General features: G+C 42.2%; 1 protein-coding gene across 1 annotated transcript; it reads right to left on the minus strand.

Annotated features, from left to right (window-relative positions):
- Positions 1-2071: 2071 nt before the first annotated feature.
- LOC143933472 (IgGFc-binding protein-like) lies at positions 2072-102471 on the minus strand. The gene is made up of 37 exons (XM_077456377.1): positions 102420-102471; positions 94803-96029; positions 92813-93162; positions 90069-90338; positions 89677-89974; positions 86135-86733; positions 85098-85665; positions 82612-83219; positions 78203-78770; positions 75075-75274; positions 71989-72130; positions 71069-71397; positions 68827-69397; positions 66703-67301; positions 63796-64360; positions 60607-61184; positions 58089-58653; positions 54543-54742; positions 54302-54443; positions 51664-51992; positions 45931-46501; positions 45204-45796; positions 42276-42840; positions 40176-40756; positions 36374-36944; positions 32808-33007; positions 30392-30533; positions 27918-28249; positions 24606-25176; positions 21654-22252; positions 19929-20493; positions 14718-15298; positions 9875-10445; positions 7848-8047; positions 6220-6594; positions 4643-4932; positions 2072-2743 (listed from the first exon to the last, which is right to left on the minus strand). The coding sequence occupies exons 1-37, from the start codon at positions 102469-102471 to the stop codon at positions 2734-2736; spliced, it is 16077 nt and encodes a 5358-aa protein (XP_077312503.1). The 3' UTR covers positions 2072-2733.
- Positions 102472-144179: the final 41708 nt, after the last annotated feature.

The raw sequence follows: 144179 nt of genomic DNA on the forward strand, positions 1-144179 counted from the left end.
CTCAGCCGGGTCCCCGCGGCAATAGCGGTCCTTGCTATGCGGGAGGAATTCCTATCGTCTGGGAATGACGTCTCTCTGTTCATTCCCTTCGCGTCTTCCCTTTCTCCCCAGGTGATGACCGACGCAGCGGCCTCCACGGGCTTGCGGCTGGTTTTTGGCCACCTCTGGCTCGCAGCTCCCTGGCCTCCCCAGTTACTGGCAATTCCTGGCTGCGCCAAGGCGCCCTCTCCGTTGGTTATGTACTTCCTACGTCGACTGGTCCAGCTCTTGTTGTTGTTTCAGTTCAACATCCATTCTTCCTTTATCCCCGGTAAATTCAATCAGGCAGCGGACGCCCTCTCCCGCTTTTAACCTTGTCGCGTTTTCGTTCAGGTACCCGGAGCCGGACCAACATCAGCAGCTATCCCGGACTGGTCTCAACTGACCCTGGATTAGCCCCTCACCTCCTAGCGGCTACCCAACTCATTTGATCACTCCCTTTCCCGCAATACCCTCAAGGCCTATCAATCAGCCTGGAGGGCCTTTAACCAACTTCGTCACGTATCACAGTACAGAGACGTCCCGTGTCAAGCAAGTCACAGCCTTCATTTCCTACTGCCACTCGCAGTTGGCATTATCCTTTAATACGATCCGGCTATACCTGACCGGTGTACAACATTTTACGTCCCTCCAGGACCCTACCGTACCCTTCCTATGTTACCACGCCGTTCCGGCTGTTATGCGCGGTATCCAGGAAGCGCCAGCCGATGACCGGCACCAAAACGACTGCCTATCACAGGAGACGTTTAGAAATATGTCAGATTTCCTGGCTACTTCACCTTTTCGGTCTCCACATTGGTGTCATTTACAAGCAGCCATACACCTGGCCTTCTACGGCTTCTTACGGCCAAGCGAGTTTACTTGTTGTAGCCTCACAGCACGCATGCTGTACGAGCACCACCTGGTCCGATACGAAGACCATTTCGTCTTACACTTAGCAGTCTCCAAGACGCAGCAGCTTGGCTCGGGTTCGGACATACACCGTTATAAGTCCAACTACCGCTGGTACCCGGTCGCCATTCTCACGCGCCTGTCGGCCCTTTTTGGCTGATCAACCAGGAGTTAGTCCTCTTCTGCTATTTCTCACTAAACCTCTGAACGCTGCCCGGTGGAACGTGTCAGGATACTCCCGGGTATCCTTTACCTCTGTCCTACTCATATTATCAAGAAGTTGGGCAGATGGAGGTCCACCTGTTTCGCCCGCTACATACCCAATCCGTAAGCGGAGATGACCCAGGCCTTCGTCGAGCTCACCCAGTAACAAACTTGGATCAATAAAATGCAACCCCTACCTGAATGATTTTGCCCCCTTATTTTGGTATACCGTACGTCAGACCAGGGCACACTTTCAGGTCCATTTCAAGTAAGCGAGTTTATGTTAACCTTGTTTGTCATCCTTAACCGTATCGGTCAGAGGGCTCCATACCATAAATAGAAAGGCCAGTATGCTGGCCTGAAATTATGGGAGGAGCCCGGTGGAATATATAACCAGCCCGTTCGCCTGTCCTCCTCGTCGGTTCCGGTGCGCGATACCCACCCACCCATCCCCCTTTTCAGGGCATTTCTCAAGCATCATACTCCTCATGAGAGTACTCTTTTCTCCCCATTCATATTCATTTCATTTATCACCCACTTTCTATCTAAGGTATGCCCCCTTATTTTGGTATACCGTACGTCAGACCAGGGCACACTTTCAGGTCCATTTCAAGTAAGCGAGTTTATGTTAACCTTGTTTGTCATCCTTAACCGTATCGGTCAGAGGGCTCCATACCATAAATATATATATATATATATATATATATATATATATATATATATATATATATACATATATTATTGCTGTAACCCTATCAGGGTTATTGCACCTAGAGTTGGGCTTTAACCATAGGAAGTAGGTTGTAAGTGAAAAAAAATTGCAAATTTGCAAATAAGATTTTTTTATTTATTTATTTATTTATTTTCGTAACAGGTTTCCTGTAGTCTGAATAATAAATAAATAAATACATAAAGATAATAAATAAAAAGGCACTGCTTTTGATAAAATTAGTTTTATTGTGTTTAAAATAGACAAAATGTATATAGTAAGTTTGTAGACTGTAGAAATGTAGAAGCAAGTTAGCAAGATTAATGCAAAGTTGATAAATGATGAACAATAAATTAGACTTAAAAGTATTCTGTGTTTTTGGCAAAAAAAAAAAAAAAACACAAAAAACTTTTTACTGATATTGTGTTGTAATAATGGTAGATTTTGTTAAACATACCTCGAAATATAAAGGGTTTGGGTTATGACAGTTTTTAGGTGGAGCAGAGCTCCTGTTAACAAGTATTTTTTTTTTTTTTCAATGCATTGAAATGCAAATGCTAAAAAATTAAATAAAAAAGAAATCACATTTTATAGTTGTTTTGGTTCCAAAAATTTGCAACATTTTTTGACGGTCAGTACATCTATATATTTAGTGACATATTATCAAGGTTTTTTTTTTTTTTCTAAAACAATAAAGCAGTATTAGGTACAGTCAGTTGCTTAGTGAGTATGTTGTTCCAATCAAGGCATGTCTTGTATGTCTTTTTATTCTCTGCATTTCAAAGTTGAGAATTCTTATTAAAAAATTTACGAAGATGAATTTACTTTTGAATCTCTTGCCTGAAGAAGAAAAATATTATTTTTTTTTGTTTTTGTTTTTTTTGTTTTTTTCACACCATGCTGAAAAAAAAAAAGAAATAGAAATTAAATTATAAATTGTTCTTGCAATGTTGTGAGAAATAAAACATTTAATAAAGATATGTAGACCATCTGAATTAGAATTAGAAGACATTTGTGTCATAGCACTAGATGTTGCTTTTACTGACAAATACTGTATATGAGTGATTTGTTAACGTATGGTAAATTTTTTGGGGGTTTCATTTTTAATGGGGTAGAGAATACCTTTATCTTTTCTGTTGTTTTTTTTTTTTTTTTATGCAAATTCTTCATTTAAAAGTTTTTTTTAATTTGCAACTTAAAACCAGGATGTTTTCTTACTTTTTACATTTTTGTTGCTTAAAAAATTAAGAATATATCCTGGAGTTATTGTATAAACTGAAAAAAGCTGGTAAATAAAAAAGTGCAAAAAAAAAAAAAATGCAGAAAAGAAAAATAGATGCTTTTTTCTTTTACTTTTTGTGTTTTTTTTTTGTTTTAACAAATTCTTTATTTAACAGCCTTTTCAATTTATACAATAAAACCAGGATGTTTTCTTGCTTTTTACATTTTTGTTGCTTAAAAAGTTAAGAATATGTCCTGGAGTTATTGTATAAATAAAGCAAATTTCTCCAATGGGATGCAGACGACAAAAAAACTAACTGATGGGGTGACCCTCCATTAGCCCTTGTACACACGGTCGGACATTCTGACAACCAAATCCGTTGGATTTTGTCCTACTGATTTATGTCCATCGGATTTTGTCCGAAACTGTTGCATACACACGGTCGGACAAAGTTGACGGAAAATCCAATTGTACAGAACGTGATGACGTTATTTCGTTATGACGGGACTACGTTCAGGCTAGTAGCCAATAGCTTTGGTCTAGGAATTTGATCTGAGCATGCGTGGCACCTTGTCTGTCGGAGTAGGCTACACATGATCGGAGTATGTCCGATCGGAGCAGTTTGTCGGAAAATATTTCCGGCAAGTTGGAAAATTTGGTCCGATGTATATTCCGACGGAAACAGTCCGATGCATACCACACACAGTCGGATTATCCGACAAAACGGTCCGATAGGACACATTCCGACGGATTCTCCGACTGTGTGTACAAGGGCTTACTCTATCCAAATCTCAGAATTGGATGGACAGCAGTACAAACAGTGGCAGCTGGTGTTCTATTTTTTTTTTTTTTGGGGGAGGGGGCGGCAAGCAAATGACCCAACCCAACCCCCCTCCCGACGCTCGGTTGGTCAGTCGGTCAATCCCCCACCCCATCGCTTGGTCCATTGTCCATCCGTCCATCAAACCCACACTTACCCCATTCAGGCCATGGGCAGCTTCAGTGGCTTCCCCCCCCCCCGTGTCTCCTCCTCGGCACCTCCCCTCCTGCTCCAGGCCAATACCTTCGCTTCTCCTCCCAGCCAATCGGGTCTAAAAGAGGAAGTAAAGTCTTCCTCGTTAATTGTACCTTCAGGTAAGCCTATGAAATAAGGCTTGCCTGTAGGTAGTGTAAATATCTCCTAAACTCGCACCGTTTACGTCATTGGCGCATGCGCTCTGAAGGAACGGCCGTCCGTTAACTCTTTCGTCTGGTAGCGAAAGGGTTAAAAACCTCTTTAAGACCCGCTTTTTGATTGGCTGGGAGGAGAATCAGGAGGATAATAGTGAATATTAATTAGTGATTGTCACACAAGTGGGTGGGCTTGGGGCGAAGAAATCAATGCGTCCGGCGCCCTACATGTAGTTTAGGGGCCAGGCGCATGGATTAGGGGGGCGCCCATGCACCACTGAATACAAATACTGAACGGCTCCCTCCGTAGTTTTTTTTTTTTCCTGTGCATTTGGTTATTTGCTTATTACTAGGAATAAGTCTGTGTATTACTGTAGCCTCGGTAAAGGATGTTTTGGTGTGCTTACCATGTGGAGAGGTGTTTTGCAGCCCAGGATTGGATGGTGAAGGTAACGTCTCTGGATATTTCACCGTTCTTTAATCGCAGATCATCGTTGGGCTCTCCGTTGAAGTTCCCGCAAGACCCGTCTACTTTTCCGGCTATGTCTTCCTTACCAATCAACTTGATTTCGTCGTTGGCGCTGAAGATCACAGTCAGCATGCCGCGGAGCTCAATGGTTACGTTGAATTCAGAAGCATTAACCTTGATGGCGCCGTCTCCAAGCTCGGTCCCGCCTTTCAGCTCCCAGCCATTCAACTGCAAAACCACCAAAGAATGTCAAGTTTGTATAATGAAAAAAAATACACTGTCAGTTTCCTCTAGCTACTTGCTGACCACAAAACGTATATATATATATATATATATATATATACTTTGCAAGTGATTTACCAAGATTACGGTCGAAGATATCAGCCAAAACCCCGTATAATTTTTTTTGGCTTTCTCATGAAAGCAGTCCAAGTGGCTCATGAGCCGCTGGAAGGCTTTCCGAAATAGCAGGAGGGGGCATTTCCCTTCCTCTGCTCACTGGTGTTTCTCTGGCTTACCATTTCTGCTGGTTTGCCTGAGAAACAACCCAACAGTTTTTTTTTGTATGTTTTTTTTTTATCTTTTGCTTTTAAAGATGAGATGTGGGGTCTTTTTGACCCCAGATCTCTCCATAACAAGACCTGTCATCCTTATATTTATTATAAGGGATGGTCACATTCCTTGTAATAGGAATACAAGTGATAATAAAAATAAATAAATAGCGAGACAGTGTAAAAATAAAAAATGAAAGTCAAATATTTTATATATATATATATATATATATATATATATATATATATATATATATATTTATAGATAGATATTGACATATATATATATATATATATATATATGGTCCGGGCTGAAAGTGGTTAAAGTGGCTAGCAGAAGAGAGTGATGCTCATATTTATCAGCCATCAAACTCTTTAAAATGGAAATCTATTTAACAACATCATTTTGAAACATATAATCCATAATATGGAGGTAATGGTGATTGGGTTTTAGACATGGGTGCCGTCAATAAATTTGTTTAGTTCTGTTCCATTATGGTTTGTATTAAAATTAATTCGTACTTCGTATTTCGTGTCCGAAATTCCGTTTCAATTCGTACGAAATACGAATTGTCGTTAGGTTCGTTAACTTGTACGAACGTTCGTTACAATGAATTTAACGGCAAAAATATACCTCAATATGACAGTCGATGCTGATGGAAGTTTGGTTTTTATCCGAAATACGAAATTCAGTTGAAGAATTTCCTATCCGAAATACAATTTTCGTTAGATGAGGGGCTCCCACCATCCCTGTGCTATGCTGACTTCCTCCTTCGGATTCGTAAGCAAAAGTTCGTATTTCGTACAGAATTCGGACACATGGCATTTTGTATTTCGGATCCTCCCCGAATGTACGAATTTATAGGAAAATTCCTACGAATTTGCGATTCGTACGAAACGAATCGCACATGTATATTGTGTTTACAAATTACTGTACATTAATAAACTCTCAAGAGAATCTTACCCAGACCTCCCGATCTTCGTTGACTGAGATCAAACCATAAACAGTAAATACTTGAAGCGATGATCTCTTTCCATGCTTTCCGCCACATTTGGGGGTATCAAAGACGACGATAAACTTCCTGTCCTGGCTTGTGTTGGAAGATGAAGACAATATATACGACCCATGCAAAGGGAACTCCCCTGAGACCCCATCAAAAGTAATAAAATGGCGGTCAGGACTTAGTGTGCACTGGGACTCCCTTGGCTGACAACCTCGAACTCCGTCTCTCAGTTGGCACACCTCATTGGCTGCACAAGTTGCATTGATGCAGGACAAGGTTCCCGATTGGCAGGTGCAGCGATGTGAGCAATCCTCGGAGATCAATGATTCATTGGCCTGTGTTCCGAAAAAAAAAAAAGTCAACATAGAATTTGCTAACTTTGTATATAGAGATCATATCGGTAACAATTGACTATACTATTGAACTATTTGTGGTCTTGCGTGTTTGTAATCTTTTTAAAATAAAATTATTGAACAAGAAAAAAAAAAAAAAGCCTATTGGGCTACCTATCAAGTGCATCAGATAGGCAACTCAATGGCCAACCAAAGGAAGCTTACATGGCAGGCTGGCAAGTCTGCTAGTTATTGTAAGACAGCAGTTCAGTGTTGGAAGTCTGCAACAAGTAACCCTTTTACTGGGAGAATCTCCAGGTAAGAAACTTTGCAACAATCTTACAAAAATAAATGTAGCATTTACAACATTCATACGCTTTTTGTAGCAATAGAACACGTAAGCCCTTGTACACACGGTCGGAGATTCCGACAACCAAATCCGTCAGATAAATCCCGACGGATTTAGTCCGGAAGAGGTCCGGAAGTGATGTTGCATACACACGGTCGGACTAAGTTGCCGGAAAGTTTCGGTTGCCAAGAACGCGGTGACGTAAGCCGCGTACGACGGCAATAGAAAAAGGGAAGTTCAGCACCATGTCCGGCACCCTTTGGGCTCCTTCTGCCGATCTCATGTTTATCGCGTGTTAGTAGAAGTTTGGTGAGAGACGATTCGCGCTTTTTCCGATTTGTGCTTCAGTTCGGGACTGCTCTTCAGTTTTAACATTGCAGCGTGACGAATGTGCTATACATCGATTACGAGCGGTAGTTTTACCTGAGCGAGCGCTTCCGTGTCCGAATTTGATTGTGAGCATGCGTGGCACCTTGTCCGTCGGAGTAGGCTACACATGATCGGAGTATGTCCGATCGGAGCATTTTGTCGAGAAAATTTTTTACGGACAAGTTGGAAAACTTGGTCCGTCGGATACTCCGACGGAAACAGTCCGATGGAGACCACACACAGTCGGATTATCCGACAAAACGGTCCAATAGGACACATTCCGTCGGAATCTCCGACCGTGTGTACAAGGGCTTAGAGGTATACAAAAAAAAAAAAACGTTAGTAGCATACTGATAGCAGCATCAATGTGTTATTGTAATACTAGTTACATTGTAATACACCAATATTAAAAAAGGTTCTCTGTAATGGTTTGTGTAATTAGTTGACACTACATAAGTACACAATAATTACTGAACTAATTGAATCACTGAAGGTAACAGACAACACCATGAAGTGATCGGATTCTGCTATTGCTTACCTTTAGGTACCTTCCATTGTGAGTGCATCCGCATTTGTCCAATGATACGCATTTTTCACCATCAAACATAAAGCCAGTGTTACATTGGCATCCTTCAAAGCATTTTTCGCTGCAGGTGCTGGCCGTCAGGAGCCCATGGCATGTGAAGTCACATGTCCGAGTGCAAAGCTCATAGTGACTGTTCTTCTGGCATGAGAGTGCTGTAAAACACAACAGAACATGGGTATTTTCCAAGCGATGGCCAAGGAAAAAAAACAAAAATGTAAAAGCAAAAGCTGGTCAATTAAAAAAAAAAAAAAAGTTCTGATTGGAAGAGTTTTTGGGTATGGCTACTTTTTCATATTCCAGCTTGGACCAACTACAGTATGTAGATACCTGTAGGATTGTTCTAGAAAAGCCTTGCTCAACCTTGTTTTAACACAGAGGAACCCTCAAAATAAATTTTTGATCTTGGGGGAACCCTTACTAAAAATTCCTATATCTGCAACTCATGATACATTAGTGTGATGGTCAGTGGGAAGAATGCTCCTTACCAGTGCCGGGACAAGGTCATCCAGAGCCCAGGGCAAACATGCCAAACTACATCCCCCACCCCCGCCGGGCGCTCGCTCGTCCCTACCCCCTTTCCTGGCCGGCTGGGTAGCGTGCTCGGATAAGGGTCTGATATGGACCTGGGGGGGACCCCCACGCCGATTTTTCGGCGTCGGGGTTCCCCTTTAAGTCCATACCAGGTGACGGGGCCAGCGACGCCTCCTTCGCTGGCCCCCGGCTACCTGGAGACGCGCTCAAAATGAGCGGACTTTTCTCCGCATGTGTGGGCGAGTCCGTTCATTTCAAAAGTACGGTGGATAGTCCGGCGGACTTAGTACGCCGTATTAGTCCGCTGAAAAAGTGCCGTGTGTGGGCAAGTAGCCCGTTCGGAAAGTCCGGCGGACAGTCGGGCGGAAAGTCTACCAGACTAAGTCCGCCGGATAGTCTGCTACGTGTGTACGCAGCATTAGTGTCAGTGTTGGTGTGTTTTAGGCAGGATATAAAAAGCAAATTGAGCACTATTGTTTTTGGGCCATACTACGGGTACAAACAACAACTAACATACACATATGTGGTTTCGCTGCCGTCATCAGGAGCAGGAGAATTTATTTTGGGTTGTTCTTTCGTGGAAGGTTATGGTAATAGCAAGAAATTTCCAGCTACATTTGGAAAAAATGTTTTTTACTGTTTTTAGACTGTTTTCCTTTGATAATAAAAAAATCTATTACCATTTACTACCAAATAAAAGCCCGATTTGCCCTGAAAAAATGCAGTATAATCCCCCTGGATAATAAAAAAAATCAGGAGATATCAATTACCGTTTTACTACCAAACAAAAGCCCAATTTGCCCTGAAAAAAAAAAAAAACGTGGTATAATCCACCTGGATGCACATAGTAGTGATAATATATCCAATTTTACTAACACATGTCAAAGTTGCAAAATTGTGCTTAAGCATTTACATTTGTATCACCCTTAGGTGTGAAGGGGTTAAGTAAACTACAGTATATGTATAGTTACATTGGTCCAAGCTGGTAAACTATGGAAATAGTTTTAACTTACTCCTCCTCACTACTACTATATTTTCCTCCTCATCTCAACTAGAGAAAAGCTTCACCACAGTGAATACGCCTAAAGGCCAACTGAACTTTTAGTTTAAATATTTTTTTTACAATCCAGGTGCATCAAAACAATATTTTTGCATTTTGTGTAATTGAGAAAGCAGCCACAGCCCGAGTAGAAAAGTTTTTCCCCTGCCAGCATACTGCAGAGTAGGAGCCTTGCTTTGCATGTGGAAGAATTGATCTCTTTGAAGAGGTCTGTAGGACACCTTTTATTTTGATGCACCTTCATTAGCTGGACTTTAAATACTAATGCATATAATAATCATTGGATAACAACAACATCTAATATATGAACAAAATTCTCATTTCCCAATGGTCTTGTTTACAAATTAGCAGCAAACATAATCTATTGAAAACTTTATACATGACTTACGGCACTTTGTCATGTTCCTCCAAGCTCCTACTTTTGCTCCTTGTTCTTGGCATAACGCTGTATAGGCTTGCAGACTGGCACATAAGGCCTCCTGGCTTATACGTCCGGAACAGGCATCAACCAAACAGCTCTGGTAATATATTTCGGGTTTGACCAGCTGATGGCATGCCTTGAATGGACCTTGAGGATCTATAATTATTCCACACTTGGCAGTTGAATTGGCATCAGCGAATTTAACTTGATCACACTTTGGACACTGATCTCCAGAACATCCTTTGCAGTCCGACCCATGCCGATCCACAGTCCAAGAGTCACCAAAAACTGTTTTATCAGTGACGATGGATCCGTTGGGAAGACGGAAGTCATCATTAGGGTTCTTGTTGTAATTTCCGCAGAGACCTTCGATGAGGCTTGAGTAGGAACTTGGGATCCAGACTGAAACGAAGAACTGTTGGTCATACATAACCACAAAGCCGAATTTGGAATAAACAAATATGTTATTTCCTTCTTTGTTAATCCAGATGTCATGGTTCCAAGAACGGCATGGAAGATTGTATTTCTCTCCATTGATCTGAAATATACACATTAAAGTAGGCGTTAAAAATCTTATTATGATACACAAATAAATATTAGACATGTTCATTTGTTTTCGTCCAAATGCATATTCTTACGAATTTCAGGTACGGTATTTTTGTTATCGCTTTAACAAACGATAACGAACGTGCAGAATCCGAAAACCGAAAGATCTGACATAAACAAATGCTTTATTTTTGTTTTTGTTGCGTCAACAGTTCGATACAGATAGGAGATTCGACACGATGCTGACAATAGCGATCTGAATCCATCGAACCTGTGGTCGAATGGGCCTAACCTTAGCTCTATTAGTTCAAGATAATTCTACAAAGAGAGAAAAGATTCAACATAGAGAGAAAAGATTCAACAAAGAGAAAAGATTCAACATTATAGAGACAATAGCAAAATAGGTTGAATATGTCTTTCCTAACTCTATTGGTCCAAGATTATTCGACATAGAGAGAAAAGATTCTACATAGAGAGAAAAGATTCGACACAGAGAGAAAAGATTTGACATAGAGAGAAAAATTCAACATAGAGAGAAAAGATTCAACAAAGAGAAAAGATTCAACATTATAGAGACAATAGCAAAAATGGTTGAATATGCCTAACCTAACTCTATTAGTCCAAGATTATTCGACATAGAGAGGAAAGATTTGACATTATAGAGAGAAAAGATTTGAGATTATAGCGACAATAGCAAAAAAGGTTGAATGTGCCTTACCCAACTCTATTAGTCCAAGATTATTCGACATAGAGAGAAAAGATTCGACATGAAGATTCCACGAAGCAGTCACCGCGAGCGGACACTTATGGTCAAATACTCCGCCCATAGGTTATAGAAGGATTCTAATGTTGGTTGACTAGTAATAATAATTAACAAATATAATCATTACTAGTGTCATCCAACATTAGAATTCTACTAGAGCTTGTAGGCGGAACATTGGACCGGAAAAATCTACAATTGCGGCGTCGCGCAGTTTAGCTGCTCCGTCAAATCTTCTTAGAACATTCAACAGACACCATAAGCCTTCAATGACAGATTCAACCTTAATTATTTCGGATTTTCAGACGAATGCATTTTTTAACAAAACAAAATAAATAAAAATGAATTTAGGCAGTAACTAAATAAATGTATTTTTTCGGACGAAAACTAAATTCCAAAACAAAATATTTCAGTGTGCACATGTCTAATAAATATATAATGTGGGTGTTCACAAACCATCCTATGGTAATAAATGAAATAATCTTACACAAAGCAGAAAATATGAGGGTCACAACAGCCACATTTACAAAAATTCTTCAAACTTATAAGGGCTAATATGAATGAAAGGCAAAATTTTAGCAAAATGTTGCCTCCAGTTTACTCCAATGCACCAAAGTCAAATTTTCACTTTCACTGAAATCAATGTGTCAGGACCTGGATCACCTGCTGGTGGCACTGTGCCTTCCAGCAAGGAAAGGTTGTAATTCCAGTGTCTGCCAGCGGGTGTCTCCCAGCAGCCAGCAGATCCCAGTCATCAGTCTCCCCCTAATGCCGGCTGCTGGAAGGATTTTTAATCCCTCTTCTGCTGTTACAACGTGCTCCAGTGTTTTGCTTGTTGCCAGACACTGTTAGCCATTATCCTGTTTCTGCTCTTTGATCATTCTCTCTGCCTATTACCTTTACCCTGAACCCTGCTGCCTTGTTCCTACTCCCCTTTGTTCCTGATACCATAAATATTGCATATAGTTAGTTTGACCGTCAGGATTTTTGCTTTTCTGTTGGGTCGTTTAGTTAAGTGTTTTGTCGCTGGGTTGATTGTTCATTCATGTCTTTATGATTGCTATTTGCCAGTGCTTGGATGTCTCTTGCTTTACTATTAATATATCGTACTTTAAGTATCTATGGTCTGGTTCCAGTTTCCTCTGCTGCTGATTTCTAACACAATGATTTAACCACTCAAAGTCCGGAAGGATTTTCGAATTTAAGAACTTACGAATTCTCTAATTTACAAATTTACAAATTTTCAAATTGCGATCATAACGAATGACCCCCAAAAAATAAAAATAAAAAAACCAAGCAAAACAAAAAATGAATTAAACGAAAACTAACACATTTTTCGGCAGTGCACATGTCTAGAGATAAAGAAAAAAAAAATGTGTAAAAAAAATAAAAAATGGAAAAAGAATGCCTAGACCAAGAGTGCCGGGGTTAATGTTTGGGTCAAGTAGGGATCAAAAGTCATTGTCAGGGTCAGTATATTTCGGGCATGATTTTTTTTTCAATTAGTATCAGTGTCAGTTAGTGGCAGTATGTTTTAGGTAGGATAAAATAAAAGCAAAATGGGCACTATTGTTTCTGGGCCGTACTATGGGTACAAAACAACAAATAACATACACATATGTGGTATCACTGCGATTGTCAGAAGAATTTATTTTGGGTTGTTCTTTAGTGGTAGGTTATGGTAGTAACAAGAAATATATAGTTACTTTTTGAAAAAAAATTTTTTTTTTTTACTATTGTGATCCAGTTTTCCTGTGATAATAAAAAAAAAAAAAAGATCTGACAATATAAATTACCATTTACCACCAAATAGAAGCCCAACTTGTCCTGAAAAAAACAAGGCATAATCCACCTGGATGCACAAAGTAGTTGATATGTACGGTTTTACCAACACATGTCAATGTTGCAAAATTGTACTTAGGTTTTAAGATTTGTTTTATCGTTAGGCATGAAGGGGTAAAGAGCAACATGAAAAAATGAAAATTATTTGAATAGGTGGTAAAGAAACCCAGTCTATGCTAAAGTTAGAGTTCACTTGGCCTTAAATCCCAACAATAAAAAAAATAAAAATACATAAAAAAAATGAAATAGTCTGCATTCTCATAAATAAAAAATGTTGCTTTCACTGCTATACTCAACTTAAATCCATTTTAAATCCATTCATCTACTACAACGTAGATCTCAATCCTCTTCTTGGAAACACTGGCTTCCTTTGGTACGCCATATTGGTCTAAACCATATGGTTAAAAGGGTTCTGCAACTCCCGACTGGTCATGGTATATAACAAGGATAAGATATGTCGCCAGCACAAGCTTATTTCAAAGTACTCTTTTTTATTGCTTGACCACATAAAAAGACAATATTTCGGGACTGCACTAGGACCCTTCATCAGGCATGTGATCATCGGCCTTGGCTCACAGTACTGCTGCACTGAACTGGACTCATGCGCCACTATGGACTCATGCACTTCCGTTAGGACTGCCTGCCCAGCCCCCATTATTAATCCCGCCACCCGGGGCCAAGGTGGTGCATGCGGAATGCGGTCCAGTCAGGGGAGATCTCTCCCCAGGAGTCCATTGCTTTCTATGTGCAGCCTGTTCTTTTTTTTGGGTGGTTGGGCCTATATTAAGGTAGGGGCTTGGAGCTGCAGCTCCAATAGCCCCTACGTTAATACGTCTCTGTAGGAAATAAAACAATATTTATTACACAATTGCTCTAAAAAATTAAAAACAAGTGATGTTAGCATTCAAACAAGCTATCAGGCAAATGTTATCTTCACTAAAGAAACCTTTTATTTGAAAAATGGACTTACCAAAACACTCCAGGTTCCTGCTCTTCCCAAGTATATAACATAATGCTTTCACTGCGATACTCAACTTAAATCCATTTTAAATCCATTCATCTACTACAACATAGATCTCACTCCTCTTCTTGGAAACACCGGCTTCCTTTGGTACACCATATTGGTCTAAACCATATGGTTAAGAGGGTTCTGCAACTCCCGACTGGTCATGGTATATAACATGGATAAGATACGTCGCTAGCACAAGCTTATTTCAAAGTATTCTTTTTTTATTGCTTCGGGACTGCACTAGTACCCTTCATCAGGCATGTGATCATCGGCCTGGGCTCACAGTACTGCTGCACTGAACTGGACTCATGCGCCACTATGGACTCATGCACTTCCGTTAGGACTGCCTGCCCAGCCCCCATTATTATACCCGCCAGGGATGCGGGCCATTCAGGGGAGATCTCTCCCCAGGAGTCCATTGCTTTCTATGTGCAGCCTGTTCTTTTTTCGGGTGGTTGGGCCTATATTAAGGTAGGGGCCTGGAGCTGCAGCTCCAATAGCCCCTGCGTTAATACGTCTCTGTAGGAAATAAATCAATATTTATTACACAATTGCTCTAAAAAATTAAAAACAAGTGATGTTAGCATTCAAACAAGCTATCAGGCAAATGTTATCTTCACTAAAGAAACCTTTTATTTGGAAAATGGACTTACCAAAACGCTCCAGGTTCCTGCTCTTCCCAAGTATATAACATAATCTCCAACGGTAACAGTCACAGATTTAGCAACTGACATTCTACCGAATGGCTCATTATCTATCGTGACCTCGAAACGGACTCCACCTTTCTTCACTCTGATAAGTTTGTAGGAACAGGTACCTTGGAAATCATATTTCACGCCATCGGGAGTCAAGAAATGAGGATCACCCCAGACTATACACTGGGCTAACTCTTTGGGATGGCAACCCAAGAATCCATCGGCCACTTTGCATTCTTCGTCTGGGCCACAGGACGTGTCACTGCAGGTGACCACACCATGCATGTCACATGTACATTTTCTCTGGCAGAGGCTGTTGGGGTAGAAGTCTTGCCCCCTCTTGTAGTAGTTGTTTTCAAAGACACAGCCACATTCTGAAATAGGCACACAGTCCTTTCCACTGAGAATGAAACCATTATCACAGTAGCAGCCTTCAGTGCGGGATTGCTCACAGGCCGGTGGAGGGATAAAGCCAAAACAAGTAGTAGGGCATCCATCTCCTAGTAGCGTATAATGACTATTTAGGGGGCAATCCATTTCTGCAAAATAGACGTGAAACATTTTAAATTAATGTATTTTTATAGGCAATATAAATAAACATGTGTGAGAAATGCATTATTAGCCCAACTCTGCTACCCAACAACTCTTTCAAAAATGTAGAAGAAACATACCGCTTTTCTGTTTTAATACGGTCAAGTGCCCAATCAGCCTCTGCTTTGTATCTTTTTCTGCTGGCCCAGTGGGTAACATTGGCAGCACACATCACTGAGAGGAGGGCATGCTCCCCAGAGAACCATTGCAGGCACTCCTCCCACCCCCAAGTCACCATTGTCTCCACCCCCTACACACCTCCAAGCACTGCCCCCCTTGCCCCCTATCCATCTCCCAGTAACATTCCTTTAGGAGAACACAGAACTAAGTATAATGTTGTGGTTCTAAGTGGCTTTCATGGAATGTGTTAATAATAACAAGAAAGGTAGCAAAATAAATGTAGCCAGCAACAATAGACCCCCCCCCCAGCATCAGTAGACCCCCTCTCCAGCAACAATAGATCCCAAAGCAACTACTATAGATTCTCCCAAACAAAAATAGACACTCCTAGAAAAATGTGATACCCTCCAACAACAATAGACGCCTCCCAGCACAAACAGATTCCCCACCTCCGCAACAATAGATCCACCTCAGCAACAATAGACTCCTTCCAGCAACTATAGATTATCCTCAGCAACAATAGACTCCTCCCAGCAACAATAGACACCTCCCAGCAACAAAAGATCCCCAACCTGCAACAATTGATTCCCCTTAGCAACAATAGATTCCTGCCAGCAACTATAGATTATGCTCAGCAACAATAGACACCCCCCAGCAGCAAAAGACCCCCAACATGCAACAATTAAATCACCTCAACAATAATAGACTCCTGCCAGCAACTATAGATTATCCTCAGCAACAATATACACCTCCCAGCAACAATAGACACCTCCCAGCAACAAAGATGCCCAACCTGCAACAATTTATTCACCTCAGAAACAATAGACTCCTGCCAGCAACTATATAGATTATCCTCAGCAACATTAGACACCTCCCAACAACAATAGACACCTCCCTGCAGCAAAAGACCCCAACCTGCAACAATTGATTCACTCCTACAATAGACTCCTGCCAGCAACTATAGATTATCCTCAGCAACAATATACACCTCCACTCAACAAAAGACAACTCCCAGCAACAATAGACACCTCCCAGCAACAAAATATCCCCAACCTGCAACAATTTATTCACCTCAGCAACAATAGACTCCTGCCAGCAACTATATATTATCATCAGCAACAATATATACCTCCCAGCAACAAGCAATACCTCCCAGCAACAATAGACACCTCCCAGCAGCAAAAGACCCCCAACTTGCAACAATTGATTCCCCTCAACTACAATAGACTCCTGCCAGCAACAACAAGCACCTCCCAGCAACAATCAACACCTTCTAGCAACAATAGACACTTTCCAGCAACAATAGACACCTCCCAGCAAAAATAGACACCTTCCAGCAACAAAATACACCTCCCAGCAACAATAGACACCTCCCAGCAACAAAATACACCTCCAAGCAACAATAGACACCTCCCAGCAACAATACCTCCCAGCAACAATAGACACCTCCCAGCAACAATAGACCCCCAACCTGCAACAATTGATTCACCTCAACATCAATAGACTCCTGCCAGCAACTATAAATTATCATCAGCAACAATATATACCTCCCAGCAACAAACAATACCTCCCAGCAACAATAGACACCTCCCAGCAGCAAAAGACCCCCAACTTGCAACAATTGATTCACCTCAACTACAATAGACTCCTGCCAGCAACCATAGATTTTCCTCTGCAACAATATACACCTCACAGCAACAAAAGATGCCCAACCTGCAACAATTGATTCACCTCAGCAACAATAAACTCCTCCCAGCAACAATAAGCACCTCCCAGCAACAATCAACACCTTCTAGCAACAATAGACACTTTCCAGCAAAAATAGACACCTCCCAGCAACAAAATACACCTCCCAGCAACAATAGACACCTCCCAGCAACAAAATACAACAAAATACACCTCCCAGCAACAATAGACACCTCCCAGCAACAAAAGACACCTCCCAGCAACAAAAGACACCTCCCAGCAACAATAGACCCCCAACCTGCAACAATTGATTCACCTCAACAGTCACAATAAAAATCGCTGATTGCCGGCATTACTAGTAAAAAAAAAAATATTAATAAAAATGCCATAAAACTATCCCCTATTTTGTAAACACTATAACTTTTGCGCAAACCAATCAATAATCGCTTATTGTGATTTTTTTTTACCAAAAATATGTAGAAGAATACGTATCGGGCTAAACTGAGGGGAAAAAAATAATTTTTATATACTTTTGGGGATATTTATTATAACAAAAAGTAAAAAATGATGCGTTTTTTTTTTCAAAATTGTCGCTCTATTTTTGTTTATAGTGCAAAAAATAAAAACCGCAGAGGTGATCAAATACCACCAAAAGAAAGCTCTATTTGTGGGAAAAAAAGGACGTCAACTTTGTTTGGGAGCCACGTCCCATGACCGCGCAATTGTCAGTTAAAGCGACGCAGTGCCGAATCGCAAAAAGTGGTCTGGTCTTTGGCCAGCAAAATGGTCCGGGGCTGAAAGTGGTTAAGGACTGTTCCACCAGTGACGACCCATCCATAGGGGCAAGGGGGCACCTAATCCATGCGTCTGGCCCCTAATCTACATGGGCCTATGGATTCCAATTTTTTTTTTTAAAAGCATGTGATTAGAGCCAGAGTCTCTAACTGGCTTCAAAAAAGGGTGGGCTCAATAGCAAATTAATATTTGGTATTGTCTTTCTGATTGGCCGACAGGAGAAGTGATCGCATTGGCTGCCGTAGAGCAAGAGAAGATGCAGGGAAAGCAGCCATGGAGCCGAGGAGGAGGAGACGCAGGGTGAAGCCGGAAGCCCACGAGGAAGCATTGAGTGATTGGGGTGGGGTGTTGGTTGATTTCGAAAAAAGGGAGCACCAGCCTCCACTGTGTTCTACTAACACTGAAAATAATTATAATCCCCGGACATTCACTTTTTAACAATGAGTTGCTTTAGTTTTTTATAGAGGTGATACCTTAAAGATCATATTGTTATTTGGGTGGTTGGCTTCTCTACCCTCATAGCAGTGCTGCAGAGTATGTCTGTGAAGGTTCTCAACTATGGATGTCTATCCAGCATCAATTAGTCACATTCAACCGGACATTGTACTGCAATCCTATGGAAGGTTCACCTCTCTTTCAAATTAATTTTAAACTGAGAAGCTCCATGAATGAGTGGTGAAGAATTGGATCTGAAGAAGCTACTTAGATAAGCAATGATTAGTCTTTACAATTAAAGAACAAGAAGAGTTGAATGTGAACAAACGACCCTTTGTTGGAAAAAATGGAGAAACAACCCCACTGAGTAAAATTGGTAATGCATGGTTCAACGTCAATGGCATTTCCTTAGTAGTAAAATTAATGACTGAGAGTGGCCAAGAACAGCCAGACCACTTTATCCTATAAGGCCGGGGTCTCCAAGTTTTCTAAACAAAGGGCCAGTTTACTGACCTTTATACTTTAGGAAGTGCAGAAAGTAGCCATGGGAGTAGACAATGTCTGTGCAGGTAAACAATGCCCCGCCTTTGGTGTCAGTGAGAGGAATTGTGCCGCACCATTGGTGTCATTGGAAGGAATTGTGCCCCACCATTGGTGACATTGGAAGGAATTGTGCCCCACCTTTGGTGTCAGTGAGAGGAACTGTGCCGCACCATTGGTGTTATTGGAAGGAATTGTGCCCCACCATTGGTGACATTGGAAGGAATTGTGCCCCAGCATTGGTGTCATTGGAAGGAATTGTGCCCCACCATTGGTGACATTGGAAGGAATTGTGCCCCACCATTGGTGACATTGGAAGAAATTGTGCCCCACCATTGGTGTCATTGGAAGGAATTGTGCCCCACCATTGGTGTCATTGGAAGGAATTGTGCCCCACCATTGGTGTCATTGGGAGTAATTGTGCCCCACCATTGGTGACATTGGAAGGAATTGTGCCCCACCATTGGTGTCATTGGAAGGAATTGTGCCCCACCATTGGTGTCATTGGGAGAAATTGTGCCCCACCATTGGTGTCATTGGAAGGAATTGTGCCCCACCATTGGTGACATTGGAAGAAATTGTGCCCCACCATTGGTGTCATTGGAAGGAATTGTGCCCCACCATTGGTGACATTGGAAGGAATTGTGCCCCACCATTGGTGTCATTGGAAGGAATTGTGCCCCACCATTGGTGTCATTGGGAGAAATTGTGCTCTAGCATTGGTGTCTTTATGAGGAACTGTGCTTCATTGTTGGTGTCATTGGGAGGAACTGTGCCCCATTGTTAGTGTCAGTGGGGTGAATTATGCCCCATTGGTGGTGTCAGTGGATAAAATAGTGCTTCAAGGGCTGGATGAAAGCAAACAAAGGTCCCCATCCAGCCCCCTGCCCACAGTTTGGAGACCACTGCTATAAATCAAAAAGCATTATGGGTTAAATTCAGCTTCACAGTATTGGAATGTTGTGATCTGAAATAAGTAGAAAAACAAAACAAAAAAGTTACCGCAAAATGATGGCTTCCTCCAAGGTTTGATATCAGATCCATTCCTTTGGCAGTCTGAAACATACGTAGCTATGCTGGCACAGACAATAGACTGGAGGCCTTTGTATGCACACGCATCAAACACACAGTTGTCAAAATAAGGAGTCGGATCAATGGCATTGTAGCACTTGCTGAATGGTCCATCGGGTTTCTTGAGAAGTCCACAGTAACGTTCGCTCTTGTAGAATTCTTGATCTTTCTTGGTGCATATCGGACAATCAGAACAAATGCTCTTACATCCTTCCACTTCTCCCACTTTCCAGTGGTTTCCAAATTCATCGGCAGTTCTGGCAACTGCACCGTCTTCGAAGGTGAAGTCATCTGAGGAGTTTCCATTATTGTTGCCACACAGTCCGCGAACTGCCCCTTTGTAGGTACTTGGGAGTTTCACATTCACGTTGTTCCATCCATCGTAAGTCAATGTCATATCAAAGTTAGTTTTGAGCACAATGTTGTTTCCTGAGATAAATGACACGATCTTTGGTGAATCCCAATAGTAGGGTAAGTCAACGAGGTTTCCATCAACCTAGGTGAAAAAGAAATTGTTCTCTGTAAATTGCCATATATTAAACATTCAAGTATTTCTATAGTGTGAGTTTCCATCCTAATCACCCTTCTACATAACAGCTTTATGTTTACTACAAAATTAGTGGAGTCGTTTATTTAACCACTTGAGCTCCGAAAGGTTTTACCCTCTTCATGACCAGGCCATTTTTTGCTATTTGCCACTGTGTTACTTTAACTGGTCATCGAGCGGTCATGCAACACTTAACCCAAATGAAATTTATATCATTTTTTTCACACAAATAGAGCTTTCTTTTCGTGGTATATTTGATCACCTCTGCATATATTTTTTTTATTATATAAACCAAAAAATAAAATTTTGAAAAAAAAACAATATTTTCTACTTTCTGTTATAAAACATATCCAATACAAATATATATATATATATATATATATATATATATATATATATATATATATATATATATGTATATATATATGTATGTATATATGTGTATATATATATATATATATATATATATATATATATATATATATATATATATATATATATATATATATATGTGTGTATATATGTGTGTATATATGTATATATATATATATATATATATATATATATATATATATATATATATATATATATATATATATATATATATATGTGTATATATATGTATATATGTATGTATATATGTGTATATATATATGTATATATTTTCTTTTTTTATGCATACATTTAGGCCATCATGTATTTTGCTAAACCAAAAAAAAAAAGCAATATTTTCTACTTTCTGTTCTAAAACATATCCAATGCAAAAACAAAAAAAAAAATTATATATATATATATATATATATATATATATATATATATATATATATATATATATATATATATATATATATAATTTTTTTTTCTGCATACATTTAGGCCATCATGTATTCTGCTACATGTATTAGGTAAAAAAAAAAAAAAGCATATATTAAAGGGGTTTTAAACCCTCATCCCCGTTTTACTTACCTGAACGCTGTCATCCTCCCTTCCGGGAACTAGCACACCATTTCTAGCTGGTGTCTCATGTCCTGATTGGATAGATTGATAGCAGCACCAATAACATTTAGAAATTTCCCTCAACAGTTATAAAAAATGTACTAAGTATTTACCTTGATCTGTCTTGGGTAGTCTTTACTCATGGTTATGGTCTTATTGTAGACTTCCATGATCACGTCTTTGGTGAAGGACACAGCTCTGTTACCTCGGTGGTCATTCACAACGTTAATAGTAAATGGAATCAGGGACGAGTCGCTTGATGTAACTTTCACCAGCTGATAGACACAGCTGCCCATGAATGGATATCTCTTGCCATCAAAAGTGGAGTAATGAGGATCCCCAGTGGATGTACAAGTTGAATATTCGGTTGGGTAGCAGCCTTGTACTCCATTGACCAACATACAGGTCTCAGTCTCTTTGCAGCTAGTTGACTGACAGTCTATGGTCCCCAAAATCGGGTCACATTTGCAGAGGACAGCACATTGCTCATCATACCAAGACTGGTTGGGTTGATAATATTGACCATTGTATTGGCAGCCACAGCTGGTAATAGGAACACACTTATCTCCACTGAGGACCATACCTGCATTGCAATCGCAAGTATCTATGCAGGGTCTTGTGCACTTGGCTGGGGCATTTCTGTCGGCACAGCTGGCAGGACAGGCAGTGGCGCAAGCATTGTAATGACTGTTTGTGTCTCCACATACCTTAGCTGGAAGAGAATCCAAAATATCAAGTTATTATGAAAATCAAAAAACCTTGTAAATCAGAATCCCAAAAATGTAATTGTTATATCTAAAGTCAATCCTCTGTCAGTTATTTTTCCCTTTTTTACCCTCTGTGTCCCATTGGGCATATTTACCCTAACTTTTTGTTTTGAGATACAAACATCTAATCAGTAGGAACAACAGATCTGTCCCCTCTCTCCTGACAGAACGGAGATCTATCTGTTCTCCGTTCTGCCTCTCTCAGGAGCGATCGCAGGTGCCCGGTGGACCTTGCGTGAATCTGCTTCTACGTCAGACGGCCTGCGTGTACACCCCCCATAACCCCGTACTGCTACGACCATTTGCGCAGGGTGGGGGAGCTAACCTGCCACCGTATTATGACAGCGGCTGGTCGGCAAGTAGTTAAAGATGTGGCATGCCGCTCCAGTCTCCTATCTATCCAAGTCCAGTATCACGCGCATGGAGTGCAGGCTAGGAAGGAGCTTGTCTCAGCTCAATAATTACAAGCATAGGCAAGGGAACATTCCAGGTGCCGCACATCCTAAGCTATGCTCATGAGGCTTAGTCATGGAGTCACCTCCATGACTAAGCCCCATTGGCAGGGCAGTACATCTCGGGGGCATAGCCTGGATGGATACTGCTGGGTTTTGATGGATATGAGGCACCCAGAATCATGGGAGCCCATAAAAAAGTTTTGATGTCAACTCCCCCCAGTGAACTTTTGAACAAGCTGGAAGTGTCAACTGTGAAAACCCTCAGCTCTAATATATGGTTTTACCCCTGAAGACACTCTGGAATTTTGATTAAATTAGGCATACAGGGTTAATTTCAGCTTGTAGCAGAAATCCAAGAGGCAACGCATCTACACTGCTGAGACAGATCTTATTGCATAGAGGAGGATCTGTATCTAGGGATGTCTTGAGGTTTGATTTCAGCCATTTTATACTGTAAACTTCATAATTACATTTTTCTTAACGTAGTACTTAAAGGGCCTATGCCTACCCTAGCCCCCATAGCAGACAGTGTGTTATAACACTGATTTAGGTTAATTAAAAACATCTTTAAAACATTTCTTTCTTTCTAATACTGGCATATTACTTTGGGGTGGGACAAATCCCAGTGGGCCTGGGCACTCACGGCTAGTTCATCTATAAGCTCTCATTGTCAGCCTTGGAACCGAGCCCTTACTTGTCTATTTCAAAAACATGAGGGGGTCTTCAAAAAGTTTACACTTTTATATGTTTGTTGAAAATGGTGAGGGCAGGAGGAGTAGTAATTGGTCGTGTCTGAGAGTGACATGTGACTAGACTGTATGGCATCACAAAGGAAGGTGACTATGTAGAAGAATTATGTAATTTGTTTTTGAAATTGTTAAACAAAAAAGAGTTTAAAAAAAATTGCAGAAACTTAGAAGAATTATGTAATTTGTTTTTGAAATTGTTAAATAAAAAGAGTTTAAAAAAAGTGCAGAAACTTAGAAGAATTATGTAATTTGTTTTTGAAATTGTTAAATAAAAAGAGTTTTAAAAAAAGTGCAGAAACTTAGAAAAATTATGTAATTTGTTTTTGAAATTGTTAAATAAAAAGAGTTTAAAAAAAAGTGCAAAAACTTAGAAGAATTATGTAATTTGTTTTTGAAATGATTAAATAAAAAGAGTTTAAAAAAAAATTGCAGAAACTTAGAAGAATTATGTATTTTTGTTTTTGAAATTGTTAAATAAAAAGAGTTTAAAAAAAAATTGCAGAAACTTAGAAGAATTATGTAATTTGTTTTTGAAATTGTTAAATAAAAAGAGTTTAATAAAAAGTGCAGAAACTTAGAAGAATTATGTAATTTGTTTTTGAAATTGTTAAATAAAAAGAGTTTAAAAAAAAGTGCAGAAACCTAGAAAAATTATGTAATTTGTTTTTGAAATTGTTAAATAAAAAGAGTTTAAAAAAAGTGCAGAAACTTAGAAGAATTATGTAATTTGTTTTTGAAATTGTTAAATAAAAAGAGTTTAAAAAAAAGTGCAGAAACTTAGAAGAATTGTGTAATTTGTTTTTGAAATTGTTAAATAAAAAGAGCTTTAAAAAAGTGCAGAAACTTAGAAGAATTGTGTAATTTGTTTTTGAAATTGTTAAATAAAAAGAGTTTAAAAAAGTGCAGAAACTTTTTAAAGAACCCTTGTATGCGGTTGTGCAAGATTCCAAAGCCATGCCTAACAAAGGATATATTTTCACAAATGCTTGTGCCCCAAAATATATTAAGTTCGTCAATGAAGGTTATCCCCTAAATTTTTTGATTACTTATTGTTTTCAGAGAACACATATCAAAAAGAAAATCAATGGACTTACAACAGCCAGAGGGTGTCCTCCAGTCGTATATCTTAAGACCTTTGCCTAAACAGGTGGTGGAGTAGGCCTCTAGAGCTTGACATAGAATGCTTTGTGCTCCATCATTCATACAGACATCAAATAGGCAGGCATTGAAAAACTTCTTGGGGTCGACTTTCTTAGAGCACTCTCTGAATGGACCGTCCTTTTTAAACAGCATGCCGCAAGCCTTCTCGCTGCCATACTGGAGCTTCTTCTCTTCTTCACATACTGGACATTCACCAGGACAGTAATCAAAACAGAATGGATCTTGGTCATAAAGCTTCCACTCTGAAGCCCAGTCTATAATGGAGCTGATTATTGTTCCATTGGGTGCTTTTTGATCATCTTTTGGATCCTCGTTGAAGTTTCCACACAATCCAGATACAAGGTTATAATAGCTACTGGGAATAGTTACTGTACAGTACCAGTTCCAATCAAATGTGACAATGATTCCATTAGCTATTTTTATAACAGCGTTTAAACCACTTTGACTCACATTTAACTTCCCATCGCTGAGACTAATCGGAAGATTTGTCTTTACACCATTGACCTGCATTAAGAAGACATGGTAAGTCAACAGTACAATATATGCTTTGTCATAAATAGGCAACAATTATGCTAACAATACAATATATGAATGTATACCAAAGTACTATTCAGGGATAATATCGAAACTCCTGTAAAAAAAAATGGAGATTAAGGGCTGGTTTGCACTTGCTTCAAAATGTGGCATTGGACAAGCTTTTTTAAAGCACTCTAAATGCTAATCAAAGCTCCTAAATAAAATGGTTACGTTACAGCCCTGTTCACATGTTGTGTTTGCTTTTCAAAGCTTCCAAAATAATACTCCATCCCACTTTCTTGGCGCTTCAAAGCGTTTCCAAAGCCTCCAAAGAAGTCTATAACAATGCTCACTAACAGCACCTGAAGCTTTTGAGGAGCATTTATTCAGTGTTAGCTTCACTTTGTTTTGGAGGTATTGCAGGTATGAGATATCCCAGGGTGCACTGGGAAACCAACAAGTGAACTAGTAAGATGGCATCAGCAGTCACTTCCGGTTCATGTTTATATATTCTGGAAGTGTCTGGTGCAGACTAGACATGTGCGTCGTCAATACATTTGTTTTGTTTCGTTCCATTCCGTTTCAAATTAGAATTAATCCGTATTTCGTAATTTGTGTCTGAAATTCAATTTGGATTCGTACGACATATGAATTCTCGTTAGGTTCGTTAACTTTTCATAACAATTACGAATGTTCGTTATGATGAATTTATCATTATAAGTGACTCCCACCATCCCTGTGCTGTGCTGACTTCCTAGGGTTTTTAACTTTTAGGTTTGTTAACTTTTTGTAACAATTACGAATGTTCGTTATGATGAATTTATCATCATGAGGGGCTCCCACCATCCCTGTGCTGTGCTCATTATGAGGGGCTCTCACCATCCCTGTGATGTGCTCATTATGAGGGACTCTCACCATTCCTGTGCTGTGCTCATTATGAGGGGCTCCCATCATCCCTGTGCTGTGCTCATTATGAGGGGCTCCCACCATCCCTGTGCTGTGCTCATGATGAGGGGCTCCCCCCATCGCTGTGCTGTGCTCATTATGAGGGGCTCCCACCATCCCTGTGCTGTGCTCATGATGAGGGGCTCCCCCATCACTGTGCTGTGCTCATTATGAGGGGCTCCAACCATCCCTGTGTTGTGCTAATTTTGAGGGGCTCCCACCATCCCTGTGCTGTGCTCATTATGAGGGGCTCCCCCATCCCTGTGCTGTGCTCATTATGAGGGGCTTCCACCATCCCTGTGATGTTCTCATGATGAGGGGCTCCCACCATCCCTGTGCTGTGCTCATTATGGGGGGCTCCCACCATCCTTGTGATGTGCTCATGATGAGGGGTTCCCACCATCCCTGTGTTGTGATCATTATGATGGGCTCCCACCATCCCTGTGTTGTGCTCATGATGAGGGGCTCCCCCCCATCCCTGTGTTGTGCTCATTATGAGGGGCTCCCACCATCCCTGTGCTATTCTGAGTTCCTGGGTTTTTTAACTTCATCATAACCAATAATCGGAATTAATGAACATTCTTATTTTGTCCAATTCTCAATCTCCCATCGACTACCAGTACCAGTCTCCCACTCCCATATTAAAAAAGGTAATTTCCCCAACCTTCACTCAGCAGCAGAAGAAAACCTCTGATCGGTCAACAAAACACCAGTCACGTTTCTGATGTAATGGAATTTTGGATCCGAAATTTCGTATTTCGTACAAAATTCAGAAGCATAGAAATTCGTATTTTGGATTCTTCCGAATGTACGAATTTATGGAAATTCACACGAATTTTCGATTCGTACAAAACTAATCGCACATGTCTAGTGCAGACATCACATCTAGGGTGCAGTGTGGAGCAGAAGGAAAGTGAGTGGGGTTCGGACTGAAGCGGAGCAACTAGCAGAATGCTCACGTAGTGTGTAACATGGGGACGCTATAGCAGAAGGTGAGTGAGAACTGAGTGGCAGAGGTGGAGGACCAGAAAAGGAGAAACTAGAAGATGTCACATGTGGTGAGCAGTGTGGGAGCAATAAAGCAGGAGGGGAGCAGGGACCAGAGAAGAGGAGGATCAGCAAACCAGAGGAACAGCAGAGCTGAGCGTTACTACTGAGTGTGGGATCAGCAGAGCTGGGCGTTACTACTGAGTGTGGGATCAGCAGAGCTGGGGGTTACAACTGAGTGTGGGATCAGCAGAGCTGGGCGTTACTACTGAGTGTGGGATCAGCAGAGCTGGGGGTACTACTGAGTGTGGGATCAGCAGAGCTGGGGGTACTACTGAGCAGGGGATCTGCTGAACAAAGGGTACCAATATGCAGGGGGCTTGCTGAACAGGGGTACTAATGAACTGGGAATATGCTGAGTGTGAATGCTACTGAGCCAGAGTTCTTTAAAATAAATAGAAAATCTGCATACTCAGGGCATTGGCAAGCTTCATTAAAGCTTCAAACAAACATCACTGAAGCATCAAAAACTAATAGAAAAAGCAAGTTGAAGCGGTAGGTGCTTCAATGTGTGTTCAAGTCAAAGCAAGTCTAAATGAACCCTAAATTAGTCTTTTTTGTCAATCTATTAGGCCAGAAAAAAATGCACAAAAAAGCAATACCAAATTTAGTTTGGTAAACCTTAGAAAATAAAAATAAACAAATAAGCATCTCCTAAATAACTGTTCTGGTCATGAATCAGGTCATCCTAACTTATATGAGTTAAACATAGAGGGGAAAAAATCACAATCACTTACTTGAATTGTAGGGAAATCACCAAGTTGGACGAAAATCTCCATCTCGTAGATTTTCAATTTCATCGACTTGACAAAGGAAGCCGCTTGGTTCCCTCTGTTGTTACTTTTGATGGAAACCTCAAATGGCTCCAGGGAAGAGCTGTTGGATCCGATATGCTGAGCCAAAATATAGGTACAGGTGCCCTGGAAGTCAAATTCATTGCCGTCAAAACTACGGAAATGGGGGTCACCCCAGGCCCAGCACAGGCCTGCGTAATTTGGCGTGCAAACTGCTTTGTCATCTTGAACTTGGCAGGTCTCTTTCTGGCGGCAGGTCGTGAATTTGCATGGATCTGCAAAACCATAAAACAAAAGGTTTTAACACGTCTTAGGCTAAGAAGAAAATTCAGAGAGCGAGTGCAATGAATCAGCCAGGAATGAGTTTTAGGGAACGGTGCAGCTGTAGAAAGGCCAGAAAAACTATTCACTCTAATGGATAATGGAAGTACAATTGGTGTCACCACCTTCGCATGAGCTTTTGGGTGACCCTTTCCATTTCCCGAGCATATAAATACTACGCTATTGTGATTACCCGCTCCATCAGCTGTTCCCCAAAATATGCTGACTAAACATAGCTATTACCTATAAAAATATTTTGACTTTTTTCTTAAGTCAACAGCTAAGCCCAACCCTCATGTCTATCTCTAACCACTCCTTCTATCTCTAATGTTGGAAAATAGCATTGCTGTTACAGGACAAGCAGAGTTGTCTTGGACATGTGGGCTGTTAATTGCCTTGATATTCTATCTATCTATCTATCTATCTATCTATCTATCTATCTATCTATCTATCTGTCTGTCTGTCTGTCTGTCTGTCTGTCTGTCTGTCTGTCTGTCTGTCTGTCTGCCTGCCTGCCTGCCTGCCTGCCTGCCAGTCTGTCTGTCTGCCTGCCTGCCTGCCTGCCTGCCTGCCTGCCTGCCTGTCTGTCTGTCTGTCTGTCTGTCTATCTATCTATCTATCTATCTATCTCTCTCTCTCTCTCTCTCTCTCTCTCTCTCTCTATTTATCTGTCTGTCTGTCTGTCTGTCTATCTATCTATCTATTTTTTAACCCTGGTGCTTTTTATGCATTAAGTTTAAAAAACCTTCTGGGTAAAACTCCACCCCACAGCCCCCCCCCCCTATACTTACCTGAGTCCCATCGTGATCCAGAGATGTGCATAGGAGCAGTGGTTCTCCTTGGTCTCTCTCTCTCTCTCTCTCTCTCTCTCTCTCCTCATTGGCTCAAGCTACTGTCAATTACAGCCAGTGAGCTCAGAGAGCAGGGGAGGGGCCGAACCATGCTCTGTGCGTGAACGGACGATGTCCATTTACAGGAGTATGGCTCAGGAGCGAGGCTTGCTAATGGGGGCACTCGGCAGGGAAAAGGAGCCAGGAGTGCCGGTGGGGGGACCGAAAAAGAAGAGGACCGGGGCTGCTTTGTGCAAAACCATTGCAAAGAGCAGGTAAATATACCATCTGTCTTTTTATTTTTATTTTTATTACGACCTTTAGAATCACTTTAATCCTTTAAGAGATTGTTAACCTCTGAAATGAACAAAGCATATCCTTCTATCGGGTGTACTTTCCTCATTCCAAAACACTTAATGTGATTTCTATCTCTACTTTCTCATTACTCTGCTATCTGAACAAGTCAATTTTGATGTTGACTCCAAGGGATCCAGGCTGATTGGGGGGAGAAGAGCTTCCAGCACACAGCCTTTGATCACCAGCCTCATTGTGCATGCTTCCCTGTTATCTGTGTGGAAGGGGGTGTGTCCATTCTCTCCACTCGGGTCTCATAATACACTCAGTTTGCCTCTCTTTGCAGTGTGTGACATCAGATCCCCAACCCCTGCCTTCTGAGGATCAGAAATGCCATGGAAAATGTGTGCTTTAGAAGGCTGTAGAGGAGAGAGAGCTGAAGATAAGCAAATACATACAATTTATGTAGGGCGGTTTTCTTCATCTCTGTGTATCACTTGAGTGTTTTTTGGGTATATGTAATAGTTTATGACCACAGTGTTGGTATGATGGCGGCCACCCATTTGCTTCTATAAAGTCTACTTTCTTTTGTTTTATTTCTTGGACAAGAACCTTGGGAAGGTTGTACAGTGATGTTGGTTGGTTTGGTGTTCCAATAAAAACCCATCCGTTTTCCGTTACATTGAGGCCAGGCTCTATGTAGACCAAATACGTTTTTGTCCCCATCTCAGCAAACAACCAGAGAAGCTACAGCAGGGCAGATATTTTACGTGAATAGGTGAGTTGCTATGACAATGCCATGTTGGTTCTCACTAATCCCCTTAGTTTGCTTCATTTTTCGATCAGGGTTTTCTGCCATTGGAGTCCACAGAGAAATATAAGAATCTAATGTCCGATTAGGATTAGCAGCCATCCCATCCACACAAATTTGACATACCACTTTTGGGTGACGGTAGATATTATTATACTTACTTGTGCTGACACAAGACCTCACTCCGTCCAGAAGCTGACATTTCTCATCATCGGCACAAGTCCTATTAAAGCAGATAACGTGCCCGGATGGATCACAAGTACATTCTTGGGTGCAGTCGTCATTAAGTATGGATTCATTGGACTGTGGAGACAGCAAGGAAAGAAAAGATTTTTTTAAATCAAGTTTTATCGTGGAAAAGACCTACTTTAGGCAAAAATTACTTTGTGATTGGAAAAGGGGCTTCTATTGCTGAACTGGCTTTGAGAATGTTACTTGTGACAGACCGATTGGCACTCCTCGTGGGTGTTTCCGTCAGTATACAGCTTCCCCCAGTTCAGTTTGCAGTTCAGTTCGCACCAGAACCTTCGAACGGACCTAAAATTCATACGAACTTTAGAACCCTATTAAAGTCTATGGGACTCGAACGTTCGAAATCAAAAGTGCTAATTTTAAAGGCTAATATGCAAGATATGCAACAGACAACACCAGCAATAAAGGGTATCTTCAGGTGTATACTGTGCTGGAGGCACACAACACCCACTTTAACTGCTGCAGATGCCTATATTAGAGAACACCAGCAATAAAGGGTAGATACAGGCAGGGCCGTCTTTAATATAGATTGGGCCCTGGGCAAAATCTTTCTTGCCCCCCCACCATGCAATTTCCCTCTCCACCTACTCTGAGACATACAATAAATAGCAGCTAGACCTAAAATCAGTTTTCTGTATCAGATCAGGCAGCATTTGCGATTGGTTGCCAGCAGTTACGGCATATCATTACTGCTTACTGACTAGTTGCTAGAGGTTACAGCACATGTTACGGCTCACTGATTTGTTGCTAGAGGTTACAGCACATCACCTCCTCACAGCAGAGGAGCATGATATACATAGGAATGCCACCTTTATTTACATATCAATGCCGCCAGCCACAGCTTTTTACTTAGTATTGTCGCCACTATTTACATATGAATGCTGGTTATTCATATGTAAACACAAGGTCACTTGCACACAACAATAGGGCAGAGCTGGGCAGCATTAGTACCAGCACTTCACACAGATATCAGGACACAGCACAGGAATAAAACTTCAAGGGACAAGGGAATTTAAACCTGGATAGTTGGCAAGTATGAGGCAGCTGTTTTGGGCCCCACAACAATGACAGGGCCCAGGGCAGCTGCCCCTTTTGCCCTGCCTTAAAGACGGCCCTGGATACAGGTGTATACTGTGCTGTGCTGGAGGCACACAACACCCACTAACTCCTGCAGATGCCTGTATTAGAGAACACCAGCAATAAAGAGTAGATACAGGTATATATTGTGCTGTGCGGGAGGCACACAACACCCACTAACTCCTGCAGATGCCTGTATTAGAGAACACCAGCAATAAAGGGTAGATACAGGTGTATACTGTGCTGGAGGCACACAACACCCACTAACTCCTGTAGATGCCTTAATTAGAGAAAAACAGCAATAAAGGGTAGATACAGGTGTATACTGTGCTGGAGGCACACAACATCCACTTTAACTTTAAGATGCCTGAGAAAAGAACACACTGTCCCAGCCTATCTAGCTCTTTCCCTGCACACCGGAACACACTACACAAGGCCGCCGCGCTGGCAGCCTTATATAGTGTGGGGCGTGTACTAAACCCCCTGAGCTATAATTGGCGACAGGCATCCTGCCTGTGGCCAATTATGGCTCTTCTTGCTGCCGGCGCTGTGATTGGCCAAGCATGCGGGGTCACAGTGCATGCTTGGCCAATCATGAGCCAGCAATGCACTGCGATGGCGTAGTGGATTGTGGGCCGTTCGTGCCACACAAATTTGGTGTGAATGGTCCACAAAGTTCTGAATTCGCCAAACAGACGAACGGCCGATGTTCAAGTCTGGAACCAGGTATTATAGCAAAATGTTGTACCCAAGATCTAGACGACACTAACTTAGGTGAAATATTCTGCTATAATACATGGTTCCTGGTTCCGGACTGGAGGAAGCTGTATACTGATGGAAGCACCTGGAAAAAATTTGATGCATTCTTGGAAGCACTGAACTTCATTTTCTCGGCTCGTCGTAGTGTTGTACGTCACCGCGTTCTTGACGGTCAAAAGTTCAGAGAACTTTTGTGTGACCGTGTGTATGCAAGCCAAGCTTGAGCGGAATTCCGTCGGAAAAACCATCCAAGATTTTTCAGATGGAAAATCCGCTCATGTGTACGGGGCATCATACTTCAAACCTTTTTTTTTGTTTGATTATATAAGTCTTTCTAGTCCTATAAGTAAAAATATTAGTTTCCATAATTATATGAAGAACCAAGGTAACCATTACTAATCTTTTTTTTTTTTGGGGGGGGGGGGGGTGGGGCGTTATTGGATTAGCATTAACAATCCTTTAGGTTATTGTACGACTTTCTTTTCTCACCTTGAGATATCTTCCATTATGAATGCAGCCACATTTGTCAAGGGTAACACAATTTTCTCCATCAAAGACATAGCCAGAATCGCACTCACATCCCTCGAAACATGTCTGACTGCAAGAGTTGCGTTCCAGAAGCCCATGACAGGTGAATTTACAGGATTGGGTACAAGGGCTGTAGTGGCTGTTGGGTGGACAGGTAAGGGCTGCAGGACAATAAACAAAGTTATTCCAGAAGCAAAGTGAAGCATATGTGTATATTTTGAGTAACACCAGAATAATTTCCTGAAATCTACTTGTATAATAAATTCCTTTGATGCATTGTGGACCAAAGCCTAGCTGACTATGTAAAGTGAAGTTTCACCCCCCCCCCCCCAAAAAAGGCATTACTGTGCATGAAATTAAAAAAAAATGAGATTTTTTTTTTCAACTCACCTCTTAATGCCTGTTGCTATGTGGTCCCTTGAAATCTTCCTCCTTCCTCACCGTGGCTCCTTACATTACTTCCCTCGGCGCCTCTGCTCGCTACTGCTCCTGGGCGATGTGTGTCATCATTTCCCAGGAGTCAGTAGGCAGTGCCGAGGGCTTCGTGGCCATCACAACGGGGGCGGGCACTTGCCGACGACGCCATGATGGCAACCTGATTAGTTGACAGTGTCCTGCCCCCTGTTGAATAATGCCCGCCCGGTACTACACATGCGCAGCGCTTGCGCACTACAGAGCCACCGACAGCCACCGAACATTGGATTCCACTGTTAGTCGTCTTTCGGTGGCCCCATACTACGCAAATTCTGTGCATGCGCAGTACAGGGCGAGCGTTATTTCGTCAGGGGGCATTTCTTGTCAGAACAACGGTGCTGCGAAAATTACTCAATGCACATGTGCGATATTGGGAAGAGAATGGGCCCCGTATCCCGGAACAGGACACGCGTGGGCTTCACATGCCCACAAGCATAATGAAAACGGCCAAGAAAGGACTAACAAACTTTATTTAAGAAATAAATCTGGTCATTGGGTGGACACATTTTACAAAAGACGTAGGTTTTCAAATGCTAAATTAAAAGCTTCTGAAAGGGTTAAAAAAAAATTGATTGTAGTTGGAACACCGCTTTAAGTGCCTGCACCATGAATGCTCAGTGTAGAGTGGACTCCCAATAACTCGTTATAGAGAAACTTACACAAGAACAAGGAGAAAATGCAAAATCCATGCTTGTGATCCTTGCCAGGAATCCAACACAGAACACTTCCATGTCAAAGTAAGGGTATTGCTAATCAATTAGTCACCACACTGTCCCTCAGCCATGGATGGATTTAGACTTACTCCCCCTTCACCTCTTTCAGGCCAACAGTCTTGTATAGCACTAGCTTTTACCCCAGTTATCTAGTTGACTCTAGTATCCTATTAGGAAGGACAAATGCCATATCCACACAAGACAAGAGCGTAAAGCTGTAAGGTGTCAGCTTGCCCACTTTCTATTAACCAGAACTAATGACAAGGTGCAAATAGTGAAAAATAATGAAACAATATATAGTCCAAGTTATGATGAGAGCAATCCTTCCAATGGTATTGACATCATCCAACACCCAAATTGAAGTGTGACCTCCACCATATAAAATGCTTGGTACCAGCCTATATGGACCTCCTATAATGAGAGGTCAAAAACACTTGTGGCTTATACACAGCCAGGGCCTTTATCTATCCAGGAGAGGTATGAAGATGGCAACTCCCACCATACGTGGATTCCCAAGGCAAGGAGTCAGCAACAATTTCAGTTCAATATCGGCTGGAGCCCTCCACAGAGCCCCTACAACATGGAATGGAATCTCTCCCCAGGATATCAAACTCATCGAAGTTCCCCAAAAAATATAAGGCCATAGTGTAAAAACATATATGTCAGGGCTCAGCCCTTCCTTCTCTGAGCTGATGGCTCAACTGTCAGCTAATTGCCAGCTCCTATCTCTCCACAGTTACTCAGCTGTTGATGATCCTACTCGTCAGTCCTGCCTACTTAAGCCGTCCAGTCCAGAGGAGCTCTGCCTTCGCCTTGGTCACATCACAAGAAACTATCTCCTGCGCTCCTGTTTAAAGATTGGCTTTGCTGACATCCCTTCTGGCTCCAGATCCTGCTTACTGTTCCACTACATTGATCCCTGACTTCTGGCTTGTCTGACTATCTGTTCAGGTTACTGAACATTTTGTTCTTTTTACTTTTATTATTAAACAAGTGTGATTCAACTGTACTTCTGCCTCAGCCTGATTTCATGGTTTCTGACAATATAAAACTTTAATTAAACAAAAAAAGACTGCACTTACATCCAGAAATCATTAGAAATGCATTTGGAGAAAACACAAGCTGGCTGGCTAATACACGAACGCCTTCTGCTGAACAGAGAAGCACAGTGATGTCAGCATATCGCTCCACCCAACGCATTTCGTCACTCGCTGATGTCGTCCTGGGGCTTGAACTATATATCTTTTAATTATTTTTCACTATTTGCACTGGTTATTTAGCAATATCTAATAAATGCCTTTTTTGGTCATGGTCATTTCACATGAAGACCTTTTTTTCTATCATTTGTATGGTTTATTTGACCCATATATTAAAATTTGTATTGGCGTTTCAGCTCTCTTTATAATTGTATAATTGTTTCAGCGCAGCTCTATTTATAATTGTGTATTGTTGACTGTGTTTATCTCACAGCAGAGTTGCTGCTCTTATAGATCACTTCGAATTTATAACACAGTTTCTTTTCTTTTGCCTAATGACAAGGTGCACAAGAAAAACGGTTGAACAAAAAGCCCTAGGTGTTCAGACTGAGAGTGAGTGAATTTAAGGTACACATCCACCAATAAAAAAACGTTCATAGACAGCAACCATGATGAACCAACCAGATTGCGTAGGCTGCTAAAGCAGAATTTTTTACCCTTTTATAATATGAGAATGTGTCACAGACACCTTAGCAACACTGGAAGACTTATGCCACGTACACACGACCGGACTTTCCCGCAGACTAAGTCAGACTTTCGGCAGAGTTCTGACGGACTTTCCGAATGAACAGACTTGGCCACACATGAATGGACTAAGTCCATTCGAAAAAGTCCGTTCATTTTGAACGGGGATGATGTAAGACGGGGCTAAAAAAGGAAGTTCAATAGCCAGTAGCCAATAGCTTCCCTTGCGTCCTATTTGGTCCGTCGGACCAACATACAGACGAACGGTTTTCCCAATAGGAATTGAATCCGTCGGACAGATATGAAACATGTTCTATTTCTATTTTTTTAAATGAAAAACTATTGGATTAGCCCACACACGATTGGATTGTCCAACGGACTGACTCCATCGGACCTAGTCTGCCAGAAAGTCCGGGCGTGTGTACGCGGCATTACAAACTCTTGGCCTTGACTTGTTTTGACCCTGTGCACAGCAATGGCAAAAAATAATTATTGATCAAACAGTACCAATTAAAGGCAAGCTAAAACCAACACAATCCAAGATTGTGGAACAAAGAAATGGTTTGTAGGAGAAAACGATTTCAAGGCTTGGTAAATTGAATAAAAAACAAAAACTCACGGCAGCTCGTTAGGTTCCTCCAAGCTTCAACTTTTCCTTCTTTTGCTTGACACAAAGCTGTGTAGGCCTGCAGGTTGGCACACAAGGCCTCCTGGCCACCACGTCCATTACAAATGTCATAGACGCAGCTGTTGACGTATGTAGCCGGTTGGACCAGGCGGTGACAGTCTTTGAATGGACCTTCAGGATCCGCAATTATTCCACACTTAGTAGGGGATTTGGCCATAGCGGAGCCAGCCTCATCACACTTTGGACACTGATCGCCAGAACACCCTTTGCAGTCGTTTCCCTTTCTGGCTGCCACCCAGGACTCGCCGAATACTGTTACGTCACTGACGAGTTTGCCATTTGGAAGGTGGAACTCATCCTTGGAATTGCTGTTGAAATTTCCACAGAGGCCTTCAGTGAAACCGGAGTAGGTGCTCGGTATCCAGAGTGAAACGAAATACTGTTGATCAAACATGACTGTAAACTCGTCTTTAGTCTGAACGAAGATGTTGTTGCCCTGTTGGTTTATCCAAAACTCCCATCTTTGGGAGTGGATTGGAAGATTGTATCTCTCTCCGTTGATCTAAAAAAAAATATTTTGACAAAATTAGCAAAACATGCTATGAATTCACGTTTTTTAACTGAGGTACTTTTGAAAACTGATGATTTTTGTTTTTTTTATCTGCAATAATTAGCAAGCCAACTTCATGAGAGGAAAAACGAATTGTGATCACCATCATTACTGGTTACATCATATTATGGAAATTATGGCCACAAACCTTCCATACCCATAAGATGTAAAATTTTCTTTTACGATTTATTTCTCTATCTCCATGTAGCAACTTAATCTTGACGTGCCTACAAAGCTGAATTGTACTTTACTTCTCGGTACCAAATAAAATAAAGAATTTAATAAAAGAAAAAAAGTACCACACCGTTGGTAAAAGTTAAAAATAAGCTTTATTTTTGTTCAATAAGATGGCACAATGTGTTTCAGGGGCTGCAAAGGTCCCCCTTTTGTCAAAGTGTGGAGGACTGTATATATAGATGCTGACCTTGAGCTGGAACAGGCGACATACATAGTCCTTAGCACCCTGATGTGGGAGGAGCATTGCAGCCCCTGGAATATGTAATGCCTTGTACACACGATCGGACATTCCGACAACAATACGGTGGATTTTTTTTCCCCCGACGGATGTTGGCTCAAACTTGTGTTGTATGCACATGGTCACACAAAGTTGTCGGAATTTCCGAAACGTCAAAGAACGCGGTGAAGTACAAAACGTACGACGAGCCGAGAAAAAGTTCTATAGCCAGTGCTGCTCTTCTGTCTGATTCCGAGCATGCGTGGCACCTTGTGCGTCAAAACTGTGTATACGCGATCGGAATTTAACGCAAATGGATTTTGTTGTTGGAAAATTTGAGAACCAGATCTCAAATTGTGTGCGGCGGAAATTCCGATGGCAACTGTCCGATGGAGCCTACACATATGGTCGTAATTTCCAACAAAAGGCTCCCATCGAACATTTTCCGTCATACCGTGTGCATGAGGCATTAGATCGAAATTATATAAAACTTATTCTAGTTTTCTACCAGTGGAGCGGCGGTTTTATCTTCAAATTTCCTTCCAGATATAAAAACCTGAACGAAATTTTAACTCTTACCCACACTATCCAAAAAAGAAAAATATTGGAGGATAAAGTGTGTGTCCAGCCTATTAAGAGCTCAAAAAAAAATAGGATGGACATACACTTTAACCACTTCTGGACCGCCCCACGTAATTTTACTGCGGCAGGGCGGTCCGTTAGAGCAAAATAACATACAGGTACGTCGCAGCTTCTTCTGGGCCCGGGGCCGCACGTGAGCGCCACCAGCGACCCACTCCCGCTAAGATTGGATACAGCGGGAGCCAATCAGCCAGTCCGGTGGATCCGATGTTCGCCCGCACCCGGTGATCTCTCCCAAGAAAGGCATCACCGTTCACTTCTGTTTACTTCCTATGTAAACAAGAGGAAGATGGAGATCTTGTGTTTCTGCTAAGCAGGAACACAGATCTCTCTCTTCCCCCAGTCAAAGCACCTCCCCCACACAGTTAGCAATCACTTCCTAGGAGCACATTTAACCCTTTGATCACCCCTGATGTTAACCCCTTCCCTGTCATTAGTACATGTGCATTTTGTTTAGCACTGATCACTGTATTGGTGTCTCTGGTCCACAAAAAGTGTCACTTAGTGTCAGATTTGTCCACCGCAATGTCGCATTCCCACTAAAAAAAATTGCCGACTGCTGCCAATAAAAATGCCATAAAAATATCCCATAGTCTGTAGATGTAAACCAATCAATATATGCTTATTGGGATTTTTTTTTTTACTAAAAGTATGTAGCAGAATACATTAGCCTAAATTGATCAAGAAATTTTATTTATTTAATATATTTTTTTTATTGGATGTGTTTTATAGCAGAAAGTAAAAAAATATTGTTTTTTTTTCTAAATTGTCAGTCCTTTTTTGTTCATAGCGCAAAAAATTAAAAACTCCAGAGATGATTAAATACCATCAAAATAAAACTCTATTTGTGGGGGGGGAAAAAAAAGGGGGGGGGGGCGTGAAGTCATTGAAAATAGTAATGTTATCAAAAATTGTACCACTTGAGTGCCACCAAACCACTATCAATCGGATCATCATATGAATAGACTGGTGCAAGCCAGGGAGGATTGGCTTGTCAGGCTCTAGTAGGCTTCAACAAAATGGCGGTCCTCTGCACATAGACACTAACTCCCCGAATAAATGTGAATAAAGTGAGCAAAAGATGGCTTCAGCTCCTGCTTGTCTGGGTAGAGCACTCCTCAGATGGGGTTTGCCCTTTTCGGGGCTTAATTGCAGAGGCAGTTGGCCACGGATACAGCTTGATATTATTGAACTGTTTAATCCAAACCTCAAATAGCTAAGGCCGAGAGCAAGACTTTCTCTGCATATTCATTGGCTACACATATTCCCTACAGAAATGGAAATAGCCATCTTAAAGTATAGGTGCTTATTTACACATTATTCTAAGTTAGGTTAGAATCATAAAACATGTTCTGTATAACAGAAGTGATCCTAGAAGAGGGGAGCTGGTTTGGTTGTTTGGTGGTGGTTTGGTTGTCAAAGATTATAGGCCTACAGGCTCTATTAATGGAAACTTGAATTTTCAGATTTTCATTCTTATTCTTGGATTTTCAAATTTCCACATTTTTGAATTTTTACATTTCTGAAATTTCGAATATTCGAATTTCGAAATTTAGAATTTATGAAATTTGGAATTTTTGGAAATTTGAATATTTGGAAATTCGTAATTTTGGAAATGTGGAAATTCGGAAATGTGGAAATCGGAATTTCGGAGATTGAAAAATTCAGAAATTCAGAAATGTATTCTTCAAAAAAATGAAAAACAAATTCGGAACTAAACTAATTGCACATGTCTACCTAGAAGAGGGGAGCTGGTTTGGTTGTCAAAGACTATGGGCTTACAGGCTCTATTGATGGAAATCTGGTTGAAGGCATACACAACATTGTGCTTAGTGATAATCTTCTTCATGGAGTCAGTTTTTTTTCACACCTGAACAATCCAATGGGAATTAGTCTGAAATGCCAACTTGCTGTGTGTGCAAGATTCCAAAATTTTAGTTACGTTTAGTCTAATTAGCAGGAAAAGATGCATGCCCTGTAATGTTTTTTTTTTTTTTTAATATGCCGAGCATTGTGTATGGCATCTCCTAGTTGCAATTGTGGCTTCATTAAAAGAAGCATATTTGAAATTGAGCCAATATACTCACCAATGAGCTCCAAGTTCTTCCTCTCTGCAAGCTAATGGTGTAATTTCCAACTCTCACTGTGACAGATTTGGTGACTGCCACATCGCCATATGGTTCATTGTCCACTATTACTTCAAAGACAACATTATCTTTCTTCAACCTCAAAAGTATGTAGGTGCAGGTGCCCTGGAATGAATAATAAAGCTTATCTGGAGTGATGTAGTGTGGATCTCCCCAAGCTACGCACTGTCCAAACTCTTTAGGATGGCATCCTAGGACTCCATCCACCACTTTGCATTCGGTGTTGGCTCCACAGGGGCTGTCATGGCAAGTGGTTATACCATTGGCACCACATATGCACTTCTTCTGGCAAAGACTGTCGGAGTAGAACTCTTGCCCTGCTTTGTAATAGGTGTTCCCAAAGACACAGCCACAATTTGACATTGACACACAGTCCCCGCCACTGCGAATGAAGCCGTTGTCACAGTAGCATCCTTCAGTATAAGACGGCACGCAAGATGTTGGAGCAGTCAGACCAAAGCAGGTGGCAGGGCAACCATTTCCAAGGAGCTCATAATGACTGTTTGAAGGGCAGGTCATCTCTGAGGATACAAAAGGTGGAGTGTAAATTAAAGATTATCTTTAATTAGCAAAATACAGACATCTGTATGCAGCACGTAGCATTTTATGTTCTTGGACAAATCAGCACTTGGATCAAGGGTAAGTTAAAAACCTTGCATGTGTAACACCCTCACTGTTGCTAGAGTAGGTAAATGCAATTTGGTTCCCCTGCAGGCAGAGGAGTATGTGTTCATTTTGTTTAGGAGGCTGTGCAGTGCTTCAAAAGTTGTGGCTCTGTTACCTCCCCCTGTCTTCTAGAAATCTGTAGATATTTCCTGAACATAGTGGGCAGATGGGCAGAGGCTGCAGCCTGAATATTTATGGAGTTTCCACCATTCCCTCGGGAGGCAGAGCCCAGAAGGTGGGGAGACAGCTCATAAATACTCAGAAGTCTGGCAATCTGAGAATAGAGTCCAGGGTTCAGCCATCTGAAGGTGACCCCTGTTCTAGGGGCTCTGCCCCCTGGGACAGAGGAGAGAGAGAGAGAAAAGAGAGAGAGAGAGGAAATAAGCTTGAGGATATCACCCAGCCAGTGTCTCGGCTAGGCCTAGCTGCAGACTTCAAGCCATGCCAGAAGCAGCCTGCTCAGCAGAAAAGCCAGTGCAGCAGCTTTCTGGAGGCTAGGAGATACTTAAATGGACTGAGTGAGTACACACCAGCCATCATACCCGAAGCAACAGAGAGGATAGTGTAGTGCAATACCGTACATGTCTGGGGCCAAAGGAAACAGCTTTAGTGCAGTGCAAGACAGCCAGGAGAACCCCATCATATCTCTACTTTGGGTAATACAGCCAGGAGTTGACTCTTCATTACTGATTTTCGGAACTTTATTTCAGCTGCACCATTACTCCCACTTGTGTGCAACATAGTTCAGTTGGACTTTAGCAGCCAGAGACTTTAGCAGTTCCTCATTCATTTGTTTACAGGTTTATTCCATTTTTGGGCATTCCATATACCCCCAATCCCTATCAAAGTTTTTTGTTTCCAAAAAAAAACACCAAAAAACAAAAGGCCACACTGCTTTTTGAGCCAACTGGAGTGTCTGGAAAATTATTTTTGCCTGGCTGTGGGTGCTGTGTGGGGTAAATGATTTAGGAAAACAGTAGAATTTTTCTATTGATCTCTCTGGTCCCTTTAATGCATGTATCCTTTTTTGGTCTCTAAACACCATGCTCAGGGTCATAACTCAATATTGAGCTATTAGAATAGTCCACAATGCTTTCCAAACTTCCGGCCAGAGCAGAGGAAGCTCCAGGAAAGTTGTTCTTGACATAGCACACAGCACGCTAGAAAACAATACCTGGATACTTTCACAGGTAGAAAGACCAAGTTCAAGGATCTACTATATTGATTTATGCTTTAACAGTGACTGGTGGCTACTGAGCAGTTTGAGTGGTGAGCGAGTTCCATTTCTTAGAAGAGTACACTAGATGTTGCATACTCACGTCCTTCTCAAAATTGGAAACACCACAGCGTTCTTATTTCTATAAAGTGACTTACCACAGAAAGATGGTGTTCTCCAATCCTTAATTGTGGATCCATTCCTTTGACACTCAAAAACATAGGAAGACATGATGTCGCAGATAACTGACTGGAGACCTTTGTATTCACATCCATCAAACACACAGTCATCAAAGAAAGGTTTTGGGTCAATGGAGGCATGACATTGCCCAAATGGTCCATCAGACTTCATGAGAAGACCACAGTACTGGTCGCTCTTGTAGACCTCTCTCTGTTCATCGTTGCACTGTGAACAGTCAGCACATTCATCGTTACACCCAGCAAACTCTCCAACTTTCCAGTGGTCTCCAAATTCCTTTGCATTTTTGGCTGTTACCCCGTCTCTTTTGACAAAGTCATCTGATGGATTTCCATTGTTGTTGCCACAAAGACCATTAACGGCACCTATGTAGGTGCTTGGTAAGGTCACACGTACATAATTCCAACTACCATAGCTTAAACCCATGCCAAAACGTGTTTGTAGGTTAGCAAGAGCCCCTGAGTAGTAGGCTCTGGTTCCTGTTGGTTCATGAAAGTAGGGCAAGTCCTTCAATATGCCATCAACCTAAGAAAATGTTCATATAAACACAAGTTATAGCTTGTTAAAGCTTAAATAGTAATGTTTAGCACAAAGGAGAAAAGCAGGTAAACAGGATTAATTTTTTTACACAATTTTCTAAATTACATTTAAAAAGAACAATAATTCTTCTAACATGTCATTGGATGTGATTGACAGCAGTGCGAGCCAATGGCTGCGCTGCTATCAATCTATCCAATGAAGACTGGGCCGAGAGGAGCTGAGAAGCTTGTTGAAAGCCTGCTGAAGCCTGCTAGCAGCTTGCTGAAAGTGGCAATCAGCACTGCCAGTGGGATCTATGTTCAACAGTTACAAATTGGAGCTGAATGATATTTTTAAAGCTTCAACAAAGTTTGCTTAAAGCTCTGCAAAATGCTTTGTCAAAGCTCTCTGTTCACATTGCTCTTATACAAGCTGAAGCCCATGTGAAAAGGCCTTTAAACTCTTTTGTTGCCATGCATGTCAGGTTTAGGTTTCGGTCTAGGGGATCTTTGGGTTGAGGGTTTTGATTATGAGGTTGCGTTATTATTAACTTTAGAGGTTTGCTCAGATTAAAGGTGTTAGTTTTAAGGTTGAAAGATATGTTCTGGAGTTAGATTTAGGTCAGCAGTTTGTTCTAGGGATTTGTTTGGGTTAACAGCAAATTTAGTTGTTAGAAATGGTAAAGGATTACATCTAGATTAAATTAGCTTAAACTGTGATCAATAATTTTAGGATGGAAGGCATAATGTATTTCCTGAAGCTACCAAGTGTGTTAAAATTATTATAAGCACATATATTGTTTGGAAATATATATGGGGTGCTCGTGAATTTGGAGGCCAAAAGTATTCACTTGCACACTTAATTTAGCCATTTTGATGGTTGTTTGTGGGTTTTGCACAATAGCTTTTTTTTGTTGTTGTTCTAATAATGTGGGCGGCACTTCCCCACACCAGCAGCCATAACTATAATGATTATATTTGTTGCAGAATGGTCAACCAGACACAGCACCTTCATCTATAAATGTACCCTGGCATGTCTTTGGAATTAGAAAAACTTTAGAAATCGAGAATTAAAGTCAAATTAGGTGTGCCATGTTTATTTTTGTGGCGTCCATAAGTATTTTTTTCAGCGTAAAGTGTCCTGGACTTTTATGATGAAGTAAATAGTTTTTGGACTTCAAAACCATTGGTGTGGAGCTTTTACTTCCCCTACTCTTCCTTAAATCCATCGGAAGCGTCTCTTTAATACCATGTAATGTTTGAGAGCTACACAACCATTGTGGGGGTTCTACTTCCCCTACACTTCCCTGATTTCATTGGAAGTGCCTCTTTAATACCATGTAATGTTTGAGAGCTACCCAACCATTGTGGAGAATCTACTTCCCGTACACTTTCTTGAATTCATCGGAAGCGTCTCTTTAATACCATGTAATGTTTGAGAGCTACACAACCATTGTGGGGGTTCTACTTCCCCTACACTTCCTTGATTTCATTGGAAGTGCCTCTTTAATACCATGTAATGTTTGAGAGCTACCCAACCATTGTGGAGGTTCTACTTCCCCTACACCTCCTTGATTTCATTGGAAGTGCCTCTTTCATACCATGTAATGTTTGAGAGCTACCCAACCATTGTGGAGGTTCTACTTCCCCTACACTTCCTTGATTTCATTGGAAGTGCCTCTTTAATACCATGTAATATTTGAGAGCTACCCAACCATTGTGGAGGTTCTACTTCCTGTAGACTTCCTTGATTTCATTGAAAGTGCCTCTTTAATAACGTGTAATGTTTGAGAGCTACCCAAGCATTGTGGAGACTCTACTTTCCCTACACCTCCTTGATTTCATCGGAAGTGCCTCTTTAATACCATGTAATGTTTGAGAGCTACGCAACCATTGTGGAGGTTCTATTTCCCCTACACTTCCTTGATTTCATCGGAAGTGCCTCTTTAATACCATGTAATGTTTGAGAGATACTCAACTATTGTGGAGGTTCTACTTCCCGTAAACTTCCTTGATTTCATTGGAAGTGCCTCTTTAATACCATGTAATGTTTGAGGGCTACCCAACCATTGTGGAGTTTCTACTTCCCCTACACTTCCTTGACTTTATCTGAAGTGCATCTTTAATAGCATGTAAAGTTTGAGACCTACCCAACCATTGCACTTTACATAACATATTTTATAATGCATGGTAATGCAAAACAGCTTTTGCATCCAGTGCCTCCACCCTACATTTTACAAAAATGTCATAAAGGACAGACACACCCAAAGTATTGAGAAACTTACAGAATTCTGCTTTTCTCCACTAGCCAGTATACTAAAGTGTTTACATCTATGAATTAAAACTAAACCATGAATAGGTATTCCATACCATAATCCGTTGGGGGTGGTCTCTACTCATGGTCATGGTGTGGTTGTCCAGTTGCAAGGTCACACTTTTGGTGAAGGACACAGCTGCGTTACCACGCTTTTCGTTTTCAACAGTGATGGAGAAGTGGGTCAATGATGGATCGGTAACGTTTACTAACTGGTAGATGCAAGCGCCCATGAATGAAAATCTCTTTTTATCAAATGTATCATGATGAGGATCTCCATGGGTTGTACATGTTGAAAATGCTTTGGGATGACAGCCTCGTATTCCATTGATCACCGCACAGGTCTCAGTGGTTTTGCATTTGTTTGGTTGGCAAACCACCTTTCCGAGACTAGACTCGCACTGGCAAAGTGTGCTACATTTCTCATCATACCAGGACTGGTTAGGCTCATAATATTGCCCATTGTGGTTGCAGCCACAGCTTGAAACAGGTACGCACTTATCCCCACTAAGGACCATTCCTTCATTGCACTCACAGGTCTCTACGCAGGATTTTGTGCATGTGGCTGGGGTGTTTTTGCCAGAGCAAGTAACTGGACAAGCATTTCCACAGGCGTTGTAATGACTGTTTTCAATGTTACATACCATTGCTGAAAGATTGAAAAAAAAAAATGTATTTGTAAAAAAGCTTTATTCTAATATACTCTGTTCAGAAACTCTAGAGAAAGTAACACTACAATAATTATAATAATGCCCCAGCAATAGTAAATTGAGCTCTACTTACGGCAATTGGTAGCTGTCCTCCAATCATAAACCTTAAGACCTTCATTTAAGCATATCTTGACATAAGTATCTAAAGCTTGACATAGAATTGTCTTCGCTCCATCGTTCATACAGACATCAAAGAGACAGGCATCATAAAACTTTTCTGGGTTGACTTTTTTGATGCAGTCTCTGAATGGACCGTCCTTTTTGAGAAGGAAGCCACACTGATCATCACCTCTATACTGAGCCTTATTCTCCTCATTACAGTTTGGACAATGCCCAGGACAAACATCAAAACAGAACGGATCTCGATCATCTTCTTTCCATTCTCTTATCCAGTCTGTGATTGAAGATAGTGATGCCCCGTTAGGACCTCTCTGGTCATCATTTGGATCTTGATTGAAGTTTCCACACATTCCAGAAGTTGCATTGTAATAACTACTAGGAACGCTCACTGTAGCTAACCAGTTCCAGTCATAGCTAACGATTACATTATTCTGAGCTTCCACTATGGCTGTCATTCCACTCTGGTATAGTTTCAGTCTTCCATCAGCAAGAGTGAGTGGCAGATTGGTCAGTTCACCATTGACCTATGAAGAGAATATTCATTCAATTACTATGTCTAAAGAAGGAACAATGCATGCTTGGAAAACCCCAACACTCTTGTTCATACAATTAAAAAACATAGTTTTACACATTATGTGAAATACAATGCAAAATGACTCAATGGATCGATTTAAAAAAGTAACCTGTGCGTTAAGTATTATTTTCCAAGGAACGTTGATATGAGATCCCTAGCATGCTAAATCTGATCTCAATACATACTTGTTCAAAGAGCCAGAAGTGTGGTCGGTATGTGAAATACAATGCAAAATGACTCAATGGATCGATTTAAAAAAGTAACCTGTGCGTTAAGTATTATTTTCCAAGGAACGTTGATATGAGATCCCTAGCATGCTAAATCTGATCTCAATACATACTTGTTCAAAGAGCCAGAAGTGTGGTCGCAGCAAACAAAAAGCTCTCCCTATCTAGTCATTTCCAAATGTCTACCTAACAACAGATACTTTATTTTACCCCTTTATGGTTGCCCACTTTTCCCTCTCCTTCACTCTGATTCCTTCTTCCATTGTATCTTTCTCTGTTCTCCTCATCTTCTACCTCCCTATCCATTACCCACTGTAAACACCAAAATCATAAAGCTTCTTCAATCAACAGAGCATTCCCACCAACCTGGAGAAATTCCTTGTGTGGACTCCTACGTAAAAACAATGCCTATGTAGTACCCTTCTAGTTTCCTAGCTGTTAGGTAAATTTAGCTTTGGTTCCACTGTAGCGCAAGGTTTGAGTGATCACGCCTGTTCATGTTCTAACAGGCTGCTACTCTGCTTCCTCCCCAGCATTCTAAAATCTCACTGGAGGGTTCCAGAACATGGGTGGAGAGGCAGAGGCTGCAGCTTGATTATTCACGGGACTTCCACCAATCCCTGGGTAGGCAGGCCCAGAAGGTGGGGGAAGAGTACATAAATAGTCCGAGGCCTGAGTGGCAGGGGAGCAGAGTCCATGGTCCAGTCAACTGGAGGTGCCCCTGGGGCAGAGAGAAGAGGGAGAAAAGCCTCAGGTGTCCAATCCAGCTTTAAGGTCTCAGTTAGGCTTAGCTGAAGAACCACCAGAGCAAGAGTCAGCCTGAGCCAGCTTGGAGGAAAGAGAGAAAAAGTGGCTTCAGATAGCTTCATCCCAGATAGCAAGGATAACTTGCCGCACATTTGAATTGTAAATCTCTTAACTTGCTGCACATTTTCACTGGCAAGTTGTACACTTGCAGAAATAGAAAAAAGAAAGAACTGCGCTAACCACGAATACCCAAATGTGAGTAGGGTATGTATATGTGCCAGACCCACGATAAGGGTCTTAGTATCTTAATGTCTCCAAGACCACCTCCAAAGTATAATGCAAACCATATACAAATAAGTGCAATTTAAATGCAAAAACAAACCATAAATACATGTCAAGAGTGTGAGTTCCCCAAACACAATATGAGTAAATCAAACTCAGTGCATATACCTCTAAAGAATAAAAAAATAGAATAAAATATGAAAAAAATATTTGCAATTTTTTACATGAATGAAATATCAAGAAAAAAGATTATATTTAGAGACACCCTATATAATGTCCATATAGTCATATGTCAAAAAACAATAAAATGTCCATATAGTAAACAAACACCAGTGAAGTAAAGCTTCAAGTGGAGTGCAGCAGTGAAGGACAAACTTCAAACAGCTGAATCATAAGTACACAAAATAAAATCTTCTCCATAGATGTACTGTGCTTTTCCCAACACCGAATGAGTGAATTGGCTTCTTACCAGATCCAAGCGACCCCCCGTTACAGAGGGTCACCACAGGCGACAATAGTCAAAGGATATCCGGATAGCGATTCCTCCTCAAGCAATCCTGAATCTTTCACGCGATAGGGTTATGGCTGTTATTCCACATATCACTCCCAACAGAGACCCTCGATCTCAAAGACCATTAAGCCTTTGGTTATACCAATTAGATCAGATGCTGTGGTCCTATTTCCTCCAACAAAATCCACACACTTCTCCAATAATAGCAATCACGGTTGGTACCAGATACTGTCTGCATGTGTTCATTTCTAGAGACCAGCCGAGCTTCACCTGACTGCTTTTATTTCCTTCCTCTGGAATGGAGTCATTCCAGAGGAAGGAAATAAAAGCAGTCAGGTGAAGCTCGGCTGGTCTCTAGAAATGAACACATGCAGACAGTATCTGGTACCAACCGTGATTGCTATTATTGGAGAAGTGTGTGGATTTTGTTGGAGGAAATAGGACCACAGCATCTGATCTAATTGGTATAACCAAAGGCTTAATGGTCTTTGAGATCGAGGGTCTCTGTTGGGAGTGATATATGGAATAACACCCATAACCCTATCGCGTGAAAGATTCAGGATCGCTTGAGGAGGAATCGCTATCCGGATATCCTTTGACTATTGTCGCCTGTGGTGACCCTCTGTAACGGGGGGTCGCTTGGATCTGGTAAGAAGCCAATTCACTCATTCGGTGTTGGGAAAAGCACAGTACATCTTTGGAGAAGATTTTATTTTGTGTACTTATGATTCAGCTGTTTGAAGTTTGTCCTTCACTGCTGCACTCCACTTGAAGCTTTACTTCACTGGTGTTTGTTTACTATATGGACATTTTATTATTTTTTGACATATGACTATATGGACATTATATAGGGTGTCTCTAAATATAATCTTTTTTCTTGATATTTCATTCATGTAAAAAATTGCAAATATTTTTTTCATATTCTATTCTATTTTTTTATTCTTTAGAGGTATATGCACTGAGTTTGATTTACTCATATTGTGTTTGGGGAACTCACACTCTTGACACGTATTTATGGTTTGTTTTTGCATTTAAATTGCACTTATTTGTATATGGTTTGCATTATACTTTGGAGGTGGTCTTGGAGACATTAAGATACTAAGACCCTTATCGTGGGTCTGGCACATATACATACCCTACTCACATTTGGGTATTCGTGGTTAGCGCAGTTCTTTCTTTTTTCTATTTCTGTTTGGTGTATTCTTGGTGTACATTTTGAATTGCAGCTTCCGTTCAATACCATTTGTATTCCGTAGCGCAGTTTTTTCCCTTTTTTTCGTTCCTTTTGTACACTTGCAGAGCAGTTCTAGTTGACACCTTTTCAGTTTGTAGCAAATTTGCATGGCAAGAGAAAGTTGCAGTGGTGAGTCTACAGCAAGAGCTCAGCACGTTTACAGAATGAAAATTCAGCCACAGTAACCCCCTGTGGTGGGATGAATTTTGCACAACATAACTAAACCAGAGCTTGCAGCAGACTTGCAGAATGTTTGCAAAGAAAGTTGATCTGGAGTCATGCAATGCGGACTTGCTGCAACTGTGCAACAAACTTGTGAAGCCTGGCAAGTCTAGCAATAGCTTAAGTCATTTTCAAACTGGCAGCACAATTGCTTGCTATCTGGGATGTGCGGAACTAAGGGACTTAAAGCTGTGGCTTGAATATTCATGGGAATTCTACCATTCACTGGGGAGGCAGGCCCAGAAGGTGGGAAAAGAGTCTGAGGCCTGAGTGGCAGGGGAGCAGAGTCCGGGGTCCTGCCATCTGGAGGTAACCACCGTTCTGGGGGCTCTGTCCTTGGGGCAGAGAAAAGAGGGAGGGAAGCCTCAGGTGTCCAGTCCAACTTTAAGGTCTCAGCTAGGCTTAGCTGAGGACCCACCAGAGCAAGATTCAGCCTGAGCCAGCTTGGAGGAGAGAAAGAAAACCTGGAGTCAGATAGCTCCATGTGTGGGACTGAGTGAGTACTTAATTTAACCATCTTTACAAGAAAAGTGACTGTGGAGGGCAATACCAGGTGCAACCAGGTACAGTGCTAGACAGCCAGGAGTTGTACTTATACTACTACTACTATTACTTCTACTACTTATACTACTAAGTAAGCTACAGGACATTGGAGCCTAAAGCTGTTCAATACACCTGGCAACTTGTACAGAACAGCCATAATTTAAGCAGTCATAGAAATATCCTCATCTTTGTTCAAGTTTACAGTTGTTCTTCAGTTCAGGGTATCCCATGCCCCTTCCCTATCCAAGTTCATTGCTCCCTAAATAAACACCAGAAAAAAATAAACCCTAGACTGTTTAGTGAGTCTAAGGAGGAGTGCAGAAAACAATGTGTGTGCCTGGCTGTGGGTGCGATATAGGGAGAAATTGACCTAATTACCAGTGGCTCCTTCAGAGATAGTGCTACACCTATATAGAACCTACAAAACCTAGTAATCGTTCTTCATCAAGCAGGTTCCCAAGCAATGGTAGCAGTACACTTTACATATTTTCTTGGTAACTTTGAGCATGATGCTCTATATAGTGTTTCTCACTGTAAATATTTGCAATAGTTTCGCTATCCTTGCATATTCAAACAATAATAACGTAGAAAGTGGAAAATAAGCTTAAGTCAAACTCAAATTTGCATTGATATGCTTTAGAGGGTTATGGGCTATCACCAGGCATTTTTCTTTTCAAGCCTTGCTTGAGTAGATCAGTTGACACAACAGTCTTATGCCGGGTACACACGATCGGAATTTTGGCCCACGAAAGAGTTTTTCGTCAGGAAATGCGACTGTATGTACGCTCCATCTGACTTTTTCTGGCCGAATTCCAGCCAGCAAAAGTTTGAGAGCATGCTCTCAATTTTCCGGTCGGGAAAAGTTCCAATCCGAAAATGCGATCGTCTGTGGCAATTCCGACGTGCAAAATTCCTACGCATGCTCGGAAACAATTCGACGCATGCTCGGAAGCATTGAACTTAATTTTCTCGGCTCGTCGTAGTGTTGTACGTCAAAGCGTTCTTGGCGGTCGTAATTTCAGCAAACTTTTGCATGACCCGTGTGTATGCAAGGCAAACTTGAGCGGAATCCCGTCGGTAAAGCCGTCATATCTTTTTCCGAAGAGAAATCCGAATCGTGTGTGCGCGACATAAGATAACATTAACAATGCTAAAATATAAATAGGAGTATATAGGAGGGGGTGAGAACACCTGACTTGCAAAGCTACAAACTCAGAATTAGGTGTTCCCAGAAAAACCAAAATATTTACCACAATTTCCATGCTAAATTTTCCACTTTTACTAAAGAGTAATTTCTGTATTTCTTTATTTTAACAAATTAAAGATGAAGGGTTGGAAAAGCTTACTCGTATCTTATTAAAGTCTCCAATTTGCATGGCAATGTTGATATCATACATGACCACGTTCACCCTTCCGACATAAGAAACAGCTGGGGTTCCTCTGTTTTCATTCTTGATGGTAACCTTGAATGGCTCCAGAGTTTTATCATTGCCCGCGTACTGTGCTAAAACATAGGTGCAGGTGCCTTGGTGATCATAGCTCTTGCCATCAAACGTGAGGCAATGGGGGTCCCCCCACGCATAGCACAGACCACTGTAATCCGGGACACAAACTGCTTCCTCGTTCTCAACTCTACAGCTCTCCTTGGCACGGCAGGTTTTGTATTTGCATGGATCTAAAAATGAAAAAATAATGTGAAACTTATATACAATTCCGAACATTTAGAGTTCTTGCTAGAACAGAATAGAAGGAAAATTAGACATGTATGATTTGTTTTGTTACAAATCGAAATTATAACAAAACGATTTTTTCAAATTTAAACAATGATTTTGAATTAAAATTTCGAAAATAAATTTGAATTTTGAAATAGAAACATATTCCAATAAATACAGTGAGGTATAAAAGTGAAATGAGATGATGATTCCTACTTAGGCTTCTGACTAGAATAGAAAAGAATAAAATTAATAGAAAATAAAAGAATAGAAAAAGAAGAGGATAGAATATAATAAAATAAAATAAAATAAAAGAACCAATATAGCAATCTTCCGAAATTCGAATCTCAATATTCGAACCGATTTGAAAATAACAAATACATTTTTGAATCAATTTCAAATAAGTGAATATATGAAACTAATTCTAAAGATGAATCATTCTAACATAACGAACATGACGAAACAAAATGATTAATTTAAAGTGGAGTGCTACCCAACTTTAATACTTGGTCTTAAGCTAAAGACCACCCTACGTTTTTAGGATATGCATTTTTTTTTCTTTCCTTCTATGAAGTACAAATGTGTATTTTCGTCCCAGCCTTGCAGTGAGGTACGTCATTTCCTCTTCTGTTTCGGACCCTCCTCATTCCCCCCCACTGCATTCTTGGACCTGTGTGTGTCCCAGAAGACAACGGGCCATTCAGAAAGCAACGTGTGACTCCACTTCTGGTTTCCCTTAGTTGCAATGGCGGCGCCTGCAGCCGAGCCGATGGGCGAATCGGCCACGGGGGGGTGACATTGCAGGCTAATAAGGACAGGTAAGTGTCCTTATTAAAAGTAAGCAGCTACAGTATTTGTAGCCGCTGACTTAAAAAACAATTTTTGAGGGTGGAACTAATTTTTCTTTTGTACACATTTCTAGAGGAAATCTTAAAACGGAGACACTAATTCAGCAACAGTTGTCCAAGAGAGGATTTCCCTCATGGAGAGACTCCTCTCGATTCCTGTTGGGTCTACCAATTAAGACGTTAAGATAAAGCTCCCCAATGAGACGCATGGGGCAAATTTAATTGTCAGTAGTCTAACCCCTACCTACTCTTTCAACCCTCAAAAAGATTTTGAGGGTGGAACTCCGCTTTAATGAACAAATCGAAAAGAAACACATTTTTCTTTTGTACACATTTCTAGAGGAAATCTTAAAATGGAGACACTAGTTCAGCAACAGTTGTCCAAGAGAGGATTTCCTTCATGGAGAGACTCCTCTCGATTCCTGTTGGGTCTACCAATTAAGACGTTAAGATAAAGCTCCCCAATAAGACGCATTGGGGCAAATTTAATTGTCAGTGGTCTAACCCCTACCTACTCTTTCAACCCTCAAAAAGATTTTGAGGGAGGAACTCTGCTTTAATGAACAAATCGAAAAGAATCACATATTTCTTTTGTACACATTTCTAGGGGAAAAATCTTAAAATGGAGACACTAGTTCAGCAACAGTTATCCAAGAGAGGATTTCCCTCATGGAGAGACTCTTCTCTCAATTCCTGTTGGGTCTACCAATTAAGACGTTAAGATAAAGCTCCCCAATGAGACGCATGGGGCAAATTTAATTGTCAGTGGTCTAACCCCTACCTACTCTTTCAACCCTCAAAAAGATTTTGAGGGAGGAACTCCGCTTTAATGAACAAATCGAAAAGAAACACATTTTTCTTTTGAATGAGAATTTTGTACACATTTCTAGAGGAAATCTTAAAATGGAGACACTAGTTCAGCAACAGTTGTCCAAGAGAGGATTTCCCTCATGGAGAGACTCTTCTCTCGATTCCTGTTGGATCTACCATATAAAACGCTAAGATAAAGCTCCCCAATGAGACCCATGGGCAAATTTAATTGTCAGTGGTCTAACCCCTACCTACTCTTTCAACCCTCAAAAAGATTCTGAGGGAGGAACTCTGCTTTAATGAACAAATCGAAAAGAAACACATTTTTCTTTTGTACACATTTCTAGGGGAAATCTTAAAATGGAGACAATAGTTCAGCAACAGTTATCCAAGAGAGGATTTCCCTCATGGAGAGACTCCTCTCGATTCATGTTGGGTCTACCAATTAAGACGTTGAGATAAAGCTCCCCAATGAGACTCATGGGGCAAATGTAATTGTCAGTGGTCTAGCCCCTCCCTACTCTTTCCAACATAAAAAAGTGCAGCTGATGCAATTCATTTGAATTTTAAGACTTCAGTAGAAGTTCCTCACCAGTTCACCTGACCGCTCTCACCTTTGTTGACACAAGTCCTCAAACCATCCCGAATTTGACATATCTCATCCTCGGCACAGCTCCGGTTCTGACAGCGCACTCCAAAGACTGGATTACATCTGCACTCTTGGCTGCAGTCCTCACTTAGCACGGTTTCACCAGCCTAAAAAAAGGACGGTGATACCGGATTAGAGTTTGCACCTTCAGCTATCCAATAACCCAAAATTGTAATGCATTTCTCTTCTTCTTTTTTTTTTTTTACCTTCAAATATCTTTCCTTATAAATGCAACCGCATTTGTCCATGGTAACGCACTGATCGCCATCGAAGACGTAGCCAGGGTCACACTCACATCCCTCGAAACACTCTTCACGGCAAGAGCTGGATGCCAGGAGGCCATAGCAGGAGACAGCACAAGATCTGGTACACATGCTGTAGTGGCTGTTGATTGGACAGGAAAGTGCTGTGGGGTATCAGATACAAAAGATTAAAAAAGTATAACAAAAATGTATTATTCAAAAATTATTAAATTGGAATTCTATGCAACAAAAAAAAAATGTATTACCATACAAGCCATTAATTGCTTGCTTAAATACTGTAATAATAATTATTTAAGATTCTATTCTTATGCACATCAGGCTGAGTATGAAACCATTTAAAAAGTAGGTCTGTTTCAGTGGTAAGTTGTTTCTCCAAGCTCCAAAGTTTGCTTCTTTTGCTTGGTTCCAAAAGGAAGGCTCGTCCTACAGTGGCAGCACATTAAATGGCAACAAAGCATGGAGAAATGGTTGCATTCCCAGCAGATTCCAGAAATCAGTTCACCAAAGTCTATCCATGTCTAGATGATTGGTTTTGGTTGAAGAAAATCTGTGAAGGTACTTCCAGTTCTGACATTCCTCTCATACGTGTAAAAAACATTGTTTTTTTTGAAAGAAAACTACTTAGAACCCTCAAACACCAAACATTATATATATATATATATATATATATATATATATATATATATATATATATATATATATATAATATTACCAAAAGTATGGGACGCCTGCCTAGTGCTAGTGAGTTGACCCACTCTTTGCAGCTATAACAGCTTCAGTGGCATTCTAGCCTTAGTCCGTAGGGTTCAATGTTGAGTTGGCCCACTCCTTGCAGCTATAACAGCTTCAGTGGCATTCTAGCCTTAGTCCGTAGGGTTCAATATTGAGTTGGCCCACTCTTTGCAGCTATAACAGCTTCAACTCTTCTGGGAAGGCCGTCCACAAGGTTTAGGAGTGTGTCTACGGGAATGTTTGACCATTCTTCCAGAAGTGCATTTGTGAGGTCAGGCACTGATGTTGGACGAGAAGCCCTGGCTCACAGTCTCTGCTCTAATTCATCCCAAAGGTTTTTATGGGGTTGAGGGCAGGACTCTGTGCAGGCCAGTTAAGTTCCTCCACCCCAGACCCACTCATCTGTGTCTTTATGGTCCTTGCTTTGTGTACTGGTCCAAATCATTTGGTGGAGGGGATATTATGGTGTGGGGGTTGTTTTTCAGGGGGTTGGGCTTGGCCCCTTAGTTCCAGTGAAGGGCATACCAAGACATTCTGGACAGTATCATGCTCCCAAATTTGTAGGAACAGTTTGGGGACGGCCCCTTCCTGTTTCAACATGACTGCGCACCAGTGCACAAAGCAAGGTCCATAAAGACATGCATTGGGGTTTCTCAGTTGATGCATTTAAGGAACAGTATTATTGCCACCCATAGTATACAATGTCGTATGGAAATGTTTTCATGTAATTTTTTTCTATACTCTTTTAACTCATTTTAATGGTTAATAATGAATAAAAAAAAAATTATTTTTATGTTCACTAATCACTAGTTTCTGTACTTTTTGGTACCATAAAATCCCATATCCCCCTTTTCTGCCTTTCTTTTTTGATTACAATCATTGTTGGGATGTGATTACCGCTTCATGCCAATTGGGATATAGGACCATGGCGCCAAACTACATTTCCTAAAAATATCCATAGGCAACGCTTTACAGGTTACCAGTTTAGAGCTAAAGAGGCGATAAAATAATTTCCCTTGCTCTGACGTTCACAGTGATACCTCACATGCATGGCACGATCCCCATTGACATATGCAAATGGAACCTAATTGCGTGTGAGCACAAGTGAACAGGGGCACGTTAATTCTTTTTTATTTTATTTATTTTATGTAAAAAAAAAAAATAATTAACACTGTATCTTTATTTATTTTTGAATCTATTTTATTACTTTGCTATTACAGGGGATGAAAAATATCCCTTGTGATAGCATGGACCATGACAGGCCTTTTTTTTACATTGTATCTTTATTTTTATTTTTTTTAAACTCTTTTATTGCTATCAGACAGAAGGGATGAACAGCAACCCTTGTGATAGCATGGACTATGAAAGGTCCTCTTTATGGAGCGATATGGGGTCTATTAGACCCCATATCTCTCCCTGGCCTCTAAAGCAGTGGTCTCCAAACTGTGGCTCGGGGATCCTGATGCGGCCCTTTGCTTGCCTTTATCAGGCCCTTGGAGCACTATACCTCCCACTGACACCAACTCTGACACCAACAATGGGGTATCATTCCGGTTACAGACATCAACAACAGGGCACTATTCCTCCCATTTGACGCCTTCAATGGGGCACTTATCCTCCCACTGATGCCAATGCACTGCTTACTCCCACAGGACAAATTCTACTCCCTATGGTCATAGTCCAGACCCCCTGAAGTCTGAAGGACAGTAAACTGGCCTTTTGTTGACAAAGTTTTGAGACCCCTGTTCTAAAGCATCTAGAAATAGTTAGAAATAGCTTGTTTACAGGAGACTGAAATTCTCGTCGCTTTCGGTTTCTGATGTAACACAGTGGGAGGAACAACATCAGTTCCTCTCACTGTGAACCAGGAATCAGATGCCGCTGGTCGCATCCCCCCAGGCTACCCAATCACAAAAGAGAGCCTGATGAAAGCAGCAGCAGCGGAGGGTGGGACCCCCTTCCGCCTCCTGTAAAAGCAATTCAGTGGCTTCTTAGCTGCTAGGATTACTTTTACATTGAAGGGATTGTCAACCCTAAAAAATGATATCTTAATCATTGCTGCATCAATGACCAAGATATCACCCTTCCAATCCAGCGATGTACCGGTACGTTACTGGACAAGAATCAGTTAGTGACTAGCTAAGACTCTGTAGGACAGCCATTCTCAACCAGGGTTCCGTGGAACCCTGGGGTTCCTTCACAGGTTGCTAGGGGTTCCTTGAACTATGGCTGATGAACCACATATTTGATGGTGCCTACAGAATTCAAGGTTCAGCACCACTTAGCAAAGCCAGCAGCATGACACCAAATATATTTTTAGCTGTCTTTAAGGGTGGCATTCGAAACACCACTTTAAGGGGGGCATTCTTCCTATTGACCACTAATATAATAAGCATTGTTCTTATTGAGCCCTGATGATTTGGTTTCAGTAAGGGTTCCTTGAGACATGAAAATTATTGTTGGTGTTCCTCTAGGGTTAAAAGGTTGAGAAAGCCTTCTGTAGTAGTTAATCAAGTTCAACTGAACTTGTTCTGTAATGCTGAAAACTGGAGAGGAGTTGTTTATGTTGGTGGAACCTTGGTTGAATTTTGCGAACTACTACTAACTATACCATGACCTGAATAAAAGAGAACCATCAAAGACTAGCTAAGAACATAAAGCCACTCGGAGGGATGGAGATGGGATGATCACTGAAAAAGGCAGTTTCAGGCATAAGCTAAAGACATACAGTATGTCAATTTGCAAAACAGAACTTACGACAATTGGTGGTGTTCCTCCAAGCTCCAACATTTGCACCCTTCTCTTGGCATATTGCTGTGTAGGCTTGCAGGCTGGAGCATAAAGCTTCCTGACCACCACCTCCGTTACACACATCGAACACACAGCTCTTGACATAATTTTCTGGATTTACCAAGGGAAGACATTCTTTGAATGGACCTCGAGGATCTGAAATCATTCCACATTTTGTTGGTGAACTGGCCAGAGCAGAGTCCGCTTGATCACACTTTGGACACTGATCACCCGAGCATCCTCTGCAGTTGGATCTTTTTTTATCTATTGACCAGGACTCTCCAAAAACTGCTAGGTCATTGACGACAGTGCCATTCGGAAGGCGGATGTCATCGCCGGGATTTTTGTTGAAATTTCCACAGAGGCCTTCGTTTAATCCACGGAAGGTGCTTGGTATCCAGACAGACACATAATACTGCTGGTCAAACATGACTGTGATCCCTTCTTTAGTCCAAACGATGATGTTATTCCCTTGGCGGTTTATCCAAAAGTCTTGAGACTGGATGGGAAGGTTATATCTCTCTCCATTTATCTAAAAATTGGAAATAAGAAAAATGGATGTTGAACAATATATGGAACACTGAGTGTCGTAAAATTGATGCTTTTGAACTCACGTACTGGCACAGCGGTTTAAACATCTCAAAACTGCAAGGAGGAAAGTAAATAAACCCAGGTGGCACTGAAATGTTTTTGCCAAATCTAAACTCTCTAGAGAAGGGGTCAAACTCTATTTTATTGCGGTCCATATCAGCATTATGGTTGCCCTCAAAAAGCCGGTTATATCTGTAAGACTAGATGTCCAGAGCACATCACCCCAACTTACATTGGATGTCAAACGCCCCATCACCATCAGAGGTTGAGTCCCCAACCATCCTTTACATAACAGTGCACCTCCTTACCTCCTGCTGCTTTTGGGAAAAAACTGGTGGTGAGCTGGGAAGCAGAAAGTGCAGGGTCTGGAGGAGGACCAGAGGAGGGTCGGAGTTAGCTGCCAGAGTCTGCTGAATGCTGAGACCAGGCGAAGTGGAGATGAGGGAGTACTGTGGCTGCACAGAGAGGTGCAGGATCTGGTGGGGGAGTTCTAGTCCTCCTCTCCGGTGCCTACTGCTGAGATGGGCAAGGGGGTGGGGGGGGGGGGGGTGCAGAGACGAGCATCTCCATGACTGCATGTAAAAGTGCAGGATCTGGCAGAGGAGGTCTGTCCTCCTGTCTGCTGCCAACTACTAAGACAATGTGGGGTTGGAGGGTGCAGGAGGGGTGTGAGGGCCAGATGAAATGGCTTGTCGGACCACATTTGGCTCTCAGGGACAGGGCCATGTATTCTAAAATCTTGGCCGAGAACCTTCTTCCCTCAGCCCGAACACTGAAGATAGGACATGAATGGGTCGTCCAGTATGACAATGACCCAAAATACACCCACAAGGCAAGAAAGAAGTAGCTCAAGAAGAAGCAAGAAGAAGCACCTTAAGGTTATGGAGTGGTCTAGTCAGTCTCCAGACCTTAATCCTATAGAAAATTTATAAAGGGAGCTAAAACTTCGAGTTGCCAAGCAACAGCCAAAAAAACCTTAAGGATTTAGAGAAGATCTGTAAGGAACAGTGGACCAAAATCCCTCCTGAGATGTGTGCAAACCTGGTCACCAACTACAAGAAACGTCTTACCTGTATTGTAAAATCTTGGCCGAGAACCTTCTTCCCTCAACCAGAACACTGAAGATGGGACATGGATGGGTCTTCCAGCATGACAATGACCCAAAATACGCCGCAACAAAGAAGTGGCTCAAGAAGAAGTACCTTAAGGTCATGGAGTGGTCTAGTCATCTCCAGACCTTAATCCTATAGAACATTTATGGAGGGAGCTGAAGCTTTGAGTTGCCAAGCAACAGCCAAAAAACCTTAAGGATTTAGAGAAGATCTGTAAGGAAGAGTGGACCAAAATCCCTCCTGAGATGTGTGCAAACCTGGTCACCAACTACAAGAAACGTCTTACCCCTGTGCTTGCCAACAAGGTGTTCTCCACCAAGTTATAAGCCATGGTTTGCTTGGGGATCAAATATTTACTTTACATCACTGAAATGCAACTTTATTTATAGCATATTTTATAGCATAATAAATTATAATTTATTACAATTTGCTACAGCAACATGATATGCTATATAATTGTAGCATAGCATTTGCTATGCTATAATTATAATTTATAGCATTTGTTTTGTGTATTTTTTCGGGATTGATTGGTTGATGTTCTGTCTCTAACCCTTTCTTTCTTTGTAAGTTGGCAAACATACAAAATCTGGAGGGGATCAAATATTTATTTTCCATATATATATATATATATATATATATATATATATATATATATCTATATATATATACACAAATGCAGCACAATGTGTATATATTATATGCTTGCAATCAGCCATCATTGTTGAATAATTGAAGGAAATATATCATTCATAAGTGCCCAAGTGACCATTCATTTTACTCACCATTGTTTCACTCCTTCCTTTCCCTCTCTCCAAATGAATTGCATAACGTCCAGATCTCACTATGACTGATTTGGTTACCGCCACTTTTTTATAGGGTTCATTTTCCACCGTCACTTCAAAGTTAATACTTTTAATCTTAATAAGTATGTAGGCGCAGGTGCCCTGGAATGCGTAATACAGTTCATCTGGAGTGATGTAGTGTGGATCTCCCCAAGCTACACACTGTCCAAACTCCTTTGGATGGCATCCTAGGACTCCATCCACCACTTTGCACTCAGCATTGGCTCCACAACGGCTGTCCTGACAAGTTGTTCTACCGTCGGCCCCACATGTACATTTCCTCTGGCATAGGTTGTCGGCGTAGAAATCTTGCCCTGCTTTGTAGTAGGTGTTCTCGAAGACGCAGCCACATTCTGGTACTGACACACAGTCTTCACCACTGAGGATGAAGCCATTGTCACAGTAGCATCCTTCGGTGTAGGACGGTATACAAGATGGTGGAGCAATCAGACCAAAGCAAGTTGCAGGGCAACTGTTTCCAAGGAGCTCGTAGTGGCTGTTCGGGGAGCAGCTCATTTCTGAGAACACAAAATACTTTACACATTAAAGCTGTTCCTTACTTTTTAAATACATAAATATACCGTGGGATACTAAATGAACAAAAAAAACTCAACAATTAATGTGTTAATGGGTTATATACAAGATCAATTTATGTTGGAGATTGGGCTTTCAGAGTACCCAGGCAAATCTTACAACATGGTTCAATCATGGGTAAACTTAAAAACAGTTAGCAAAGGACAGGACACATACCCACCAGGGTTCAAAGAGCGCTGCTCACCCCGATATGCATCGAAAAAAGGAAAAAAACTCCCCCAGGTGGGGTTTTTTGGCAGCAAACACAAAGAAATAAGGTGAATAACCTCTATAGATATAATAATTTATTAAGATGTGAGAAAAACTTCATAACATAATAGTTAAAACATGAACTCCAGTAGGAAATTAATAAATTATTATATCTATAGAGGTTATTCACCTTATTTCTTTGTGTTTGCTGCCAAAAAACCCCACCTGGGGGAGTTTTTCTTCCTTTTTTCAACTTAAAAACAGTTTTTCCCAAAGGATTCTAGCAGGTCTGTTAATCTTCCTCCAACAAATGTCAAGACCCATTGGTGTCCCACACTATCAGGCATATACAGTACATATACCATTAAACAAACTAGAAAAGGGTAGATTGCCTCAATGGTAAATCAAGGAGCTGGGGCATCGAAGGGAGTTAGACTTTACCGCCTTTCTTCTTCAGGAGTACTAAGGTAGGCCCATAATTCTGCAAATAAATTATGTACAATAAAATAGCCATACCATAAACAACAGGAACATAACAGTAACGTGGTATGGTTATTTTATTTCATTGTATATCGTTTGTTTTGGGATTGCGGGTCTCCCATTAATCCTCCTGAAGAAGCCGGGCATTCCCATGAAACGCATCAAGACCTAGCTCCCTTGGATGCCCCAGCTATTTAATTTACCATTGAGTCCTTCACAATGTGTTTAATTCAATATGAACAGTATGTGCTTGCTTGATAGCGTTGGATATCAAGGGGTCTTAACACTTGTTGGAGGGAGATTAACAGACCTGCCAGAATCCTTGGACTGGATACAATTTTTTTTTTAAGTTTATACATGAATTCTAGCCCAAGACCTCAACTGTACAAGATTTTATTATATTATGTCTAAGCCCTTGTACACACGGTCGGAGATTCCGACGGAATGTGTCCGATCGGACCGTATTGTCGGATAATCCGACTGTGTGTGGTCTCCATCGGACTGTTTCCGTCGGAATATCCGACGGACCAAGTTTTCCAACTTGTCTATAAAATTTTCCGACAACATGCTCCGATCGGACATACTCCGATCATGTGTAGCCTACTCCGACGGACAAAGTGCCACGCATGCTCAGATCAAATTCCTAGACCAAAGCTATTGGCTACTAGCCTGAACGTAGTCACGTCGTAACGAAATAACATCATCACGTTATGTACAATCGGATTTTCCGACAACTTTGTCCGACCGCGTGTATGCAACAGTTTCGGACAAAATCCGTCGGACAAAATCCAACGGATTTGGTTGTCAGAATGTCCGACCGTGTGTACAAGGGCTAATACATTTATGTATTTTTGGATACTGTGAACGTCCATTCCCTATCTCCACCATACAATGTATGTTAGGATGTGGTGCTGGTATATAGCCCAGAAACTTCCTCCAATTAATTCATATGCAAGATAAAGATCATCCAATGCATCTAAGCAATCTATGATTTCTTCTGAGAAAGTAAAATAAGAGAAAATAAAATTATTATTGTACAATAATTGTGGGCAATATTTGGAGAGTATCTTGTTTTCATCATCATTATTGAATAAAGTGTGTGTAGGAATATAAATAATTCCCATGGCACATACATACAAATCTTAAGAAAATCTTAAGAAAAGAAGGGAGGCAAATAATTATTTGAAACCTCAAGGCTTACCGGTGAAAAAAGTTTAGTTTTTTTGGGTATATGTACTTTATCTACGAATTACTTTATATCTTTATTTTACGTAGCTAATAGCAAAGAACATAAATCACATAGTGTAGCTCAGTCTTGAAGATGGATGGGTTCTTATAGGAGCCTATTAACCTATTTGCACACTACTATTTAGAACAGGGGTAGGGAACATTTTTGGCTGAGAGAGCCATGAACACCACATATTTTAAAATGTAATTCCACGAGAGCCATACAATATGTTTAAAACTATTTTTTTTTTAATTGACTAATTTCAATTATAACTGTAATATCCACATCATCTCCCCCACTGTAATATCCACATCTCCCCTACGATTGTCTGCTTGCTTACCACTACACAGGCAGGCAGATCCAAGAGCAGTTGAGATGGGTGATGATGACGTCAGTGCGCCTCTCACCTAGGCCGCCGCTGGGTGTACCAAGATGGCCGCAGCTCTGGAGCTAGGCCGAAGCTGCAGCCTTTCCTATGGGCTCAATCCACGGATCGGCACACAACGCAATCCGCGGATTGAGAGGTGAGAGCCAGATGCAGCCATCAAAAGAGCCACATCTGGCTCGCGAGCCATAGCTTCCCTACCCCGAGTTTAGAAGAAACAGAGCCTGAGAACAATGCCTAAGACAAAGCTTACCACAGAAAGATGGAGTCCTCCATTCCTTGATCGTGGAACCATTTTTCTGACACTCAGAAACATAGGAGGCAAGGATGTTGCAGACAACTGACTGGTGACCCTTGTAGGCACAGGCATCAGATTTGCAGTCCTCAAAGAATGAAGTTGGGTCAACAGAAGCATGACATTGGCCGAATGGTCCATCAGGTTTGATAAGAAGACCACAATGCTGGTCACCCTTGTAGGTGTCCTTCTCTGCATCAGTGCATTTTGGGCAATTGGTGCACTCGCTTGTGCATCCTTTTACTTCTCCCACCTTCCAGTGGTCACCAAATTCTTCACTAGTTTTGGCTTTAACACCGTTGCCAATAGCGAAATCATCAGAGCGATCTGCATTGTTGTTACCACATAAACCACTAACAGCTCCAGCGTACGTGTTTGGCAAGGTGACACGCACATAACCCTTCCCGTCAGAAGTCAGTTTTAAGTTGAAGTCTGTCGTGAGGACCAAATCAGATCCTGATATGTAGGCGATGACCTTCGTTGACTCAAAATAGTACGGTAAGCAAGTATATTGTCCATCAACCTAAAATAAAGATAGGTAGATTTCATATTTATTATGCTTTTCCTACAACAGCTTCCAATTCCCTGACACTATGGCTGCTCTGTGTCCCTCCTTTTTTATTGAAGGGCCTTACTTAACTAAAAGTCCACTTATTGGCACTTGTAAACTTGCTCGCTATAGTTCAAACATCATGCAGTGTATTATCATTTAAGAAAATTCTTTTTAGTGCATGTGCACAAAATTTGCTAGGACTGCAAATCTTGAACTTGCAGGATTTGCCTAGAACCCATGGTAGTGGCAAACCCAAATCTTGTCCCTATTTAGAACCCTTGTAAAATTTTCATTGCTTTCTAGAGTTGTTGCCAAAATAAGAAAGCATATACACCTGAAATATCTGTAAGTCCTTGTACACACGGTCGGACATTCCGACGGAAAATGTCCGATCGGACCGTGTTGTCGGATAATCCGACAGTGTGTGGGCTCCATCAGACTATTTCCATTGGAATATCCGACGGACAAAGTTTAAGTCCTTGTACACACGATCGGAGATTCAGACGGAATGTGTCCTATCGAACCGTTTTGTCGGATAATCCGATCGTGTGTGGTATGCATCGGACTGTTTCCGTCGGAATATCCGTCGGACCCAATTTTCCAACTTGTTGGAAATATTTTCTGACAAACTGGTCCGATCGGACATACTCCGATCATGTGTAGAGAATTTTGATCGGACAAAGTGCCACGCATGTTCAGATCAAATTCCTACATCAAAGCTATTGGCTACTAGCGTGAACATAGTCCCGTCGTAACGAAATAACGTCATCACGTTCTGAACGATCGGATTTTCCAACAACTTGGTCCGACCGTGTGTATGCAACAGTTTCGGACACAATCCGTCAGACAAAATCCGTCGGACAAAATCCAACGGATTTGGTTGGCAGTATGTCCGACCGTGTGTACAAGGGCTTAGAGCTGGGCTATAAAACTTTCCAACAACATGATCCGATCGGACTTTGTCCGATCGTTTGTAGAGAATTCCGATCGGACAAAATGCCACGCATGCTCAGATCAAATTCCTAGACCAAAGCTATTGGCTACTAGCCTGAACGTAGTCCCGTCCTAACGAAATAACGTCATCACGTTACGTACGATCAGATTTTCCGACAACTTTGTCCGACCGTGTGTATGCAACACAAGTTTCGGACAAAATCGGACGGATTTTGTTGTCGGAATGTCCAACCGTGTGTACAAGGGCTTAAAGTGACAACTGTCACACTTCTTCTAGAACACATACAAGATACCAAAAGAGAAGTAAGACCCTTTTCACAGCTGTCCAAACCTCACCCATGGAGTTCTAAAGTGATAATAGAAAGTTTTGACTACCACATTTATCGGCGTATAACACGCACTTTTTCCCCCTTAAAATCGGGGGAAAGTCGTGGGTGCGTGTTATACGCCGATCCCCACTGTCTGTGAGTCTAAAATACCGAGCGCCGCCGAAAAATACCGAGCGCCGCCAAACAAGTCAGAGCCGATTGCTCGGCTCCGCTCGTAGTCCCGCCTCCCTGCTGATTCTGGAGCGAGCGCTGCCGAAAAAGACCGAGCCAACTGTACTGTGTACTCGGCTCGGCTTGCAGTCCCGCCCATACTGGCTGGGACTGCGAGCGGAGCCCAGCCGAATACACAGTACAGACGGCTCGGTCTTTTTCGACAGCGCTCGCTAGAGAAACAGCAGGGAGGCGGGACTACGAGCGGAGCCGAGCAAGTCGGCTCTGTCTTGTTCGGCGGCGCTTGGTCTTTTTTCGGCGGCGCTCTGTCTTTTTCGGTGGCGCTCGCTCGGTCTGTCTCGGCCGGCGGGAAATTTAAACATGGGCAAGGCTGCAAACGGCGCTGGGCAAGCTGCAAATGACACTGCAAAGCTGCAAACAGCACTGGGCAAGCTGCAAATGATGCTGGGCAAGCTGCAAATGACACTGATCATTCTGCAATGATGGACAAGGCTGCAGATGCACACTGATAAGGCTGCATTGATGGGCATTTAAATGTAAGCTTTTTTTTCCTTAAACTTCCCTCCTAAAACTTTTTTCCTTAAAATGCCCTCCTAAACTTGGGGTGCGTGTTATACGCCGGTGCGTGTTATTCCCCGATAAATACAGTAATTCAAATCGACTATGAGTATTCAAAATTAAACATTTTTAAATGATTGCCTTTTTAATACTCCAAATTTCTCTTCGGTTTTAATATTCCCAGCTTTTTGAATCCTTTAAGCGCCACACACTGGACAATAACATGTAACAGATGATGTTTCTTTTACATCAACGGTCAAAAAAAGGAAAATATAACAGTTTCCTAATGAATTGCCATACCTTTATCTTCATTGGAAATTCTTTACTGATGGTGATGGTTTTGTTGTAGACCTCCAACGTCACAGCTTTAGTAAAGGCCACTGCTCGGTTACCTCGGTGTTCATTCTGGACTTTGATGGCAAACTTGACCAGGGAAGGGTCATCTGAGGTTACCTTTACCAGCTGGTAGATGCAGGTTTTCGTAAGACTAAATCTCAGCTTGTCGAATGTGGTATAGTGAAGATCACCGGAGACTGTGCATGTTGTGTACTGAGTAGGATAGCAGCCTCGTTTCCCATCGGCCACCATACACTTCTCACTTTTTTTACAGCTTGTTGGCTGGCAAACGGTCATACCTAATCCTGGATCGCATTTGCAGAGCACAGTACATTTCTCATCATACCAAGACTGATTGGGCTCGTAATACCGCCCATTGTATTGGCAACCACAGCTTGAGACGGGCACACATTTGTCCCCACTTAGTACCATGCCCTGTTTACACTCGCAGGCTTCTACACAGGGTTTCTTACATTTTGATGGAGCTGTTCGGTCAGAGCAAGTGGCCTGGCAGGCATTTCCACAGGCAGTATAATGGCTGTTCAGATCTTCACATGTCTTTGCTGAAATGGATAAATGGAAATAGTGATCGGCAAGACTCTGTATCTGTAGCAAGCTATTATCATAATAGTTCTTAACAATATAAAACTACATGTTCAATATTTATTTATTTAATTTATACCCGTGCTACCATTTGCATTAGTCCCCTCCCCTGAGGAACTTACAATGCCCTTTTTTTTTGGTAGAATTATTTGGCATACAAGTATGCCCTGCTAAATTGATAAATATCTCAAAACAAACTTTAACCACTTGTCACCCAGCAAGGTACTGGTGCATCGCTAGATTGGATGGGTGATATCACAGTCATCGCTGCAGCTGCAGCAATGATAGAGATATCATTATTTAGGCTGGCGATTTTCTTCAACATAAAAGTATTCCTAGTAGCTACGAAGCCGCTGGATTACTTTTACAGGTGACAGAATGGGGTCCCACCCCCCTCCTGCCGCTGACTTTACCGGGCTCTCCCGTGCAATTGGGAAGCCTGGTAAGGATGAGAGTGGCGGCATCCGGTTCGTGGGACATAATGAGAGGAACTGATGTTGTTCCTCTCACTGTGCGACATCAGAAACCAGAGTTTCGGACTCATGTAAACAAGCCGTTACTGGCGTGAATAGGCATCTGTTCAAACCAATATTTCCTTCAGGCTGCTGGATACCACCCAGAGCAGCAATCTTCCTGTGGCTGTGTATGTTAAAGACAAGTGCTACTCACCTTCATCCCCTCTCCATCATTCAGAGAACTCATCCTATTATGCCCCATACACACGGTCGGACATTCCGACCACAAAATCCGTCAGATTTTTCCGACGGATTTTGGCCAAAACTTGTCTTGCATACACACGGTCGCACAAAGTTGTCGGAAAATCTGATCGTTCGGAACGAGGTGACGTACAAAACGGGACTAAGTAGAGGCCAGTAGCCAATAGCTTTCGTCTTAAAAAAATTTCTGAGAATGCGTGGCACTTTGTGCGTCAGAATTCTCTACACACGATCGGGAAAAATTCTGATTGGATTTTGTTGTCGGAAAATTTTAGATCCAGCTCTCAAACTTTTTCCGTTGGAAATTCCGACAGAAAAAGTCTGATAGAGCCCACACACGAAAATTTGTTGGCGGAAAATTTGAGAACCTGCTAGCCAACATTTGTTGGTGGAAAGTCTGACAACAAATGTTCGATGGAGTATACACACGGTGAGATTTTCCGCCAGCAAGCTCACATCCAACATTTGTTGTTGGAAAATCCGATCGTGTGTACGGGGCAGAACTCTCTCCAAAGTGAAACACAAAGTTTTTCTTAGCCCTTGTACACACGGTCGGACATTCCGTCAACCAAATCCGTCAGATTTTGTCAGACGGATTTTGTCCGAAACTGTTGCATACACACAGTCAGACAAAGTTGTCAGAAAATCAGATCGTACTTAACGTGATGACGTTATTTCGTATCTATCTATCTATCTATCTATCACGTATTCATATGAATTAGTTTGTATCCTACATTAGAATAAATGTAATAAAATAAATTGCACTTACTACAATTACTGGGTGTCCTCCAGTCATACAGTTTAATCCCTTCATTAAGACAAGCAGTTGCAAACGTCTCCAGGGCTTGACACAGAATGACTTTAGCACCATTGTTTGCACAAACATCAAACAAACAGGAATCAAAGACCTTGTTGGGGTTTATTTTCCCGATGCATTCTCTGAAAGGGCCATCTTCTTTGACAATTAAACCACAATGATGATCTCCCCTGTATTGATCCTTCTTCTTTTCATCACAGGTTGAACACTGACCAGGACAAGAGTCGAAACAGAAATGGTCTTGGTCGTCCTCTTTGCAGGCTACGAGCCAGTCGGTGATAGAGCTAATTAATGTTCCATCCCGAGCTCTTTGGTCATCGTTTGGATCCTGGTTGAAGTTGCCACAGAGACCAAAAATCAAGCTGTAATAGCTGCTGGGGATGGTCACGGAACAGAACCAGTTCCAGTCAAATGTTGCGATGACACCATTGTCCGCCTCCAAAGTGGCTGTGAAGCCACTTTGATACGCATTGAGTTTTCCATTGGCAAGTGTGGCTGGCAAATTGGTTAACTCGCCATTAACCTGGCAAAACAGTGAAAATATCAGCTGCATTGCATATTGTTTAGTTAACAAAAATAATCAAACAAAAGGTTTATACCACTTTAAACTAATAATTCAGAGTTTGGTGGATATTGGAGACTTAAACCCCTAAACATTTCTTCTATCTCTTAAGGACTCTATTATTTAGATCTCTGAGCTGACTTTCCTTGTCTGCACATCTTCTATGCCTATCATGAGGGGCTCCCACCACCCGAGGGCAGAGTTCCTGAGTTTGCATAGCTCCTGGGACACTTGAGGGGTTCTCACCACCCCTGCCCAGAATTCCATGGCATGCACAGCTGCTGTGCACATTAAAAGGGTCTCTCACATCCCTGTGCTGAGTTCATCAGTCTGTAAACCTTCTGTGCCCAATAAGATGGGCTTCCCCCATACCTACTGGATTTTATATTTATACTGTTTTAGGAAGAATGTGGCAGGAGAAAATCAAACATACAGAGGTGGGTGGGAACACCAAAACTGCAAAGGGTGACAGTGTGATCTCGCTTCTGGGGTATCTAGGACATTTAGCAAGTCAGAATTTGACATGGCCCACTAAGTTCCAGCTATGACTACAATATTCCATTTGGTGGATCAACTCTTAATGGGAAACCTGTCATAAAAGGGATATGTGAGTTGCCATTGCAGACTTTCTAAAAAAACACTTTCGGCCTAGGTGTCATCGTTTCAAGTTTTGGCTTTTATTGCTGTCTGTATCTATGCTGGGGTGATTCACCCTCTTAATAGCCCTGGTGGCCATTGACACTTGTGGGTAGAGTGCAGCGTGATGTGTCAGTGGGCAGAGAACCAGTAGAGGCCGCAAATGAGATCGAACAATGTATTAAGATAGTTTCAATATTGTACAAGTAGGCCCGGTGAGTAAGCACAGCCAACCGAAGCCACTTATGAAACCGTAGCAGAGGAGCGTATCCTGAGATACGAGGAATGGGAATGATCCACACCCAAATGCAAGGCTTCCTAAGTAGAGATAGTGTAGTCCCTGCACCTCTGGAAAGTCTCCCTGCCACTGCACACTGTCCCTGCCAGACGAGGATCCTGTCTCTACACTAGCCACTTGTACAATGCGTGCCAAACTCGGGAGCCAGTGTCTTAAATAGACTCTGCCCTGACCCAAGATGGCTGCCGTGGTCACGTGGTGTGCCAGCCTCCAATCGGACAGCTATCTTCCTGGTGATGGCAGGAAGTCATAGAGGAACAAAGTTCCTCATGACTTCCTTCTCCTACTGCATTGCCCCTTTGGTTGAGCGCCACCTATAGTGGGGAGTACAGACTGCACCTGTCTACACACCTGCCTAGAAATATAGGCAAGGAGAGATATTTTAATGAAGGCAACTGTTCCTGTGACAGATGTCTAGGAGGATATTTCCCCTAATTTCCTGATGCATCTATGAAGCAAAAATTGGGTCTATACTCCCCAATGAGATTCAAGCAGCATAACAAAAAAAAAGGGGTTCTAACTAAATGCCAGTCTACCCAAAGCTGAAAGAAGCTCTACTTTAAGTTGCCCATATAGTTTTATAGTCTTACAGTGTTCAATAAAAGATATGATGCCAAAATTAACGACCTCATTAAACCATTTAGATAATTTTTTGCTAATTAGACCCTATTTTTTCTGGTATCGAAAAACCTACTTACTCGTATTGCAGGAAATTCTCCAGTTTGTACCGAAACCTTAATGTTATACATAGTGAGTTCCATCTTCTTCACAAAGGAGAAATCTTGAGATCCTCTGTTCTCATTTTTGGTGGTAAGCTTGAATGGCTCCAGGCCCGTATCGTTACCAGTGTACTGAGCCAAGATGTAGTTGCAGGTGCCCTGAGCGTCATATTCTTTGCCATCCAAACTCTTGTAGTGAGGGTCGCCCCATGCCCAACACACGCCGTTGTAATTCGGCACACAAACTGCAACTCCCTCTTGGACTTTGCAGCTCTCCTTCACGCGGCAGGTTTTGGACTTGCAGGGATCTATAACCCCAAAAAAAGATTGTAAAACAACAAAATTGCACCAGCCCCCTGAAAGGATTTTTTTCAGTGTTGGGGGTTTTAATATATGTTGCCTGTGAAAAACTGTGAAAGGTTCTGACAACAATTCTCAACAAATCTCAAGGAAAATGTCTGTTTATGCAACAGAAATACTAGCTCATTATGAATAACTTACCTGAGAACGAAGCCCCCGAAGCGGTCCTCTGTCTTCCTCTTCGCCGCTGCCATGTATCCTGGAGTGATTCGCCGGAGCCGCGATGACGTCACTCCCACGCATACGCATGGGAGCCGACACTCGTGGCATATCGCCGCGATCTGCGGCCTGCCCAGTGCGCCTGCGCGCCGCTGTCTACGGCGCGGTGGCTGTCTTCGGGTAAACCGTATAGGTTTAGGAGATATTTCTTGGATTTACAACCACTTTAAGGGAAAGTGCACCATGACTATGTAAATTGCCCTCCATACTTCCCTATCATCTCTTGGGATTGGGGGAATCTCAGGTTGGCATTTCATCCTCCTTAATACAGTTGGGCTCTCCATAGCACAGCCTCCCTAACACAATTGTACCAAACTCACCAGCGTTGACACAAGCTCGGATACCATCCACAATCAGACACTTATCATTCGCTGAGCAGGTCTTGTTCCGGCAAGAGACTCCTGAGACGGGATTGCACGTACACTCTTGACTGCAGTCATCATTCAACACAACTTCATTAGCCTGCAGAAAAATGCAGAGAGTTAGGTCATTTGATACATGCAGGTTTATCCAGAATTCAGATAGATGGTCAATCAATGTACAAAGATACACTATAGTACCAAAAGTATTGGGACGTCGGCCTTTACACGCACATGAACTTTAACGGCATCCCAGTCTTAGTCCGGAGGGTTCAATATTGAGTTGGCCCACCCTTTGCAGCTATAACAGCTTCAACTCTTCTGAGAAGGCCGTCCACAAGGTTTAGGAGGGTGTCTATGGGAATGTTTTACCAGTCTTCCAGAAGCACATCTGAGAGGTCAGGCACTGATGTTGAATGAGAAGCCCAGGCTCACAGTCTTCGCTCTAATTCATCCCAAAAGTGTTCTATCAGGTGGTGGTCAGGACTCTGAGCAAGCCAATCAAGTTCCTCCTCCCCAAACTCCCTCATCCATGTATTTATGGTCCTTTCTTTGTGTACTGGTCAAAATCATTTGGTGGAGGGGAGATTATGGCGTGGGGCTTGTTTTTCAAGGGTTAGGCTTGGCCCCTTAGTCTTTATGGACCTTGCTTTTCAAAAGTTCCCAAAGACACACTCCTAAACCTTGTGGGCAGCCTTCTAAGAAGAGTTGAAGCTGTTATAGCTGCAAAGGGTGTGGCCAACCCAATATTGATCCCTACGTACTAAGCCTCGGGTGCCATTAAAGTTCATGTGCGTGTAAAGGCAGGTGTCCCAATACTTTTGGTAATATAGTGTATTTTAAAACACAAAGAATCATAGATGGAATTAAAATGATAGAGGGATTCTGAATATAAAAAATGTACAATATTCCAAGTTTTCTGTGTCAATTATATATTTTTTTTATATTTCAGTAATATTTTAACTACTTCCATTCCGGGTCAATTCTCCCCTGCATGTAAAATAAAAATTATTATTTTTTTGCTAAAAGACTAAAAGAGAACCCCCAAATATTATACATTTTTTTAAGCAGAGGCCTTAAAGAATAAAATGGTGGGTATCTTTAATGCTTTTTTTTTTAATCACTTTGACTGCTATTACAAGGTATGAACAACATTCCTTGTGATAGCATGGGCCGTGATAGGTTCTCCTTATGAAAACATCTGGGGTCTATGAATCCCCAGGTCTCTCCTTGTTTATATGAGACCGAAACCGGAAGTGATATAATCCTCTTCACTTCCAGTTTTTGATGTCACACAGTGAGAGGAACAACATTCGTTCCTTTCACTGTGTCTCAGGAAGTGGATTCCGCTGGTTGCATCCTTACCATACTCTGCAATCAGACGGGAGAGCCCAATAAGGTGGTGGCAGGGCGAGGAGGAGATCCCCTTCCACCACCTGAACAAGGGATCTGGTGGCTGTATAGCTGTCAGGATCCCTTTTATCTAATAGGGAATCACAGGCTCTAAAAGACAATACTGGGCTCACGGTTGTAGCTTCAACCATGATCCTGGTAGTAAACCTTTGGCCATTTATAATGTGCCTAAGGGACGGGAAAGTGGTTAATAAAGGTTTTCAAAGTTACAGTGTTACAAGAAGTGGTTACAAGTACAAGTAATCAAATGGCACATCATGGGAGGAGGGAGTCATCCAGCCCTGCATCATCACCCATCTACAGGAATATGATTAGTGTGCAAAAGCATTGCGCCAATAGAAGTGGGGTTTGGTTTTGATAATTATACAATGGAATGGGTCTTCCATCAAAGGAAATAAAGGTAAAGTGTAGGTGGGACATGTTCTGGTCCTAGGTTGATACATCTCTTACCAGAACAAAAAGAACACTCTTTTTCTTGGTTAAGATCATCAAATGCATCCAACTTTTATCCTATTTTACAATGCCACTGCACTTCCTGTTTGCCAGATTATTGTGCTCTCTCTCCAGCCAATTTTTCGCTCTTGTATCTCTTGCTGTCATCCATATCTCTGCTACCCCTCGTTACCTATCTTTGGCTTGTTCTTTGAATACGCTTCTGCTTGATCCCAACTTGCAACCACTTGTTACCAACCTTTGGCTTGTTTACTGACTATGCTTCTGCTTGATCCCTACTTGCTTTATCTGCTACTGGACCTTGGCTTACTCACCTACTGGTGGGGTGATCCTAAGGCCTCCGAACTGGTATTAACACACAGTAAAAACCCATCTCCACCATTAGGAGGTCTGGTGAACACCTTTTAGTGCTTAGACCAGCGTTTCTCAACTCCAGTCCTCAAGGCGCCCCAACAGGCCATGTTTCAGGATTTCCCTCAGATGAAACGGCTGTTGTAATTACTAACTGATCAAATCACCTGCGCCAAATAATGGAAAGCCCGAAAACAAGACCTCTTGGGGCGCCTTGAGGACTGGAGTTGAGAAACACTGGCTTAGACTCACATTAGGTGGGCCCACGTCATCCACCAGGGCGACCTGCTGCTGCACTTATCCAGCTGGTTGATGTGAACCTCCCTACCATAATAGCTACTGGTCTATGAGCCTGACTCCTGAACGTGACATCTATGTTAGGGCTTGATAAAGACTGTCAGATCTTAGAAGCACTATGAACTACCATCCACGGGAAGATAACCTGCCAGAGATATTCACCTTTATCCAAATAATAATGTTTATACACTGGAGGAGCATGTTTGCTTTCTCCTGATACTAAGTTAAAGGATAGTGATAAAGTCTTGTAGGATACGAGGGATTTGTGGCTTTTGCCTTGGATTCTTTTGGGTTGGGGTGTATAAATGGGTATGAAGAGGTCTGTAGGTGAATGGATAATATGTTTCATTTATTTATTTTTTATTAAAAAAATGGTATCCTTAGACAGAACCACAACTAACAAAAAGTAGGACATCTATAATCAAGAATGAAAAATATTAAGTGGTGTAACCTGTAAGTTTTGCTTGAGGAACAGTTTTGGGCGAGATCTTGAAGAGTTTTCCCTGTTGGGTTTAGAAAGTGAGATATTGTACCTGGTAGTATACTCCATTTTCATTGCATCCGCATTGGTTCAACAGCAAGCAGTTTGATCCATCAAAGAAGTAGCCTTCGTCACACTCGCACCCTTCATCGCACAAGTCGGAGCACTCGTAGATATCTGACATAGCAGCACAGCTGGTGGAGCACATGTCCGCGCAGACCTTGTACTGACTGTGAGGGCCGCAGTTCATTGCTTTATAATGATAAAAATGGTCATCAGTGCATCAAACAAATTCAATATTATCAATATAAATAAATAAATAATAAATAAATAATATCATAAATAAATAAATAATGTAATAAATAATAATAATAATAATAATAATAATAATAATAATAAATATCATAAATAAATAAATAATAAATAAATAATATCATAAATAAATAATGTAATAAATAATAATAATAATAATAATAATAATAATAATAATAATAATAATAATAATAATAATAATAATAAATATCATAAATAAATAATGTAATAATATAATAATAATAATAATAATAAAAATAATAATAATAATAATAATAATAATAATAAATAAAAAAAATATCATAAATAAATAAATAAATAAATAATATCAAATAAATTCAATATTGACAAAGTAGATTTGTTAAAAAAAAAAAAAGCACATTATAATATGGTGGACCCGTCATCAGATATATTCCCTCACATTTCCCAGAAAATGGCTTTTCCTTTCAGAAAGACGGCTCCATCATTTTTCAGGCATCACCCAGGGTAACCATTTACTTCCCGGACTGAGATGTTGGCTCAGAGGTGACGTAGTCAGATGAAAATCCTGGTGATTGTGCCGTTTTTGGTTGATGTCTGACACAGATCAGTCCCTAAGGCTGCATTCACACCTTTTCCGGCTTTTTGCACTTTTTTTTGCGCATTTGTATACAGTGTTTTTGGGCTTTGGCGTTTTTTTTTATTAGCAAATAGAAAAAAACTATTATCTGTTGCATCATTTGTTGCTAGATATTTCAGCTTTTTTTTAGCTGTTCCATTAGCTTTTATTTCTTCTTTTATTATTATTATTATTATTATTATTATTAATAATAATTTATTATAATGTTTTTTCGTTAAGGTAAAGAATTTGAGTTCAGTTTAGGTTAGAGTTAGGATTAGGAGTTGGAGTTAGGGTTATTTATTATTATTTTATTTATTTTTATTTTATTTATTATTATATGAATACTAATAAATGAACAAATAAATGTAAAATAAATACACAAATAAGTAAAAATCATAAATAATAAATAAATGAATTCAATAAATTAACACTAAGTAACAATAAATAAATAATTAACCCTTAGCTTTAACCCTTACCCCTTAAAAAATAATAATAATAAATAACTAAACACCCTAACCTTAATGCCCCATACACACGGTCGAATTTTCAGACTGAAAATGTGCGATCGGATCATGTTGTCGGAAAATCCGACCATGTGTGGGCTCCATTGGACTTTTTCAGTCAGATTTTCTGACGCACAAAGTTTGAGAGCTGGATCTATAATTTTCCGACAACAAAATCCGATCGCGTAAATTCCGATTGTGTGTAGACAATTCCGACGGACAAAGGGCCGCGCATGCTCAGAATAAACTAAGAGACAAAAGATATTGGCTACTGGCCCGTTTATAGCCCCGACATACGTGTTTGACGTCACCTCGATCAGAACGATCGGAAATTCCAACAAATTTGTGCGACTGTGTGTATGCAAGACAAGTTTGGGCCAAAATCCATCGGAAAAAATCAGACGGATTTCTTGGTCGGAATGTCCGACAGTTTGTATGGAGCATAACACAAAATAAGTTATTATTATTATTATTATTATTACTATTATTATTAGTATTATTATTATTATTAATAATAACAATATTATTATTATTATTATTATTATTATTAATAATAATGCATTTTTTCTAGAGTTTGGGTGTTTATTGTTATTATTATTATTATTATTATTAATAATAATAATAATAGCAATAATAATAATAATAATAATAATAATAATAATAATAATAATAATAATACTATATTTAATATTTTTTATGGTTAGAGGTTAATTATAATTTATTAATGTATTATTGCATATTATTAATTTATTTTACTTATATATGATGATTTTTAGTTATTTGTATATTCGTTTTGTATTTAATTATTCATATATTATTACTATTTTATTTTTAAAAATTTTAATTTGAGCAAAAAAACATGCCAACCAATACGCTCAAATACACACAAAAATGTGCGAATTTCCATTAATTTCTTTGAAAATAGAAACACGCCAAAAACACCAAAGTCTGCCCGATTTGAGCAACACAAAAAGCTCCAGAACTTGTTTGAGCTTCAGGTGTTTTTTTTCAGGAAACATGGAGTAGAGATGTGAACCATCTCCATAGGGGTTGTTGATTTTTTTTATTTATTTTTTCCTCCAGCGTCTTTGAGCTTCATAGTATTCATAGATAGTAAGGTTGAATAAAGACGCCAGTCCATCCTGAGTGAATGTCTACAATTGTCCCTATCCCTGTATACTCACATTGGTCTCTACACCCTCAAGGAGCCCACAATCCAAGGTCCCCATTCAAATACTAGGGCCAATTTTGGACAGAAGCCAATTAACCTACCAGCATGTCTTTGGAGTGTGGGAGGAAACCGGAGTACTCGGAGGAAACTCACGCAAGCACAGGGAGAGCATGCAAACTCCAGGCAGGTAGTGTCGTGGTTGGGATTTGAGCCAGTGACCCTTTTTACTGCTAAGTGAGAGTGCTAACCACTACACCACTGTGCCGCCCCAAAGCTTCAAGCTACAAAACACTCAGGGTTGAAGGCAACCTGAAGAAGCCTCCCAGCTTGTGACTACAATGCTGCAATCTGATCACCAGGGGAGAGGCGACTAAGGAAATGCTTCCTCCTGACTGCAGCAGGCTGATGATATCAGCTCTAGGTCGAAGTCATTTGCCCTAGACTTTGCCTAGAGCTGATGCTTTCTAATGATGAAAGGTGGAGCTTTTATGAGAAATGATACCAATGGTGTATAACGTGATAGTCATGCAAATTTGAACTTACAGGTTCAAAAAAAAATTGGAAGAACGTAGAATTCTATTTGTGCTACTTACGGCAGAAAGAATCAGTCCTCCATGTAACATCTTTGACCCCAGCATACCGGCAAGCATCGGCATAGACGTAGACGCTGGTACATAACACGCTGCTATCTTCTCCATTGGTTTGGCACAAGTCAGAGATACATTCTTCAATGTAGGAGGCGGGATTGACCACAGAATGGCATTTGGCGAATGGACCAGATGGATCGGTAATAATACCGCAGTAGACACTGCCTGAAAATACCTTCTGCTTCTCTACTGGACACGAAGAACAGGGTTTGGCCTTGCTTCCGCAATCGCCACACTTGTCTCTTGTCTCTCTCGGGGCTTTCCACTTATTTCCAAATTCGACTACATCGCTGGAGGCCGGCCCGTCGTCGCCCTCCTTTCCGTTGTAGTTGCCGCAAAGGCCGCACATGGCATTCTTGTAGTTGCCGGGAACGGTGACGGTGGCGTAGCTCACGTGGTCAAACCTGACTTGCAGGCCATAGGTGGTTTTGATAAGTGTGCCTTTGCCATAACATTCTGCTCTAACTTTGCCGTTTAGTAAAGTTGCCGGAAGCCTGGTGGTCGTACCATTTATCTAAAAAAAAAATACAATAGAAAAAAAAAACACATATATATGAGCTGATCGTGCTGCACACCCCAAAACGTTTATATAATGGAAAGATGCTCTCGTGGGTTTTTTTAGCAGCCAAGAAATTCAAAGGTTATTAATTAAAAATGATTTATCAAAAGGCAATTTAGCAATTACATAAGAGTTGTAAAAAAAACTGAGCTCTGGCATTTACATGAAAATGGCAAAAAAGCCAACCATAATGGAACTACATATTGTATGAAATCCTAATAAAATTAGGGTTTTACTGCAAAAGTGGTCTTCCACATAAAACCCCTTAGCGTTTCGACCTTCTAAATGTGGTCTTCTTCAAGGATGATATTTTATTCTATGCAGAGGAAAATAATTTTTTTTTTTTCATTTAGTAATCCTTTTATATTTTACCATTGTATCTAACCACACGGAACAATGTATATTTACCAATCATGGTGCTGGAAGAGAGAAAAAAAAAATCTTCATGTAGCTAGAATTTTCTTTAAAAGCTAGTTTCAACCATTCATGTGTCGTCTCGAGTCCACTGTGGCAACTTTCCTAACAGCTGAAATATACCCCTTTTTTTAACTCATTGCAAAAATGGGCAAAGGGGAAATCTTCCAATGGGGACACTAGTTCGAGTGACCTGGGGGTAATTTCCAGGGATTTCCTCCAACTTCCACTTTGGCTATGGGACATTAAGTGAAGGGAAATCTCCCCAATGGGACAAAGGTACAAAAAAATTTACCTTACAGTGTTATAACTAGGGTTACACTGATACTGATATCCGTGCAGATACTAAGCATTGGCACAAGTATCGGTACTCTTGCAAATGCTCTGATACCTGAAACCAATGCTCTCAGGCTCGGTTCTTTCAGCTATTCACCCACTGACAGCTGAAATGTAAAAAAATTATATATATATATTTTTTAAAAACCCCGTCAATTATCGTCTGTTAAGGAGCAGGGCCACCAAGTCCTTAACAACTGATGATTAAATTCAGCTGTCAGTGGGGTTCCTCTGTTGATAGCTGAAGTCTAAATGATGTCCTGGCAATAGCAGCTGTCAAAAAATACATTAAAAAAAAAGCAGTCGGGAAATGTTTATCAACAACATTGCTCATCCGCTTAAACAGAAAGATAAAAATAAACATTGTTTATTTTTGTATCTTTCTGTTTTATTCATCTACAGATCAAAAGGATGAACTTCAATCTGCAGATGAAGTCGGTTTAAAGCAACCTGTCAAGTAAAAAAATATATATATTTTTTAATTTTTTCATTAAATATTCCTCAGTTTAACCCCTTATTAACCCATAATTTACTCAAATCAACCTTAATTAACACCTTATTCTCCTTCTTCATTTAATTATTATTTTCTTGCTGATTTTTTTCTGTTCACTTCTATTTTATAAACTATTAATCATTTAAAAAAAAATAATTGTTTGCTTTGTTCGATAATATTTTTTCACTTTTAACATATGTATACACGTTTCACATTGAAAAAAAGCACAAAAAAAAAAAGGTAATTAATTTGTAAATAACTGTTCAATACTTTGTACCATTGCTGACAGCTAAAGTGTAAAATAAAGACTTGTGGTAGACGTTGGTAATTGATCAAAAAATCGTTAATAGGTACTCGTAAAAAAATGGTATTGGTGCATCCCTAGTTATAACCCTCCTATCCAAAATGTAAAAAAATAAAAATAAAAAGTTTTGCCTACAGTTCTACTTTGAAACATGTCATGCTACCAAAAAAGAGGAAGTCAAGTATAGCATAACCATGTACAGTACGTTCCCAAGGCTATTGATGAGATTTCTGGGTCAAAAATGTGTAATTCGAAATGTGCAATTTGTTTTGTTCTGAATTTGTTTTTTATTTATTTTTTCCTCAAACTGAATCCATTTTTTAAATGTGTTAATTCGGAAATATCCAAATGAACAAAAACCCTTTTAACAAATTTTTCAGAATATTCATAAGTTTGAATATTCGAAAATTCGGAAATTCAGAAATTCGAAAATTCGGAAATTCGAAAATCCGAAATCCCGAAAATTAAAAAACCTGAAATAATAACTAACTAATAATAACTTAACTATTACTATTAAATTATAGGCATTGGTATTTCCTTTCAAATTTGGCTGTTAGTGAACGTAATGAATACAAATTCATCCAAAGTTACGAATTATCCGAAATAACGAATGCCGCATCTAAATGAATGGAACTTAACAAATTAATAATAATAAAAAAAAAATAATAATAATAAAAACTTTTTATTATTATTAATGTGTTCCATTTAATTTAATAGCTAGTTATTTTTAGTTAGTTATTCTTTCAAATGTTCAAATCTTTCAAATTTACGAGCTGCGATCATAACGAATGACCCGAAAAACAAAAACAAAACAAAAAACGAATGGAACGAAAACTAAAACAAACAAATTTTTCTGCAGTGCACATGTCTACGTGTAATTCATCTCATATTGATTTAAATAAAAATGTTTAGTTCCAAATTCATTTTTTAAATGTGTTCATTTGGGAATATTCAAATTAACAAAAACCCTTTTAGCAAATTTTTTTGAATATTCGTAAGTTTGAATATTAGAAATTTGTAAATTTGAAAATTCGGAAATTGGAAAATCCAAAATCCCGGAAATTTGAAAAACTGAAATAATAACTAACTAATAATAACTCCATTATTACTAACTATTAAATTATAGGTATTGTAATTTCCTTTCAAATTTGTCTGTTAGTGAACTTAAACGAATACGAATTTATCCGAAGTTACAAATTCTCTGAAATAACGAATGCCATATCTAAACAAATGGAACCTAACAAGTTAATAAAAATAAAAACCAATAATAATAATAAAAACTTTTTATTATTATTATTATTATTTATGATTATTAATTTGTTCTGTTTAATTTAATAGTTAGTTATTTTTGGTTGGTTATTCTTTAAAAATTTTTAAATTTATGAATTTATGAATATTCAAATTTACAAATTGCAATCATAACGAATGACCCAAAAAACACGAATGGAATGAAGACTAAAACAAACTAATTTTTCGGCGGTGCACATGTCTATGTGTATTTCATCTCATATTGATTTACATATAAATGTTTCGTTCCAAATTGTTTTTTTAAATGTGTTCATTCGGAAATATCCAAATTAAAGAAAACCCTTTTAACAAATTTTTCCGAATATTCGTAAGTCTGAATATTAGAAAATCTGTAAATTAGAAAATTTGGAAATTTGGAATTTGGAAAATCCGAAATCCCAAAAATTTGAAAAACTTAAATAATAACTAACCAATAATAACTTAACTATTACGAACTATTAAATTATAGGTATTGGAATTTCCTTTAAAATTTGTCTGTTAGTGAACTTAACGAATACGAATTTATCTGAAGTTACAAATTATCCAAAATAACGAATGCCATATCTAAACAAATGGAACCTAACAAGTTAATAAAAATAAAAACCAATAATAATATTAAAAACTTTTTTATTATTATTATTATTTATGATTATTAATTTGTTCTGTTTCATTTAATAGTTAGTTATTTTTGGTTGGTTAGTCTTTCAAATTTTCAAATTTACGAATTTATGAATATTCAAATTTACGAATTGCAACCATAACGAATGACCCAAAAAACACGAATGGAATGAAAACTAAAGCAAACGAATTTTTCGGCGGTGCACATGTCTATGTGTATTTCATCTCATATTGATTTGCATAAAAATTTTAAATTGACACACATGTCTCAATATGGCAGTCTGACGCTTTTTGTTGCTTAAAATTACACAGTATAAGCTTTATTTCCATGAAGGCAACATTACCTCAACAACACCTCTTCGTTGGCGTCTAAGGGTCAGACTGAATCCGTGGGTTTCTACCGTTACAGTTTCAATCACTCCAGAACTGGAACCTTGATTCTCGTGATTTATGGTCACCCTGAACCCTTCCAGCTTCTTGTCGTTTCCAGGCGCACTGCCGCTACAGCTCTGGGCTAGTACATAAGAACACTGCCCTTGAAATCTGTAGGAGAGTCCATCAAAGGATCTATAATTGGAATATCCAGATGCTTTGCAAGTGGCTGAGCCTAAGGGATGGCATCCAAGTACTGCCTTTTCTACACGGCATTCCTCATTGGTGCTGCAAGTTGAAGGAGTGCAGCTCATGACTCCACCGGTGGTGCAAGTACATTTTTTGGAGCAGGTGCTTCCATCATAAAGGCTTTCACCGAGAGAATAATAGGCACCATTGTAGCTGCAACCGCACTGGGAGATTGGGACGCAGTCTCCACCGCTAAGTAGGTAGCCGTCGTTACAGACACAACCTTCTGTACAATTCCCACTGCACTTATCTGGTGAACTGAGACCGTCGCAGGTGACCGGACAGGGATTTGCGCAGACCTCATATCTGCTGTGTGCAGGACAGGAACGTGCTGCAAGAAATAAAATTTGATTTAAATAGATCAATCAATCAATAAATCTATAAAGCAATCTATTTCTCTTCGTTAATCTCGGGTTTACAGTAGGTTGATGGTTATGATTACAGTTTTGGGTGTGGTGTTTGCTTGTGTCTGGTTTATGGTTGGGGTTAGGTTATGAGACTAAAATTGAAGGTGTAATGCCGCGTACACACGACCGTTTTTTTTCTGACTGAATAAACTCTGACGGTTTTTCCGACAGAGTTTCCGACAGGAGTTCCACTGAAACGGTCTTGCCTACACACGATCACACCAAAGTCCGACCGTCTAGAACGCAGGTGATGTACAACACGTATGACGGGACTAGAAAAAGGAAGTTCAATAGCCAGTAGCCAATAGCTGCCGTCTCATACTTGCTTCAGAGCGTGCGTCGTTTTTGGTCCCTCGGAACAGCATATACAGACGAACGGTTTTCCTGATAGGAATTGGTTCCATCGGAAAAATTTAAAACATGTTCTATTTCTAGGTCCATCAGAATTTTCATTAAAAAAAAAGTCCAATGAGGCCCACACACGATCGGGATATCCGATGAAAAGATTCCGTCTGACTTTTTCTGCCGGGAAGTCCGACCATGTGTACGCGGCATAAGGTTTGAGAGTAAGTTAAGGCTTAATATTAGATTAGGGTTAGGGTTAGTGTAAGTTACTTTCCGGGAGGCTGGAGAGCTGTGCCCGAGGCTTGGTTTGAAGCTGTAGGTCGGTGGTGGAATGCAGCGTCAGGCGCGGTGAGGTCCCTGGTGGTCACAATGAAGTTTTTCAGAGCATGCGCTCTGACTAACAAGACAGACGCAATCCTTGCTCAAGCTTACGGGGCATAGACTGTTAAAAAGGAGCGCACCTGTCTTGTTAGTCACAGCGCATGCTCCGAAACGTCTTCGCGACCACCAGTGATATCACCGCATCCGGCGCTACGTTCCACCACCGATCTACAGCTTCAAACCAAGCCTCAGCCTCCCGGAAACCCTGCTGGACAGGACACCCCTTTCATGGAAAAGCTGCAGCAACGCTAAAGCGCCGGACGGACGCCACATCAGGGTGGATAGGACATGTGCCGGACTTCCATAACTTTGATGTAAGTGGATAATTGCACCTGTAATTCAAAAATGCTGCTAGTTCTAACCTGGAGGCACCTGTTCTCTTCTTTTTGCATATCCTGGAGTCTGCTCTCAACTTCCCCCTGAAGGCTTGCCCTGGCTTATGAACTTTTTTGCAAACTATATACAGGTCTTTTCTCCTTCTCGGCCTCCCTCCATTTATACTGAGAACTCCATAACAAGGACTTCTTTATCATGCATACCATGTGGCAGCGCCACTATCCCCTATGTCCCTATTTTTTCTAAGCTCTGGAGCAACTGCACTTTGAAAGTGCACTGCCTATTTGTCTTTAGTTAATAAACCCTACTGTTGGCTTCATTGAGACACAGATTGACCATTTGGTGGAGGAACTCAAGTTTCCTGCACAGAGCCCTGAACTCAACCCTACTGAACACCATTGTGATGAATTGGAACCCTGATTGTGAGCCAGGTCTTTTGATCCAACATCAGTGCCTGACCTCACAAATGGGCACAAATTCCCACAACCACACTCCAAAATCTTTGTGGAAAGCCTTGCCAGGAGAGTAAAGGGCTTTATGGCCACATGGGCCAGGCTAACTCCATATTAATGGTCATGGGTTGTCCAACGAGCTCATATAAGTGTGATGGTCAAGTGTTTGGACATATACTGTATATCTCTCTATCTCTTTCATAAAATCAAAAATATTATAAAAAGCTAAATCAGAATAATTCCAAAACTAGTTATCATAGCTAATCATTCTAAAAAAAAATCACTTACGACAGAAGTCTTGTCTCCTCCAGGGTTGTACAGTTACCCCTGCAGCCTGACAAGCCGTCACGTATGATGTTATGACGGAGCAGAATATACTTTGACGGTTTTCCATGATGCAGGAGTCATAGACACAGCTTGTAAAATACGGTTCTGGGTCTACAAGAGCATGACAGCCACGGAATGGACCTCGTTGACTAACCAAAAGCCCGCATTCGGTGGCTCCCTCTCTTTGCCTTCTCTCTTCAGCTTGGAGATTGTTACAGACAGGGTTTCCCTCATCTCTGCAATTTAACACTTCTGCTACCTTCCAGCTCTTTCCGAAAGTTGTTATGTCCGCAACGGTCTTCCCTCCTTTTGGAATCAAGTCGTCTTTGGGGTTCTTGTTGAAGTTTCCACAGAGTCCATTGACAGCATTGGCGTAAGTGCCTGGAATTGCAACTGCGACAACGCTGTTATAATCATAAGTGACCTGCAGGCCAAAGGAGAAGATCAAAACAACGGAGGAGGGACTGAGATACATGCTGAACAGGCCATTGGGAGATCTATAGGGCAGATTTTGCAGTGTGTTGTTCACCTATGGGAACCAAAAAAGAAAAGAGATTTTGTTATCAACAGAAAATGTTCAGCCATGCACAAAGAAACTACACAACAGATTTACAGCTGCATGTAGGCCAGTGCAGTCTATTTTCTCCACTGCAGGTGGCGCTCATGTGTAGTGGAAATGCAGGTGGAGGAAGTCGGGGGGAGCCTCGTTCCTCTATGATCTCCTTGGTCACAAAGAGGCAGCATCCGTTTGGATACTGGCATCCCATGTGACTTTGGCAGCCATCTTTGGTCAGGCAGAGTCTATTTAAGGCACATATTTTTGCATGTGGATAGAATAAGGACAGGTCACTCGTCTGTCAAGGGCAGGGCTTAGCGAATAAGGTAAAATTCACAAAGTTAGACTACTTGCTTTGAATTATATACATTTAGTATTGTTTTATATCTGTCGGGAGTTCAGTTGTAAAGGTTCAGACACAATATAATGTTGCAATACTCACAATAACTTTATTGGGATACTGTCTGTTGGCTTCAAACTCTGTGCCATAGGCGCTGATATAAACTGCACTTGTGTACGAGACTCTGACATTGCCTCGGTTTTGATTCCGAACGCGGACTTGGAAGTCGGTAAGCCCTCGACTTCGGTCACTGAGGCCCACCAACAAATACACACAGGTCCCCTGGAAGTCCATCTTGGAATTATCAAATGTTATGTAGTGCGGGTCCCCGAAGCCTACGCACAACCCATAGGATGTTGGGTAGCAGTCAAGGATGCCGTTCCTCACGGCGCACTCTTCTCCAGCTCGGCAAGGACTGGTTTTACATTCCACCTTCTGAGTCCGAGGGTTGCACACACACTTCTGCCGGCACACCGTGTCATTCCAGAACTCTTCGTTGGGGGAGTAGGTGAAACCATTGTACTTGCAACCACAGTTTGCCTTCGGAACACACTTGCCCTGGCTTAAAACAAACCCAGCATTGCACTCGCAGGTCTCCACGCATGACTCGACACAAACGGACGCACCTTCTGGATCATCGCAGGTTGCTGGGCAAGCGCTGCCACAGGATTTGTAGGTGCTGTCTGTGGGGCAAGGTAAGGCTGAAAACAGAAAAAAGAAGACTTTAATATATTGGCTTCGGAGAGGACTCAGAAAATGGAAACGTTTTCATCATTCGTTGTCCTATTACAATCTAAGGTCCTCGAAAAGAACTAAATCCAAAAATGACAACATAAAAATGAATGACCTATCAAAAGACACAATTAAAGAAAAAAACAAAAAATGCTGCAGTACTTACCTTCAATAACAAGCTGCCCCCCCCCCCTCCATTGTACTATTGTCAACTTTTTCTGTTTTTTTGTTTTGTGGTTGATAAACCATTGTGCAAAAGTATGCAAAAAAAATTGAAACTACCCCTCCTAGATTGTCTACAGGGCATCGGCTTTAAAGAAATATGGAAAATATGGACTGTTTCAGGGTTTTGACTAATTGTCATGCCTGAAAAAAAAAATTTAACCACTTGCTGTCCGCCCTATAGCAGTTTTACTGTTACAGAGCGCCAGCTGTGCTCAGGATTGCATATATATATATATATATATATATGTGTGATCCTGCACTTCCGAATGCCAATCAGTGGGTACTAGACATGTACAAATCGTTTTCCGAATTTGTTTTTTTAATGAATTTCGACAAATTTGTTAATTCAGAAACATCCCTTTCAACGAAAAACCCATTTAACAAATTTTTACGAATATTCGAAAAATCGTAAATTCGTAAATTCAAGAATTGATAAATTGATAAATTCGTCAATTCGAAATTTGAAAATTTGAAAATCCTAAGATTCAAAAATCGGAAATATTACCTAACTATTAAATTATAGGTATTGGAATTTCTTTTCAAATTTGGCTGTTAGGGAACATAACAAATACAAATTTATTCGAAGTTACGAATTATCCAAAGTTACGAATTATCCGAAATAACGAATGCCGTATCTAAACGAATGAAACTTAACAAATAATAATAAATAATAATAAAAACTTTTTTATTATTATAATTTATTATTATTTAGATCCGTTCCATTTGTTTAGATGCAACGTTAGTTATTTCGGATAATTCGTAAATTTGGATAAATTCATATTTGTTACGTTCACTAACAGCCAAATTTGAAAGGAAATTCCCATACCTATAATTTAAAGTCACTGTAAGGGTTTTTTTTTTTTTTTAAATAACAAACATATCATACTTACCTCCACTGTGCAGCTCGTTTTGCAACGGGGGGGGGGGGTTTGAGCTCGGGGGACATACTTTCTGGGGGCGAGAGAAAGCTTTTTTTTAAATGTAACAAGATTCTGAGCACTACAGAAGGCAATCACCGAAACTGAAAACCCAAACAGCGGCCTGGTCTTTTTGCAACCTGAGATTCAGCGTTTTTTCAAAAAAAAAGGTGAGTTTCAGAAAGCACATCTCCTCAAATTGAACGTGTGTGAGCATAAAAGAAAACTTTTTGTGGCGGGGAAGGGTTAGCTTTTGATTGTGTGATCTATCCCCATTATGGGCATCAACCCTAGACATGTGCAAAAGGAAAAAATTCATTTAGTTTCATTTAGTTTTAATTTGTTAATTAATTAAATTAGTTTAGTTATATTCGTTAAATTCATTAAATTCGTTTTCGGATTTCGTTTCGTATTCTACCGAATTCGAAAAATCGGTCGCATTCGAAAATATTTCAACCAAAGTTGAAAATATTTCTACCGAATTCGAAATGATTTCAACATGATTCGAAAATTATTTCAACCGCATTCGAAACTATTTCAACCGGATTCGAAAATATTCTGCGACCCGACTTTAGGGCCATGTTTCTCGGGGTCACTTGGTGCTATTTGGGGCCCCAAAGTCGGGTCGCAAAATGTCAAGCACTTTTTTGCAGCAGAGAATGACATTTTGCGACCCGAATTTGGGGCCCCATAACTCGGGGTCACTTGGAGCTAGAAACTCCAAATTGGAGATGTTGTAGTGCTAGTTCTACTGTGTTTGCATACCAAATTTGGGGTTTCTAGCTATAAGTGGCCCCGAGATACGGGGCCCCAAATTCGGGTCGCAAAATGTCATTTTTCGAATTTGATTCGAATTTCGTTTGAATTCGTTAGCATTGTAATTCGGTAATTCGGATGCATCCGAATGTCTGAATAATGAAAATTCGTCCGAATTTCGATTCGGAACGAAACGAAATGCACATGTCTAATCAACCCCTTTATTTCTTCTGGAGACCGTTGTCGCCAGGACAAAAAGTAATGCCCCAGTACACCGCGATCGGATTTGCCGACAACAAATGTTGGGTGTGAGCTTGTTGGCAGAAAGTCCGACCGTGTGTACACTCCATCGGACATTTGTTGTAAGACTTTCCGCCAACAAATGTTGGCTAGCAGGTTCTCAAATTTTCCGGCAGCAAATGTTTGTTGTCGGACTTTCCCGAATCGTGCGTTCACAAGTCCGTCGGACAAAAGTCCACGCATGCTCGGAATCAAGTACGAGCCAGAAGCGCTCAGTCTTGTAAAACTAGCACTCGTAGTGGAGATATGACGTATGTCTTGTACGTCACCACGTTCGTAATTGTTGGCCAACATTTGTGGGACTGTGTGTATGCAAGACAAGTTGGAGGCAACAACCTTTCGAAACAAAAATCCACGGTTTTGTTGTCAGAACGTCCGACCGTGTGTACGCGGCATAAGAAGAAATCTTTCATTTTTGAGCTGTCATGAAGGCAAGAGTTGAGGAGAAGTCTTCCAGTGGGGCAGCTGTTCTGGTGACCATTGTGTAAAATGGGAATTCCCTGAAAGGAGATTTGCTCTCACTTCCTGTTGCATCTCCAAGGCAGAAAATGAAGGGCGTCTCCCCAGCCTGACAGAGGCAGCAAAAAAAATTACTTGATAGCAGTTGTATTCCTACCTTACTCTAAAAAAAATATTGGGCTATACAGCGCATATTCTTTAAATGCATAGTACTAAATGACTGACTGGAGCATGCCTTCAACAACAACTACTTACGGCATCCCGCTGTATCTCTCCACTGCCCAATCTTCACTCCAGCCCGTTGGCAGGCATCGGCGTAGGTACTGACCGCCTGACATGACATCTGCTTGTAGCCATTGTTGATGCACACATCGAACACACAGTTTTCCATGTACATCTTTGGGTCTAGAACTGAATGGCAACTGCTGAATGGACCATTGGCTTTGCTGATAAGCCCACAGAAGCCATCGGTTGTGTACTGTTGGGCAATGGTGGGTGGGCAGCTGAGGCATGGGCCGCGGCAATCATGCCAGCACAATGTTCCATCTTCTACCTGCCAACACAAGACAGACAACCATCAACAGTTACACAATTAGACAAAGGAGGAAGCCCCTAAACAAGGTGTTTGATAGTAGACTATATCTTACCGCCCAGCTAGTGCCCAAGGCAATGGGGTTGGCAGCTTGGGTCCCAGAAGGAGTAAGGAAGTCATCTGCTGAATTTTGGTTATAATTTCCACACATGCCACACATCTTTCCAGCATAGCGCCTTGTGAGCTCCATCCACAAGTAATGGTTCCAATCATAAGACATCATCATATCATTCCCGAGCTGTATAATGGCAGCATACCCACTCTGGAATATTGTTAGAGTTCCATTCAACAGTGATATAGGGAGCTGTCTTAGGCAGTTGTCCACCTGTAAAAAAATGACCAAGAAAAGAAAAATGGCATCAAGAGTCAAGCGTTAAACAACATTGACATCAGCTTTTATTAGCGTCAGTAAAAATTTATTTTGATTCACCATATTAAAAGGGCAAATTCATTCATTTTTTTCTTTTGTGGTAGACACAGAGTATATTGTGTGTTAGATTAGGTGCAGGTCCAGATTTCTCACTTAGCTCCATAAGACATGCCCTGGGGTGCCATGGTCACCAAGAGCACCACATAGAGTAGCAGCCACAACCATTTTAAATTGATGCTAGCCATTTCTACTTATAGGCACTGAAAGCCTGTCAGTCAATTCTCCATCCTCCTGTTCCTCCAGCACACGCCTATGTAAGTTTAAGCTACGGTACCCTCAACTAGCCTATCCAGAACCTTGTTTTCAGCTGCTCCCACTACCACCCCCTAGAAGGCTAGAGAAAGGCGTAGGGTAATTATCCTTTGCATAGAGTGAAATGGTGATCAAGAGGACAAGTAGGGCCAGGTTTTTCACTAGGCCTCATAGGTCATGCCTAAGGGTGCCATGGTCACCAGGGACAGAACACACAGTAACTGCCAGGGCCATTTCAAATTGATGTTTTCCATTGCTACTTATAGGCTTAAAAAGCCCGTCGGGCAATATTTGTTCCTCTAGCACAAGCTTAGGTACATTTTCAGCTCCCATGCCTGTAGCAGGCCCACCATGTTTCCAGTTACTCCCACTACCTTCCCACAGAATGCTAGGGTAGAGGGGTTGGACACATGTCCTGTGTAGACAGTGGAATGGACAGTGAAAGAAGGACACGCAGTGACAGTTACCGCTGATTGCGGCTCTTTAGACCCAATGCTGATTATGTCATTGCAATACCGATTTTGTTTCTGCCGACATTTTAATGGTTGCGTCATAATGGAATCAATTGTGTTTCTAATAGTGTTGGGCAAACGGTTCAGACCGAGCATAAGTTCAGCCCGAACATTGCCTGATCGGTGAACACCCAAACTTGCGGGGTGCTCAGCAGGATGTTCGCCCATCAAGCACCCCACAATGCACTACACACTGCACAGTGCATTCTAAGCCCTGATTGGACAAGGCTTTGCCCAATCAGAGCTCAGTGAACAGTTGGTTGGTAAGGAGTGGGCCGGTGTTCTGACAGATAGTGTCAGTACGGAGCAGACGAAGCTTCGGAAAATCTCTGAAGATGAACGGCGCCTGCGCCGTGAGTGGAGGTGGTAGCCCCACCCTCCAAGCGGACATAGGGTTGGGAAAATTAAAGGGCCCCTCGCAGGCTCGCTTCGCTCGCTACGCTTCGGGCTCAGCCTCACTGCGCTCGGCTCTTTTATATTCAAACTCTATGTCCACTTGGATGGTGGGGATAGAACCTGGACTCAGGGTGCAGGCGCCGTTCATAGTTGGATATTTTCGCAATCTGTGTGTGCTGTGTACTGCACATGCGCAGTACACTGCGGACACTGTATGATGGGGGACAGTATATGATAGGGCACCGGGAAGCCGGCCGCTGCATCTTTAACAACGGATGAGTCATCAGCTGTCAACGGGCTTCTCTGCTAACAGCAGAATGAAAAGAAAAATCGAAAAAGGCAAATGGTGCGGGGATCTTCCCCAGTCCATAGCAGACCCTTGTCTGAGCATGCAGCCTGGCAGGCCAGGAAAGGGGGGATGAGCGAGCGCCCCCCCCCCCCCCTCCAGAACCATACCAGGCCACATGCCCTCAACATGGGGGAGTGCTCTGCCTACCCATCCCAAAGCACCTTGTCATCATGCAGATGGGGACAAGGGCCTGTTCCCCACAACCCTGGGCTGTGGTTGAGGGGGTCTGTGAGCCAGGGGCTTATCGAAATCTGGAAGCCCCCTTTGACAAGAGGACCCCAAGATCCCATCCCGCCCTGATGTGAATGAGTATGGGGTACATTTTAACCCTACTCATTCACAAAAAAGTGTCAAAAAGAAATAAAAAAAACACACATTTTTTTATTAAAAAAAACATTGTCTTTTCCGATGTAGATCCATCGTCAATCACGATGCCCGTCATCACTGTGGGACCTGAAAAATAAAAGCTCCACCTGCTGACTGCCAACTGCCTGGTTTGTCGCTTGACAGTTCTTAAATAGGTAAGGGGTGGGGCCACCTGGCGGCATCACCTGGTGGCAATCCTCCATGTGACGTCACCAACCCAGTATGCACCGGCCCAACACTAGTTTCTGATGCCAAATTTACTATTTATTAATAATATTTTGAGAAGTTAATGTTTATGTGTTTATTTGCCCTGCTATTTGTGCAATTCTGTTTTTAATACAATTGATAATCCGCTTTGTCTATTATGATTTATTCACATTTGCATAGAACATTGTCCTGTGAGGCTGAGGGGGGAGTAACAGCAAGGAAGGATGGCATTAGGTAGCTGGCCCAGGAGAGCAAAAAGTATAAATCCAGTCCTGAGTACTACTTACCCTCACATAGCCATGCTCTCCTTTCTTGACCACAATGGTATGACCACCTGTTTGTAATGTGACTTGACCTACATAAGAAACTCTAACATTTCCACGATTATCACTCTTGAATTGAACTGAGAACTTCGGCAGATCTTTGTCAACGTCCCCACAGACTTTGGCAAACGTGTATGTACATGTCCCCATGAAGTCGTAATACACTAAATCAAAGGTTCGGAAGTGAGGATCTCCAGACGCCCAGCACAAGTCCACTTGTGGTTTGACGCATTTGGGTTTCCCGTTCTCCATGATGCACACTTGACGTGAAGGGCAAGCCGTATTTCTGCAAGTGGGAGGTGGAGGACCTGGATCTTAAGCAAACACAAATTTACATAAATCATTAAAATTGCCTGAGATTAAAGTATGCAAACATATTATTATGTGGTCCTCTTTAGGCATGTGGGGCTATGGAACCCCTTTAGTAAAACATGGTTTACTTTAACCAGTTCCCGACCAGCGCACGCCGATGTACGTCGGCAGAATGGCACGAGCAGGCATATTGGCGTACAGGTACGTCCAATCTTTAATGCTGCCCTGCCATCGCGTCCGCGCATACTGGTCGGGACCCCCGTGAGTCCGGTAGCTGGTCCCGTGGACTTGATCACTGTGGGCATACCCGCAATCGTCTCACGGGGCGGCTGAATGGAGAGATGCCATTGTAAACAGCATCTCCCCGTTCTACCTAGCAACAAGTGACTCTGATCTCTGCTCCATGTGATTAGAGCAGAGATCAGTGTTCACTAAATGAAAGCCCAGCCCTCAAAAGTTAGTAACACACCCCCAGGAACACTTAATCCCTACACTGCCACCCACTGGTTAACCCCTTAACAGTGTAATTTACACAGGAATCACTGCATTTGTATAGCAGTGATTGCTGTATAAATGACAATGGTCCCAAAAATGTGTCAAAATTGTCAGATGTGTCCGCCAAAATGTCGCAGTCACAATAAAAATTGCTGATCGCCGCCATTACTAGTAAAAAAAAAAAAAATTAATAAAAATGCCATAAAACTATCCCCTATTTTGTAAACGCTATAACTTTTGCGCAAACCAATCAACAATCGCTTATTGCGATTTTTTTTTACCAAAAATACGTAGAAGAATACGTATCGGCCTAAACTGAGGGAAAAAATGTTTTTTTATATATTTTTGGGGGATATTTATTATAACAAAAAGTAAAAAATAATGCGTTTTTTTTTTCAAAATTGTCGCTCTATTTTTGTTTATAGCGCAAAAAATAAAAACCGCAGGGGTGATCAAATACCACCAAAAAGAAAGCTCAATTTGTGGGGAAAAAAAGAAATTTTGTTTGAGAGCCTCGTCGCACGACCGCGCAATTGTCAGTTAAAGCGACGCAGTGCCGAATCGCAAAAAAGTGGTCTGGTCTTTGGCCAGCAAAGTGGTCCGGGGCTGAAGTGGTTAAATAACCAAAATAACACTTGGAGATTTTTTTTTGAGGATTTTTTTTGTATTAGTTATTTTTTTTAACAAGATTTTAATTTTTTTTGTATTAGTGTCAGTGTTTTTGGTAGGATAAAAAAAAGTGAAATGCGCACTATTGTTTTTCAGCTGTACTATGGGCACATACAACAAGTAACATATACATATACCACTGTGATCATCAGAAGAATAATTTGGGTTTTTCTTTGGTGAAAGGCTATGGTAGTAGCAAGTACAGCTAAATTTAAAAAAAATATTTTTTTTTTTACTATTTTGGGACAGTTTTCTTTTGAAAAAAAAAAAAAAACCTGAGATATACATTAGTATTTACCAGGAATTAAACCACCTGAATGCACAAAATAGATGTGATGATATGTACGGTTTTACTAACACAAGTCAAAGTTCAAAAATTGTGCTTAGGCTTTTAGATTTGTTTCACCCATAGGTCCAAAGGAATTAATTCCAAAACATTTAAATAAAAAAAAAAAAATTTAAGCTTTCAAAAGAATACCTTTGACACAGGCTCCTACACTGCCGTAGCTGTAGACCGAACTGATTCCGAAACTCTGCATGCCAAATTTTTTATTCTCATGTTCGATTCTGTGAGAGGTTGCAGAACTTCCATAATTGTACTCAAGCCACCTGAATTCCGTTCCCGGAATTGACTTCCACTCGGGATCTGTAAAGCTTTTCCCATCTAAAATGATGCCTTCCATTGCAGCGTTCTCGGCTATTATGGTAAAATAGTTGTCAATGCTTCGTTGTCCAAATACGACATAGGCTGAGCAGTAGCTATCGACGTCTAAGATATTCATCATGAAAGGGGAATACTCATACCTTCTGCCTTTTCCACCTGAGCTGAGGAAAATGACTTGCACTCCGCTATCCGCTTCAATTTTTAATGGCGCGCTTGATATGTCAAGCTCTAAGACCTGACCCTCCACCATATTTTGCTTCTCTTGTTTATCACCAGAGGTGTAGGTCACTTCAGTGGGACCGGCGGAAATAACCGCGACGGTGTCTGATTTCTGTTGTGATAATATCGAGACTGGTGCCACCAGGTAGCGAATTCCCCAGTTGGGCACAGGCAAGAGTTGCTCAAAGGCATGATTACACTTGGTGTTTTTTTGGGCACAAGTGTTTCCACTCAACACAGCCACTGGTTTGTTAGTAACCACTTTAGAACCTGAAAGATCTTCTGGGCTGAGAATCTGAACGCCTTCCATAGCAGCTAAGGTTATGGTAATAACGCTATTCGGTCTATATCCTTTCCCATTCAACTGAACAAATCCTTTGTTGTGGATCTCAACAGTGGTTTCTTCAGTCGCCAACACGGAGAAAACCTTAGAGGAACCAGAGGATCCAGTTTTGGGGGTGTAAAGGTAATAAAGAGTCCCTAAACTGGACAGCGGGAGCAAAACCGTTGTCTCAGCCGTGCGGAATTTTTCATGAAGCAAAACGACAATGATGGGAGAGGTAGCTTTGATGTGGACTGTTTTCGTAAAAACCCCACTTCCTCTAACCTCTGCTGATGTTGGAAGAGTCAGAGTCAAGGCGTTTTTATTTTGTATTTCAAAGGTTGTCTTGAAGGATTCCCCCGTCAGAGAGACGGTGACTGTGGTGTTATCATGAAGGCCGGCCACCCGAAGAATACATTTCTGACCAGATAAACCATTCGCCCCATTCTGCAAGTAGGTGGTGATGAACTCAGTCCCTGCAGGACCTGTCCATGCCATATCTGAAAGAAGAAAACATAAAGAAGAAATCCGTTGATTTAAAACATTGTAACATTGTATTGACATTAACATGTATGGAAAACAGTTAACTGCTTAACCACTTCAATCCTGGGCACTTTCGCCCCCTTCCTTCCCAGCCCAATTTTCAGCTTTCATCGCTCTCGCACTTTCAGTGACAATTGCGCGGTCGTGCTACACTGTACCCAAATGAAATTTTTATCATTTTGTTCGCACAAATAGAGCTTTCTTTTGGTGGTATTTATTCAAGACTCTGTTTTTTATTTTTTGCCATATAAGCGCAAAAAAAGCGGAAATTTGGAAAAAAAAAACAATATTTTCTTTTTTCTATTTTAAAAGAAATCCAATAAAATCAAATCTTGTCATAAAATTAAGCCAAAATGTATTCTGCTACATGTCTTTGGTAAAAAAAAAATTCCATTAAGTGTATAATAATTGGTTTGTGTGATCACGGACATATGTACGCAAATGATCATGTACAGATGTGTGCAGGTGATGACGGACATATGTGTACAGATAATCATTGGGACATGTGATTTTAGTGGGACATATGTGGGGGACATGTTTTTATTATTAGGGACATGTGTTTTTATTATTTGGGGACATGTATGTTTTGGGGACATATGTGGGAACTGTGTTTATACTGGGTGGTGTGTTGTGTGTTTACACTAGACTGGTGATCAGTGAGTAAAAAGCTGTAAAAAACAGCTCATACTCACTGATCATCAGCCGGCTGCAGCGATCTGCTCTCCTCTCCTCAGTGATGACTTCCGTGTGAGGAGGGCCGATTGCCTAGCAACCGGCTGTTTGTTTACATCACATGATGGCTGTGATTGAACACGGCCGTCATGTGATCAGGAGGGCCAATCACAGAGCCCTTCTGCCGATCCGAGATGCGCCGTGTCTGGGTGACACGAGCACATCGTGATCGCGCCGCTGCGCGCGCACGCGCGCGCACGATCCCGCTCCTTCTGAAGGACGTTCCTGAATGTCCTATCAGAAGTAGACGGCTCCCACCCGGCCGTCGGCAGAACGGCACGGCTGGGCACAATCACGTACCTGCACGTGGCTCTTTAAGTGCCCAGCGGTGGGTCGCGAGCTCGCCGCCAGCGGCGCGCTTGCGACCCGTTCCTGAGCTTCGTGACCGTGGCCGCGGGACCTGCGGACCCATTCGCCACTGGTATCCTGTGATCAGGACACAGAGCTGAAGGACGAGGAGAGGTCTGTGTAAACAATCCTCTCCCCGTGCTTCCTATTGTGGCTGTCACCGACCGTCTGTTCGCTGTTATAGGGAAAGACGATCAGTGACGTCACATGCCAGGCCACGCCTCTCTACAATAAAAAAAACACATAACGTCACACATAACCCCTCCTCACCCCCTAGTGGTTAACTCCTTCACTGCCAGTGTCATTTACACAGGAATCAGTGCATTTAAATAGCATTGATTGCTGTATAAATGACAATGGTCCCAAAAATGTGTCAAAAACTTCCGATGTGTCCGCCATAATGTCGCAGTCACAATAAAAATCACTGATTACCGCCATTACTAGTAAAAAAAAAAATATTAATAAAAATGCTATTAAATTATCACCTATTTTGTAACTTTTGCGCAAACCAATCAATAATCGCTAATTGCGTTTTTTTTTACCAAAAATATGTAGAAGAATACGTATCGGCCTAAGCTGAGAAAAAAAATGTTTTTTTTATATATTTTTTGGGGATATTTATTATAGCAAAAAGTAAAAAATATTGAATTTTTTTCAAAATTGTCGCTCTATTTTTGTTTATAGAGCAAAAAATGAAAACCGCAGAGGTGATAAAATACAACCAAAAGAAAGCTCTATTTGTGGGGAAAAAAATGACACCAATTTTGTTTAGGAGCCACGTCGCATGACTGCGCAATTGTCAGTTAAAGCGATGCAGTGCCGAATTGCAAAAAGGGGCTTGGTCCTTTGGCTGCAAATTGGTCCGGGGCTTAAGTGGTTAATGAATAATCCTGGGACTGCTCATACCCTTTCCCCCTCCCTTTTTATTGTAAATTTCCCAATTACTCACATTAATCTGTAGTCATGTAATGCATCGGTTCCTGGGCTATCTAGTTTTTCCTGCAAAGGAGGAGGTTCCTTTTGCAGGTGTTCCTATCACTGCCTGGTTGATAGGGACATTTTCTATTGGTTGTGGCTTGGTGCCGTTCTCTCAGCATACAGTAGATGGCAGCAGCATGATGAAGCTACTGGTCTACTGCAGCTCTGGATCCAGAAATGGTTGTTGTTACTGGAAACTAGACACGTGCACTGCCGAAAAATGTATTTGTTTAATGCCCCGTACACACAAGTGGATTTTCCGTCGGAAAAATCTTGGATGGTTTTTCAGACGGAATTCCTCTCAAGCTTGGCTTGCATACACATGGTGACACAAAAGTTCACTGAACTTTTGACCATCAAGCACACGGTGATGTACAACACTACGACGAGCCGAGAAAATTAGGTTCAATGCTTCAGAGCATGCGTCAAATTGTTTCTAAGCATGCGTAGGAATTTTGCGCGTCGGAAATTTGTACGGACGATCGGAATTTCCGATCGGAACTTTTTCCGACCAAAAAATAGAAAACCTGCTCTCAATCTTTTGCTGGAGGGAATTCCGCCAGAAAAAGTCTGATGGAGCATACACACGGTCGGAATTTCTGACCAAAAGCTCACATCAGACTTTTGCTGGCAGAATTTCCGATTGTGCGTATGGGGCATTAGTTTCATTTTATTTCTTCTTTTTTCCGTGTTTGGGGTCATTCGTTATGATCGCAATTCGTAAATTTGTAAATTCTAAAGTTGGTAAATTCAAAAAATTTGAAAATGCGTAAATTCGTAAATTTGTCAATTCAAAAAGAAGAAAGAAAATCTGAAAATTCGAAAGAATAACTAACTAATAATAACGAACTATTAAATGATAGGTATTGGAATTTCCTTTCAAATTTGGCTGTTAGTGAACGTAATGCCGCGTACACACGAGCGGACTGTATGGCGTACTTAGTCCGTCATACAATCCGACGGACAGTCCGTCATACTTTCCACTGAACGGACTTGACCACACACGGATACACAAACAGTCCCTCGAAAGCTTGCGTGATGACGTGTACAGCACGTACGACGGGACTAGAAATAGGAAGTCCAATACACAGCAAAGCACCCTTCCGCCGTGTAAATCCTTTCTGGGCATGCGCCATTCTTAGTCCGTCCAACTAGCACACCGACGACCGTATTGTCCGCTGAAACCAAAGTATGACGGACAGAATTACGGAAATTCCGAAATACTTAGTACGCCAGACTGCACGCTGAAAAAGTCAGATGAAGCCCCTGTCCGCTGAAATGTGTTTCGACGGACTAAGTACGCCATACAGTCCGCCCGTGTGTACGCGGCATAATGAATACAAATTTATCCTAATTATCCAAAATAACGATTGCTGTATCTAAACGAATGGCACGTAAAAAATTTATAATAATAAATAACAATAATAATAATAATAAAAAAAAAGTTTTATTATTATTATTATTATTGTTATTTACTAATATTAATTTATTAAGTTCCATTTGTTTAGTTACGGCATTCATTTCGGGTTAATTCATAACTTTGGATAAACAGCCAAATTTGAAAGGAAATTCCAATACCTATAATTTAATAGTTGGTGATAGTTAAAGCGGAGTTCTGCTTAAAAAACTTTTAATAATCAGACACTTACCTGTCCCAGGGTCCAGCGATGCAGGGGAACAAAGCCCCCGCACATGTCCACCTCCTCTCTGCGAGCTCGGCATTGTAACTGCAGGCACCCAGCTGTGGCTTCACAGCCGGGCACTCACTGTGAATGCGCGAGCCGCGCCATGTGCCGTGACTGGCCAAACAATAATCTTGGACCTGCGATGTCTCCATGATGATTGGCGAGAGGGAGGGGGAGAGGTAATCTCCCTTCCGGTGCCGCGCTGCGCCGGGAGGAAGTGGGAGCTGGGACCCTATAAAACGAGAGTATCCGCTTCCCCCCCCAAAAAAAATTACATGCCACGACAAATTTGTTAATTCGGATATTTCCAAATTAACAAATTTGGCAAAACTCGTTAAAAAAACATAATCGTAACAAAATGAATTACACATGTCTTCTGGAAACTGTGCAACTGAAACACAGACAGTGGAGCTGGGTTAATGTATAAAATATCTTAAATTTTAGTGCACATTATGCACATTCCTGAGTGTCTCATGTAGGGCAGCCCATTTATTTCAGTAAGCTACCCTATTAACAAGAAACATGGGTAAAGAAGTCCCTGACCCTTGGCACCCTGTGGCACCATGCTGTTTGGCGTGCTTGCAAACGCATGCATGTATACCGATATATGGGGGTGCCATCATGTCAGGGTTGGGCTCATCCCTTCCTTCTCTGAGCTGACTGCTAATTGCCAGCTCCCATCTCTCTCCACAGTTACTTAGCTGTTCATGATCCTGCTCGTCAGTCGTGTCTTACCTAAGCCGTCCAGTCCAAAAGGAGCTCTGCCTTCGCCTTTGTCAACATCACAAGAAACTATCTCCTGCGTTCCTGTTTAAAGACTGGCTTTGCTGACATCCCTTCTGGCTCCAGATCCTGCTTGCTGTTCCACTACTTTGATCCCTGACATCTGGCTTGACAGACTATCTGTTCCGGTTACTGAACTTTGGCTATGTTTTGACTATGTTTGTTCTTTTTACTTATATTATTAAACAAGTTTCAATTTAACTGTACTTCTGTCTTGGTCTGATTTCATGGTTTCTGACACATTAAGAACCAATGGCACCTCCCCGCAGAGCAGAGCAGAGTCTTTCTCTGCTTGTTGGTAAACCACATGCTTTTGCACGCATGTGTGACCCGCATAGATGTGAACCAAGGGCTAAAGTTTTTTAGTTTTTTCTTTAACCCCATTGAACAGGTGAGAGGGAGCAGGAGCGAGCGGTGGCAGTAGGTTAGGATTTGCCCAGAGATGGACCTTAAATTTAAAATAACCTAATGGGCTATTCTTCAAAAATTTTGTCTATTTATCAGCTAATCATAAAAAAGTATAGTTTTTTTTTTTTAAACAGAGTACCAAATAAAAACTTAATTTCCCCACAATCCTAACATGCTTTAAGCCCTTGTACACACGGTCAGACATTCCGACAGAAAATGCCCGATCGGACCGTGTTGTCGGATAATCTGACTGTGTGTGGGCTCCATCGGACTGTTTTGGCCCCCGTACACACGGTCGGACATTCTGACAACCAAATCCGTTGGATTTTGTCCGACGGATTTTGTCCGAAACTGTTGCATACACACGGTCGGACAAAGTTGTTGGAAAATCCGATCGTTGAGAACGTGATGACATAATTTCGTTACGATGGGACTACCTTCAGGCTAGTAGCCAATAGCTTTGGCCTAGGAATTTGATCTGAGCATGCGTGGCACTTTGTCCGATCGGAAATTCTCTACACACAATAGGACCAAGTCTGATCGGAACATGTTGTGGGAAAATTTTATAGCCCAGCTGGAAAAACTTGGTCCGTCGGATACTCCGATGTAAACAGTCCAATGGAGCCCACACACGGTCGGATTATCAACTATCGGACATTGTCCATCGGAATATCCGACCGTGTGTACAAGGGCTCAGAGCTGGGCTATAAAACTTTCCGACAACATGGTCCAATCGGACTTTGTGCGATCGTGTGTAGAAAATTCTGATCGGACAAAGTGCCACGCATGCTCAGATCAAATTCCTAGACCAAAGCTATTGGCTACTAGCCTGAACGTAGTCCCATCGTAACAAAATAACGTCATCACGTTACGAACGATCAGATATTCCGATAACTTTCATAGTTAGTAAGGTTGAATAAAGACACCAGTCCAACCTGGGTGAGTGTCTACAATTTTCCCTATCCCTGTACATTGTACACTCACATTGGTCCCTACCCTCAATGAGCCCACAATCCAAGGTCCCCATTCATATACTAGGGGCCAATTTTGGACAGAAGCTAATTAACCTACCTGCATGTCTTTGGATTGTGGGAGGAAACGGGAGGAAACTCATGCAGGCACAGCGAGAACATGCAAACTCCAGGCAGGTAGTGTCGTGGTTGGGATTTGAACCAGCATCCCTTCTTACTGCTAGGTGAGAGTGCTAACCACTACACCACTGTGCTGCCCTAACTTTGTCCAACCGTGTGTATGCAACACCAGTTTCGGACAAAATCCATCGGACAAAATCCGACGGATTTTGTTGTCGGAATGTCCGACCATGTGTACAAGGGCTTAAACTAATATATATATTTTTTTAATTGTTTTTAATTCTTACCCAAAATATTTAATATTTAAATATTTAATTCTCACCCAAAAAAGCTGCGATCAGCGTACATAGCAGGAGAATCCCATGGGCCCCCATTTCTGAAAGTAAACAAAATAAACATATAAATAAAATAGTATAAAGATAACACTAAACGTAAGTCATTTTTACAATACCATAACTTGATAGTAAAAAATATATCCATAACTTAAAAAATAAATAAAAAAATCATGTTTTTTTTAGTTTGGTAAATATGAAACATTGTATATACTGTAAATTATTCAAAATTACATTTGTGGGTGCTTTTGCCTCCTTTTCTAAGCTTAACGAAGCTTAAAAAAGTGTGTGAAAGGGGTTAAAATAAATAAGTTTAAAAAAAAAACAATTGAAATCACAGCTATCATAATATAGGAAAAATATTAAATACAGCTATCATGTAGTCATTCATTTTATCATTTGAAAGCATTGTATTGTTTACCTTTCCTCAGTCTTACAAGTGGATACATTAAATCCAGGTGAAGGATTCTTTACAGTCCATGCACAACAAAGAGCCACAAGTATTCACCATCCTGGATATAATCAGACTGACCCACAGATTTAGTTTTTTTTTACATCTCCTCTTCACTTCTCTCATTACAAATCTGTCCTTGACATCCCATAATTACCATGAGCATATTATAGGTAGACACGCATAGTCATTGCTATAAATATTATTCAGAACCTGCTCTATAATTTATTAACAAGATCAGCTGCTCCTTCTCTGTAGGAGCGGGTTATTGAAACTGGAATGAAAGTATAATCGCCCCAATTCAAATTCTTCATTTTATTTGAACAATAAAAGCTAATTGGTTAGTCTGGTGGACTGACTCTTCATAGTTTGAGAGAGTTACGAGACTGGATTAGATGAATGTAAAGCCTCGTAACACACGATCAGATTGTTGGACAGCAAAGCGTCGGAATTTTGTCCCGAAGGGCGTGTGCCTTGCATACAAACGGCACACAATTGTCGGCCAACAAACACGAACGTGTTTGACGTACTACGTGGAATTTCAGCTCTTGGGGGCCAACCTTTGGGCACCTTCTGCTAACGTCGTCTTCGGTGAGCATTGATTCCGAGAATGCGTGTTCATACTTTGGACTTTTGTGTGACGGGCTTGTGTACAGACGACAGGAAAATCTGACAACAGGCCGCTGTCCGCCCGAAAATTTACTAGCCCGCTAACCAACATTTGTTGGCAGAAAATTGGACAACAATTGTTTGATAGAGCGTACTAACAGTCTGATTTTAGCCCAACAATCTGTCATCACACAATTCCCTGCCGAAAATCCGATCGTGTGTACGAGGCTTTAAGCCTCGTATACGCGATCAGATTGTTGGCCAACTAAGCGTCTGACTTTTTTACAAAGGGCGTGTGCCGGGAACTTGTCTTGCATACAAACGGCACACAATTGTCGGACAAAACACAGGAACGTAGTGACGTTCTATGTGGAATTTCAGCTCTTGAGGACCACCCTTTGGGCACCTTCTGCTAATGTCCTGTTTGGTGAGCATTGATTCGAGCGTGCGTGTTTGTACTTTGGACTTTTGTGTGACAGGATTGTGTACAGACGATAGGAAAATCTGACAGCAGACCGTTGTCCGCCGAAAATTTACTAGCCTGCTAACCAACATTTGTTGGTGGAAAGTTGGACAACAATTGTTTGATGGAGTGTACTAACAGTCGGATTTTAGGCCAATGGTCTGTCATCACACAATTCCCTCACGAAAATCTGATCGTTTGCACGAGGCTTTTAGCTTCGTACACGCGATCAGATTGTTGGCCACAGAGCCTTTTGTCCGAAGGGAGTGTGCCAGGAGCCTGTCTTGCTTACAAACGGTACACAATTGTCGGCCAACAAACACGAACGTACGTGGAATTTCAGCTCTTGAGCGCCGTCCTTTGAGCACCTTAAAGCCTTGTACACACGATCGGACTTTCCGTCAACAAAACCGTGGAATTTTTTCCGAATGGTGTTGGCTCAAACTTGCCTTGCATGCACACGGTCACACAAATGTTGGGCAACCATTTCCTAACGTAGTGACATACTAGACATACTACGTTGTTTTTCAGCTCTTTGGGCTCCTTCTGCTAATTTTGTGTTAGTAGAAGTTTGGTGAGTGTTGATTCGCGCTTTTCATTTCACACTTTTCAGTTTGCGCTTTTCAGTTTGTTCCTGAACGGTCGTTCGACAACCAGACATGTTGCCGAATCGGAGGAGATAACGTGTATTATTATTGGCCTTGTAGTTATTGCTTTAACATTATTTTTTTGGTTGAATAATGATTTGATTTGGTATATTTTCTATATTTTTGGATGCATAGAATGCACTTTTTGGTTAAGTTCTATTGGCAGATAGCATGTCTAATTTAATTGTTCAATGCACAATAAAAAAATTGTGTAGAATAATACTTGTGTTCAACTTCCAATGACAGTTTGGGAGTCGGCAGTTACATTTAAAGAAATACAATGTAAAATTGACAAGGGACACCAACATAGTTATATCTTTGATTTTAAAAACTACGGGATACTGCTGTTGTGGTAACTTGCCCAAAAAAAAAAAGTATAATAATATTATTCTTGCTATCACTAGAAAAAAAAAGCCTTGGAAAAATCGTTTCTCCATCAGTATCACCAGCAAAGCAGCTTCATTATTATCCCATTAAAGAAGAAGAGAATTGTGCGCTGCATTTCCAGGTTTCATAATTTGTTAATTCTCCATTACGAGCGTTAGTTTACAAGACCAACCGCTTCTGCTTCCGAGCATGTGTGTTTGTACTTTGGACTTTTGCCCGACAGACATTTGTCCGCGGGAAAATTTGAAAACATGCCATCCAACATTTGTTGGTGGAAAGTCCAACAACAATTGGTCGGATTTACCGTCAACAGCCTATCATCACACATTTCCCGGCGGAAAGTCCGATCGTGTGTACGAGGCTTTAGACTTTTGTCCGAAGGGCGTGTGCCGGGAACTTTTCTTGCATACTAACAGCACACAATTGTCGGCCAGTAAACACGAACGCGGAATCTCAGCTCTTGAGCGCCACCCTTTGGGCACCTTCTGCTAATGTCTTGTTTGGTAAGCATTGATTCTGAGCATGCGTGTTTGTACTTTGGACTTTTTGTGTGATGGACTTGTGATAGGAAATTCTGACAACAGACCGGCGTCCACCGAAAATGTACTAACCTGTCCATCCAACATTTTTTTTGGCGGAAAGTTGGACAAGAATTGTCTGATGGAGCGAACTAATGGTCGGATTTAGGCCTGTCATCACACAATTCCCTGCCTAAAAACCAAGCATGTGTACAAGGCTTCAAGGCTCAGGTAGGAAAGCCCTTTAAAGCCTTGTACACACGGTCAGAGAATCCGTCGGAAAGTGTCCTATCGGACCGTGTTGTCGGATAATCCGACTGTGTGTGGTATGCATTGGACTGATTCCGTCGGAATATCCGTCGGACCCAATTTTCCAATCGGTTCGATCGGACATACTCCGATCATGTGTAGCGAATTTTGATCGGACCAAGTGCCACGCATGCTCAGATCAAATTCCTACATCAAAGCTATTGGCTACTAGCCTGAACGTAGTCCCATCGTAACGAAATTACGTCATCACGTTCTGAAAGATCGGATTTTTCGACAACTTAGTCCGACCGTGTGTATGCAACAGTTTCGGACAAGATCCGACGGACAAAATCCGACGGACAAAATCCGACGGATTTGGTTGTCGAAATCTCCGACCGTGTGTACAGGCGCTAAGACTCCACACAGAGGCAACTCTACAACGTGAGGATCAGCAGAGCTTCTGTTACCGAAAACAGGTGATTAGCTGCAGTTTGGAAACTTTCCACCAGGGTGTAGACTTGGCATTTAGGAATCCAGTCCGACAACTATAACCACTAGGCGTGGAGAGAAGGAGTAATGAGATCTAATGACAGAAGTACCTGAATAATAAATGGAACTGACAGGCAATTTGTTTTCTAATACGTCTCAGCTTATGCGCTGTCACTAAACATTGACTGTTCAATTGAGGGCAAAAAGGGTCATTGCATGGTGATTAAATCATGAATATTAATAGGCTGGAAAGGACAAAAAAAAGAAGTAATTAATTTTGACCTCCTTCTGTATTGCAACACTTTTGCTTAAATATGTATGGGCTGTGCAAATAGATAATAATAATAATAATAATAATAATAATAATAATAATAATAATAACTGCAATAAGAATAAAGGATACATTTAATCATATAAAGATTTTTTTTTTTAAACATAACCCTAACAAAATATGCCAGATCCACCCAATTCTGGCAGACATATTGCTATGATTGTTATTATTGGAGACGTTACGTACATTTCTGAATGACTGGCCAAGGTCAGTCTGCTCATGCTCCGCCATTGCATGAATGGCTCATTCAGGGCCGACATCTGCAGTGATAATACATTGCAAATATTTAGGCCCTGTTCACAAGAGTGGACCAATCGGATCCGCCTGTAATTTTTTTTTTTTTTAAGCAGACCCAATCGGACTATCCATTGCCCTTAAAGGAGCAGCGGGTGTGTCCGTTGACATCCGTTGACATCTGATCCGGAATAAAGACAGGCAGATAGGGGACCCGTTCCCCATTTGTCTGGCGGATCAGATCAGATGGCCGTCGGGGGTAAACAGACGGGTGGTCCGTTTACTTCACTTTTCTTTACTTGACACCCGACTGCCCATAGAGGACAGCGGGCTGTGTCTGTGTCCCCTCTGCATAAGCAGAGGGGACACAGACAAGACATCCTCCGGCTTAGCGGGGATCAGTGGACATATTCCCCTGGTGGGATCCCATGTGAAAAAGTTCATGTGTGGTGAGCCTCAGAAATGAACAGAGGAACCAGCATTTAGCCCATTTAATATGGAAGAGCGTCTCGCCACACAACTAAACCAGCATTTAACCCTTGCAGTATGAGGGGCTCCCTTAGCAAAGGTAGAGTTTAGCCAACTTTTGGCATTGGGTCTTAAAAGAACTCAATTGGCTTAAAGAATTGACCCTTTGAGATTTGAGATAAACCCCACCAGTACAATTTTTGCTATTGGTTGACTTAGAACAGTGAGGTGCACAAGGCAAGATCATGTCTGGTGAGCCCCAGAAATGAACAGAGGAACCAGCTTTTAACCCATTCATTATGGAGGAAGGGCCTCGCCCTAAGATTAAACCAGGATTTAACATTTAAAGTATGTGGGGGGGGGGGGGGCTCAGCAAAGGTAGTGTTTGTCCATTTTTTGGAGTGCCAGTTAATCTATAAGCCTTATTCACCCCACCAGTAAAATTTTTGCCCTGCCATTGGCCAACTAATGCCGCGTACACACGACCGTACTTTTTGACAGCAAAGGTCCGACGGAACGAGTCCGTCGGACAATTCGGTTGGGTGTGGGCTCCATCGGATCTTTGCTTGCCAAAAATCCGGTGGACTTTAGAAATAGAACACGTTTTAAATTTTTCCACCGGAACTCCGCCGGACCGAGAAATCCATTCGTGTGTATGCTAGTCCGACAGGCAAAAACCGACGCTAGGGCAGCTATTGGCTACTGGCTATGAACTTCCTTATTCGAGTCCAGTGGTACGTCATCATGTTCGAATCCATCGGACTTTGGTGTGATTGTGTGTGGCCAAGTCCGTTCATTCGGAAAGTCCGTCGGAACCCCGCCGAAAGTCCGTGGGAAAGACTGTCGGACCTAGTCCCTCGAATAGTCTGGTCGTGTGTACGCGGAATTAGAACAGCGAGGTCCATTATCACTTTTGCAGTTAAAGCACAAGCCAGTGGAAGAGCATGTGTGGTGAGTTTCAGAAATGAACAGAGAAACCAGCATTTAACCCTTTCAGTATAAGGGAAGGGCCTCACCCCTAGACTAAACCAGAATTTAACTTGCAGTATGTGGGAGGCCCTCAGAAAAAGTAGAGTTTGTCCAATTTTCGGCATTGAGTCTTAAAAGAACCTTATTGCCTTAATGAATTGGCCCTTTGAGATTCTCTTTTCTTTATTGATGATTCAATTTTCATTTTATTGTTGTTAACATGTTTTTTTTTACCAAACAGATCTCAACATCAATCACTCTCGTTACAACAAGGTGTCTTCTTTTTATTATGGCATTATGTATGTAATTATGTAATTATTCTGTATTATTCCTTGTTTGGTTAGTTTCTTGTGTGCACTGCTCAGTGTACTTAGTTATTTGGTCTTGTAGGTACGTTATTGTTGTAATTGTTGGGTTTGGCACAGTCCTCAGAGTTTCGCTGACACTTTCCGCAAGCTTTGCTGTTACCTGCAGCTTGGCAAGAAATCAGATTGGTCGTATGAATCACAGAACACTTTTCTTAGTAACGGCATGAGTCAGTAAGAAAGATTGTGGATTATGTCAATGACGTATTATATGTTTTATGCCAATTAATATGATGGCTGGGCAGCAAGCCAGGGACTTAGCAGAATGAAGAGGACCAGTTTTTTTTTTTTTTTTTTTAAGTGTTTATAAAGGCAAGACTTATTATTAAGGTGGTGTGAAGTGTTAGGGCCTCTGCTTTTATACCTTCCAATACAAATAGGTAATGCTTGCCCCCTCCCCAAGGGCTGCTGATTTTCTATTGTTTCCTCATTCAGTTCAGGGCAGCAGCAGCCTGGCACATAGCAAAAGTCCCTCTCAATAAATAGTCTAGGGGTTGCTTTTCTTTTAAATGTATTGCTGAATACCTGAGATAGGGAGCTGTGGGATACTTCAGAACCCCGAGTAGTAACCAAAAGGACACTCTTTACTCTGTAGCTACTCCTAGGAGCCATCCCTTCAGTGATAGCCCCAGCTATGGACAGCACTGAGACACCATATGCTATGTCCCAGGCCAGGCAAACTTTAGCTCTAATACACAAGGGGTTGCAGCAGCAGCAGCAGCAGTAGAGGCCAGGATCCTGCATACAGGTCTGTACTCATAGTGTCCCTGGAGACTTGGATGCCGCCTCCCAAAATCCAAAGACTTTCCTTAGTGAGACAGGATCCTCAGAAGAAAATCTCCTGTATAGCTGTAGCAAGTCTCAGCAAGCAGCTCAGCAGAAGCTGGGACCTCAGTGCACACAGACAGACTTTTGGCTGGGCTGCCCAGAAAGGGCAGCAGCCTTTCAGGCTGGGAACATCTCCTCCTGGGCAAGAACAGGGCTGCCTTAAGCTCCATATTATTTATGCATTCTGCAGCCACCTACTGGGCACCCTCCATCAGGGATTGGCTGAGACTGAATAAATATTCAGATTGCTAATCTGCATCCTCCCAACCCACCATATTCTAGATTCCTCCAGAAGGCAGGGGAGAGCAATCAAACCTGCAGTCTCCAGAACCCAGAACAGTCCAAAGAAATCTGTCAGGGCTGGACTCAGCCTTTCCTTCTCAGAGCAGGCCGCTCAGCTTTCGGATAATTGCTAGCTCTAATCTCTCCACAGTGACTCACCTGGTGATGATATCCTGCCTGGTGGTCCTGCTGGCTACTTAAGCTGCTCAGTCCAGATCCTCTCTGCCTTCGCCTAGTCAACATATCAGAGACTCTCTCCTGTGTACCTGTGAAAGACTTGCTTGGCTGATGTTCCTTCTGGTTCTTGATCCTGCTTGCTGTTCTACTACGCTGATTCGCCGGATTCCTGATTTCCTGGCGTGTCTAACTATCTGTTTCGGTTACCAAATTCTGGCTATGTTTTGACTACGTTTCCTCTGTTTACCCTTTGCTATTATTATTAAACTAGTGTGATTTTTACTGAACTTCTGTCTGTCTGATTCATGGTTTCTGGCACAATCATAAACTGCTTCACTGATTACAGTGGAGCCAAAGAGAACTGAAATTACCTAACCTTCCTAGCAGCCTAGGAGGGTTCTACGAAGACAAGAACACCACAAAGTCTCACAAGTCCAGAAACAGTTTTGTAATTGCAAGGTCCTTAAGAAAAGGCAATGCATTTCAGGGCTACAGGGGAGTTCTCTTCATCAGAGCTTCATGCTTTTGACTCAAGAGAATCTGGACAAAAGAAGAGATCTTTGGGGATAATCTGTAACATTACCCTCACCAACCAGTAGGCTGTTGATGCTTTTGTTAGTGATAATTCTCAATAATCTGTCCTAATTTACTTTGATTCTTTACGGTCAAAATTATCAAGGCCTGGTGAGGGGTTCACCTATCTCTCCAAAATGTTCTTCTGGACTTTGTGGTTAATTATTTACCGCCTTCCTTTGGTCAAGTTTGGGGGCTTTTTGGGGTCTGGCCTCCCATCCTGTGGATTATAAAAGAGAGAGGGGTCCAGGTCCCCAGGGAATGGGAACTATCCAAGAAGAGTGTTGCTGGGACCTGTCGTTCCCTACAGGGAACACCAACTCTTTAGGACACCATCATTATGGAAACTGCCACTGCCATCTATTGACTTTACCCATAAGTACTCCACTTGTGCAGGTACACTTGGGCAGCCGTAGCTAGAATTAGTTAGGGAAAGGACATTTTACTCGGTTGCAACTGTTATACCAATTTACATATACCTACATAGTTAGTCAGGTTGAAAAAAAGACACAAGTCCATCTAGTTCAACCAAAAAAAATAAGTCATACAATCCCATATATACAATCCTATACCTACAGTTGATCCAGAGGAAGATGCATAACTCCAGCAAAGCATGATCCAATTTGCTACAGCAGGGGAAAAATTTCCTTCCTGATCCCCCCGAGAGGCAATTGGATATTCCCTGGATTAAACTTTACCTATAAATGTTAGTATCCATTTATATTGTGTACACCTAGGAAATAATCCAGACCTTTCCTAAAGCAATATACTGAGCTGGACAGAACCACCTCTGGAGGGAGACTATTCCACATTTTCACAGCTCTTACTTTGAAGAAACCTCTCTGTATTTGGAGATGAAATTTCTTTTCCTCTAGGCGTAAAGAGTGTCCCCTTGTCAGGGCCGTCTTTAAAATTGATTGGACCCTGAGCAAACTTTTTCTAAGATTCCCCAGGGTGCGGAGTCTGAAGCCTTGTACACACGGTCGGAGAATCCGTCGGAATGTGTCCTATCGGACCGTGTCGTTGGATAATCAGATTGTGTGTGGTATGCATCGGACTGATTCCGTCCGAATCTCCGTCTGACCCAATTTTCCAACATGTTGGAAATATTTCCCGACCAACTGGGCCGGTCGGACCTAATCCGATCATGTGTAGAGCACTTTGATCGGACCAAGTGCCACGCATGCTCAGATCAAATTCCTACATCAAAGCTATTGGCTACTAGCCTGAATGTAGTCCCATCGTAACGAAATTACGTCATCACGTTCTGAAAGATCAGATTTTTCGCCAACTTTGTCCGACCGTGTGTATGCAACAGTTTCGGACAAGATCCGACGGACAAAATCCGACGGGCAGAATCCGATGGATTTGGTTGTGGAAATCTCCGACCGTGTGTACAGGGGCTTAGAGCCAGCAGGCGTTCACCAGAGCCTCTAGTGGTGAGGATGGGCTGCGCTGCAACTGGCTCCAGGTCGCGGCCCCCAGGTTCTCCCAGCTCACGCTCACAGTAGGCTACTGGAGGATAGAGAGGAAGCAGCAGTCCAGGACAACAAGGAATAGTCATGAGATAAGCCAAAGGTTGGGGAAACTAGCAGACAAGAATTAGACAAAGAACACACCAAAGGTCAGGGTAACAAGCTGACAGGGATAGTCAAAGAACAAGCCAAGATCGGTTAACAGAAACAGACTTGGAACACACGATAATAAACACACAGGAAGCCAAACACACAATATTGATCAGCAAGGCTTGGCTTGCAGTGAACAGGTTAATATAGTGTTTAGACATGTGCAAAAGGAAAAAATTTGTTTAGTTTAGTTTCGTTTTAATTCGTTAATTCATTAATTTCGTTTAGTTATATTCGTTAACTTCCTTAAATTCGTTTTCGGATTTCGTTTAGTTTTCTACCGAATTCGAAAAATCGGCCACATTCGAAAATATTTCAACCAAATTCGAAAATATTTCTACCGGATTCGAAATGATTTCAACATGATTCGACATTATTTCAACCACATTCGAAAATATTTTGTGACCCGACTTTAGGGCCATGTATCTCGGGGTCACTTGGTGCTAGAAACTCCAAATTTTGATATGTTGTAGTGCTAGTATTATTGTGTTTGCATACCAGTTTCTAGCTATAAGTGACCCCGAGATATGTGGCCCCAAAATCGGGTCGCAAAATGTCATTCTCTGCTCTAATAACTAATAACATTTTGCGACCCGATTTTGGGGCCACATATCTTGGGGTCACTTATAGCTAGAAACCCAAAATCTGGTATGCAAACACAATAATACTAGCACTACAACATATCCAAATTTGAAGTGTCTAGCACCAAGTGACCCCGAGATACATGGCCCTAAAGATGGGTCACAAAATATTTTCGAATGTGGTTGAAATAATGTCGAATCATGTTGAAATCATTTCGAATGCGGTTGAAATAATTTCGAATCATGTCGAATTCATTCGAATTTATTCGTTATATTTCTTTCGTATTCGTTGTAATTTGTTATTTTTTTATTCAGACATTCGGATGCATCCGAATGTCCGAAAGATGCAAAATTCGGCCGAATTTCGATTCGTTACGAAACGAATTGCACAAGCCTAATAGTGTTCCTAGTTAGAGGCTGGGGGAAGTCACACTAGAGGGAAGATTACTTAAGCATACAGGTGAACAAAGACTGGCCTCTAAGCTGAACACAACAGAAAGGTAAGCAAACAGACATAAACATTACTGCAGAGTCGTAACACTCTGGCCACCGGGAACAGACTAGCGTTATGGAGATTAAGGCCTGATCACGAGGTAGGGGAAGGAAAGAGTTAATGACCACGCATGAGACTAGCTATGTGGCCCGTTGACTAGGCGCAATCTGCGTGAAGCGCGTTAACATTTGTATTGTCATCTCGTGTTGTGGGCTTGTGGTGTACATTTCATCTGGATTTTACCCAATAAAGCTTGCATTTATCTAAAATCTAAAATCTACATTTACTCAGTGAAATGTCTGGGACATTTCCAAGTTAGATTTAAGCCGGTATTACTTGTTTAAGAAAACTGTGCAGTGAGGCATAATGCTGAGCATACTGAACAATAGATTTATGCCCCGTACACATGAGCGGAATTTCCATCGGAAAAATCTTGGATGTTTTTTCCGACTGAATCCCGCTCAAGCTTGGCTTGCATACACGCGGTCACACAAAAGTTCTCTGAACTTTCGACCGTCAAGAAGGCGGTGACATACAACGATACGATGAGCCGAGAAAATTAAGGCCTCTTGAACCGCCTTTAGGGAAAGGGAGCCCTGGCATCACTGTGGGTGTGAACCTAAAAGGGAAGTTAGGTAGCTCCCTTAGGATTGGCTACAAGACCTGAGGTGACCGGGTGGAGCCTGAACTCTAGGAACAGGCTATGCTGAGGCACATCCAATTGCTCTGAGGAGATTCAGCTGTCACAGGAGTTGCCCACCCTCCCGCCCGTTGTGATGTTTTTCCACAGCTTTATTGGCGGTTTTGACCTTGCCAGCAATTGATGTTGCTTTATGGGCTATGTCCTCAAGTTAAAATCTGGGCTCAGTCTAATGCCTGTCTGGCACTGATGGTAAGGACAGGCCTCTAAGCCCTTGTACACACGGTCGGACATTCCAACAACAAAATCCGTCAGAATTTTGTCCGACGGATTTTGTCCGAAACTGTCGGATGGACAAAGTTGTCCGAAAATCCGATCGTACGTAACAACGTTATTTCGTTACAATGGGACTACGTTCAGGCTAGTTGCCAATAGCTTTGGTATAGGAATTTGATCTGAGCATGCGTCGCACTTTGTCCGATCGGAATTCTCTCCACACAATCGGACAAAGTCCGATCGGATCATGTTGTCGGAAAGTTTTACAGCCCAGCACTAAAACTTTGTCCAATGGAGCCCACACACAGTCGGATTATCCCACAACACGGTCCGATCAGACATTTTCCGTCGGAATGTCCGACCGTGTGTACAAGGTCTAACTATGTGAGTTTATGGTTGCACACGGAATACTATGACTGCCATGTTGTTTGGTAAATTCTGGGGTTAGTCTAATGCCTGTCTAGCACTGATGGTTAAGGACAGACCTCTTAGACTATGTGAGTTCATATTTATGGGGGCTCATGGTATACTGTGACTGGCATTGTTTGGTACATTTGGAAAGTTGTACTTTTGAAAAGTTCAATAAAGCTGTGACCTTGCCCTTATTAGTTGGTCATAAATGAGCCTATGCTTCTCAGCAGTCATGAAGTTCAATACTTCCAAGCATGCGTCAAATTGTTTCCGAGCATGCATGTTTTTTTTGCACGTCGGAATGGCATACAGACGAACGGAATTTCCGTCAAGAACTTTTTCCGTCGGAAATATAGAGAACCAGCTCTCAATCTTTTTCTGGCGGAAATTCAGACAGAAAAAGTTGGATGGAGCATACACATGGTCGGACTATCCAACCAAAAGCTCCCATCACACTTTTTTGATGGAAATTCCGACCGTGTGTATGCAGAATTGGCCTTTACATTCTACATAAAAAAAAAAAATCAAACCATGAATGTGGCAGGTCCAGTAAAACTGGATTGCTTACACAATGAAAATTGACGACAGATACACTGGAAGTATGGAAGTTCTTGTACATTATTCTCCTCTACCTCCTAACTGACCAATGGCATGTCACCTAGAAAGCAAGGATGTTTTCTGATTGGTGGTTACAATTTTACAATTATTGTATTCATTCTCTCAACAAAAGGATGCTATTCTCATAACAAAGAAAATACAAAATGCATAACATATGTAGCACAAGTATCCAACCAACCATATCCGTATGTCTGTCTTCGTGTTTATAATATACAATAGCACATGATCCCTGCTTAGCCCACACTCTAATCTCCACCTCTTTGTTCCCCTGGAGCACAGTCTTGCCTCGGTGGTGTTGTAAAACAATAAGAAAAAGACTTATCTTTGCTCCAGACAGTCCTCGTAAACTTAAAGCGAAGGATATTATCCTTGTAGCGCTATCATGCATTTCCTGCGGTCCAAAACATGTTTCAATATTCTCAAATCATGCAGTTTGGATATTTGAAACTTTGAAGATTTAATTTGTTGCTGATGGACATCTACCAGATTTAGGCTTAATATATTTGGATGGTACAGATACGTTTTGAAAAGGGGTCATGTTAAAATCTTGTCAGTGGTCCACCCGATGTACTTTGCTTAAGAAAATTTGCAAGCGCAGGGTCACTTAATGGCAACCCCTCCGCCGAATCCCCACCCCCCGACACCCACCTTTACACACAAATGTACTTTAATGGCATCCCAGTCTTAGCCCTTGTACACACGGTCGGACATTCCGACAACCAAATCCGTGGGATTTTGTCCGACGGATTTTGTCCGAAACTGTTGCATACACACAGTCGGACAAAGTTGTCAGAAAATCCGATCGTACTTAACGTGATGACGTTATTTCGTTAGGAAGGGACTACTTTCAGCCTTGTACACACGGTCGGACATTCTGACAACCAAATCCGTTGGATTTTGTCCCATGGATTTTGTCCCACGGATTTTGTCCGAAACTGTTGCATACACACGGTCGGACAAAGTTGCCAGAAAATCCGATCGTTGAGAACGTGATGACGTAATTTCGTTACGATGGGACTATGTTCAGGCTAGTAGCCAATAGCTTTGGTCTAGGAATTTGATCTGAGCATGCGTGGCACTTTGTCCGATCGGAATTCTCTACACATGATCGGACAAAGTCCGATCAGATCATGTTTTTGGAAAATTTTATAGCCCAGCAGGAAAACTTGGTCCATCGGATACTCCAACAGAAACAGTCCGATGGAGCCCACACACTGTCGGATTATCCGACAACACGGTCCTATTGGACATTGTCCATCGGAATGTCCGACCGTGTGTACAAGGGCTTAGTCTGTAGGGTTCAATATTGAGTTGGCCAAGCTATAACAGCTTCAACTCTTCTGGGAAGGCCGTCCACAAAGTTTAGGAGTGTGTGGGAATGTTTGACCATTCTTCCAGAAGTGCATTTGTGGTGAGGTCAGGCACTGATGTTGGCTCTAATTTATCCCAAATGTGTTCTATCGGGTTGAGGTCACGACTCTGTGTAGGCCAGTCAAGTTCCTCCACCCCAAACTCGCTCATCCATGTCTTTATGGACCTTGCTTTGTGCACTGGTCTAAATCATTTGGCGGAGGGAGGATTATGGTGTGGGGGTTGTTTTTCAGGAGTTGGGCTTGACCCCTTAGTTCCTTAGTTCCAGGGAAGGGAACTCTAAAGGCAGCAGCATACCAAGACATTTTGGACAATTTCATGCTCCCATCTTTGCGGGAATAGTTTGGGGATGACCCCTTCCTGTTCCAACCAGTACACAAAGCAAGGTTCAAAAAGATATGGATGAGCAAGCTTGGGGTGGAGGAACTTGAATGACCTGCACAGGGTCCTGACCTCAACAACTTTGGGATGCATTAGAGCGCAGACTGCAAGCCAGGCCATCTAATCCAACATCAGTGCCTGACCTCACAAATGCTCTTCTGGAAGAATGGTCAAACATTCCCCATAGACACCCTCCTAAACCTTGTGGACCGCCTTCACAGAAGAGCTGAAGCTGTTATAGGTGCAAAGGGGGGGGGCAACTTAATATTGAACCCTACGGACTAAGACTGGGATGCCATTAAAATTCATGTGTGTGTAAATGCAGGCGTCTGAATACTGTTGACAATATAATGTATTTTAGGTACGTCAAAACAAAAGGTGTGCAAAGTATTAGAATTAATTTTCATAAAAGGGGACCGCAGCTTTAGTAAAACAGCCTGCCCCATGCCAATATGTTGTAGAGAAGGACCATTGCTCTCAATGTGAAAACAGTGGTCTCTCTTGTAGAGGTCACCCCCCCCCCATTCCCTTCCTACTAGACAGAAATAGAGCTCTTCAATTCAGTAAATCTCATGCTTCACATTAACTGGAGAGCTGTCTCATAAGTTGGCCTGCCCAACCTCTGCAGAAAGACCACTGCTTCCACAAAGAGAGGAAGGGTCTTTCTCCGCAGCATGCTGGCAGGGGACAGACTTTTCTCCTCAGGCTGTGGCTGCTTTCCAATGAAAATCAACTGTAAGATTTTGCATAGTTTTTATTAATGCACTAGGAGGGCTTTTAGCTGATTTAAACTGAAGGTTTGGTTGGGGTATAAGACACCAAAGGGCACCTACTTAACGAGGAGGGTGTTTTTAAAAAAACGGTTTTACATTGTACGTTTTAGAAAGATTTGTTGTTATTACCCATTCCAGTGTCAAATCAGATATTATAATGTTAGTTTTTGCATTATATTGCCTATTATTACCTATAAAATTACACGTGTGCCCGTCCTGTCTGTCCGATTACCTGTCTTGCTACTGTTACCAAGAATGTGGTCTGCACCTTGCTCAAACCCCCGCATGCGACTTGTGAAAACACTGATAGACATAAGATGCTTACCTGCTCCTCTCCTGCCCAGGATTAAGAGTTCACTGGCACATGCCAGTGTTTATAAGGGTTACCAGCGAGCACAGGGCACGGCTCAAATGGCTATTTGCATAAAAGAAGCATTAAGCACAGGTCCACCCATCATAACTTATTAAAGAAAGACACATACTGAGTCCAGACGCCAGTGATTGGCAGAGGACCAAGGTCCGACTTCACAACAAGATGATGATCTAATCAAGATTAATATGTCAGTGTGTCAGGTCTCTTTTGTACGATTGTGTATTAATAGGGTTATTACTTCTCACACCCCATAAAAAATGAAAAATATGCTAATTAACTTCAATTAAAGATCCAAGGTACACCCAAAATGAGGAAATGCATTCTTTAAATAAAGTAACGTGAATAACTGGTGCTTTCATTTCAGTAAGTTAACATTTCTACTAGACTGGCTATTGAACCCTGGCTTCTTCTTCCATAATGCTTTTCCATAATCTCCTTTTGGAAACATGGATGAGAAACGACAGATGCTGTGGACTGACATAACCGGATACGGGAACCGGCCATTTTTTTCGGACTAATCAATAAGCCTTGTCTGCCTCACCAGTTCAGTTGTTGTCCCGCCATTGGCTAGCTGAGAACGGCGATGTCTATTATTATCACTCTTGCAGTCAAAGTAAAAGAGAGTGGAAGATCACGTGCAATGACCCTCAGAAATGAATAGAGGAACGTCACAGAAACCACCGTGACTTGGGCTCCTGGAGGGGCCTGGGGGGCCAGCCTCCTTCCCCCACAAGTCTATGGACCCAAGACTAATGGCGCGTACACACGACTAGACTTTCCGTCAGAAAAGGTCAGACGGAATCATTTCCAGGGGCGTAACTATAGGGGGTGCAGCAGTCGCGACCGCAACTGGGCCCTGTGCTGCAGGGGGCCCATGCAGCCCCCTCTACATATGGCCGGCAGCAGCAAAGACAGCTAGGGGTACCAGTGCACCATGCACACGGGTGGCTGGAGGTGGAGGGTGACTAGCAGAGCTCCATGCTCGACTATCGCACTGGCTGCTCTTTAGTTGTGCATTCCCCGCATGACCTGTGTCCTCGGCAGGCTCCTCAGAGTACCCCTCTCCTGCTCCATGCATTGCCGCTCAGTCCGATGTCTGTTCTCCCCAGCCAGATGGGGCACCTAAAAATAAAAAAAATAATCATAAAAAAAAAACTACTGATGCCAGTGGTGGAACTACAGGGCTCACAAAGATCATGCCTGTGACCATGCCCTGGAGTTCCACCGCCGGACTCGGAGGGAAGGGCCCTGGCTTGGGTTCAGGGGGGCCCTTCATGGTTTCTTGCATCGGAGCCCTGAAGGTTCTAGTTACGCCACTGATCATTTCATCGGATATTCCGATCGTGTGTGGGCTTCAGCTGACTTTTTTTTTTTTTTCAAAAAGTCTGACGGACCTAAAAATAGAAATTTTTTAAAATCTTTTAGACGGAATCAATTCCTATTGGGAAAACCGTTCTTCTGTATGCTAGTCCGACGGACCAAATACGACCCAATTGGCTACTGGCTATTGAACTTCATTTTCTAGTCCCGTCGTATGTCATCGCGTTCGAAACTAACCAACTTTGGTGTGATCGTGTGTAGGCAAGTCCGTTCGGTCGGAACTCCGTCGGAAAGACGGTCAGAGTTTATTCTGACGGAAATTCTGGTCGTGTATACGCGGCATAATGATACCCGCTCTTGGGGTTACAAAGAACCTTTTTCCCCAAGAGAGTTATAACACTTCCCTGGGTACCTGGCTCGCCGTGAATTATACAAGCCACCCTTTCCATGCAATTAGAGCTGGATGGACTGTTTCTAGAACCCTTTGGCATATTGGAGCGATGTGTTATATTCTGGTTTCAAGGTGGAGGAAGCTGTAGTTTGGCCTCGATACCCAGGCGGGGTGTCAAGCAGTCTGTCACAAGGAACATAAAGTGTAGGCTTGCAGTGGGGAAAAACTGCTAGCTGCAGCATCGGTGAGTAGAGTCGGCTTCACAAAATTTGAAGGCCTTAGATCATGTCTGAATTTCATCAATTCGGCTGTCCCGAGTGTGAAAAGGATGCCTAGCGAACACCAGTATTGCCCATGCTCGTCTAGGGCTAGCCTCTAATTTCCTCAAGGGATATGAGGGGAATGGGGTTTGCTGACCCTCATACTCACCATTGAATCTCTGCCATCTCAGTGAAGTACACATAAGCCCTTGTACACACGGTCGGAGATTACGACGGAATGTGACCGATCGGACCGTTTTGTCGGATAATCTGACTGTGCGTGGTCTTCATCGGACCGTTTCCGTCGGAGTATCCGACGGACCAAGTTTTCCACCTTGTCGGTAAAATTTTCCGACAACATGATCCGATCGGACATACTCCGATCATGTGTAGAGAATTCCGATCGGACAAAGTACCACGCATGCTCAGATCAAATTCCTACACCAAAGCTATTGGCTACTAGCCTGAACGTAGTCCCGTCGTAACGAAAATTACGTCACCACGTTCTGAACGATCGGGTTTTCCGAAAACTTTGTCCAAACCGTGTGTATGCAACAGTTTCGGACAAAATCCGTCGGACAAAATCCGACGGATTTGGCTGTCGGAATGTCCGACTGTGTGTACAAGGGCTAAAGATTCTTTTCCCCAAGAAAAGCATTGACTTCAACATTTTCCTGATGGAAAAAAGACACAACACATCCCAGATTTGGGGAGCAGTTCTTGTCACTGGAACATCATGTCCTACTCAGAAGGATTGCCAGCCAGCATTCTATACTCCAGTCCTAGTCCTTAGACCTCAAAATCCTAAAGCTTTTCAGAAGCCAAGCAGGGACCACAAAGGGGATAATATTTGCGGTACCCAACTATCACATCTTCTCGCACTCTGGGCTCCTTTGTCCAATCAGCCCCTGTTTTTGCTGCTCCTCCTTCTTTTGTATGGAGAAATAAGGGTCCAACCCACATCCATACTAGCAACAGGGTGGTGTCACCCTTAATGGAGTCGTAACCCCTGCTTACATGAGCCAAACTTGAATTTCATTGTTCTTTTTGGCAGTTTGGTTTTCCATTGGATGAGGCTATTATATCTAGATCAGCTGTTGTCTAATCACCCTTAGTTGACTGCCAGTGTCAAAGGGCCCCTCCATTCTTAGTATTCCTTATACAATATTTAGAGACTACTAGGAGCTACTCCTGGTTTGGGCTGCTTTACCAAGACTGAATCCCATATTACCTATCGTTTTTCTCTCTATCGTCTTGCCGGGCAGGACTGCCATGGGCTTCCAAACCATTCTGCTGCCCATTTTGCAACATCCATCGCAACGTAAATAGAAAAAAATATCACCCGCTCTCCAATTAGTTCTTCTTGCATTGTTTTTAATAAACAGTTGAATTGACTGCATACAGTGATTTCTCCAATCCACAGCCAACCTTCCTTGATATGTCACACCACTCCTGGCTTGCTCACAAGGGTTTGAGACATTACCGTAAGCAGTCAATTCACTGATTATTAAAAACACTTCAAGAAGAGCGAACTGGATTGCAACTGATATTTTTCCTATATTAAAGGGTTTGTAAAGGTTCGTTTTTTATTTTCTAAATAGGTTCCTTTAAGCTAGTGCATTGTTGGTTCACTTATCTTTTCCTTCGATTTCCCTTATAAATGTTTTTTTCTTTGTTTTCTTTGTCTGAATTTCTCACTTCCTGTTCCTCCTCAGTAAGCTGTTCAGTAAGCTGTTCTGGCTGACTAACCACCGCTCGGATGATGGTGTGAAGTTTACTGAGGAGAAACAGGAAGTGAGATATTCAGACAAAGAAAAAAAAAACATTTAGAAGGGAAATCGAAGGAAAAGGTAAGTGAACCAACAATGCACTAGCTTAAAGGAACCTATGTAGAAAATAAAAAATGAATCTTTACAACCCCTTTAATGAAGAGTTGGAGATGGACTGAGATGGACAGCACCCAGGTCATCCGTGTGCAGGAGAGGCTGGTTTTCAGCAGAGCTATGGATTTGTCGGTGTATCTTTTGCACGGAAATGGCACACTTTTAGCTAAACAAAAAAAAATGTAAACAAACTGATCCCCGTTCAGTCTGGGGAGTAGAGAGAGATCAGGAATAGAGATCTCTCTCTACTCCCAGTCAGTCCCCCCCCCCCACAGTTAGAAACACCTCCCTAGGGAACATTTAACCCTTTGATCGCGCCCCTAGTGTTAACCCCTGCCCTGCCAGTGTAATTTATACAGTAATCAGTGGCTATTTTTTAGCTCTGATCGCTGTATAAATGTTACTGGTCCCGAAAGAGTGTCCGCAATGTCGCAGTCCCGCTAAAAATCGTTGATCACCGCTGTTAATATATATATATATATATATATATATATATATATATATATATATATATATATATATATATATATGAAATAGAAATGCCATAAATCTATCCCGAAGTTTGTAGACGCTATAACGTTTGCACAAACCAATCAATATACGCTTATTGCATTTTTTTTTTTTTTACCAAAAATATTTAGAAGAATACATATTGGCCTTTTTTTTTTCAAAATTTTGTGGAAATTTATTAGAGCAAAAAGTAAAAAATATATTTTTTTTCAAAATTGACGTTTTATTTTTTGTTTATAGCGCAAAAAATAAAAATCTCAGAGGTGATCAAATACCACCAAAATAAAGCTCTAATTGTGGGAAAAATGGACCTCAATTCTGTTTAGGGTACAGCGTCGTATGACCACGCAATTTTCAGTTAAATTGACGCAGTGCTGTTTCGCAAAAAATGGCCTGGTCATTAAGGGGTTAAATCCTTTCCGGGGCTTAAGTGGTTAAAGAAACTTGTGTATTGTTTTTACGTTTTTTTTTTGTTTTTTTTTTATTGTGCCAAATGTCAATTATTTTTTTTGGACCAAAAGCCGATACCATCTCTCATTGCCAAGTCACGTTTACCAATTGCCAAATCCAGAAGTGTTTTGTTTTAATTACTGTGCAATGTAGATTCAATTTACTGGAAGAACGTATATATCACAATCCTGAGGTTCTCCTCCTCCTCCTGTCAAGGTTTTTGGAATTAATGATGGGCAATGTTTTTGACCCAATAAAAAGATTGGGCAAGTTCTAGGTGAACCACCGAGTACCACGGCCCCTGGAGCCCTGTGCCCCAGTGGATTAGGGCCAGGTGCCTTTCTCTTCGGAGGAGGACCACCATGTGTACACCCTGCGCACTTTTTTTGTGTGCTTCACTTTTTTATGCATCTGGGTTTAGGTTTTGTAAGTGTGTTTCACTACACCGTGGAGCGTCAAAAAAAACAAACAAAAAAAAGCTGTATGTAGTTTGGCTTTATTATATTAGGCTTGAGATTAGGTTCAGAGTGTTCATCTGGCTGTTGGGGTGTAAAGGAAAGATCTCTGCACATTGTGATACAAATTCCTTTACTGTAGCAATAAATGATCACGGTAGGAAGCACCCATATGGCATGCAAGTAATACTGCCTCATATTAGCATTCATTTGACGTATTTAAATGCTGTTTTCCATAGAATATTGAGAGAGAGAACACAAGCCGATGCCTCTGTTTCACCGCCCACCTCTTGCCTGTTCTCTGAACTACCAGTGAGAACAGGAACACAGTTGTAAAACCAGCTTTCAGTTCTCTCCTTCTTGTAACCTTACCCATCGCTCCCACCCACCAGTTTGGAGACAGTTCACCACCATTGCAAGCCTTGTTTCAGCTGGTGTGGTGTCAGATAGTTTGCCTGAAACATTTATGCCCCATGCAGATGGTCAGACATTCTGGCCACAAACTAGCCGAAACTAGTCTTGCATACACAAGGTCAGACATTCTGGCCACAAACTAGGCAAAACTAGTCTTGCATACACAAGGTCAGACATTCTGGCCACAAACTAGGCAAAACTAGTCTTGCATACACACGGTCAGACATTCTGGCCACAAACTAGGCGAAACTAGTCTTGCATACACACGGTCAGACATTCTGGCCACAAACTAGGCGAAACTAGTCTTGCATACACACGGTCAGACATTCTGGCCACAAACTAGGCAAAACTAGTCTTGCATACACACGGTCAGACATTCTGGCCACAAACTAGGCAAAACTAGTCTTGCATACACATGGTCAGACATTCTGGCCACAAACTAGGCAAAACTAGTCTTGCATACACATGGTCAGACATTCTGGCCACAAACTAGGCAAAACTAGTCTTGCATACACACGGTCAGACACTCTGGCCACAAACTAGGCAAAACTAGTCTTGCATACACACGGTCAGACATTCTGGCCACAAACTAGGCAAAACTAGTCTTGCATACACATGTTCAGACATTCTGGCCACAAACTAGGCAAAACTAGTCTTGCATACACACGGTCAGACATTCTGGCCACAAACTAGGCAAAACTAGTCTTGCATACACATGGTCAGACATTCTGGCCACAAACTAGGCAAAACTAGTCTTGCATACACACGGTCAGACATTCCGACCACAAACTAGGCGAAACTAGTCTTGCATACACACGGTCAGACATTCTGGCCACAAACTAGGCAAAACTAGTCTTGCATACACACGGTCAGACATTCTGGCCACAAACTAGCCGAAACTAGTCTTGCATACACACGGTCAGACATTCTGGACACAAACTAGGCAAAACTAGTCTTGCATACACACGGTCAGACATTCTGGCCACAAACTAGGCAAAACTAGTCTTGCATACACACGGTCAGACATTCTGGCCACAAACTAGGCAAAACTAGTCTTGCATACACACGGTCAGACATTCTGGCCACAAACTAGGCAAAACTAGTCTTGCATACAAACGGTCAGACATTCCGACCACAAACTAGGCGAAACTAGTCTTGCATACACATGGTCGCACAAAGTTGTTGGAAAATCCGATCGTTCGGAGCGAGGTGACGTTCGGACTACGCAGAGGCCAGTAGCCAATAGCTTTCATCTCCAACATTTTTTCTGAGCATTTGTTGTCGGAAAATTTTAGCTCCAGCTCTCAAACATTTCCCGTCGGAAATTCCGACAGAAAAAGTCCGATAGAGCCCACACAAGATCAGATTTTCCGACAGCATAATCCAATCTGACTTTTTCCGTCGGAATCTCCATTCGTGTGTATGGGGCATTAGAATTTAATTAACCACTTGTGTTTATATTGAGGTTAAAGGTAGAACAAATATTTATGCTGCATCACATTCTAAGCGGGTTAAATATACAATGTCAGTTAGTTCCGTGGGAGGGTTATGTATTTGCTACATTCTGATTGACCCCACTGGCTCATTAATTGTGTATCAGGAGATTTCATTCCTCAGACATGTTGGCGGAGAACAAAAGACATTTATTTATTTACCTGCTCAGTGTATTTCCTCATTCTGTGTGCTGGGATTTTCCCGCAGCGAACTGATTACATTTGGTTATTAACTTCTGGCAACCCATAATGCTAAAGAAAATATTAACTCTAGCGTTTGTAAAATGTTTTTTTAATCCATTATGTAGACACTGAACCATCAAGACCATTGTGGAACAAAGAACCTCTTTCAGAAGTTTAATCCCCATTCTGTTAAATGGGATCCAGGCTGGAGGTGATTATTTTAATTGCATGGTTGGTCAGGGGTTAAGGCAACCATTCTCAACCGAGGTTCCTTGAAACCTTGGTGTTCCTCCAGACGTTGCTGGGGTACCTTGAGCTGTGGTTGATTGGCCTAAAATTTGATGGTGTATATATATATATATAATAAATATTTGTAAACTCAGAGTAGGTTTACAGCCAGCCCCTCTGTTATAACAAGGTATACTACTACACAGTGTAAATGTTTGTTCAAAATGATTGCAATGATTACAATAACTACCTTATTTCAGATCACCTCTGTGCGGTCATGTGACCTCCTGCCGATCTCCTCCCTGAAATAAGGGCTATAGCCGGAGGGGCTTAGATCCCCTTCTGATGTCAGACAGGAGGACACGTGAACTCTGTGCTGTCCGCTCAGCCCCTCCTGCTGTAGATCAGGGGAGGAGAGCGGTGGGAGGGGATGTGACTGCATCTGAAAGAAGGTAATTGGCGGCACCATTTTAAAAACACTTACACTGTGTGTAAGGGGCTGGCAGTAATCCTACTCTGAGTTTACTGCCATCTACTAATAGCGGCAGGAGGAGAGGGGAGGAGATGGATAGGGGAGGAGATGGATAGGGAGGAGATCACTCACACACAGGAGCTGACAGGCAGGGAGGGAGGGGGAGAGGAGGGACAGATGAGAGACTGCGGGAGGACAGAAGCATGTAAACTGACCACGGTATCCTGAATCAGCAGCCATGATTACTGTGGTCAGGTTACATGGACACAGGAACAGGCAGGATCAACCAGGTTTTTTTCCGTCACAGAATGGACAGATTAGACAGCACAAGTACAATGCTGTTTAACCTGCTTTAAAGGAACAGGATCTCTCTTTTTTTTTTTTTTTTTTTTAAGTTACAACCTCTTTAAAGTGGCTGTAAGGGGTATTTTTTTTATATTAAATAATAAGCATGTTATGCCAATGGTATGGTATTACACAGGGCATCCCACAACCTCCTTTTGTGGGGTTTCCCTGCTGGTGCTCCTCCTCTTCTCTGTGTGCCATCATAAGAAGCCGATTCCCATTGCACACCAGCCGGTTCACTCACAAGCCCAAGTGGGCTTTGCCCCTCTCTCCTAACAGGATCTGATTGAGCTATTGGCTCATGCTGCTGTCCTGTGAGGAGAGAGAGAGAGAGAGAGAACTGGCACAGCGATGGATCAAAATAGGACTTGGGTAAGTATAAAGGGAGGTGAGGGGGCGATACAACTAGCGAGACACTTTTTACCTTAATGCAGGGAATGCATTAAAATTAAAAAAAAACTCTGGCCTTTAGAACTACTTTAAGGCCAACATCCGTTAGCGGAACCAGCTGCATGACATGAATGATCCTTTTCAGCTGTCTACAAGGTTGGCATTCAGATCACCATTGTAAAAGGGGGGCATTTGTCCCACTGGCCATTGATTTATTGGTTTTAGAAGGGGTTCCCCAAGTCCTGAAAACTAATTTGAGGGTTCTTTTGGGGTAATGAAAAAAAAAAAAAAAAGATAATACTAATTATTAGGTCTGTGAAACGTTTTTAATTCTTTATGTAGACCTTGAAGGAGACCATTGTGGAACAAAGAACCCTTTTCAGGAGTCTAATCTGCATTCTGTTGGATGAGATCCAGGCTAATCCAGGTAATTATTTTGAACGGCATGGTTGGCCAGTGGTTAAAGCAGCCATTCTCAATCAGGGTTGCTTGGAACCTAAAAGGTCGCCCAGCGGTCACTGGATTACCTTGAGCTGTGGCTGATTGACTTCACTTTTGATGGTGTCTACATAGTTAAGTTGATATACCAGATGTGTGGCGCTAAAAAGAAATAAAAAATAAGATGAATATTAAATGAATAACTCATGCATATATCCTATAATGTGAAAAAGTCAAACCTAACATATAATATATAATTAAAATGGGCGTGCTCCGTGTGATGCACACAAATCCTCAATAATGTAAAAAGTCCATCATAAAAACATAAACATAAAACGAGATGGTAACATCTTCATGCAATGTCCAAAACTATATATAAGGAAAGTGCACGTGCTCAGTGTATTGCACAAAAATTCTAAGCCCTTGAACACACGGTCGGACATTACGACAACAAAATCCGTCGGATTTTGTCCGACGGATTTTGTCCGAAACTGGTGTTGCATACACACAGTCGGACAAAGTTGTCGGAAAATCCGATCATTCGTAACGTGATGACGTCATTTCCTTACGACGGGACTACGTTCAGGCTAGTAGCCAATAGCTTTGGTCTCGTAATTTGATCTGAGCATGCGTGGCACTTTGTCCAATTGGAATTCGCTACAAACGATCAGGCAAAGTCCCATCAGATTATTTTGTTGGAAAATTTTATAGCCCAGCTCTAAAACTTTGTCGGTCGGATATTCCGACGGAAACAGTCCGAAGGAGCCCACACACGGTCGGATTATCCGACAACGCGGTCCGATCGGACATTTTCCATTGGAATTTCCGACCGTGTGTACAAGGGCTAATATTTCAACAGTCCAAACGTAAACCGGGATGGTGATTTCTCCATGCGGTGTTCACACTCCCCCCACCAGGTGTACCCTCACCTTAAAGCGGGATTCCACTCTTTTTTTTTTTTCTTACCTGTGTCACAGGTGGGCGACTGCTACCTTCGCTTAGCATCCACGTCCGGCGTTTTTTTGACCCCTGGCGCGACAATTCTTTTCCTCGGGATGACTTTTAAAAAAGTGCTCTGGCGTTTTCCATTTTAAGTGTGGGCGTCTGAAGCCCACAGGCATTTACTTCCTGTATATCGATGACGCTCGGCTCCCAGCATGCTCCGCTCCATCTCGCGCATGCTCAGCGATAGCAGTGGTAATGGCAGATACAGCTGCCTGCCCACTTTAAAAATGGCAAATTCGGACACGCCCTCGTCACGTGACCGGCGTCCTAACGAAATCTCACGAGATTTCGCAATTTCATTGTCCCCCCATGGATTCTTGGGAAATAGCTTAGAAATTTCCCAGGGACCATTGCGAGGACGATAACCACGCCTACTCCCACGGGAGGACAACCCCGAAGTCAGCAGAAACATCTGAAATAAAAGGTAAGTAAAGAATATTTTTTTTTTTCAGGGTTCATTTAGGTAAGTATTCTATCTTGTGATTTTAATAATATGAAGTTTAATTTTTAGGTACCAAACCGCTTTAAGGGCTTTTTATAAAAGTCTGTGATAAATAATATTATCAGCTTGGGAAGAGCCTTAAATGCTGCTACAAAGGCCACTCCTTCCTCCTGATCATCTCCTCATATAACACACATGTGAAAGACAATAGAAACGTGCAATGGTGTGATCCTCTTGAGGGCCACCCTTTGGGCACCTTCTGTTAATGTCGTGTTTGGTGAGCATTGATTCCGAGCATGCGTGTTTGTACTTTGGACTTTTGTGCGACAGACTTGTGTACAAACACGATCCGAAAATCTGACAACAGACCGTTGTCCGCCGAAAATTTATTAGCCTGCCATCTAACATTTGTTGGTGGAAAGTTGGACACCAATTGTCTGAAGGAGCTAACCATGGTCGGATTTTAGGCAAACAGTCTGTCATCACACAATTCCCTGCCGAAAATCCGATCGCGTGTACGAGGCTTAAGGCTGCAGGTGGCAGCCTGTGCGTGCACGTCTGTAGCAGGCAGATGTGGCCACGACTGAATGCACGAATCCAACAGTGAGTAAGCCAGAAGGCTGAATTGTGTGTTTAGACAGTGATGGTGGAACCCCAAGCGAGGGAAGATTACTGATTGTTTGAACTTTTTTGTTTCCTTTAAATAAAAGTGGGCTGCCGTGCCCTTAAAATGCAGTCTGGCTTGGCTGCCAGGTACAAAATCTCCTGGATTATGGTCCAGGAACAAACAGTAGCTAAACTGCGGAATACCGTCCAACAATTTGAGTTGACCTGGAAACCATGGGCCCAGTACATCAAAGTCCCACTCTATCCAGGGCACTTACAATCATAAGATCTACACGGATGGAACCACGACCCTGATCCCTGTATAACCTTCACCCCCACACCTTCCCCTCTCCTATCCTAGTCCCACTTTCTCCTTTCTCTTTTTACTTTCCTTAAGCAGGATTTCTAACAACGTGATACTGGTTTGATGTTCTCTTCACCCTAGAGTTCACATTACGTTAATCTTTGTTGAACTGACTGGATATAGCCGGTACTGGAAAGGTTTACCTAAGAAGGCCTGGGAGCTCCAGTGTATGTCCCGCTGCCTCCCTCCCGGGGGCCACAACTTCTGAATGCCCCCGGGGGGAGCAGAGGGAAGCAGGTGGGGGTCTCTTTAGCAGGAGCCACTCGAGCTATCCCACTCCACAGTGTGAGCCCATAGGGGTGGAGTGGTGATCTCGGGGGCTGCCGCAGTAGGCACCACCGGGTTTATAGCACTACTTCCTAGCCTCCCACTCAGGCCTTCTTTTATATAACTGCCGAAGGGTCGAGTTTCAACAGTACCGAGGCCTTGTTGCGACAGGCACCAAGACTAAGGTGAGCAGACCTTCCTCTAGCTATGCAAAGGAAGTCTTCTCCATTTTTCTAGTCACTACTTGACCTGGGAAAATCTCGATGGAAATGTTTACCCTTTTTATGGCTTTCCTCTCATGCCAAGTACAAGTAGTTTAAGACAGGGATTGCCCCCCCCCCCTTCAATAATCTATATTTTTGAGGTTCCAGGGGTCCAATTACAGTCATGATACAATATAGGTTGTTTGTTACTGTTTTCCTACGGTTTTAGATTCCCAAGCATACTCACTACTTAGGGGCTGTTTCCCTGAAGGAGATGCACCTTCACACACAATGTCTCCCATGCACTACTCCAGTCTCTCAAGAATGTACGTGCGAGATACTGTTTTGCCTTGTTCTGACATAGTTATTGAATCCTGTTTAGATTCTATCTTATACTGTCTCATGTGATCGCTCTTTGATTGTTGTACATGATACATGATGTATTTGTTAAAACTCAATAAAAACTATTGAAAGAGAAAATGCAGTCTGGACTGACATGTGTTCTTAAAATCGCATGCACCACTTGAGTTGAATCTCCCCGGAATCTTACGGTGCATAAAAAAAAGGTTTCAGTTTGGCGCTTGTCTTATTATTTCTTGGATTTGCTCAAGTGATTTGCTCAAGTGCACCTAAGCAGAGATATTTTTCCCCAACAAACCACAATAAAAGCTTTGACTGTATTGGGTGTGGTGTGTATCAACCTCACGTGTGTTGAGAGTCAATATTTAACCTTGTTAGGTTAATCCTCTAACAAAAGAACCTCCGCTGTATATCCATCAGTTAGGCTTTGTTATCATTGTGAAACAGTTTTTAATACCACAATTTATTTCCTTTTTGTGAAGATACGCTTTGTTTTTTTGCCAGGTGATCGGGACGAATGGTCTGGTTATTTCCACTAATAAGGCCAAAATCAAGGCCAAAACAAGGCCAAAATCAATGCCAAAGCCAGATAGGTGCCTCCAGGAAGGGAAAGCGCACCCTTTAAAAAGCTCTAGAAATTAGTATAGTCTTATTCAATAGATTTGGCTGTATCTCGGTTAAGTACAGAAAACTGCAATGGAATCAAGTCTAATTGTAATGATATCTACATTGAGGTTCTTAATACAGTATGTGCTTCCATTGACAGCCATACTGTCTCTAATGCCTAGACAAGTCCAACTCAAGCCACCTTTAGTGCCATCAGGAGACACTAGTCTTTTTGGCTAATGAAAATAATAAAAAACAAAGATAATACTAATTATTAAGACTGTGAAATGTTTTTAATTCTTTATGTAGACCTTGAAGGAGACCATTGTGGAACAAAGAACCCTTTTCAGAAGTCTAATCTGCATTCTGTTGGATGAGATCCAGGCTAATCCAGGTAATTATTTTTGTAGGGTTTCCCTGCTGGTGCTCCTCCTCTTCTCTGTGTGCCATCATAAGAAGCCGATTCCCATTGCACACCAGCCGGTTCACTCACAAGCCCAGCTAAGTGGGCTCGGCTTTGCCCCTCTCTCCTAACAGGATCTGATTGAGCTATTGGCTCATTCTGCTGTCCTGTGAGGAGAGAGAGAGAGAGACCAGCGCCGCCGCAGACTGGCACAGCGATGGATCAAAATAGGACTTGGGTAAGTATAAAGGGAGGTGAGGGGGTGATACAACTAGCGAGACACTTTTTACCTTAATGCAGGGAATGAATGCATTAAAATTAAAAAAAAGTCTGGCCTTTAGAACTACTTTAAGGCCAACATCCGTTAGCGGAACCAGCTGAATGACATGAATGATCCTTTTCAGCTGTCTACAAGGTTGGCAATCAGATCACCATTGTAAAAGGGGGGCATTTGTCCCACTGGCCATTGATTTATTTGTTTTAGAGGGGGTTCCCCAAGCTCTGAAAACTATTTTGAGGGTTCTTTTGGGGTAATGAAAAAAAAAAAAAAAAGATAATACTAATTATTAGGTCTGTGAAACGTTTTTAATTCTTTATGTAGACCTTGAAGGAGACCATTGTGGAACAAAGAACCCTTTTCAGAAGTCTAATCTGCATTCTGTTGGATGAGATCCAGGCTAATCCAGGTAATTATTTTGAACTGCATGGTTGGCCAGTGGTTAAAGCAGCCATTCTCAATCAGGGTTGCTTGGAACCTTAAAGCCCCATACACACTATCAGATTTTCTGCTGATTTTTTCATTCATGTTTACCAAAACCATGTAGTAGAAGGGCCGGCCTGATTGCATACACATTGAAACTCCTAAGGTTTGACCTCATATTATATGGTTTTGGCAAATCTGATGGAATAACTCAGCAGAAAAACTGATAGTGTGTATGGGGCCTAAAGGTCGCCCAACGGTCACTGGATTACCTTGAGCTGTGGCTGATTGGCTTCACTTTTGATGGTGTCTACATAGTTAAGTTGATATACCAGATGTTGTATACCACTAGTCTCACTAGTCTTAATAAAGCCTTAAGCCCTTGTACACACGGTCGGAGATTCCGACGGAATGTGTCCTATCGGACCGCTTTGTCGGATATTCCTTTGGACTTTTCCAACTTGCCGATAAAATTTTCCGACAAAGTGCTCCGATCGGACGTACTCCGATCATGTGTAGCCAACTCCGATGGACAAAGTGCCACGCATGCTCAGATCAAATTCCTAGACCAAAACTATACGTAGTCCCGTCTAACGAAATAACGTCATCACGTTATGTACAATCGGATTTTTTTCGACAACTTTGTCTGTCCGTGTGTATGCAACAGTTTCGGACAAAATCCGTCAGACAAAATCCAACGGATTTGGTTGTCAGAATGTCCGACCGTGTGTACAAGGGCTAACACAGCTCCTTTAGTGCATTCTGTTGTGATTTCATTAACATCAACGGCTCAAGACCTGAAGAAGAGGGAGGATTCTCCTCCCCAAAATACAGTGGCTCTGTTTGATGCTCCTAACCATTAAATGTTTTAAAAAGTACTTAAAACGAGATGAACTTTTGTACCATGGTCAGAGATCAAGCTTGGAGACCAGTAGTTATTGTAGTAGAGAGTTTTCTACCGACCAGCTGGATAAGTAAGGCTCCATGCACACCGAAGCTCAAAAAAGCTTTTTCTGGACGCCAGATTGCTGGCAGAAAACGCTGGCTGAAAAACTTGCTTTTAACAGCGTTTTGTACTAGCGTTTATGAGCGTTTATTAGCGTTAGCGTTTATGGGCGTTTTCAATAAAAATACACAGAGGACACTTCAAAGATCCCACAGTACATTCCAAACTCTTACAATGCATTGAAAAAATAGAATGCCGAACACTAATTAACGCGTGTTTATAAGCGTTTATGAGTGTTTATCAGCGTTTGTCATTTTTTGGTGGTGAAAAACGGCACTTTGAACGCGAATTTCTGCCGTTCAGAAAAAAGCCCATAAACTCCACTGCTCATTAAAGCTAAAAAACTTCCATATGTGCATGGACACATAGGCTAACATAGAGTGGAGTTTATGGGCTTTTAAAAAAAAATGCCCAAACTCCAATAAACTGCAGTTTATGAGCTCCAGTGTGCATGGAGCCTAAGCAGGTCACCATGGCAGATGATGTGGGCTCCACCTCAGGGGTCTAAGCACTAACTGGTGGTATTCACCAGAGCTCTTGAAAGTAGAGATGGGCCTTTCAGTGTGATAGTACCAGATTGTGGTCCTCAGGATCGTCCCACCAGGAGGTAAGTACTAACTGGTAGTATTCACCAGAGCTCTTGAAAGTAGAGATGGGCCTTTCAGTGTGATAGTACCAGATTGTGGTCCTCAGGATCGTCCCACCAGGAGGTAAGTACTAACTGGTGGTATTCACCAGAGCTCTTGAAAGTAGAGATGGGCTTTTCAGTGTGGTAGTACCAGATTGCAGTCCTCAGGTTCGACCCACCAGGGGGTGAGCAAACCGAGGTTCAGTAGCAGATATAGCAGATAGGGATCAAGCAGAAGGGTAGTCAGTAATCAAGTCAAAAGTCAGTAACAAGTGGTTGCAGGCTGGGGTTAATTGAAAACAAAGTTGAGGAACAAGCTAAGGTCGGCAAGGAGTGGTAATGGAGATAAGGACAGCTGCAGATACGCAAAAAGAATCAAGATATTGGCATGGGAGAGAGCTCAATAATCAGGCAAACAGGAAGTGTAGAGACGTGGCTTAAATCAACAAGTTTATGGAAGGATCAAAGAGTTCAAGGTTCATCAGAAACAAGAGACAAGGCAAGATTTTATTCTAAGGCTTCATGTACACTACCGCTCCTAAACTTGAGTTTAGGAGCTTTTGGTGTTTTTTTGGCAAAGTTCCTAAACTCAACTCCATAAAAGCCTATGTGTCAATGTACATATAGGCTTTTAGCAGTGTTTAGGCTGCTGCGGTTAGGAGAGTTTCAACCTCCCTCTCCTGAAAGCGGAAAAATCACGTTCAGGATAGGAAGGTTTTCACTGCTGGCCAAATTGTGGCAAAATCATAGTAAAATAGTGGCGCGATTTTTTTTGTTGCGCTTTGCTTTTCCAGCAGGCCGGCGGTCAACGTGGGCTATCTGTACATGAAACTTAATGCCACGTACACATGACTGGACTTTCTGGCAGACTAGGTCTGACGGAATCAGTCTGTCTGAGGCCGCGTACACACGGGCGGATTGTCTGCCCAACTAAGTTCGGCAGACAATCCGACAGACAGTCCGTTCAAAATTAGCATGAACGGACTTGACCACACACGATGAGCAGACAGTCCGCTGAAAGCGTGTGTGATGACGTGTACAGCACGTACGACGGGACTAGAAAAACGACGTCCTATACACTGCAATGCAACCTTCGGCCGTATAAACCCTTTCTGAGCATGCGCCATACTTAGTCCGTCCAACTTGCCTACACACGAGCGGACTGTCCGCTGAGACCAAGTTTGGACGGACAAAACCAAGTTTGAACGGACTGTCTTACGGAAATTCCGTAAGACTTTGTTTGTCAGACTGTCCGCTGAAAAAGTCCGCTGAAGCCCACACACGAGCGGATTGTCCGCTGAAACACTGTTCAGCGGACTAAGTTGGGCAGACAGTCCGCCCGTGTGTGCGCGGCCTGACAGTCCGATCGTGTGTGGGCTAATCCAATCATTTTTCATTTAAAAAAATCCAAGAAACCTAGAAATAGAACATGTTTCAAATCTGTCCGATGGATTCAATTCCTGTCGGGAAAACCGTTTGTCTGTATGTTGGTCCGACGGACCAAATACGACGCAAGGGAAGCTATTGGCTACTGGCTATTGAACTTCCTTTTTTAGTCCCGTCTTACGTCATCACGTTCAAAATGAACGGACTTTCGAACAGACTTAGTCCGTTCGTGTGTGGCCAAGTCTGTTCATTCGGAAAGTCCGTCGGGACTCTGCCAAAAGTCCGTCGGGAACACCGTCGAACCTAGTATGCCGGAAGTCCGGTCGTGTGTACGCGGCATAAGAGATCAGACAGGGAGCTGTCCAGCATCTCAGGTGGTTTAGCAAGAAGAGTTGCTCCCAGATGCAGCCGAGGTTGTGTGTTCAGATCCCGGTCCTGACACAGGTGCTCCTCATTACACATCCAAGAATTTAATGTCTGGGGAGCACTCCCTATATCGCTATCAGAGAGGGAGGTAAAAGTCTAGGACCAGAATAAGGTCCAGCTGTACTATATTTCAGTTACTGATCTGTTTCTCCAACAGATCAGTCCAAATCAAGAACTAATCTAGGGATGCCCAATATACGTTCCCTAATGGTGGCCTAACTAATTATAATGCTTGAGCAGCACAAACTGAGGTCTAATGGGCTGAGGTGTTCCATTTGTACTCTCAATGGCAGTCAAGCCACCTTTAATGACTTGATCAGTGCTAACTGTGGGTCTTATAGAAACAAGGCCCAATTCGTATTCCCAGAGATATCTGTCCAAGTATGGGGTTTCCTCCTACTTGTGCATAATCTGACTGCTGATGTTGCATTCTGCATGATATAAAATAGACAAGTAAACCTTAAAGTAGTTGTAAACCCTGTACAACCACTTCTACCTACAGGTAAGCCTATATTAAGGCCTACTTGTAGGTGCTGGAAATATCTCCTAAACCTGTACAGTTTAGGAGATATCTACCATATATGCTTGCGCAAGAAAGGGCACGATATATCTATAAGGCCCGTGCCGAGACCGTCGGCTCCCACGCGCATGCGCGGGAGCCCATGCGCAGGAGGGACGTCACGCAACGTCACACGACTCCGGCCAGTCAGAAAGCAGGAGACCGTGTCCCCAGAAGGAAGAGGGGTGAAGATGGATGCTGTCAGGAATCCGTCTGTTCCGTGCGATCGGCTTTCCGTACGCGCACGCGCGTTCGTGCCGCGGGTTGTCGTGGGCACGAGCGTCTTCCAACGCGCGCGGGTGCACTTCGATCGTATGTGCGCGCGGTACACGCACGCACGGGCGAGCGTTAGCTCGATTGGCGCCAGTGGCCCTTTTTAAAGGCACAGTTGCGGGGGTTCTGTGCTGTCTCGTCTGCAGCTTGTGCCTGAAGAACCTGCTTATCTGCCTGCTACCTATCTGATACCTGACCCGGCTCCGTCTGACCTTGTTGACCTCTCCTGCTCCGACCCCGGCTTGTTTGACCCTCCTTGGACTGTTTTCCTGTTGCCGAACCTCTGCTTGTACCTGATACCTCTGCTTGTACCTGATACCTCTGCTGTCTCCTGCTTACTTCTGTGCCTGCTACCTTCGCATCCAGGAGATCCATCCATCCGGATTCCACGGTCTGCAGTCTTCTCCTAGCTGCTTCCCTGCTACAGAGAGCTCCTGCTCCAGAGGATCCTCATCTACCCAGCACCTGCTGCTGCACCTGGCTGGACTCTCATACCCCGCTGCGCTCCGGTCTCCCTGTTCCCATTCCAGTGAGGCCAGAACCAGAGCCGTAAGAGAGGTCCCCTTCCACTAAGTCAGACTCAATACCCGAAGTTCTTAACAGATGCTTCCACGCAGCGGTGACATTGTTGGCTTCCTTTGCAGGTAAGTGCAACATAATGCAATGCATACTAGCCCATTATGCTATTACTTTGCAAGGGAAAAAGAGGAAGTAAAACCCGTTAGGGGTTACTTTCTCTTTAAATAGACAGATAGGGGGGAAAAAAATGGATTGGTAGAACAAAACAATAAGACCAGCAAAGTAGACATGAAAGCCTTCAGCATTGACTCCCTTTTTATCAGTTTGGCATAGATGATTCTCTTTGAAAGGCTGGATTTAAGCCCAGGAGTCAATTAACATGATTAGTTGCATTGTTTAGAAACTTTGCCTACAAAACCTGTTCTACCTAGAGGAACGTGCGCAACAAATGGATACTAAGATTAGGGAACTGAAACCAACTATGCATCTTCTGCTGATTTTACTGTTTGTTATCGTGGGCAGGACTGTAGATCCAACCAGATGACAGGTGTCAACGGTGGAGGATGAAGAGGTCCTCATGATGAGTCCTGCCTATATATTGACTTGTTCTTAGCACAGGACTATCTCAATCATTGATTCTCAACAAGCATGCAACAAATAAGCTCAGAGGGAAACCATACATCCTGGTCTTGTTCCAGGCCAGTGCAAGTGTTAAAGCAAGTGGATCACCTTGATAGCCAGACAACTGGTATTTTTCAAAAGAAAATTAAAGTAGATCTAAATACCCTCTTCAGTCCTTCCAAGATCTCCTGCTCTCCAGCTCCCTTGTCACCTCCTCCCATGCTGGCCTCCAGAAATTCTCCAGAGCTTCTCCCATCCTTTGGAACTCCCTTCCCCTGATCTGTCCGACTGTCCCCTAATCTATCCATCTTTAGACGATCCCTGGAAATCCTTCTCTTTTACCAATTATGGACCGCCCCATGTAGATATACTGTGGCAGGGCGGCCCTCCTGCACGAAATCACGTACCTGTACGTGATCCCGCGCACCGGGTCTGGGGCTCGCGTGCATACTGGTCACCCGCTGTGATTGGACACAGCGGAAGCCAATCAGAGGGTCCGGCGGACTCGATGTCTGCCAGGACGCGCCGATCTTTCTCAGGAGAGGGCATATAGGGTTAAAAAAATTAAAATTGCAGAGGTGATCAAATACCACCAAAAGAAAGCTCTATTTGTGGGGGGAATTGGCTTATTCATGAAGGGGGGTAAATTTTCCAGGCCTGAAGTGGTTAAAAAGAAGCCTATCCTGCTTATAACTAATACACAGTGTTTTTACTTTCTCCAACAGCTCATCTCCCACAGGTATTGCCTTTTGTATCACTTGACCGTCCCTCTTAGATTGTAAGCTCTAAGGAGCAGGGCCCTCTGATTCCTCCTGTACCAAACTGTATTGTAACTGTACTGTCCACCTTCATTTTGTAAAGCACTGTGCAAACTGTTGGTGCTATATAAATCCTGAATAATAATAATAATAATAATAATAATAATAATAATCTAAATGGAGTTGATTTAACCGCTTCCCACCGCCCTATGGCCGAATGACGGCCTTAGAGCGGGCGGCTTCCTTCGCCTGGCCATCCCTGGACGGCCTGGTGTTTACTTCCGCAATGCGCGCCGCCGGGGGCGCGCATCGCGGAAGTATTGTATTTGCCGTGTCTCCCGGAGACAGGCGAATACAGATCGCCGTGAACGGCCAATCAAAGCGGCCGTTCACAGCGCGATCGCACCTGCCAATGGGAGATGATCTCATATGTAAACATATGAGATCATCTCCCATTGCCGTGTCTCTCCCTCCTCACACAGAGACAGCGTGTGAGGAGGGAGAGCGATCTGTCAGCCCCAGTGCAGCCCCAGTGCCAGCCCCAGTGCCAGCCCCAGTGCCAGCCCCAGCCCCAGCGTCAGCCCCAGTGTCAGCCCCAGTGCCTGTGTCAGCCCCAGTGCCATCTGTCAGCCCCAGTGCCAGTGCCATCTGTCAGCCCAGTGCCATCTGTCAGCCCAGTGCCATCTGTCAGCCCAGTGCCATCTGCCAGTAGTGCCAGTGCCGCCAGTGCCACCTGCCAGCGCCTGCCGTCAGCCCCAGTGCCGTCAGCCCCAGTGCCGCCAGCCCCAGTGCCGCCAGCCCCAGTGCCGCCCGCCAGCCCCAGTGCCGTCCGTCAGGTTCCAGTGCCGCCCGTCAGCCCCAGTGCCGCCCGTCAGCCCCAGTGCCGTCCGTCAGCCCCAGTGCCGTCAGCCCCAGTGCCGCCAGTGCCGTCAGCCCCAGTGCCGCCAGTGCCGCCAGCCCCAGTGCCACCTGCCAGTGCCACCTGCCAGCACCAGTGCCACCTGCCAGTGCCATCCGTCAGCCCCAGTGCCGTCAGCCCCAGTGCCGTCAGTGCCGCCTGCCACAGTGCCACCTGCCAGTGCCACCTGCCAGCGCCAGTGCCACCTGCCAGCGCCAGTGCCACCTGCCAGCGCCAGTGCCATCCGTCAGCCCCAGTGCCAGTGCTGCCAGTGCCACCTGCCAGTGCCACCTGCCACCACCAGTGCCGCCAGTGCCAGTGCCGCCAGTGCCACCTGCCAGCGCCAGTGCCACCTGCCAGTGCCACCTGCCAGCGCCAGTGCCACCTGCCAGTGCCAGTGCCATCCGTCAGCCCCAGTGCCGTCAGCCCCAGTGCCGCCAGCCCCAGTGCCGCCAGCCCCAGTGCCACGTGCCAGTGCCACGTGCCAGTGCCACCTGCCAGTGCCACCTGCCAGCGCCAGTGCCACCTGCCAGTGCCACCTGCCAGCGCCAGTGCCATCCGTCAGCCCCAGTGCCATCCGTCAGCCCCAGTGCCGCCAGCCCCAGTGCCACCTGCCAGCGCCATCTGCCAGCCGCAGTGCCATCTGCCAGCCCCATTTACCAGAGCAATTAGCCAGAGCAAATAGCCAGCACCATCTGCCAGTGCCAGCCCCAGTGCCAGCCCCAGCCCCATCTGCCAGCAACATCTGCCAGCCCCATCTGCCAGCCCCATCTGCCAGCCCCATCTGCCAGCCCCATCTGTCAGCCCCATCTGTCAGCCCCATCTGACTCCAGTGCCATCTGCCTCCAGTGCCATCTGTCAGTGCCACGTGTCGTCAGTGCCACGTGGGGTCACTTTGTGGGCATTTCCATTGTCCTGGTGCTCCAGGGCCTTCAAAACTGTAATAGGTGGTTGAGAAATAAGATGTGTAATTTATGCTCCTAGAACGCCTGATGGTGCTAATTCAATATTGGGCCTCTGTATGTGGTCAGGCTGTGTAAAAGTCTCACACATTTGGTATCGTTATACTCAGGAGGAGTAGTGGAACGTATTTTGGGGTGTCATTTTTGCTATGTACATGCTATGTGTTGGAAATATCTTATAAATGGACAACTTTGCGTAAAAAAAAATGCGTTTTCATTTTTTTTCCACATTTTCCCAAAACTTCTGGAAAAAAAATGAACCATTCAAACGACTCATTATGCCTCATAGATTATACGTTGGGGTGTTAGCTTTCCAAAATGGGGTCACTTTGTGGGCATTTCCATTGTCCTGGTGCTCCAGGGCCTTCAAAACTGTAATAGGTGGTTGAGAAATGAAATGTGTAATTTATGCTCCTAGAACGCCTGATGGTGCTATTTCAATATTGGGCCTCTGTATGTGGCCAGGCTGTGTAAAAGTCTCACACATTTGGTATCGTAATACTCAGAAGGAGTAGCAGAACGTATTTTGGGGTGTCATTTGTGGTATACACATGCCATGTGAGAGAAATAACCTATTACATTGAAAATTTTGTGAGGAAAAAAAAAAAAAAAAAATCTTCATTTTGCAAAGAATTGTGGGAAAAAGATGACAACATCAAAAACCTCACCATGCATCTTAGTAAATACCTTGGAATGTCTACTTTCCAAAAAGGGGTCATTTGGGGGGTATTTGTACTTTCCTGACTTGTTCGGGTCACAAGAAGTGAGATAGGCCACCAGTACATCAGATGTGATCAATTTTGTGCGATTCGCACCACAGCTTGTAGACTCGCTAACTTTCACAAAGACCAAATAATATCCACTAATTTGGGTTATTTTTACCAAAGATATGTAGCAGTATAAATTGTGGCCAAAATTTATGAAAAAAAAAAATATAATTTGCAAAATGTTATCACAGAAACAAAGAAATATGCGTTTTTTTTCAAAATTTTCGGTCTTTTTTCATTTATAGCGCAAAAAATAAAAACCCCAGAGGTGATCAAATACCACCAAAAGAAAGCTCTACTTGTGGGAAAAAAAGGACACAAAATTCATTTGGGTACAGTGTTGCATGACTGAGTAATTGTCATTCAAAGTGTGAGAGCACCAAAAGCTGAAAATTGGTCTGGTCAGGAAGGGTGTTTAAGTGCCCAGTAAGCAAGTGGTTAATGAAGGCAAACGGGCTGTTTAATTTTCAAGGGAATTATCACTTTGCAAGGGAATTTTCACATTACCAAGAATACCCAAAGAACTTTTTTTATATACTGTGTTTTTGCTTGCATGTGATTGGATGACAGAAGTCAGCCAGGCTTCACCTCATTCACTAAGCTAAGGAAAAATTCCCCTGCAATGTGCAAACTCCCATGAAAACTGCACAGACTATTTGACTTTGGCGGCACAGTGGTGTAGTGGTTAGCACTCTCATCCTAGTAGTAAGAAGGGTCGTTGGTTCACATCCCAACCACAACACTACCTGCCTGGAGTTTGCATGTTCTCCCTGTGCCTGCATGAGTTTTCTCCGGGTACTCTGGTTTCCTCCCACATTCCAAAGACATGCAGGTAGGTTAATTGGCTTCTGTCCAAAATTAGCCCTAGTATATGAATGGGGACCTTGGATTGTGGGCTCCTTGAGGGTGTAGAGACCAATGTGAGTGTACAGGGATAGGGACAATTGTAGACACTCACTCAGGGCGGACTGGTGTCTTTATTCAACCTTAGTAACTATCTAACTTTAGTAAATCAACCTTTGTGTATCATAAGCAAATACTATTTTTTAATTTTTTTTTATAAAATACGATTTTTGCCTTTATTATTATTTATTTTTTCCATCTCAGTAGCTAATGTCCTCCAGACTCTTTCGGCCACTTCCTGTCTACATGCACTCACCTCAGCATAGGTTGTGCAACATTGCTCAGGGGCCGGCTTCCTGATGTTGACAAGGGCAGATCCTGCCTGCATAATGAGCTTCTTCAGGATGGCTTGTGTCTCCACTGGGGTGCATGTGACAGGGGGATAATGCTGGAGTACAATTGGGAGATAGTCACCCGATAACAGGAAATGGTTGAATAAGGACGTTCATAGCAGAATCAGATTTATTAAATTAATTTAATAACTATTCAATTATCTATTCCCAATATTCTTGCATGTTACAGATCCCATATCCTCCTGAGGAAGCAGGTTTTATCTTGTGAAACGCGTCAAGATTATACTACCCTTTGTATATCTTTAATAGGATGATACCTTGCTATGTTGTGTAAGCTACGATTGCTCAAAAAATCATATATATATATATATACACACACACACTTACTGGACACTTTATTAGGTACACCTGTTCAATTGTTTGGTAACACAAATTGCTAATCAGCCAATCACACGGCAGCAACTCAATGCATTTAGGCATCTAGACATAACGCACATACAGATCCAACTACTTTTAGCTGATCTCCTTGCATTGCAACTCTACATAAGTCAGTGGTAAATGTGGTATACACTATATACAATCACCCGACACTAGTTAGTTTCCACAATCCATGACTTAACTTCACGGTTCACACAAATACTTTTTAAATTCAAACTGTAGCACTGACGTACGTTTTTTTTTTTCCCCACAGTAGCGCGACAATCCCTCCACCTCCGGTCTAACTAATCCCACTCGCCTTATGGCACGGACCCCTGTGCAAACAGGTGGTTATGCAAGCTGGTATCAAAAGGGTTAACACGGATAGTGATGGACGAACTTCCGACGGGACGTTTCGCGAACGCGAAACGCGAACGGACACAAACGTTCGCGAAAACGACCGTTCGCCGCGGGCTCCATTGACTTCAATGGGAGGCGAATTTCGCAAACCTTTAGGTCGAATTTGCGGCCACGGGGTAATTATTAGGGGGTAGCACGTAGTCCCACCACCTGGACAATAGCATAATACATGTATGAGGTGAATTTGGGATCGATAACTACAAGCATTTTTTTTTTATTTGGGAAATTGTTCTGACAATTCAGGACTATGGAGCTAATGAAGGCAATGGAGGAGAGGGAAGGTCAGGGACCAGGGTAGGCAAACAAGAGGGTGCAGGAGATACAGAGCACTGACAGCAGCACCGTAATACAGAGCACTGACATCAGCACCGTGACATACAGCGCTGACAGCAGCTCCGTGACATACAGCGCTGACAGCAGCTCCGTGACATACAGCGCTGACAGCAGCTCCGTGACATACAGCGCTGACAGCAGCTCCGTGACATACAGCGCTGACAGCAGCTCCGTGACATACAGCGCTGACAGCAGCACCGTGACATACAGCGCTGACAGCAGCTCCGTGACATACAGCGCTGACAGCAGCTCCGTGACATACAGCGCTGACAGCAGCTCCGTGACATACAGCACTGACAGCAGCTCCGTGACATACAGCGCTGACAGCAGCTCCGTGACATACAGCGCTGACAGCAGCACCGTGACATACAGCGCTGACAGCAGCTCCGTGACATACAGCGCTGACAGCAGCTCCGTGACATACAGCGCTGACAGCAGCTCCGTGACATACAGCGCTGACAGCAGCTCCGTGACATACAGCGCTGACAGCAGCACCGTGACATACAGCGCTGACAGCAGCTCCGTGACATACAGCGCTGACAGCAGCTCCGTGACATACAGCGCTGACAGCAGCTCCGTGACATACAGCGCTGACAGCAGCTCCGTGACATACAGCGCTGACAGCAGCTCCGTGACATACAGCGCTGACAGCAGCTCCGTGACATACAGCGCTGACAGCAGCACCGTGACATACAGCGCTGACAGCAGCTCCGTGACATACAGCGCTGACAGCAGCTCCGTGACATACAGCGCTGACAGCAGCTCCGTGACATACAGCACTGACAGCAGCTCCGTGACATACAGCGCTGAC

This window comes from Lithobates pipiens, unplaced genomic scaffold (genome assembly GCF_037356315.1).
Source record: "Lithobates pipiens isolate NorthernLeopardFrog02 unplaced genomic scaffold, aLitPip1_a1.2 Scaffold_27, whole genome shotgun sequence".
NCBI classification, from domain to species: domain Eukaryota; kingdom Metazoa; phylum Chordata; class Amphibia; order Anura; family Ranidae; genus Lithobates; species Lithobates pipiens.

Coding starts and splice junctions, on each gene's coding strand:
- LOC143933472 (XM_077456377.1), bottom strand. CDS start 102,471: ATGGGGGCCCATGGGATTCTCCTGCTATGTACGCTGATCGCAGCTTTT. Junction 75,275..78,202: donor GAGGACTGATTCTTTCTGCC/GTAAGTAGCACA, acceptor ATCATTATAAAG/CAATGAACTGCGGCCCTCAC. Junction 28,250..30,391: donor GAGGTCTTGTGTCAGCACAA/GTAAGTATAATA, acceptor ATGGTTTTGCAG/ATCCATGCAAATTCACGACC.